This window comes from Acomys minous (genome assembly GCF_964271855.1).
Source record: "Acomys minous genome assembly, chromosome: 6".
Taxonomy (NCBI): Eukaryota; Metazoa; Chordata; class Mammalia; order Rodentia; family Muridae; genus Acomys; species Acomys minous.
Genome location: NC_140487.1, coordinates 110,409,921 through 110,514,519, shown reverse-complemented (window position 1 = coordinate 110,514,519; position 104,599 = coordinate 110,409,921). Strand labels below are relative to the sequence as shown.

General features: G+C 47.1%; 1 protein-coding gene and 1 long non-coding RNA gene across 2 annotated transcripts; one reads left to right on the top strand and one right to left on the bottom strand.

Moving 5' to 3' along the window:
* Positions 1-9,207: 9,207 nt before the first annotated feature.
* On the top strand, positions 9,208-71,125 carry MACO1 (macoilin 1). Its single transcript, XM_084788289.1, has 11 exons — positions 9,208-9,674; positions 27,326-27,467; positions 29,483-29,609; positions 32,791-32,914; positions 34,746-34,924; positions 37,790-38,291; positions 58,994-59,152; positions 60,343-60,525; positions 62,477-62,597; positions 66,827-67,001; positions 70,672-71,125. Exons 1-11 carry the CDS (start codon positions 9,595-9,597, stop codon positions 70,872-70,874), a joined length of 1,995 nt encoding a protein of 664 aa, XP_084644415.1. The 5' UTR covers positions 9,208-9,594; the 3' UTR covers positions 70,875-71,125.
* Positions 71,126-72,679: 1,554 nt separating this feature from the next.
* On the bottom strand, positions 72,680-90,032 carry LOC311601050. The gene is made up of 4 exons (XR_014780440.1): positions 89,691-90,032; positions 83,118-83,263; positions 77,361-77,514; positions 72,680-76,377 (listed from the first exon to the last, which is right to left on the bottom strand). It is a non-coding gene; the product is annotated as an uncharacterized lncRNA (long non-coding RNA).
* Between the last annotated feature and the right edge of the window lie 14,567 nt (positions 90,033-104,599).

Sequence of the window (104,599 nt, the reverse complement as noted above, 5' to 3'; positions counted from 1 at the left end):
CTTCCCAAGTCATGTTCAGTTTTATTTTATTTTGTTGGTCATTTCTGAGCTAGGGTATCAATCACTAAGTAGCCCTGGCTTGGAACTCATTATGCAGACTAGATCGATCTTGGATTTGCAGCAATCCTCCTGCTTTGGCCTTCTAAGTGCTAGGATTACAGGCAAGCACTCCTTTTCCTGGTTTTGTCTCAGTTTGAAGGAGAGCATTCTGTTTGCTTAACACCCATCCAGACTTTATGCTTGTTCTACTTGGAAGAAAGGCAGAGCCTGGGCTTAGAGCTGACAGCTGGAGTTCTGTGGTAGAGCATGAACCTGACCCAGAGTTCAGGGCCTGGGCAGCCATTTTAACAAAAGGGAAGGCGTCTTGGTTTCTTTTCTTTTTATCTTTGTTGTTATTGTCGTTGTTTTGTTTTGTTTTTTGTTTTTCAAGATAGGGTTTCTCTGTGTAGCCCTGGCTGACAGGGAACTCATTATGTAGACCAAGCTGGCCTTGAACTCACAGAGATCCGCCTTGCCTCTGCCTCTGCTAAGTGCTACCACCACCTGGCTTGACACCTCACTTTTTTAAGGCATTTAAGTTGGGGATGGTTGTTACACAGCTATAGATGACCGATAGATTCTGCTTCCCTTAGGTATTTCACAAAGGTCACCACCACCACCTGGCTGTGTCATGTCTTGGTTTCTTTTATTGTTGCTGTGGTAGAATTCTCTGCCAAGCAGGGCAGTGGTGGCTCACACCTTTAGTCCCAGCACTTAGGAGGCAGAGGCAGGCAGATCTCTGTGAGTTCGAGGCCAGCTTGGTCTACAGAGAGAGTTCCAGAATAGCCAGGACTGTTACACAGAGAAACTCTGTCTTGAAAAACCAAACCAAACCAACACAAAAAAAACCCAAAACCAAATAAACAAAACCTCTCTGCCAAAAACATCTTAGGGGAGAGAGGAAATTTTGGTGCACAGTTCAAGGTACAGTTCATCCTGATGGGAAAGGCAATGGCAGCTTGAAGCAGCTGGTCACATCGTGTCTGCAGTTAGAATAGAGCAATGCATGCTGGGTAGTCTTTCGAGCTCACTTTCCTCACTTACACTGCCCTGTCCACCACCATTAAGATGTGTCTTCTCACCCCACCCGGCTTGCCTAAAGGACTGCATTCCCAAGACTCAGGACCCCTCCTTATGGTTTTGTCCTTGTTTTCCCTGTGACCCCCCACCCCTAATTACAGTTTTCCCATATAAAGCCCATTGTCCTTGAAGCTCCAGTATCACTCTCCTATCCTGCTGCGTCAGGAAAGATTGTGATTTGAAGCTCTGAGCCTGTAATACAGGACCCTGTGTTTGTTGAAAAAAAAAAAGCGTTTTTTTCAAGTCAAGTTACATAATGGAGATAAGACCCCTACCCGCCAAGGCAAGAGTCAGCCTAAGTGATCCTGGATCTTATCAAGTTAACAATACTCTCACAGGGGCTGGAGCAATGGCTCAGCGGTTAAGAACACTGACTGCTCTTCCAGAGGTCCTGAGTTCAATTCCCAGCAACCACATGGTGGCTCACAGCCATCTATAATGAGATCGGGTGCCCTCTTCTGGCATGCAGGCACACATGCAGCTAGAACACAGTATATATAGTAAATAAATAAATCTTTAAAAAAGAAAAAAAAAAACCCAATACTCTCACTCTCACAGAAGGGATGGGGCAATGTCCTGATTTCTCAAAACACGGAAACTGAGGCTCAGAAGCAACTTTAGATTCGCACAACTTAAATCTACCCCATTGCGGGCTGGGGAGATGGCTCTGGGAGTAAGGGCACTTGCTGCACGCAGGCGTGAAGACTGGAGTTCAAATCCCCACCATCCACTCAAAAAGCCAGGCATGGCCTCTTGAGCTTATAATAGCGGTGCCGCGGGGCGGGAAGACAGGATCGTCCCTGGAGTTTGCTGGCAGTCAGCTTAGTTCTAAGTTTATTGAGAGACCCTGTCTCAAGGGAATAGTGCAAAAAAGTGGCAGAGCTGGACACACCCGACACCCTCCTCTGACTGCCATACACATACCTGCACATATGAACCACATACCACACACAAACGAATACGTAAGTAAGCCTTACCCCATAAATGAAGCTCCCACTTGCTTCAGCTGTTCAGTTATACAGTTAACCTGGCTGCATTTAAATGCTTGCTTTTAAAAACATCCCTTGCCATGCCCAGACAGGGTTTCTCTGTGTAGCCCCTGGCTGTGCTGGAACTCGCTCTGTAGACCAGGCTGGCCTCAAACTTAAGATCTGCTTGCCTCTGCCTCCCATTTGCCACCACTGCCTGACGTTACACGGTTTCTTTCACTTAATCTTTCCTCCAAGCCTCTGAGTGCAGGCATCGTCACCCCTGCTTTACTGATGAGGAAACGGGCTGCTAAAAGAGATGATGTCACCGCCAAAGTTGCACAGCTAATCAATAGCAGGGATGGCCCCAGCTCTAGGAACCTGACAGGAGACACGTGCTGTGAGGTCTGTATTTCTGCCTCCCAAGTTACCTAACTACTTATTTGGCTTTAGGAGCCAAATAAGGTGCCATGCTCTGTCCAGCTGACAGAATTCTTAAGGATCTGAAGACACTCAAGCGTGCCTGGTGGCTTAGAGAAGGGAGGGTGGGCATATGTACTGTGACTGTGGCATACTGTTCTAGGGGCCTGGCATTCCCCAGGAATGTGGAAGCAGGTGGGAGCTCAAAGTCTTTACATGGAGTCTTGGAGTTACTGTCAAAGCCGGAGTTCTGTGAGAACATACACCTTTTCCATGCCACAGCATTGGCTTGAACGTGAGATGTCCCCAAAAGTCTCATATACTGGGAACCTGGCTGATCGATGATGGACCTTTTGGGAAATGACTGAGTCCTGGGGGCTTGTTTGTTTGTTCGTTTGTTTAAGATTTATTTATTATTTATTCAGTGTTCTGCCTGCAGGCCAGAAGAGGGCACCAGATTTCATTATAGATGGTTGTGACCCGCCACGTGGTTGCTGGGAATTAAACTCAGGACCTTCGGAAGAGCAGCCAGTGCTTGTGGCTTCTGAGCCTTCTCTCCAGCCCTTGTTTTGTTTTTGAGAAAGGGTTTCCGTGTAGCCTCGGCTGTTCTGGAACTCACTTTGTAAACCAGGCTGGCCTGGAACTCAGAACTGAGAGATCCACCTGCCTCTGCCTAGGCTTTGGGTGTAGTCGTTCATTCAACACCAAAGGTGCTTTGGGGCCAGGCCATCTGCAATGTATTAGCTGTGTGACCTTGGGCAAGACAATAAGTCTCTGTGTTTTCCTCTCTGTGAAGTGCCAGTCTCGTAAAGCTCACGTTCCCCTTCTTGTTCTGACTGGAACCCCTAACCCATGCGATGGTAGTGGAATGCGTCTCATCTCAGGGAACTCGATCTATAAACTTCCTCTCACACAAAAGGTGTTTCTAAATCCCATCATGTTGACATTGAAGATTAGCCACCATAGTGGCAGACTCTTGTAGTCCAGGCTGTCCTTGAACCTCTGATCCTCCTTCCATTACCCACTGCTGTGATAAGTACACACCAGAATGCCTCGCTTAGGGAGGGCAGTAATGGAACCTAGGGCTTTGTATGTGCCAGGCGAGCAAGCGCTCTACCCTCTGAGCTACAACTCCGCCCCCAACCTTCTAAGTGAAAGCAAACCATCTGTGAGATGGCCATTGCTGGTCTCCTCTGCTTCCAGACGGATAGTAGAGCAAGGGTATAGGAGTGAGGCCAGTTCTGAAAAGAGGCTGTCATAGGTCAGCTTACTTCTGTGCCCTCTGGATCTCAAGAGGCTATGTCAGGGCTTGGGGGTGGGGGCGGGGGGGCCCGGGGGACACTTGGCTAGCGCCCAAGGGACTTAGTGACTGTGGATAAGGATAGATGTGTTGGTCTGAGAAGCATAAAGGAAAGATTTGGAGAAAACAGTCCCCTTCCAACCTGTCCCTAAGCATTTGGCAAGAAGACCCTTCTCTTGGGTTGACAAGATGGCTCTGTGGGTAAAGACACTTGCCACCAAGTGTGACAACCTGAGTCCACTGTAACATATATGATGGGAGGCGAGAACCATGCCTACACATGCGTGCATGCGCACTGTCCCCTCCCCAACAAATAATACCTAATAAAAAAATACCACTCTTGAGGCTAAAGAGATGGCTCAGAGGTTAAGAGCACTGGTTGCTCTTCCAGAAGTCCTGAGTTCAATTACCAGCACCCACATGGTGGCTCACAACTGTCTATAATGAGACCTGGTGCGCTCTTCCAGCATGCAGATGTACATGCAGGCAGAGCACTCATACATAATAAATAAAATATAAACAAAACAAGCCGGGCGTGGTGGCGCATGCCTGTAATCCTAGCACTCGGAGGCAGAGGCAGGTGGATCTCTGTGAGTTCGAGGCCAGCCTGGTCTACAAAGTGAGTCCAGGACAGCCAAGGCTACACAGAGAAACCCTGTCTCGAAAAACAAAAAAACAAAACAAAACAAACAAACAAAAAATATATATATATAAAACAAAACCACTCTTATCTTCTCATCCCAGACAACGGCACCCACTAACTCTGGCTGCCAGCAGCTGTGGCAGGCGCAGGAGTATGTGCCTGTCCCCTGTGGGCTGGTGCTGAGCTACCTACCTGTTCTACTCTATGAGCTAGGAGGCTCAGTCTTCTGTAAAATGGAGCTGACACAACTACTCTAGACACCAGGCTAGAAGTGGCTGCAGGGTGGGTTCTGGCACAGAGTAGACAGGTGACTCAAGGACACTGAGTTGTCATCCGAGTAAGGAGTGTCACTGGAGTTCATAGCCCAGGCCATGGTAAACTCAACAAGCTAGTTGGGCCACCTGTCCTTGATAAATCAATTAGGCAGAAACATTAATGGAGAAAAGCCGGGGGGGGGGGGGGAGTTTATTTATCTGGCTGCACTGAGGAAAGGGACAGAGCTATCCAATGATTCCCTCCACAGGCTCACATTCAGCAGAGAGCCAGAGGTGTGCAGGGCGTACACAGTCTGGGTCAAGGTGCAGTCCCGCCCATCACTGCGCCAGGACTGTGTCGGGCCTGGGCTCTTCTGCAAGGTGGTCTGTGAGGTTGTAAACCTTCCTTGAAGCCATTCTGGCTGCCCTGGCCTCAGGCTTTTCTTGTCGCCGCCTATTATTCCTGGGGGATTCCAGTTTCCTGGGGGTCTACTGTTGTCCGTAGTCCGGTGGCTAAAGACAGCCATGAGCGACCCTGTAGGACAGCCTCACGCCTGCCCGGCTGCCTTCAGGCTGGAAGCCCACTCCTCCAGGCCATCTGACCGATGCCTCTCAACCATCACCCTGTCTCTCCAACCTTTCCTCCTGCTTGGTTTAAGATCCCCACAGTAGCTCCTGGCCACTCCCTCGTACTTCTCTTAGCAACAGCGCACCTTTCCCTGCACAGTTCCGACACCTGTAGACTGTCCTCACTGGGAACCTGGTAGCCGACTGGACTGTGTCCCCAGGGCAGTGTTGTCGTTCCCTGACTTGCTCACCTGTCTATTCTACAGTGGGATCCATCCAAGCAGACAAGCTGAGCAGAAGGGGAGTGAACTTTCTGGGCCCCCAAGTCTAGAACCTTCTAGTCATAAGAAGGAAGGATGCTCAGGTTTGGAGTGGCCATAGCATCTACAGCCAGGACCTAAGCAAGCATCTGTTCTCACCAATGCGTTCATGTCTCCAAGTGCCTAGACTTCCTCTGTGGACCAGGCTGCAGGGGAAGTCCTAGCTACTCCAGACATTGTTTTTTGTTTTTTGTTTTCTTTCTGAGTGATGGACAAACCTGGGCAACACTTGCAGCTGAGAGTTTCTCGTCCCGGCCATCCAGTAATACTATGTTGGAGTAGAGGTAAGAGAGGCAAAACCAGTGTGAAGGGTGGTTACTAGAGCTAGGCATGGTGGTGCACACCCGCAATGCCGGCACTTGGGAGGTTGAGGCCGGAAATCAGCAGTCCAGAGGCCAGCCTGGGCTACATAGTGAGGCTTTGTCTCCAAAGGGGGAAGAAAATAAAACAAAGAGCAGACCCGACTGTAGTGGCTCATGCTTATAATACTGGCATGTTGGAGGCCGAGACAAAGCGGTATGTGGAAAGTTCAAGGCCAGCCCGGGGTACATAGTGAGGCCTTGTCTCAACCCCCAGGGCCCAAAACAAAACAAAAAACAAGTAAAGCAAAGAACAGAAAGGGCTGGGGAGAGAGAAAAGAAGAAAGAGGTGGGGGGAAGAGAGAGAAGGGGAGGGAGAGAGAGGGACGGAGAGAGGGAGAGAAAGAGAGAGAGAGAGACAGAGAGAAAAGAAGAAGAGGAGGAGGAGGAGGAGAGGGAGGGAGGGAAGGAGGCAGAGGAGCAGTAACTTGTTTCAGCCACAGCTGGATGCCCATTATCTTTCATCCTAACACAGGCCTGAGTGTAATCAGAGGCTGTGAGCGGGCTCAGGAACTTGCCCAAGCTAGCAAGTGGCCAAGCTGGAATTTCAACCTTGGGCTTTAACAGCAGGGATCCTTGCCATTTGCTCAAAACTGCATCTCCAGAGGGTACAAGTCTGATCCCCAAGGAGCTTCCCGCATGGTGGACAGACACACTTCAGCCGACAGGACACTTCATTCTTCTTCTTCTTTTTTTTTTTTTTTTTTTTTTTGGTTTTTCGAGACAGGGTTTCTCTGTGTAGCCTTGGCTGTCCTGGACTCACTTTGTAGACCAGGCTGGCCTTGAACTCACAGCGATCTGCCTGCTTCTGCCTCCCGAGTGCTGGGATTAAAGGCGTGCGCCACCATCGCCCGGCAACAGGACACTTCAAACTCCCTGCCAGAGCTCCTGCCAGTGGGAGAACAAGGGAAGGAGGAAGGTCAAGCTGTAGCTGGGTTAAATAAAACAGAACACACCTTTAATTCCAGCACAGAGGAGGCAGAGGCAGGCGGATCTCTGTGATCTTGGCCTACAGCTTGAGCCGAGTTCCAGGACAGCCAGGGCTACACAGTGCAACCCTGTCTCGAAAAACCAAATCCCCAAAGCCCCAAACCAGAGAAGAAAAGGCTTGCTTGCCTGGGCAGTCTGCAAGAAGAGAGTAATTTCCCACGGTAAAACTCTGGGTGCCATCAATATGGGGTTCTCCCTTCCAGGTTCTTGGGGGGGGGTGGGAATCTTTGAAGGCACCGGTAGGAAGTCAGAGCTTTGGAGCGGTGTTGACTAAGATGGGTGACCACTGGCCAGGAGGATGCACTGTAGCCCCATGGCAAACCAAGATGGCATTTAGTTACTGGAAATGTTATAAAAGAAAAAGTGTGCTTAGTTGTCTAAGGACGTCAGTTCCTGAGGGGGTAAGGACCACTTGCTAGGACATTCTGCAGCCTTTATAGGAACCGTTCACAAAGGTTTATAACATACATAAACTGAAGACCAACATATGGCATTGAATGTTTAGTATGAGCCCTATCCTGATTTATAGTAATAATATCAGTTATGCAAAAAACTGTGGAAGACTTACAATAAAATGCTAGTACCAGTAGTCCTGACACATCAGTGCTTTGCTCCTGACTACTCTTCTACACATCCCTAGTTTTAAATTTTTTTTTCTTCTTTTTTTTTAAGATTTCTTTTGGCTTCACGTGTGTCTTCACCACACGGGCTGGTGCTTGAGGAGGTGGTAAGCCTCCAATGTGGGTGCTGGGAATAAAAAAACTTTTTTTTTTAAATTAAAAAAAGTTTTTATTCTTGTCTTATGTCAGACGGTGTCCGATGGTGTCCAAACTTAGAGTTATAGACAGTTGTGGGTGTTGTGAATTGAACCCAGGTCCTTTGGAAGAGCAGTCAGTACTCTTAACCACTGAACCATCCATCTCTCCAGGCTCTTAAAATACTTCTTACAAGCTCTCTTAACCACTGAGCCAAACTCTGCAGCCACCTCCCCCCCCCCCAGTTTTTTTTTTTATCTGTTTTTATTTATGTTTATTCTGTCATTTTAGCTTTTCTTTTCCCCCTTCTTTTGTTCTTTCCGAGACATGGTCTCTCTGTGTTAGCCTTGGCTGTCCTGGACTCGCTTTGTATACCAGGCTGGCCTCGAACTCAAAGCAATCTGCCTGCCTCTGCCTCCCAAGTGCTGAGATTAAAGGCGCGCACCACCACGACCTGCTCGTTTTAGTTTTTCAAGACAGGATTTCTCTGTGTAACAGCCCTGGCAGGCCTTGAACTCAGAGACCCACGTGCCTCTGCCTCCGGAGCGCTAGGATCAAAGCCACGTTGCAAGGTTTTCTTTGCTGTTTCTGTTTGTTTTAGTAAGAGTGTTTGTGGGCGTGCGTGTCAGATGGCAACTTGTAGGAGTCAGTTCTGTCAGGCCACCACGTGGATTCCGGGGTTCGAACTCGGCCGTCAGACCTGGCAGCAAATGCCTTTACCCGCTGAGCATCTCGCCTGGTTCCTTGCCCTTTGGTCCTCGCCTACAAGCCAAAGACCTAGTGGACTGAAGGGGCAGGGTGGACGCGAAGCGTACCGGGGATCAGACAGCCTCCGAGGCCAGGAGGCGCCCGCGGAAGCCTCGGCACGGGCGAACCTGCAGACGTGGAGCCCGGCCACGCCGCTCGCGCTCGCACACGCCCCCGGCCCCCCCCCGCAGCCCCGCGCGACGTCGCGCGCACCGGAGACTCCGCCCCTCCCGACGCAGCCTAAGGGGGCGGGACGGCACAGGCCCCGCCCCCGCCTTGGATTGGTCGGCGCGCTGTCACCACGTCGCGGGAAGCTGGCTGGGTGTGTTTGTGTGTGTGTGTGTGTGTGTGTGTGTGTGTATGTGTGTGGGGTTTGCTTTGTCATTCGTACCCCGGCTAGCGCGGCCGGCATGGCTGCATGCTCGGGCGCCCGCAGGAGGGGCCGCGGCGCCGATCCCGGGACGCCCTCTTACATAAGGACGCGGCCGACTGAAGCACATGTCAGCGCAAGGTTTCCCCCCCCCCCCACGCAGCACACCACGCCGTTTCGGTTCTTACATGCCAGGCGGGAGCCTGCGGCGCCGCACCACACGGTGTACTCCGACGTGGGCCTTCCCACGGCGGGACGCGGCCCAATAACCGCGAAGCGCACCTTCGCGACAAGGCATAATATAAGATGTTATATTTATAGGGCCTATTTATAAGCCTCTATTTAGCTCTTTTCTGATAGGCCCAGCCACGCGTCTGGGCCCTGTCCTGATTGGTGTGCCCTTCTGTCCTTCAAAGAGGCGGGCCCAAGAGTCCGTGTTGCCTCAGCGGGACCCAGGATTGGCCGTGCGCGGCGCGGCGGCGCCTTCGATTGGCTCCGCGGGCAGTCCGTCCGAGTAGAGGAGGCGGGGCGGACGGCTGGCTGGTGCGGGGCGGGCGGGCCCCGGAATTGTCATTTCTTTGTTTCCGAAGGCGGAGGAGGCTCGGCGCCCCCCCCCTCCCGGCCCCCCTCCCCTCCTCCCCCCCCCCCGGTGCTGGCTCCATGTCTGTGTGACCGGCCGCAGGGGTAGAATCCAGGCCCGACGCGGGGCGGGCGGGTGGCGGCGGCTGAGGTGAGAGGCGGCTGCGGCGGCGCGGCGCGGGCACCGGCCCCCCAGCGGGAGGATGAAGCGGCGGAACGCCGACTGCAGTAAGCTCCGCCGCCCCCTGAAGCGGAACCGGATCACCGAGGGTATCTACGGCAGGTGAGCGGCGGCGCCCGGCGTGGGCCAGCGAGTCCCGGGGCGCCGCTCTGGAGGGGCCCGGCCCCGTTATGTAACCCCCGACTAGGCCGCATGCCCGCGCCGGGGGCTCTCCTGGGGCGCGCCGCCCGCCGAGCGCCCGGCCAGCCCGCCGAGGGTCCGGCCCGGGCCACGGGGTGTGGCGAGGGCCGGGTGGAGGGCGCGGGCGGGAGCCGCGGGGGGCCGCCGTTGGCCGTGGTGTGTCGGGGGGAGGGGCGGCACCCCCCAGCGGCCGGGAGCCCTGAAGCCCGGGGGGTCCTCAGCAAGCTGTGCGCCCGGTCCCCGACGGTGCCCGGGTCACGCTGAGCTCGGGAGTTGGCTGCCTGAGTCCAAGGCTCGTGGACCCGTGCGTGGGGCAGAGCGAGGCCGCCAAAGTTAGGAGGTGCCAGGGGACCCTGGACCCCCGTGCTCGGGGCGGGGCCACGCCGGCTACTCTTCCGCCCTTTGCTGCCCTCACGGGATCCCCACCTTGGCCCGGAACTGCAAGGCCGATAGCCCCAATTCCTGCCCGTGACCCCGCTCCAGACCTAGGGTGCTATCAGTTCCTCAGCAAACGTTTTGACAATTGCAAGCTCTGAACCTTTAAGCAGGGATTCTCTCTCTCCCAACGCAGGTTTGGGGATTGGGGATTTTTTTTTCCCCTCCTCCTGTCCCTTGTTCATGAAGGAAAGTGGTGTGTCTCTTTAAATAGAAATGGAATCCACTCCTCCTTGAGAGAAGGACAACAGGTTCATGGGGCAACTCGGTGGCTGTCACAGCTTCCCCAAGCCCAATTTGTGTATGGCGGTTATTTTCTGGAAATGCCTCCGAAAGAACCGATTTCAGTGGAGGAGTAATTAGTTTACAAAAGAGAGTGCTCAGCATGTGGCTATAGGCTTAATTGAGTCCTCATGGCGCCCTACGGTTTACTGCTTCTTGCTGTGAGTCTTGCAGAAATATTGGAGATGGCTGATGTCAACCACGTTGTAGCATACATAGCTCTACACCTTGCACATGCGGTTGTTTACACGTGTGAAGTGGCAGGTGACTGAAGGGGGGAGTCTTCAAGTTTAGAAGGGTTAAGAAGTCAAAAGTCCTTGGATGGATCCTTATGTAAGGAACCATCAATCATAGAACCATTCATTCATTCAACAAACATGAACACTGTTTGCTAAACAGTGTTGGAGTCAGTCAGCAGGACACAGCTGTTAGTAAAACTGATGAACACGGTTGCTGAATCAGATGTGACAATAAGTAAAACTGAAAGAGCAAAACCAAATTTTCTGGCGGATTGAATGGGTGGAGGCCAGGCTGCGTACTATAAATTCTTGAATGAAGGAAGGCTTTTTTTTTTCTTGGCCATTGAAAAGATTAGAAGAACTTCCCTTTAGTAGCAGCGAATAGAAAAAGTATGCTAAACAAAGTTGGCAGGTTAGGACCCTGTGTTAATAGAATTTCTGTTTACAGTCACATAAGATGAGGTCCTCCTAACAAGACTGGAAATTCGCTGTTGTTTGCCTGTTTTCTGGGGTCTTTTAGCTTCTTGTCCTATTTAAACAAACACCTGGTTTATGGCTTGGACCCCAGCACCCACACAGCTTGACTTGGAGTTCCTCTTTTAATGAATATCTGTTGTTATACTAACTTTGAATTTCCTTACCGTAAAGGTTAATAGCAAATATGCTGTCCTTCACTCAGCCTCACATATAACAATTTAAAAAACCAAATGGTGATTCAGCTCCCAAGTCTATCTGCTCTCCTCTATTGGGCATTCTTTGCTAAATGTCAATAAAGGAACCTAAATATATTTCTACTTCTCTTTCTCTTTTTCTTTTTCTGAGGCAAAGAGTATTTTAGTTCCCTTATCTGTTTTTTAATGTTATGGAGTACTGCAGTGGAAAAATCATACAGTGCGGCTTTCCCCCCTCATTTTGTCTTTAAGGACTGCTTTGGAAAACATCCAGTATTTCTTAAGAAAACAGAATGAGTGGGCTAGTTATAAATTAGGACATTTGAGGATTCATGAATATCAAATTTCTGTTGATCATCAAATTAAAGTCTGTATTCAATTTTGTTTCATGCCATCTATTGCCTGTTTTGTTTCTGAACATCTGGCCAATTTTGTCTCATTAAAAAGGAACCCTCTCCCCAGGGGCTTTGTTGACAGTTTTGATAACCACTGTCTACTGTTTCATAGCCTAACCTTTTGTGGAGCCCTGTGTTCATGTTCTCAGTCTGCTCAGGTCTCTTGAGCCCTGACAGATGTGAGGGAGTAGCTGAGGAGGAAGCACTGGCTGCAGCCTGCCAGAGGCCAGAGCTCAGCTCAAAGTCCCACCTGATGCCTTGGACCCGCAGAGCAGCCAGTGCTTTTGAAGCTGACTTCTCCCACCTGGTAAATGTGCTTTGAGGACACACACACACACACACACACACACACACACACACACACCTCCTCTGTGTGTGTCTGTGTGTGTGTGGGGTGTCTGGAACTCCTTATGAATATCAATGTATTATTGCCATTATAGTTAACAAGTATGGCTTGTTCTTTAAGGAGGCAGGAAAGACCATTAGATTTGATCCAGTCAAAACCAAAAGTTGAGTAGTCAAAACAAGGCGCCACAGCCTGTTGGTGGCACACGCCTTTAATCCCAGCACTCGGGAGGCAGAGGGGGGTGGATCACTATGAGTCCCATGCCAGCCTGGTTTATAGAGTGCGTCCAGGACAGCCAGGGCTACACAGAGAAACCCTGTCTCAAAAAACAAAACAAAACCAAACAACAACAAAAAACAAGGGACCACTTGCTGCTTGGCCTTGCTTTAAAACAGTGGTTCTTAGACTTCCTAAAGCTGTGCCCCTTTAATACTGTGTCATGCTGTGGTGACCCCCAAACATAAAATTACTTTTATTGCTAATTCATAATTTTGCTACTGCTATGAATCGTAGTGTAAATATCTGTGTTTCCTGATGTTAATGGTCTTAAGGCACCCCTGTGAAAGGGTCATTCAGCCCCCAAAGGGGTTGCAACCCACATGTTGAGAACCACCACTTTAAAAACCCTGGTGCTTTTAATCCTGGGCAGCTATTACTGAGGTGACTGTCAGAGGAGAGCACTCATTGTCAGTATCATAGCCCTGCTGGAATTTTGTTGGAAGGACCAGGATGCTAGGGAGTATTACAGGTATTGTATTAATACTATACATATGTATATATGCAGTATTATATAAGATGTGTGCATATATTGTATATATGCAGTGTTATATAATATGTACATATGTTATATACAGTACTATATATTTTTATATATTGTATGTATATATGTATACACACACGTCCATCATCTAAAGATCTAAACATTCTCTGTTATTCCAGTCAAATTAATAATCAGGAATAAGAGGAAGGAAACAGGAATGTGTTTTTATTATTATTACTAAGAGCTGTCATTAAGTGTAATTAAAAAAAGCTCAGCCACCACAGAACCTAACAGATAGGCAATCACTATTCAGATATTAAATAAATAGATAAATACATAAATATAAGCTAAGATATTCCATTCACTGAAAACCTACATTTTTTGTGGAGCTGTGGAAGTTACAGGATAACACATAGGTCCTATCATTAGGGATTTACAGTCTAGTAGGCCATAGTAATATTCTAATATTTGTACAGTGGCTCAGAGGTTCCAAAGAACCTGGGTTCTGTTCAAGTGCAAATATTTCTGTTGGACCAGACTTTAGCTTATATTTTAGTTGTTCACCTGACACATTTTCTTCCTGTGCTATTTCATGAAGTAGTCAATTGCCACTAAGAGAGGGAATGCTTTAGCTATTAATAAATGAAAACTCTCCTTAATTATTACACACGGCAGTGCTTGGACTTCCTGGCTGTGAGTCCCTCCCCAGAGCTGCCCTCACAGCAGTCAGGGCCCTGGGCTTGCTGCTAAGCCTCATTGCAAGTGGTGATTCTCCTGGTGAGGTGGGCCACCTGCTGCGTGGTTCTCGCCATCTCTCTCCCTGCACACTTCCCACTTCTTCTTCTGAGACTTTAAAAGAGGAAGATATGGAGGTAAAAATGTTAATTATAAGATGTAGATGGAAACATGTTTCAAGCCTCTATGTTTAAGCTTGTTGCCGGGCATGGTAGCACATGCCTTTAATCCCAGCCCTCAGGAGGCAGAGGCAGGTGGATTGCTGTGAGTCCTAGGCCAGCCTGGTCTACAAAGCGAGTCCAGGATAATCAAGGCTACACAGAGAAACCCTGTCTCAAAAAACAAAACAAAACAAAACAAAACAAAAAGATTGTTACTTAAGGAGCTGGGTAAGGTGGTGCATGCCTGTAACCCAGCACTGAGGGAGGCAGAGGCAGGCAGATCTCTGTGAGTTCAAGGCCCTTCTGGTCTACAAAGCAAATCCAGGACAGCCAAGGCTACACAGAGAAACTGTCTCTTAAAAAAAAAAAAAGTAAAGTAAAATAAAAATTTTAACATTTATGCATTTCCAGCTTCAGGAGATGGTTTTCTGCCTCTGTTACTGGTGGTTGAAGGTGATGCCTCTTCATTGTGAACTTAGGACACATCCTCTGCAGCTTACAGTGCACTACTGAGCCTGACAGCATGGGCTTTAGGGCTGCCCTACATGAGACTTTTCTAGCTGTTTTTTCTTTAAAGATTTATTTATATGTGAATTTGTATTTTTCAGTATTTGAATATTTCTGTGTGAGGGTGTCAGATCCTTAGAGCTGGTGTTCCAGACAATTGTGAGCTGCCATGTGGGTACTGGGAATTGAACCTGGGTCCTCTGGAAGAACAACCAGCGCTTAACCGCTAAGCCACCTCTCCAGCCCCCTCCTGTTTTTTCGAGAGAGCCCCTGGTCTTCCCTGCTCCTCCCCAGTCACTGTTAGAAGCCATCAATCCTTGGGCCTCCTCCCCTTTCAAGTTTCCTTTTCCAGACCCTTGTCTAAACAGCACTCTCCTGAGGTTTCTCTTGGTTGTTGTTCCTGCCTCCTTAATGATGTTTTCTAACCGTGGCTTTAGATTCCTTTGGGCTATGCTTATTAGAGTCACTGGAGGCTGGCTGCCTTGATGGTACTTGTGTTCTGCAGCTGCCACTCCAGATCCCAGTGTCGCAATCTCACAGCCTGAAAGCATTTCTGTAATCTTGCCTTCAACAGGCTGGACCTGTCATAAAATAGACCTAGATACAGGCTCTGTATGTTTTAGAGGCCTGTCGGGAAGGGGTGAATATAATGAATACATCAAAGTGTTCAACTAAACACTTAGGTTTGTTATCCCTATAAATGACAATTAAGCAATTTGTCACACTGGAGTGTTTGTGCTTAATTTTTTGCCTGTGGTATAGTCTGTTTCTTTTTTTGGTTTTTTGAGACAGGGTTTCTCTGTGTGGCCTTGGCTGTCCTGGACTCACTTTGTAGACCAGGCTGGCCTCAAACTCAGAGATCCGCCTGCCTCTGCCTCCCAAGTGCTGGGATTAAAGGTGTGTGCCACCACGCCCAGCCTTAGTCTGTTTATTTATTTATTTATTTTTGTATATTCTCTTTAAAAAAGCACTTTTCCTCCAACTTCTATTATGATCTTAAAGATTTATTTATTTATTATATAATGTTCTGCCTACATGTATGCCTGTATATCAGAGGGCACCAGATCCCGTTATAGATGGTTGTGAAGCACCATGTGGTTGCTGGGAATTGAAGTCAGGACCTCTGGAAGAGCAGCCAGTGCTCTTAACCACTGAGCCATCTCTCCAGCCCTTCTATTATGATCTTAATGTCTGAGTGGTTTTGATAGGTTAGGTTGTTTTTTTTTTTTAATTCTTATGATTATATATACTTTATTGAACATTTCTTATATACTAAAAGCTTGCATTTATTGCCTCATCTTAGCATGCCAGCCATGTAAGCATGATTAAGAAAAGGTTATAGAGCTAATGAGGTGTAGTGTTGTAATGCATTCTTGGAAGTTCTCTTCACACATATCCTTCGATCAGTAAGTGTACCACTAAGGCGCATCTCCAATAAAAGTTTCTCCTGCCCCTCAATCCTTTTTTTTGGGGGGGAGGGGATAGGCTAATTTTATTAGGTGTTTTGAAAAGCTCTCCAAGGGGCTGGAGAGATGGCTCAATGACCAAGAGCACTGGCTGCAGCTGGCAGAGGACCTGGGCTTGATTCTCAGCACCCACATGGCGACTCACAAGCACCTGTAACTTCAGTGCCCCGGGATCCAGTGCTCTCTTCTGGCTTCTGAGTAGCATGTGGGTGTACAGACAGACATAAGCACAGGCAAACTACCCACACAAAGTACAATAAAATTAATAACAAGAGAAACCCTTCAAATTGGGTCTGGCGGCGCACACCTTTAATCCCAGCACTTGTGAGGCAGAGGCAGGTGGATCTTGTGAGTTTGAGGACAGCCTGGTCTACAAAGTGAGTCCAGGACAGCCAAGGCTAACACAGAGAGACTTTGTCTCGAAAAAAACAAACAAACAAACAAAAGAAAGAAAAGCCCTTCAAATTGTTACTGTTGGGTTGAGGAGTGGAGGAGGAGACATGGTCCAATTCAGCTTGTTTTCAGAACCTCCCCCTTGTCTCCTTGTTGATTGCTTAGGGCCCTTCTTGAACCTCCAGTCTTGGAGATTAAATTAACTGTGGGCTTTGGAACTTGATACTTTTTCCAGGTTCTTACTCTTGCTGTGTACCCTGTCTGCTATGGACTCATTTGGTGCCCTTTGAACATTTCCAGAGGCTTTTTCTAGAACTATTTCCTATTTGTCCACTGGGTTTGTGTATCTGTGTGTGTTGTTATTTTCTATGTTTCTATCATCTTGTTGAGTCTAGAAGATCAGATAAAAATCTCAGAAACACAGGCCAGCAAGATGAGTTCAGAAGGTACGAGCAACAGTCACCAAGCCCCCAACAACCTGAGTTCAGTCTCTGGGGCTCACCTGGTGGAAGGAGAGATCTGATTCCACAGTTGTCCTCTGACCTCCACATACACGTTACTGTACATGTGTGCGTACACAAAATAAAATCAAGCTGGGCGGTGGCGCATGGCTCTACTCCCAGCACTCAGGAGGCAGAAGCGAGTCTACAGAGATAGTTCCGGGACGGCCAGAGCTACATGGAGAAACACTGTCTCAAAAACAAAATCCAAAACCCAAAACCTACAAACCTAGTTAGGTGAAATACTGTAATTGAGCTACTTCTCTTCATAGTAGTGGCATTCTCTTCAAACGTACTGACTGTGCTCTGGGCTTATTCGGTTTGGGTATAATTATTTCACTTGGACAGTTTTCAAGAGTTGGATTCTGAAGAAAATGTTGGCAGTGCAACAAGTGGCTCAGTGAGATGCTGTAGCAGGCAGCGCGCAGCGTCGCTGGACTTGTCATCATGGTCTCTTCAAACCTTGAGGTGACTGCTTGCTTAGCACCTCACCTTAGCACGTGCATCCTGGCAGTGGAAACAAGACAAACCTAACAACTTTTAAGGTTTTTTTTTTTTGGTTTTTTTTTTTTAGGCTTTATATCTTTTGTTGTTGTTTGTTTTTTGTTTTTTAAAAGACAGGATTTCTTTGTGTAACCTTGGCTATCCTGGAATTGCTTTGTAGTCCAGGCTGGCCTGGAACTCAAGAGTGCTGGGATTACAGGCATGCATTACCAACCCTGGCTGTGGCTTTATATCTTTAACTTGACAACAGCCTAACTGCTATCAGCTAGGGCTCAGTTCATCAGCCTTCCAAGACACCTTGCATAGCACATGGCCTTTATTCCTTTATAGTTTCTTAGCTGTTTCTTAGTGTGCTCATTTTGAGTAATAGGATCGTAGAGTCAGAAGCAGTTTACCTGTCACTGCCTTCTCCTCTGTGAAAATTCAGACACTTTGCAAATAGTGAACTGAAGTGGTGAAACTTGCCCATCTTACACAGATAGGTTTGTGTCACTGATGCATTTGAGTACTTGTGATCCCAGCACAGGGGAGGTGACTGGGAACGACTTTGCTCCGTCTATAAATTATATTACTGCTTTGCTCACCTTTAAAACGCCTTTAAAAACCAAGTAAACTGCCCTGTGCTGAAGTCAGTACTTGGCCTGTCCTACAGGGAGAACACTTGAACACCAGAGGAAACGAATATCGTGGTGACGGTAGAGCAAGAATTTCGGTCTCAGGCTGGAGAGATGGCTCCGTGGTTAAAAGCACTGTGTGGCCTCACACAGGAAGGACCTGCAGTGGGGCCTAGAACCTCCTGCAGTGGGGTGCCTAGAACCTCCTGCAGTGGGGTGCCTAGAACCTCCTGCAGTGGGGTGCCTAGAACCTCCTGCAGTGGGGTGCCTAGAACCTCCTGCAGTGGGGTGCCTAGAACCTCCTGCAGTGGGGTGCCTAGAACCTCCTGCAGTGGGGTGCCTAGAACCTCCTGCAGTGGGGTGCCTAGAACCTCCTGCAGTGGGGTGCCTAGAACCTCCTGCAGTGGGGTGCCTAGAACCTGCATGGTGGCTCACAGCCACCAGCTACTCTACTTCCAGGGGGTCTGATGCCCTTTTCTGGTCTCCATAGGTACCAGGGGCACACACGTCACATAGACATACACACAAACAAATGACTCACACAGCTGGGTAGTGGTGACGTTCGCCTTTCATCCTAGCTCTAGATCCAGGCAGGTGGCGCTCTGCAGCCAGGACAGCCAGGACTACACAGAGAAAGACATATACATAAAACATCAAATCTTAGAAAAAAGAATTTCTATCTCAAATGAGAGAAATTGAGACAAGTCGTTCTCGCATATGAGCTGTTTTCTGTTCTAAGCTTAGCAAAGTGCTGCTTGTGGTTTACTGGTCTTCACTTTACTAAAAGAAGAGGTACTGTCTTTAAACATATTTAAAAATTTTTTTTACGTTTATCTTATGTGTTTGACTGCTTTGCTTACACTTCTGCATATATGCCACAAGTGCCTAGTGTCTGAGGGGCTAGAAGAGGGCGGCTGTCAGATCCCTTGGAGCTGGAGTCATGGGAGTTGTGAACTACCTGCCATGTGGGTGCTGGGAACTGAACCTGGCTCTTATGGAAGAGCACCCAGTGTCCTTAACCACTGAGCTATCTTTCAAGTCTTCCCCTCCCCCCCCGCCAGAGACAGGGTCTCTCTGTGTAGTCCTGGCTGTCCTGTAGACCAGGCTGGCCTTGAACTCAGAGTTCTGTCTGCTTCTGCCTCCCCATTGCGGGGATTAAAGGTTTGTGCCATTACTTCCTGGCTTCCAATTTTTCCTTTCCTTTTTTTTTTTTTTTTCTAAGACAAGGTTTCTCCATGTAGCCTTGGCTGTCCCAGGCTCACTTTGTAGACCAGGCTGACCCCGAACTCAACAATCCACCTGCCTCTGCCTTCCAAGTGCTGGAATTAAAGGTGTACGCCACCACACCTGGCCAATTTTTCCTTTTAAGTAACATGTTTCTCCTGACACAATGACCTTATTAGCTGGGCCTTCAGTACATGCATTGAATCCTTGCAGTCAGAGATATAGGCAGGTGACTCTCTGAGTTTTAGGCCAGTCTGGTCTACACAGAGAGGTTCAGGCCAGCCAGGGTTACAAGGTGAGACCATAGCGCAAAGAAAGAAAAAAAAAAGAGATGGATATTATGGAAACTTACTCATCTTTTGTGACAGTTATTTTGTAAAGAAACTTTAATTTTAATTTTCTGTAATTTTATAGTGTGTTTACAATTAACTTTATCAACTGGAAATTTATAAAGATCTGTTTTTATTCTTTAATAAAGCATATTTGCTTATTAAAAAAACAAACAAACTTGGTTCTGGCTGAGCTATACAGAGAAAACCTGTCTTGAAAAACCAAAAACAATAAAAATGCCAGTCTAGGTGATGCACACCTTTAATCCCAGCACTCAGGAGGCATAGGCAGGCTGTTCTCTGAGTTCAGTCAAGGCCAGCCTGGTTTATAAAGTGAGTCCAGGACAGCTATGGCTCTGTTACACAGAGAAACCCTGTCTTAAAAACCCAAACAAAACTAAAAACAAGCCAACAAATCAACCCAACAACAAAAACATTGTGCTCTTAAAAAAACTATTAGATTTATTCATTTCACGTGATTTGCCTGCATATAAGTATGTGCACCAAGTGCAGGCTTGGTGCTTGCAGGGTTCAGAAAAGGGCTTTAGGACCCCTAAAACTGGAGTCACGGGTAGTTGGGAACCGCCATGTGGGTGCTGGGAACTGAACCCAAGTCTTCTGCAAGAGCACCAAGAACTCTTGGCCACTGAGCTTTCTCTAGCCCCATAGGCTCACTTCTCTGGTATTCATGTTGGCTACAGCCATCAGAATGAACACTTTTTCCGCTCTGGTCTCTTTCAGTGATGCCTTAGCCTGTTACCTTTCTATTCCTCGGGTTTCTTTCCTGTAAAAACAATGTTTGTCCTGCCTACTTCACAGTTGGGAGGAGAAAAATAAGATAATTAATATGCACACATTTAGAAAACTTACAAGTGTGATGTAAATGCAGGGTGTGATTAGGTAGATCATTATTGCGTCTGTGGGAATAGTGAATTTATTTATAAGTGGATTTCTCCTGCTTATACAGTGTCAACATTGTTTGTTTGTTTGTTTGTTTGTTTGTTTGTTTTTCAAGATAGGCTTTCTCTGTGTAGCCCTGGCACTCTGTAGACTAGATTGGCTTCGAACTCAAGAGATATACCTGCCTCTCCTGGGATTAAAGGAGTGCACAAACACTGCCTGTTTTAAAGTTATCTTTAAACTTTTCATTGTGTATGTTGCTAGCTCAGTGACTTTGTTTGTTTGTTTTGTTTTTCGAGACAGGATTTCTCTTTGTAGCCTTGGTTGGTGTGCACCAGGCTGGCTTCAAACTCAGAGATCCGCCTGCCTCTGCCTCTGCCTCCGTCTCCGCCTCCGCCTCCCCAGCTGGGATTAGAGGTGTGGGCCACCATGACGGGCTCCAATATTTTTTAAAAAGAGGCTATGTATTGTCTTCTCTCTCCTATTTCACTTCTTTTTATCCCCAGCTCCATACATTCCATATTGTTCAAAGTAATTTGGGAGTAAGGCTGTTTCTTAGTGGGTAGAGCACTGTGTAAGCGTGAGGACCTGCGTTTAAATATCCCACTGCATAAAAGCCTGGCATGGTCACTGTGGTTATAACCCTAGTGCTGTGAGGTGTTGAGACAGGAGGATTACTGGGGCTTACTGGCTGCTGTGGGTTCAGTGAGAGACCCTGTCTCAAGACAGTGAGGCAGCACGCCGAGCACCCTCTAGCTCCATGTGTGCACAGGAATCTACACACATATAACATGCATCACACCCGCCACCCATGAAGTGTTTTGGAATTAGAACTTTTAGAATTTCAAAGTCTCTAGTAGGGCTAGGTCGCAGTGTCTGCTCTCGACAGCTCTGTGGTTTGTCCAGCTGGTCATAAAAGTACCACATTCCAAGTTTATAAAAGCTTAATTTAGTAATGCTCATTCTGTACACTTGTGGAATTGTGTACAGAGAAGTCCCTCCCCCCCCCCCCGCATGTGTGTCTGTAACAATATTTGATACTATAATTTAATTAGAAATGTGTTTTACTTGGTAGAGTGCTAGTCTGGCATTCAGGAAGCCCTGGGCTTGATCCTTAACACTGCATAAACTAGGCTCAGTATAACCCTAACACTTAGAAGGTAGAAACAGGAGGGTATGAAGTCAATGTCACCTTCAAATACATAGGAAGATCTAGACCAGCCTTGGCTAGAGATACCATCTCAATGCGTAAGTTAATATTATATAAATGAGTGTAGAACTTCCCTTTTGTCTCTCTCTTTCTTCCTTCCTTCCTTCCTTTCTTTCTTTCTTTCTTTCTTTGAGACAGGATTTCTCTGTGGAGCCCTGACTATCCTGGAACTTGTTCTATAGACGAGAGACGAGGCTGGCCTCAAACTCACAGAGATCCTCCTGCTTCTGCCTCCCAAATGCTGGGGTTAAAGGCATATGCTACCACACCCAGACTATAGACAAATATGTAATTTCTTAAGTTTTGGAGATGTCTTCCTCTTTCTTTGAGATGAGGTCTCATTCTGTTTCTGCATGGCTTTGTACATGGAAGATCCTGCCTTGGCTTTCTGAGGATGTAGGATTACAGGCATGTGCTGGGGTGCCTGCTGCTGCTCCTGTCCCTCCTCCTTTTTTGTTAAGGATTTATTTTATTATTACAGCATGTGTGTCTGAGGTCATCAGATCCCTTGGAGCTAGAGTTACAGGTGGCTATGAAGCACCTGATGTGAGTGCTGGGCGTGAACTCCTGTCCTCTTTAGAGCAGCAAGTCCTCTGAATGCTGAGCTTTCTCTCCAGCCCCTCTTGTTTAGGAAGCCATGAACCTCCATGAAGGCCTCTCCCTGATGGCTTTCTCTAATCCCCTTTACCTGTCTAAGGCCCCACCTCCAACTGCCATTGATAACCGCATCTAAGGTTGAAGTTTCAATCATGCTGCCAGTGCGTCTCAAATGTTAATATATGCACAGGCCTACGGAGCTGCTTAAAATAAAGGCTTAGGTTAAGTAGGTCTGGACTGGGAACTGAATTTTGCTTTTCCAAAAAATGTCCAGATGATGTTGATACTGTGGTGCAATTACAGCTGGCTGGTGTGAGACTTCAGCAAATCAGATAAAGGGCTAGCCGAATATTCTAGCAGTGCAGCATAACAGGGAAGATAAAGGGGTAGGGTAGGAAGTATGCCACACACTGAAAGTGAAAGGCGATTCATAGTTGCCATTATGAGAAGACAAGGAAGCCTGGATTGGGACAGATGGCTACTAGCAGAGCATTGGTCTGCCTCAGGAAAAGGTCAGGGACGGAGGATGGACGGCCAGCCCGTGGTAATTATGTGTACTCCAGACAAGCAGCTGGTGACAGTGGACAGGTGCACTGCCCCTGGAAGGAAGACTGTTCACTAATTGTGGACGGAGAATCCATAGATGGAGAGTATTGCTAGATGGATTCAAGTTAAAAATGGCTGTAAACGACACTGAGAGGACTAGAGTAAGAAAAAGAAAGCTGTAGTTAGGCTCTATTTTCAAAGATTCACCGTGGTTAAGCTAAGTCATAGCACACATTTGTTCTTAATTTCAGTGGCAACTTGAATAGAAGCACACAATGCTATAAAAATATCCTAATTTTAGAAAATATTTTGCAGTTATGCTTTAAATTTTATTAATGATATTTTATAATTACTAGTGTTAATCAGAAAATCAGGATATCATCAAATCAGCCATAAATTATATAAAGAGCTGTGAAAGAAAAAAAGAGCTGTGTATATAAAAGTATATTCAATCATATTTTCCTCATGAATGAAAAGAAATGTTTTGAAACGCCCTTTGGGTAGCATCTCCTGTAATTTGACAGAAATTTCAATACCTTCCCCATCCAGAAGGACAGGGACTAAGAAGGTGCGCCTTTTCTGCTGTCTTGTCAGGGGAAGGGTTGACACAGTGAGGCTGAGGGCATTGAGCCAGGCAGCTCTTATAAACTCTCCAGAACTCGGAAGATTAAGCAACTCAGAACTCAAGACTGAGTCTAGGGAAATTCAGATTTGCTAATTAGCCCATCTCTAGATTTTACAAGAAACCCTCCTGAAAAGGGAGCCTAATTGTGGCATGTGTTTACTATTCAAATTTACTTTGTTGTTGCATGTGTTTACCATTCAAATTTACTAAGCTGTCTTTACTTCTAAACTGAGACTCCTCAAAAAGTGATTATCAAAGAATATCAAAGATCTGAAAGTACCCCTACCCCTTACTGGAAGTTCCAGAATTGAAAAAAAAAGTCACTAATAAAGACCATTTTTGTACTGCTTTACATTTAAGTGATTAGGATATCACACATCATTCATCAGGCTGCTGTTCTGAGGACAGTGTTGTCCTGTTACTGAAGTGTGGAGCACTGCCAGCTGACCTGGGATCCTGCCATGCCTTGGGTGTCTTTTGGACAGAGAGCAGTTGGTAATACTGTTCATTTCCATCTGGGGATAATGACCATGCTTATTCAGCCACATTGCAGGGACAGCGCCAAAGATTACTCTATCAGGCTGGAGGTGTAGCTCAGTCGTTAAGAGTGCTAGCTTTCCAGCCGGGCGGTGGTGGCGCACGCCTTGGGAGGCCCAGCACTTTGGAGGCAGAGGCAGGAGGATTGCTGTGAGTGCGAAGCCAGCCTGGTCTACAAAGTGAGTCCAGGACAGCCAATATAACACAAAGAAACCCTGTCTCGAAAAAACAAAACAAAACAAAAAAACAAACAAAAAAGTACTAGCTTTCCAAGCTGGGCATGGTGGCCCATGCCTTTAATCCCAGCACTCAGGAGGCAGAGGCAGGTGGATCTCTGTGAGTTCGAGGCCAGCCTGGTCTACAAAGCAAGTCCAGGACAGCCAAGGCTACACAGAGAAACCCTGTCTCAGGAGATTAAAAAAAAAAAGTGCTAATTTCCCATAAGCTGAGCACTGATTTAGGTCTCCAGCACCTCAACCTGGAGTGTGGTGGTGCACACCTATAGTTATAGCCTTGGGACTTTAGGCAGCAAATGACAAAAAGTTCAGTGTCATCCTTGGCTACATAGTGAATTTGAGGCCAGCCTCAGACAGAATACATGAGACTCTGTCTTAAAAAACAAACAAAACTAAAAGAAGGCTAGAGAGAAGGCTCCATGTTTAAAGTGTGCACTGCTCTTCTAGAGTTTGGTTCCCAGAACCTACTTTGGGCAGGTCACAACTGCCTGTACCTCCAGCTCCAGGGGACCCAACTCCCTCTTTTGGTACCCTCAGACGTTGATGTCACGTGCACATGCCTGTATTCAAGCATAGGCACATGCATATAATTTAAAAAGGAAACAAGGAAGAAAAACATAACTACACTAGAAGACAAGGAGAGGTGGGATCCAGAACTCAGGTGTAGATAGGCCAGCCAGCCAGTGGTGGCCCACGCCTTAACCCAGCCAGTGGTGGCCCACGCCTTAACCCAGCCAGTGGTGGCCCACGCCTTAACCCAGCCAGTGGTGGCCCACGCCTTTAAACCCCAGCACTTGGGAGGCAGAAGCAGGGCGGATGTCTTGATTTGAAGCCAGCCAGCCTGGTCTACAGAGTGAGTTCCAGGACATCCAGGGCTATAGAAAGACCCTGTCTCAAAAAAAAAAAAAAACCAAACAAAAGAATTCAGGTGTAGATTTGAATTAACATTTGCAAGATGGCTAAACAGGAAAGAAGTATGTAGGTGAGAGTAGGCCAGCCCCACAGTCCCTTGTGAGTCTGTGGAGACAAGGATGCATTTCTCCTGGGGGACACCTAGGAGTGAGTGTCTGGGTCACAGGACTGGTACATGTTTAAGGAACTGAGTGTACGCTTACCAGTTTACTAATACAGAAATACATGTTCGTGCCTGTGTGTGTGTGTGATGCTAGAAATGGACCCCAAAGCCGTCCACATGTTAGTCAAGTGCTTTGCCGCTGAGCTATACCTCCATGCCTCCTGCTGACCTGCATTGCCTTTGGTCTGTAATGTGGGGAGGCTCCGGCAGCTGGGCAGGTGCCTGCCAGTCCAGGGCCTGGGCTCACTGGTTAATCTCAGCAAGCGCTTTCAATTTGTAGGGGACAGACAGACAGACTTCCTTTCCTGCAGCCAGATGTGATGAGGGACCTTTGTGAGACTCCTGCCCAGTGCTGCAGTTCTTAGGCTTTCTGTCTAGCTGGGCTCACTGCCTCGTGGCCTCCTGTTGCTGCTGCTGCTGCTGCTGCTGCTGCTGCTGCTGCTGCTGCTGCTGCTGCTGCTGTTCCTTTTTCAGTTTTGAGACAGGGTCTCTATGTAGACCAGGCTGGCCTTGACCTCATAGAGATTGGCCTGCGCTGAAATTAAAGGTGGATGCCACCGTGCCTGGGTCTTCTCTTTTCATTGTCTCTCTGCCCCAGAGCTTTCTTGCTGAAGTTTTATATGTGTTTCTGCCCAGCTTTTCCAGGATAGCTTTAAGCTTTCTCCTGAACGGGGTCTTTTCTGTGAATGCTGAGTAGTATTACTCCATATAGAGCCCTGAAATTGGGTTTCTTTCTTGTGTTGTTCTACTGTTGCGCTGAGTTGGCTCCTAGTATCAATCAAAACAGTTGGTGGTAATACCCACCATGAGTCTGGAACAATTGTGCATTTCTTGTGGAAATCATCCCCTCTACAGTGTGGAAGTTCATTCAACTGCGTACATTTGCACCAGTGCTCAGGTGTGGCCAGGTTTTGTTTTGGGTTTGGTTTTGGTTTTTTCAGACAAGATTTCTCTGGCAGTTCTGGCTGTAGACCAGGCTGGCAGGGAACTTACAGAGATCTGCCTGCCTCTGCCTGCTGAGGGCTGGAATTAAAGGCATGTGCCACCATACCCTGCTAAAGTTTAAATTTTTTAAGGGTTTTTATTTAGGTATACAGTGTTTTGCCTGCATTACATGTACACTTGCATGTCAGAAGAGGGCACCAGATATCTTTATAGATGGTTGTGAGCTACCATGTGGTTGCTGGGAATAGAACTCAGGACCTTTGGAAGAACAGTCAGTGCTCTGAGCCATCTCTCCAGCTCTAAAGTTTAATTTTTTAGGATAGAGTCTCTCTATCCCATGATTGGTAGAGTTTGCTGTGTAGCCCAGGGTGGCCTCAAATTATTTTTCTGGCCTAGCTTTGTTCTGGGATTGTGAATGTGTGCCACTATGCCTGGTTTAGACAACGTTTTAAATAGCTAAATTTGTTCTGCTCTGGAATGAACAGATTAGGAATATAGAAATAGAGGGTTATTAGCAGGTATGCTCTTCAGGCTTTTATTACTCATCATGCAGCTGATGAGTGGAACATGGAGTCTTAGATTATATGAAAAATGATTAAGAAACAACGACTGTGTTCCCACCTCATTTTGAGCTCAGTACAGTGGTGACAGATGCATGTTAACTGGCTTCTCAAAGCATGTATCTCTTTACCATGAACAGGAAGGAACTCGGATGACACATTTTCATCTCAAGTCCTGAATGTTTGAAGACTTCTCCTTTAAAAGACTTGTGTGCCCTCAGTCTTTAGGAGTGACTGTGTCTGCCCCATGAGTTAGCTTTAGCATATTTCTGGGAAGTCTGTTACGTTTTGTTTGGTCAGTGCAGATGAGTGCTGTACAGAGAAGCTAGAGAAGAGAGAGCAGCAGAGATCCTTGAAGCGTGCAGAGGTGTGCAGCAGGGATGCCCAACCCCACAGGTGTGCAGGGCCAGGAAGCAGCACGTCGGAAGCCTTTCAGCTGTGACAGTTTCTTCTAATGAACAGCTTAAAAGCTATTCTGAGAGTGTTACAGTACTTTAAAGTCATACACTTAGCACATTAAAAAAAAATAGTGGTGAGATTCGAGTGTTTTTCCTCCATCTTAAAAGGAACTGAGCACATTTGGTTATCTTGACAGTTTTGAGACTCAGAGTCAAGGAGCCTTTTACAATCCAGATACGGCACAGAAACTGCTTTCTGAGCTTTAATCTCCACTGTGTTTATGGTAAATGACATTTTTCTATCCATCTTGAACAGAAACAGTGCATTCCTATTTCTGATTCTTCATGTGTGACCTTGAATCCCTTGTTTTTGTATTTTGCAGTACATTTTTATACCTGAAATTCCTGGTAGTGTGGGCACTTGTCCTCCTGGCTGACTTTGTCCTGGAGTTCCGATTTGAATACCTGTGGCCGTTCTGGCTTTTCATCAGAAGTGTCTATGACTCCTTCAGATACCAGGGACTGGTATGTTCCTATTGCATGTTCTCCAACTGGGAGAGATTTAGGAGAATATGTTTATTGGTTGATACTGACTTGTTTTAAATGGATTTTATTAGCAATAAATTAGCTATTAGCAACTGAAGTGCCTGAGTTGGAAGGAGCTAACTGGGCCTGTGGATTACAATTTAGCTGTTCTAAGCCCACTGATCAGTGGTTCTGTTTTCTCCTCCTTTCCCACTTGAGTGGAGAGAAGGAACTGGGTGAAGGTTATATTGCCTACTCTTGCTCTGGAGTGCTCTGTAGCAGGGGTTCTCATTGGTCTCAGGACTTTTTTTTTTTTTTAAGGTTTTTTGAGACAGGGTTTCTCTGTGTAGCCCTGGCCATCCTGGAGCTCGCTTTGTAGACCAGGCTGGCCTCGAACTCATAGAGATCTGTCTTTGCCTCCCAAGTGCTGGGGTTATAGGCATGTGCCACCATATGAGGCAATATTTTTGTTTGTTTGGTTTTGGTTTGTATTCTTAAAAATTATTGCCAGGTGTGGTGGTGCACGCCTTTAATCCTAGCACTTGGGAGGCAGAGGCAGGCAGATAACTGAGTTTGAGGCCAGCCTGGTCTACAAAGCAAGTCCAGGATAGCCAAGGATAACAGAGAAAGACCCTGTCTCCAAAACAAAACAAAACAAAACAAAAATTATTAAGAACTTCAAACAGCTTCTGTTAATGTGGTGGTGCACACCTTTAATCCCAGCACTCAGGAGGCAGAGGTAGAAGGGTCTTTGAGTTCCAGGACAGCCTGGTCTACAAGCTGAGTTGTAGGTCATGCTGGTCTACAGAGACCCTGTTCTCGATATAAATGAAACAGGTAACGACTAAAATCAAACAAAAATCAAATACATATTTATTAATTCACTGAAAATAACCATTTGCCCAAAAAATATCATAGAAAGGTGGTTCTTTGCTTTGTTTTGTTTTTTGAGACAAGGTTTCTCTATGTAACAGCTCTGGCTGTCCTGGAACTCCCTCTGTAGTCCAAGCTGGCCTCAAACTCACAGAGGCACCTGCCTCTGCCTCCCAAGTGCTAGGATTAAAGGTGTGTACCACTACCGCCTGGCCTTTTTTTAAAAAGAGCTCTTTGTTTGGTAAGATCTCAGAGCTCCAGCTGGATAGATGGCTCAGAGGTTAAGAGCACTGGCTGCTCTTCCAAAGGTCATGAGTTCAATTCCCAGCAACCACATGGTGGCTCACAACCATCTATAATGAGATCTAGTACCCTCTTCTGGCATGTAGGCATGCATGTGGACAGGAGTACAATATAATTAATTAATTAATTAATTAATTAATTAAAAAATATCTCAGAGCTCTCCAGACCACAGGTTTTAAAGTATCCAGTTAGAGCCTGGTGCGTGGCCTGAGCTCATTCTTTTGACTTATGTGTTATTTCTGTTGTGTTCCATAGCTACACCTTACAACTAACTCTCCAATCCAGGCCTGGCACTTGGTCAGAGTAAATCCATGCTTCCAAAAGATGGCTTCAAGCTTATGTGTTATTGGTAATGAATAGTGGTGTCCAGGGGAATGCAGCGTTATTAATAATACCACCAGCATAATTTTTGCCAATATTTTGGTTCATCTGCATTCCAGTAAGCGTTAAGAATGAAGCTCTTTGGAATGGTTTGTGAGGAAACCGGAGGCTTATCAGTGTTACAGTTCTTGTTCCTTCAGGTAACCTGCCTATGGGATCCCAATGAGTTCACTGTGGTCCAGCCTCAGGTCATCTCCTTGGTTTAGGAACTGTGAATAAGAGCACTCTTTAATGTTGAGTTAGCCACTGCTTTTTAGTATATGTGCTGCGCAAGCAAGCTTATAACCACTGCTTCCACATGGTCTAGTCTAAGTATTTAAATTTTGAAATTTCCTCTTGTTAACTTGCTCTGTGTTTAGTAATTTTGTTCAACAAAAGCTTTTATTAACATTCTTGAAAATAACAAGTTCTGAAATAAGGTTTTAAATTTGCTTTTCTCTCTCTCTCTCTCTATTTAGGCCTTCTCAGTATTTTTTGTTTGTGTGGCATTCACGTCAAATATCATATGTCTCCTCTTCATTCCCATACAATGGCTTTTTTTTGCTGCTAGCACATATGTATGGGTCCAGTACGTATGGCACACAGGTGAGTTTTAACGACTTCTTGGTTAGAAATTTTAGATGAAAATTAATGAATTATTTAAGATTTACATTTTAGGCCGGGTGGTGGTGCACGCCTTTAATCTCAGCACTTGGGAGGCAAAGGCAGGTGGATCCCTGTGAGTTTGAGGCCAGCCTGGTCTACAAAGTGAGTCCAGGACAGCCAAGGGCTACACAGAGAGACCCTGTCTCGGGGGGAGGGGGTGAAAACCCAAAAGATTGACATTTTAAAGTCGCCTTTCCCCAGTACATTGTAATGTGTTGTTTGGCTTGTGTCTGTGGTTTGTTGGTTGGGTGTTTGTTTGCTCGGTGGTTGTAGTGTTGCTTATTTGAGTCAGGGTCTTACCAAGCAGTCGTGCTTGTCCTGTGACTCATTATGTAGAGCAGGCCAGTCTGCACCTGACAGTAATAGTCCTGCATTATTGGTGTGCCCTACCTTGCCTTGCTCTCTATGCTTTCATACGTGAATTTACCCTCCCCCCTTTTCTTCTGTTTTGAATCAAGCACTTGAGGTTTAGGCATTTGAGTTGGCAACCTCTATTACAAAGATGCCAATTTAAAACGAGTTGAAGTGATTTGTGTTGTTTAGTAGTTGAGGACATCCATGTGCCACACAAAACTGCTCACAGCATTTCAGTATTGAAAGAAATGCTAGAGGTCATGCAAGTGAACCCAGTAATATGACCAGACAACAACAACACAAAACCCTCCCCAGCATCGCAGGCACACAGTGGCCCTCTACAGTTGGAAATGCGCAGCCACGTAGGCTCCTGCCGCTCCTGCCGCTCTCACTCACTTAGCTGTATAGGAGAAAGTATAGGAGCTGTGTAGGAGGAGCTTTCTACACTGGGTCACAAGGTCACAAGGATCCTCCTTGCACTTTTAACACAGGATGATGTTACACTTGGGGCTTAGTGATTCTTAAAGGAGCCGAAAGGATTTATCCAGAAACATACGTGGGAATGGACAAAATATAAAAGTTTCAGGGCACCTGTCCTCCCTGAATGAGTGGTCTCCCTACCAGCTGACATATATCTAATGATCTGAAGACCCCGCCTTAGCTTCTTCGTCTTTTTTTTTTTCCTCCCGAGACAGGGTTTTCTGGTTGTAGCCTTGGCTGTCCTGGACTCACTTGTAGACCAGGTTGGTCTCGAACTCACAAAGATCCTCCTGCCTCTGCCTCCCAAGTGCTGGGATTAAAGGCGTGTGCCACCATGCCTGGCTCCTGCTTAGCCTCTTTAAGTTTCTGTTTTCTGTAGGTAAAAACACTCCTGATGCCACCAGCTCTTTGTTGTGTGGCGTTTTTAAGTGTCTCCTATTTTGCACTCCTAATCCTATGCATTGTATTTCAGAGAGATTCTTACTGATAGGATACACTGTTAGCTTCCTTCTTTTTTCAAGTTGTTTCAAGATCAGAAGAGATTCTGACAGCTCCAGCTCACTGTGAAAGCATATGTGGCGTGTGCTGTTGGGATTTGAGGACTGGCCCTCAGAGTCACACTGTCTGCAGAGCTCTGTGAAACAGGATTCTCAGCCTCGGCTGTAACCTGTAGAATTTTGACTCTGGAGAGATGGCCAGACAGTAAAAGTTTTCTGGCGCAGCGTCATCCTTCAGACAGTGGCGCTGGCCACTGGCCACGGTAGAAGACTGCTCCTTGCTGTTGGAGGGCTCCAGTGAAAGCATAGCTTCTACTGTAGCATCAGACTTGATTTAAGTTGTCCAGAATGTTCTCCAGTTGGCTGTTGTCCAGTCTAATTCAAGAGATCCCCCCCCCCCCCTTGAACCAGCTTTTACTTGTATTTCCTTCTCCTGGGCCATTTATATGCATCCCTGTTTCTTGGTCCCAGTTTCTTGTCTGTCACCTGGAGGTGAGGTAGTCTAAGTGTCTCAGTGGCTCCAGCTCAGATGTGCTAGGGCTCTGGGAGGCAAAGGCAGCCTTTCTGATTGCCTCGGTGTTTCATGGGGAGGAGACTAACCATGTGCCAGGGACTGGCAGGACAGTGTCATAAAGTGACATATATATTGGAATAGCCGGGTTGTGAAATGTGTTTCAATTTGAAACAGTTAATGCTGAGACAAACTACAGTAAATGGCATCACTGTTTTACTGGCCCTGGGAAATAGGAGGATAGTGTATACAACTTGGAGGGCTAATTTTTCTTCTGTATGTTAAAAATTTAAATCCCTTGAGATAAAGAATGGTGACAAGGGCTGGCAAGACAGCTCAGCAGGTGAAGGTACTTTCGTCAGGCCTGAGGGGGAACCCAAGATCCTGATGGTTGAAGCGGAGAACTGACTCTGAAAAATTTATACTGACAGGCTCGCTGTGGCATGCACATAGGCATGTATCACACAAAGTAACGGCATAAGTAGAAATAATTTAAAAAAGAATGCTCAAATAAAATGGTATATAACCACAAAAGAATGGCAATATTGTGTCATAAGCATTTTGGTGTCGGTGATGGTTTTATTTTGTTTGTTTGGGTTTTGTTTGGTTGTTTTTCAAAATAGGGTTTCTCTGTGTAACAGCCTGGGCTGTCCTGGAACTTTCTTTGCAGACCAGGCTGGCCTTGAACGCACATAGGTTTGCCTGCCTCTGCCTTCCCAGTGCTGGGATTAAAGGTAATGTGCCACCATGCCTGGCCCTCTTTCTTTTAATTTTTGTTGTTTTTGTTGTTGTGGTGGTGGTGGTGGTGGAGGAGGAGGAGGAGGAGGAAGAGGAGGAGACAAGGTTTCTCTCTGTCGCCTTGGCTGTCCTGGTCTCGCTTTGTAGACCAGGCTGGCCTGGAACTCACAGAGATCTGGTGCCTCTGCCTCTCTGAGTGCTGGGATCACAGGTGTGCACTACCACGCCTGGCTTCAAATTGCTTTTTATTTTTATTTTTTTATTTTTGGTTTTTCAAAACAGGGTCTCTCTGTGTAGCCTTGGCTGTCCTGAACTCACTTTGTAGACCAGACTGGCCTCGAACTCACAATGATCCACCTGCCTCTGCCTCCCGAGTGCTGGGATTATAGGCGTGTGCCACCATGCCCAGCGGTCAAATTGCTTTTTAGTTTACTTGAAAGTCTCTGAACGTTGCTATCATTGACTGACGCTGCCAAACAACCAACTCATCTGTTGTGTCAGCTACTGTATCATTGACGGCTGTCTCTCTGCTTTCCCACAGAAAGGGGCGTGTGTTTGCCTACAGTGTCCCTCTGGATACTCTTTGTTTATATTGAAGCAGCAATTAGATTTAAAGATCTGAAAAATTTTCATGTAGACCTCTGTCGACCATTTGCTGCTCACTGGTGAGTATTACCTATAATCCTAGTCTACACTTCAGTGTAGAATGCTATGTTCAGCTGAACCAGCCTTTTCAGACAGACAGCACCTGTATTGCTGAGCCTGTCACTGTCTCTTAGCTTGAGCTTTCCAGCCTCTCTCCTGAGGTCAAGGGAAGGAGGTGCAGTGTGTCACGTGTTTAGCTGTTTCTTAGTCCATTGTCTTTTACAGAAGTAACAAGACTATTATTAACATTTTTAAAAGAAAATTTACTTATGAAATATAAGTGAATATTGAAGTATATTTCATTTAACCTTAACTAAAAATAATTAGAAAATAAGTTTGATTTCTGTTTACATCAGTTGTAAAAAGTACAAACTCCTAGCCGGGCGTGGTGGCGCACGCCTTTAATCCCAGTACTCGGGAGGCAGAGGCAGGCGGATCGCTGTGAGTTTGAGGCCAGCCTGGACTACAAAGTGAGTCCAGGACAGTCAAGGCTACACAGAGAAACCTTGTCTCGAAAAAACAACAACAACAAAAAAAAAAAAACAAAAAAAGTACAAACTCCTAAATAAACAAGAATTATTATTTCCAGTACTTTTAGTTTTTATGAACAATTGAGTTAAATAAACCATATCGTTTTAAATTTGTAGTGAAACCATATTTAGACTAGTTAAAAATTATAAATTTTAACATTTATGAGACTTAATATGGGCTTGTGAGTACTTTGGAAAGGCATTGGACAGTCTGCTTAGTTGGAGGAGATATTCTTACTTCTGTATTAGAGTTGTAAGTACATTTGCTTTAACTTGGTAGCACAACCCAGATGATCTCTGATACTTAAGTGATAGCTGTCATATATGTGATTTTGGAGTTGCTGTGAAAGTGATTATGAATTAATTTTACAGAAGCAGCTGTCTATCGCTCTTACTCCCCAGACACAAGAAGATTAATGTAATTGCCTGAATTTGACTCTATTTTATTTTATTTATTCATTTATTTATTTTATTGAGACAGGGTTTCTCCGTATCCTTGGCTCTCCTAGACTAACTTTGTAGACCAGGCTGGCTTCGAACTCAGAGATTCCACTTGCCTCTGCCTTCTGGTGCTGGGATTACAGGCGTGTGCCACCACTGCATGGTGCCCTTCTGATTTTTTTTCTAAACACTTAGCATGGTTATTTGTGACTACTCATAAAAGTATCTACCCTTTAGCTATGTTTAAACTTTTTATTATTTGAGAATTTCATATGTGAATATAATATATTTTGGTCAAACTGAACTCCCATTTCTTCCCCTTAAACTCTTCCTATTATACCCTGCACATGACAAACTTATTCTTTCCAACTTCATATATTCTTTTTTTTTAAGTCCTACTGAGTCCACCTAGTGCTGTCAGCTTATACATGGGTTATGGCATGGCGTCTTTAACAGTCCTTCAACTAGTGGTGAGGCTTCATAGCCCTTCCTGATCTGTCTGGAACTTGAGCTTGATGCTGTGCAGCCATAACCTCTGCGAGTCCTTGAGCAATGGTCCCATTTTGTCCATATAGATACCTTTTCATTCTTAAAACAGAGAAGCCTTAATTTTCTAACTCAAAAAGCTTCTTGTTTCCTCAAAGCATTAGCTGCTGCATCTGTCAGGCCCTGTGGACTCCTAGAGTTAAGGAGCCCGCAAGTGTGATGCAGAGTGTGTCCCATAGCCTGGCAGACACACAGGGCTTGTTCTGTTGGCATGGGTTTATCTTCATCAACTAGGCTTGAGTTTCTAATTTTCAATCTCAGTAGTCTTATGTGCTTGCCACACATGTTGTTTGTTTTAAGCTTGCAATTATTGGCTGGACTGTCTTCCTTCTAGTATTGGGTACCCTGTGGTGACTTTGGGCTTTGGCTTCAAAAGTTATGTGAGCTACAAAATGCGGTTAAGGAAGCAAAAGGAAGTTCAAAAGGAGAACGAGTTTTACATGCAGCTTCTGCAGCAGGCCCTCCCTCCAGAGCAGCAGATGTTGCAGAAGCAAGAAAAGGAGGCCGAGGAAGGTAGGTCTTTACTCTGAACCTGTGGCCTCACAGGCCAGTCACATTTTGGCTCAGTAAGAAGATGGCTGAATTTTGATTTTTCCAGTTTCCTGATATTTCTCCTTGGGCCTTGTTTGTTTGGTCATGAAATACAGAATGTGAGCACACTCTGAGGTCTGTCTGCTTTTACATAAGGTGCTTGTTTTACTTACATTTTTATTTTGTATGCATGGATCTTTTTCTGCCTGTTTGTATGTGTACCACATGGTTGTCTGGAGCCCAGAAACTGGGATTGCCAGTGCTTCTGAGCCACTTTGTGGTGCTGGGAACAGAACCCAGGTCCTTTGTAAAAGCAACAAATAAAATATTTTTATTTTATTTTATTTTTTTGAAAAAAAAATTTGAGACAGGGTTTCTCTGTGTAGCTCTGGTTGTCCTAGACTGTCTTTGTAGACCAGGCTGGCTTTAAACTCACAGAGATCCACCTGCCTCTGCCTCCTGTGTACAGTATTTTTAATTTTTAAAAATATAAATGTGGGGCTGGAGAGATGGCTCAGCAGTTAAGAGCACCGACTGCTCTTCCAGAGGTCCTGAGTTCATTTCCCAGCAACCACATGGTGGCCTACAACCAGTATAATATGATCTGTTGTGCACTGTATACATAATAAATAAATCTTTTAAAAATGTAAATGTTTTGTTACAAATTTTAATAAATTACATCTTGACTATGAGATTGTGATTGAAGCAAGTCAAGAACCAAGCTATAAGTAAGATGGTGATGTGAGCATGTGATGTCGCCTGCTGTCAGAACAAGGGAATGTGGGTCCTGTTTGAATGTTTTATATACTGTACAGTGGTTCTTAAATGGAACCATTTCTTTTTCTTTTCTGGTTTGTCTTTCTGTTTTGTTTATTTATTTGTTTGTTTATTTTTGTTTTTTCGAGACAGGATTTCTCTGTATAATAGCTCTAGTTGTCCTTGAACTCGCTCTGAAGACCAGGCTGGCCTTGAACTCACAGAGATCCCCTTGCCTCTACTTCCCAAGTGCTTGATTAAAGGTGTGTACCACCTGCACCCAGCTAAATGGAACCACTACCACTACCACTACTACCACTGCCACTACCACTACTACCACTGCTACCACCACTACTACTACTACTACTACTACTACTACTACTACTACTACTACTACTTCTTCTTCTTCTTCTTCTTCTTCTTCTTCTTCTTCTTCTTCTTCTTCTTCTTCTTCTTCTTCTTCTCCTTCTCCTTCTCCTTCTCTTCCTCCTCCTCTTTCTCTTTCTCCTCCTCCTCCTTTTTTTTTTTTTTTTTTTTAACCTAAGTCAGGGTTTCTCTGTGTAGCCTTGGCTGTCCTGGACTCACTTTGTAGACCAGGCTGGCCTCGAACTCACAGTGATCCACCTGCCTCTGCCTCCCAAGTGCTGGGATTAAAGGCGTGCGCACCCACCGCCTGGCTTAAACGGAACCATTTCTAATGGGGCTTTTCTTATATTTATGGTTGTGAGCCTAGCCTTTAACGGCTGAGCCATCTCTCCAGCCCTTGGGGCTTCTCTTGTGGACCCTCAACCAGTAATGGTAGATGAGCTGGTAGTAATACTGATTTTTCTCTTTTTAAGAAAGATTTACTTATTCATGTAAATTCTCTATTTGCATGTATCCTACATGACAGAGGAGGGTATCAGATCAAATTATAGATAGTTGTGAGCCACTGTCTGGGTGCTGGGAATTGAACTCAGGACCTTTGGAAGAGCAGCCAGTGCTCTTCTTTTTCCGCCCCCCCTCCGAAACAGGGTTTCTCTGTGTTTCCTTGGCTGTCCTGGACTAGCTTTGTAGACCAGGCTGGCATCGAACTCATAGAGATCCGCCTGCCTCTGCCTCCTGAGTGCTGGGATTAAAGACGTGCGCCACCACACTGGCACAGCCAGTGCTCTTAACTGCTCCACCATCTCTCCAGCCCCCAATAATCATTTTTTTCCCTTGGGAGTTAGAAGTTTGAGGTCATGATTTTTAGTTAATTTATATTAAAATTCTTTTTTCTGAAGCAGTGCAAAATAGCTCTTAAGGAGACCACAGCATGTTGAAGTGTACTGTGCTGATAGACAGAGTGCTTCATAAGTGTCCTGGGAAATGACCTATTACTTTAGCCGTGGAGTCAAAAAATTAGATGCTTGTAACCAGAAGTCACATCTTTTCTTTCTTTTGATTTTTTTTCAGTAATATTATCAGGTAATGGTTTAATCCAGGCATCTTTTTGAAAAAGTGTGTGTGTGTGTGTTGGTGTGCATGCCACAGCACATGTGGGAGCAAGAGGACAACTTGTGGAGTTATTCGTCTCACACTTACTTAGGTCTTGGAGATTGAACTCAGGTCACTAGGCTTGTGTGTCAAACACTTTTATACACTGAGCCATCTCCCAGATCCAATTTAGGCCTCTTTTAAAATAGAACTTCTTGGGAAGGTAGCCATTGTTGGACTACTCTGACTGTAGCATAAGCCAATACAATAAATCTCTTTTCAAAAAAAATAAAGGTCATTTTATAAAAATGACATGCTTTTTTGACAAACTTAGTTGACTATATTATATTATATTATATTATATATGACTTAATTATAAAATTTTAATCTTACTTTAAAGCCAAATCTTTAATGGTTTATATTATGGTGATTTTTCTCAAATGTGTATGGATTGCTCCTTGGAGTTAGTCAGTACATCATACTCACTGCCTCTAAGTTTCTACTGTGATTAATATGGTGAATTTCTAGGCCTAGCTAATATATTTTACTAAGTCAATTTAGTCTCTGTTTTTAAAAGCTAAATATTCCAGTATGGGTTTTTGTTTGTTTGTTGGTTTGTTTTTGGTACTGTAGCAGCCAAAGGATTGCCCGACATGGATTCCTCGATCCTTATACACCACAATGGAGGCATCCCAGCCAACAAAAAACTTTCCACAACTTTGCCAGAGATAGAATATCGAGAAAAAGGGAAAGAAAAGGACAAGGATGCAAAGAAACATAACCTTGGAATAAATAACAACAATATTCTACAACCTGTAGACTCTAAAATACAAGAAATTGAGTATATGGAAAACCATATCAATAGTAAAAGATTAAACAACGATCTTGTGGGAAGTACAGAAAACCTCTTGAAAGAGGACTCATGCACTGCTTCCTCAAAAAATTACAAAAATGCCAGTGGAGTTGTGAACTCCTCGCCTCGAAGTCACAGCGCTACAAACGGAAGCATTCCTTCCTCAGCTAGTAAGAATGAGAAGAAGCAGAAGTGCACTAGCAAGAGCCCCAGTGCACACAAGGACTTAATGGAGAACTGTATTCCTAACAACCAGCTGAGCAAACCAGACGCGCTGCTAAGGTAAGTGCGCGGTCCTCCCGCCGCCCACTTCACTCCAGAGGTAGCCCTCCGTGGGCCTGCTGGAGTGCCTGCGGCCAGGAACTGAGACTGGCAGCTCTCGCGTGTCTGTTTTATACAGGTTTGTAGCCACCTGTGTCAGCATATGAAAACATTGAGGTGATGGTGATAGATGTACGTGCAGCCCAACTGATGGCCTTGAAGGATGCTGTGTTCGTCCTGTCCTTGTATGTTTGCATTTCTCAAGTTCTTATTGGCAAAAGCACAACTAGAAGAGTTTGGTCTTGGTGCAAATCTCTCTGTGATCAACTGACATGGATGAGGAGAGGAGTAGGAAAGTTTTCCTTACTATCCTGGACTTGTTTCATTGCCTAGTTTCTCTTTCTGCAGTTAGATTTAAATTATCTATAGGTCAGTCTGGGGTGTTCAGGTTTGAAAAGTAATCTCTTGGGCTGACAAGGTGGCTCATTGGGCAAAGGTGTTGGCTGCCAAGCCTGCTGATTCCTGGGACTCACACTGGGGAAGGAGAGCACTAATACACACACATGACACTTCAGAAAATAAATATTAAAAAGAAAAGAAAAAGGAGATCTCTTGCTAAAAGTTCTGTAGGGGAACACAGTACTTGTTGTAAAGTTTAATCAGAAGCATTCCTTTTCCCAGTCTTCCTTAAAAGAGTAGCAAACACTGTGTGTGACACTGCCTGACTCAAGCTTCTCTTATTAAATTGGCAAACAGGTGTGGCCTTCAACTCAGCCTGGAAGCTGAGAACTGAACTGAAGGGGTTTTGGTTTTGGTTTTTGCTGTAGGTAATTCACACAGTTAAGTAAGTTTCCAATTTTCTACTTTCTTTGGCTTATTTAAAGGCCAAGGACTATTTATGCTTCCAGGAAGAGTTTTGTGAACTAGAACACTAAAGAGTTTCAATTCTGTGAGTGATGCTAGCTAGCTAAGAGGAGTGGACATGCGTTCTTCACTGTGTCTCGCACTCCTGAGGCAGGCAGGCCTCTGGCCACTTTGGAAGCATGCCACTGCTGATTGGACAGACGTCCAAGTTCTTCCCCACTACCTTGCCGCGTGAAGAGTCCACAGAGCGCCCTCTTCAGTTGTCCAGAGGAGAAAGACCAGTTATTGTACTACTTATTTCAGAAGGGTTCCCCAAATCCATTAAATGAAGCCAGTGATACATTTGCTGCAAGTTATTTAACATCTTTACATGATTTTAGTACCAAAACAGGTTTCCTGTATTTGATTGATGTTGTAAGTAAGGTGAAAATGCCTTCACAGGCACCCCGGCTAATTGTGATGCTAATTGGCTCCGATACATGATCTGCCTTTGGTGTAGAAGATTGAGGACACAAATGGTCCATGAAGTAGGGCTGTGGTATTTGTGCCCCTTGCCTGCCCCTGAGGACGGCTGCCTCCTGTTGTCACTAGTGTAGATGGTCTCTTCACCTATAGGCAGCCCCAGAGTAAGTCTCTATGTTAGAGAAGAACGTGCTGTGAGTTCATAGAAGATATATTTTATAAGCTTTTATAAAAGTTTTATAAACTTCTGGCTGTGCGTGGTGGCACACGTCTTTAATCCCAGCACTTGGGAGGCAGAGGCAGGCGGATTGCTGTAAGTTCAAGGCCAGCAAGTTTAGGATAGCGAAGGCTACACAGAGAAACTCTGTCTCAAACCCCTCCCCCCCCCAAAAAAAAGTTTTATAAACTTCTGTGGGATTATTTTCAACTTTTAATGTAATACGAAATTAAAGGGAGCCAGATGTGGTGGTACACATCCTTAATTCTAGCACCCAGGAGGCAGAGGCCTCAGATCGCTATGAGTTGAATGCCAACCTGGTCTGTGTCGTGAGTTCCAAGGCAGTCAGGGCTACACAGTGACACAAACAAGAAAGGGACCTAACTATCCCACAGTTGGAGACATTTATGCAAATAGTGGCCCATTCCTTTGATCTCTCTGCCTCTGCTGGGATTAAAAGCCTGCACCACAATCAACTGGTGACTTTATATTTACTTTGGAGACAAGGTCTCTCTCTGTCCCTCTAGCTGTCCTGGAACTCACTACATAGACCAGGCTGGACTTGAACTCACAGAGATCTGCCTGCCTCTGCCCCACTGAGCGCTGGATTACAGTGTGCCGCTACATCTGGCTTCTAAAGTAGATATTGTAAAAAATCATACTTTTGTGCCATATTAAAGAATTTGAGAGACACAATATGATGTTCCATGAAGGAGAACACAATGTATTTTAAAACATTCTCACCAAAGTATACAAAAGAGAGATTTGAAGAGACAGCTAAAATGTTGACAAAAGCTGGTGACAGAATCAGACATTTCATCTCTTTCTTTTTACTTACATTTTCAGAATTCTCTACAATGAGCAGTGACAAAAGCATTTGAAAGGAAAAGCATTTTCGATTTTTTTATGTGCATGGTGTTTTGCCTGTATATGTGTCTGTGTGAGGATGTTGGATCCTCTGCAACTGGAGCTACAGGCAGTTATGAGCTGCCTTGTGGTTGCTGGGAATTGAACTCAGGTCCTCTTGAAGAGCAGGCAGTCCTCTGAACTGCTGAGCCATCTCTCCAGCCCCGAAAAGCATTTTTCTAATCAAATTATCCACCTTACTTAGAGGAGGCCTTATCACTTCCTTTTCTCTTGCTTGTCTCCTGTCTGGTTTTGATTTTATATGTTTTTGATGAATTCTGTTAAGGCTGCTTATTTAAACCTGATGTGTTTGAGTTGTTAGCTTGAGAGCGGAGTGAGTGTCATCTTCAGATGAGCAAGCAGAACGCAGTTGTCCTGTCTTAGGGTCACTATTTCTGTGATGAAACACCACGACCAAAGCCACTTTAGGAAGAAAGAGTTTATTTGGCTTATGCCTTCGCATCACTGGTCATCACTGAAGGAAGTCAGGATAGGAACTGAAGCAGGGCAGGAGCCTGGAGGCAGGAGCTGATGATGCAGATGTCATGGAGGAGTGCCTCTTACTAGCTTGTTGTTCATGGCTTGCTCAGCCTGCTTTCTCACAGAACCCAGGACTGCCAGGCCAGGGTGGTACCACCCCAAATGGGCTGGGCCCTCCGACATCAGTCACTAATTAAGTAAATGCCCTGAAGGCCTGCCTACAACTCAGTCTTATGGAGACATTCTCTTAATTGAGGTTCCATCCTCTCAAATGACTTCAGCTTGTGTCAAGTTGACATAAAGCTAGCCAGCAGTTTCTAAGGCTCCTAAGTCCAGCATGCAGGACCAACTGTGGACATGCGCCAGGCATGCCATGGTTGTGCATAGTTCTGAGCTGTGTTCTACACTACTTTCATACATTTGGGCAAAAAAAAATGAAATCAAGAATTACACTAAGCACATAAAACAACCTGTAGCTCTTTTATAATAAGTTAATTACAACACAATCTTCAGTTATATCTTGGCAGGATAATAGTTGAAAACTATTTTTGAAAAAATGAATTCTATTGGGTGTCTATGTTAGTGATTAACAACTTTCAAAGAGACTTCCTGGGGGTGGCTGTTCAGGTAAGATTTACCAGCACTCTTCTAGCTCCCTGGATGTGCCCTAGGATGCTATACTCCTTAGCAGACAGGCAGCACACAGCACAGAGCTCGCCCATTGCAGTTTTGTTGTTATTGTTTGTCCTGGAACTCACTCTGTAGACCAGGCTGGCCTAGAACGCCTAGAGATCTGCCTGCCTCTGCCTCCCAAGTGCTTTAAGGGTGTGCACCACCACTGCCCAGCTCATTTTTATTTCTTATATGCGTGTGATGAAACCATTGTATTCCTTGGAACTGGAGTTACAGTCAGTTGTGAGTCACCCAAGATGAGTGTTAGGAACCAAAATCTGTACAAGAAGAGTATCCTCTTTCCCACTGACTCCCTCCAGAATCACACTGCTGTTCTTAGACTAACTCACTTATTTACACAATGCCAGTGGCTGCTCTTGGGGCAGAGTTGAGTAGCTGTGACAGACTCTGTAGCTACAAAGCCACAAATACGTTTTGGCCCTATTCGGAAAGATGTATTGACCTGCTTTGTACAGCACTTGCTTCCAGAATGTCTTCATTTTTGTGTCTTTATAAAAAGAAGGTCTGGCCGGGTGTGGTGGTGCACGCCTTTAATCCCAGCACTTGGGAGGCAGAGGCAGGTAGATCTCTGTGAGTTCGAGGTCAGTCTGATCTACAAAGTAAGTCCAGGACAGCCAAGACTACACAGAGAAACCCTGTCTCAAAAAACAAAAAACAAACAAAAAATAAATAAATAAAAAGAAGGTTCTTAGAGAATGGATATGTGTTGGCTGAGAGAGTAGCCTGGGAGCGAAGAGCTGAGTGAATAAGAAGGCCTCTCAGGCAATCCTGGAAGAAGTCAGGGTGTGTGCTGGGTGAATTGCTAAGAAAAGGAGTCTAGGGGAGGGAGGCTAGGAGTCTGAGAATAATAACCCTGCCTGTGGGTTCTTTCCAGAAAGCTTAGGGAGCTTGCTAAGTCCAGTCCAGTGTCCTCTTCTGGTTTGAGAATACATACCCTGTTCCAACTTGATTTGTGATTTTTGTTTGTTTGTTTCTTTTTGTGTATGTGTGTTTTAGACAGGGTCTCTCTCTATACAGTACTGGCTGTCATAGAATTCAGTCTGTAGATCAGGCTAGCTGCGGAGATCCATCAGCCTCTGCCTCCTGAGTGTTGGGATTAATTAACCTGTACCACTCCCAGCAATTTTGTGAATTCTTTTTTTTTTAATTAAAAAAATATTTATTTATTATTATGTATACAATGTTCTGTCTGCATGTGTACCTGTAGGCCAGAAGAGGGCATCAGATCACATTATAGGTGGTTGTGAGCCACCATGTGGTTGCTGGGAATTGAACTCAGGTCCTTTGGAAGAGCAGATGTTGCTCTTAACCACTGAGCCATCTCTCCAGCCCAGTTTTGTAAATTCTTAACTCAGGATATTTTTAAAAAGACTTAAAATGTTAGTAGCCAAAATTTCTTCTTTCTAATATAGCTAAATCAGAAAGCAGCAAGATCATTTATGTCAGCCAGTTGCTGGGAAGATGGTAAATCAGATCAGGGCTTGTTAGTTAGTGCTCAGTGGCCAATTTGAAGGCATGTTCATAGTGCTTTTTGTAGTGCTATAGAAGAATTCCTGTGAAAACTTGCTAATAAAAGCAGCTAGGTTTCTCTGTGTAGCCTTGGCTGTCCTGGACTCATTTTGTAGACCAGGCTGGCCTCGAACTCACAGTGATCCACCTGCCTCCACTTCCCGAGTGCTGGGATTAAAGGCATGCACTACCACACCTGGCTGTATGTTTTTTTGGTTTTTTTGTTTTTTGTTTTTTTTTATATATATATTTGTTTTTTAAACAGGGTCTTACTGGGTAACGCTAGTTGGCCTGGAAGTCCTCCTGTAGACCAGGCTGGCCTCAAACTCACAGAGATGAGTTCCAAACACTGGTATTAAAGGCATGTGCCATCATACCTGGCTTGTTGTTTTATACTTTTTTAAAAAAAGATTTATTTATTTTTATTATTTATATAGTATTCTGCCCGAATGTGTGCGTGCACACCAGAAGAGAGCATAAGATCTCATTATAGATGGTTGTGAGCCACCATGTGGTTGCTGGGAATTGAACTCAGGACCTTTGGCAGAGCTCTTAACCTCTGAGCCATCTCTCCAGCCCCTGTTTTATACATTTGACAGTCTTTTTATTTTTATTTTTTCCTTTTGCGGTCTTTTTGTTTATTTTAATTTGTGTGTGCCTGTGTCACGTGTGGGTATTAGAACCTCTGCGGCTAGAGTTACAGGTGGTTGTGAGCTGCCTGACGTGGGAACTGAGCTGGGGTCCTCTGAAAGAGCTGCTGTGAGCATTCCTAACCATCTAAACCAGCCCTCCTTGACAGCTGTTTCTTGTTTTATAAAGCGTATCATCTACCTGGCCCCCATACTAGGATTGGAGAGAACCCTTGCTTACGCTAAGCAAGGCCTCTTCTGGTGGGCTATATTCCTTACCCCAGAAATTTTAAGTTTTATCTTATTTTAAATTTATTTTTTAGGTATGTAGAGACAGGGTTTCTCTGTGTAACATCTCTGGCTATCCTAGGCACACTTTGTAGACCAGGCTGGCCCTGAATTCACAGAGATCCACCTGCCTCTGCTTCCCGAGTGCTGGGATTAAAGGCGTGCGCCTCCACACCTGGCTACTGCAATAGTTCTCAGCCTTCCTAATGCTACAGCCCTCAACCATAAGATTTTTGTTGCTACTTGATAACTAATTTTGCTACTGTTATGAATCTTAATGTAAAAATCTGAGTTTTCCTGTGGTCTTGGGGGCTCTTGAAAGAAAGGGTTGCTTACCTCCCAGCAGGGTTGTGAGCCACAGGTTGAGACCCACTGCTCTACAGCATCCTAATGCCTATAGTAAAATGTAAGGTCAGTGAGGACAGAGGCTTCCTTTGTTCTTAGCCATCACAATGTGAGGTCCTTGGCACAGAGCTTGAACTGGAGTCTCCTAACTGATCATAATGCAACTCAAGGCTTTGCTTTAAAATTTTAGTCAGTTTTTCATGTAGCTCAGGCTACACCTGGGGATGATGTTGACCTCCCCATAGGCCTCTGCCTGCAGCTGTGATGACAGGCATGTGCTACCACACCTAGCTCAGTGTACTTCGAGGAACCAAGGTTTCCTGCATGCTGGACAACTAACTGAACCACGTCTGTAGCTCCTCAAAGCTTCTGGTGTTAGGAAACCTCAGTAGTACCTAGGACGAAACCTTGTTGCTTTGGGGGAAGTTGATTACACTTTATGTAATAAAAGCTGCCACTGCCATCCCTTCTTCACTCCAGATTCTAGGAAGTTTTTCGGCTTGGCATCCGCCCCTACTTTTTCTAGAGGCATTGTAGGAGGTAAAAGGAACCTGGAGGTTGCAGAGAGAAAGGACCAGGGCTAATCCTCTGGGAGACTGCTATCCAACTAGCCTTTACACCAGCTGTCAGTTGGTTATGTCCAGCGCCAAGGGATTTTGGCACAGGCCACCTCTCAGCAAGAACAGGGAGAAATCTGCCTTGTCTTTCTTCTCTGTCCTGCTGGACTTGGCCTTTTGTCAGCCCAGGACTAGCCTCTGCCTTTGTGGCTGCAGGCAAGAGCTCAGGCTCCACTCTTCTATCTGTTTTTCTCTCCCAGGACTAAGTGGGGGACATTATCTCCAGTGCGGAGAGGAAAGTCTACATTTGCTTATGCTCTTTGTGTTTGAATACACTTTGCCTGAGTGTGTGTGTGTGCACGCGCGCGCCCTTGCGCGTACACCAAGCACTCTGCAGACTGACCTGTTGACCCCACTGGACAGGCTTCTCTTTTTCAATAGGATGCATTAGTGAATATTTTGAATGGCATCTTTCCTTGCTAAGAGATAAAAGTGTGTGAGCTTTGAGAATGAACTATAAAAGCCAGCCACTTAGAGGTGCTGGCCAGATTAGAGTAAATGTATTGGAGAAACTGGCTACTAAATTATTTGGAAAGTACTAAGGGGGTAGGGGGAAAGCAGTATGTTCATGAGTCTATTTTTTAAAGTTTAGGGTTTTTGGTTTGGTTTGGTTTGTTGTTGTTGGTTTTTTGTTGTTGTTGTTGTTGGTTTTTTGTTTTTTTGTTTTTTGGTTTTTTTTTGGTCTCTTTGGAAACAAACTTAATTTATATTTGTCTGGCACTATGTCTGAGCAAGTCTACTGTGACAGACCTTATTTATTTCCATTTTCTGCTGTGTGAATAATATTTTTGGCTCCTGTAGTTTTACTTGGTTGGTCTTGTTTATATGAATTCACAAGACAGGTTGTGCTTATTTTAACCACTGAAGGAATTTTTAAACTACATAAAAATATAATCGTGAAAAAAAAATAATCGTGGTAGTAGGAACATGATTTTCTTTTTCCAAGACAAGGTTTCTCTTTGTAGCCTTGGCTGTCCTGGACTTGCTTTGTAGACCAGGCTGGCCTTGAACTCACAGCGATCCACCTGCCTCTGCCTCCCGAGTGCTGGGATTAAAGGTGTGGGTCACCATATCCAGCTAGGAACATGATTTATACTCATATAGGGCTACTACATGCCTAAGCACTATGCAGCATATTAGAGACTAGACACAAGTGAATCTAAGCATGCAGTTCATATATTGTCTCCACATCTACTCAGTCCAGCAGGAATGTGGTTATTTTGAATAGAAGTTACCTGTACCTGGTGGGTATTCACATAAGAAGCCTTGGAGTGATAGGTTCTGAGAGTTTACCCCGTCAAAGTAGCAATCTCTAGTAGGTGGAGTGTCTGCATTGCGGCTGAGAAGGGATGCTTCTGTCCCACTGAGTCAGCCTCTGCAACTGAGGTTCCGACCAAGGGAATGCAGTGGGCTCTCTGAAGGGAGGTAACCTTGAAGAATCAAACCTCATTCTTGAAATATTACTCATACTGTCAGTTAGAAATTGGCTTTGGAGCCAGGAGTGGTGGCGCACTCTTTTAATCCCAGCACTAGGGAGGCAGAGGCAGGTAGATCACTGTTAGTTTGAGGCCAGCTTGGTCTACAAAGTGAGTCCAGGACAGTCAAAGCTACACAGAGAGACCCTGTCTTGGAAAAAATACAAAACAAAAACAGAAACTGACTTTGGGATACTTTGCTGGCCACTGTTGGTCTATGTTGTTGTTGTTGTTTTTATAACAAATCTCCTGGGGAGCTACTTGGACCTTTCTTTTTCTTTGCCACCTATGACTCTCAGGATTAAAACCAGTTTATTGTGGGGGTGGGGTGGGTGTTTTGCCTGCACGTGGGTCTGGGCACCACATTTGTGCCGCCTACCTTCAAACGAGAACTGCAGATTCTCTGGAGCTGGAGTTGCATATGGTTCTAAGGTGCCACATAGGTGCTGGGAATAAAAAATCAAACCTAGGTCCTCTGTAAGAGGAACAAATTCTCTTAACTCTAAGCCACTTCTCCAGCCCCTGATTTCTTTTTATAAAGGAAGAATAGTAGTTTTCCTCCCATCACAACAACCATCTCACTTTGCTAGTTAGTGTTCCAAGTCAGAACCAAGTTAGAAACATGAAATGATGAGCTATAAAGAACCCTTATGTCTGCACACAGCAAGTTCTAGAGCAAGCAGTGCAAACAGACCCTGAGATGAGTACAGCTGGAGGGGTGGGCCCTGGGCTCTGTGCTGTCAAACATCGTATTAGGGAGGGCTCACCAGTCATAGCCTTTGCTCTTGCCATTTCTTACTGTGCTTGTTTTATCCTCCCCTGGTCCTACACATCAAATGTGACTCATAGTGTGGCTTTTCTGTCAGGGTATAGCTAATAAATCCTATGAACAAAAGGGACCCTGTTGCTTTCTCCTCTTCCGTTTTCTGTGCTCCTGGAAAACAGGCATAGCATGTGGTGATGGTGCCCTTCCAGAGTCTCAGTAGATCACCCTTTCCTGCTGAGTCCCCATACTCATGTGAGCTTCCAGCCTTGTGGGAGAGAGGAGTGTGGTTTGGGCTTTCTGGCATTCTCAAGCCCTATAGTCCCAAGAATTGCTTGGGCCACCATGCCTAGAATTGGCAGCTTCTTCCATCTCAGAGCATAAGTCAGTATAACTCAGGATACTGCTCTGGTTATTCAGAGACTCACACTGCTTGGATATGTGGAGCCTCCATAGTGTCTTTGTGACATGTGTGGTGGTCTGTGGCCCATGACAGAGGAGGAGCTACTTGGTTTAGAGAGGGACTGATGTATTCTCTACTTCAGAAAGGGAAGTTCCTATTCTTTGGAGTGACTTAAAAAGGCTATAAAGTGAGAGTTGGTTTTTCTTAATGCCTTTAGTTTACCCTAAAACTGTCTGGGACCCTGGGCAAAACTCAGAGTAACAGGGAATATCTGTGTTTAACATTTTATCCAATCTGGTGAAGAAGAGATAATCACTTTTATTTTATTTTATTTTTATTTTTTGGTTTTTCAAGACAGGATTTCTCTGTGTAGCCTTGGCTGCCCTGGACTCACTTTGTAGACCAGGCTAGCCTCGAACTCCGCCTACCTCTGCCTCCCAAGTGCTGGGATTAAAGGCTTGAGCCCCCACACCTGGTGATATAATCACTATTTAATAAAAATAGCTCAGTATTTTTCTCTTGTATGTATACTATTTATAAAATGTAGCTCATTCTACATATATCCCATATGTTCATATGCTTATGGATATACATATGTATTTGTATATATATAACTTCCATTTTCACTGACTGTATCATAAGTATTAGTTTATTTATGCTTATTAGTTCACTGTCATTGAATAGCCTCCAGTCATTTTTTAAGTAATTTTATTTTTAAAAGCAATCCGATAAATGAATTCATAGTTTATTTAGCCAGTGTTTTGCTGACTATTCAAATGCTGATTTTTTTCTCTTCACAACAAGCATGCTTTCATATAAATCTCTATGCATCAATTGATATGGCACTCTAAAGACTTTAAAATTGCTTACTATATATACACATACACTATGCCATGCACATGTTAAGGTCAGGATATTTGCAGCACTTGGTTCTCTGCTTGGTACTGTGTAGGTTTTAGGAGTCAAACTCAAGTCATCAGGCTAGGCAGCAAGTACCTTTGTCTTTTGAGTCATCTTGCTGACCCATTTTAAAGATTTTTCATATAAACTATCAAATTTAATTACACTCTTTTATGACACTAGTGTGTATGTGGGGAGGGCTGTGGTTTGTGTTTTTCTGAAATAGACTTCCACTGTATATCCTTGGCTGTCCTGCAGCTGGTTCTATAGACCATGCTGACCTCAAACTGAAGTAGATCCACCTGACTCTCCTTCCTGAGTGCTGGGATTAAAAGTGTGCGTGGGACAACTAGCTGTTGAGGAGAGGTTGAGGAATGGAGGGCAAAAAATACTATCCCAGACATAAGTAGCGGTACAAACTGAAAGGTTTTATAGCCCAAGAGACCTTTATTTTTCTGTCTCTCTGTCTTGCTTTCTTTTACTCTTACTCCTTGGACCAACCCCAGTACTTTATTTAAAGTGAAGTTCAAATTTTTTTCATTACAGATTACATCATGATTTTTATCATCTTTTACAATCAATAGGGCATTTAAAAATCAACAAAGCAGGAGAACAGTCTAACAAGGAAATACAGACAGTTCTGTATAACCTACAATAAAGCATATAGCAAAACCAATCAATATCCAAGCAATGCTCTTTTTCTTAACCAATACTGGAGAAAGTTTAATCATAAATTTCCCTGGGCTAAAGACAATGTGTTTACATGATTGTTACAGCAACATAGCTTGAACTAAATGTTCTTGAATAAAGAAAAAACTTGACTTACTTCCATCCCAAGCCAACAGGAGTGCTCTATCTAAGCCTAGGCTAACTACCACGGGTTCTTTATTGTAAAATATCTGTAAAGCATAAAGTTCCAAGCCCACCTTCTATAGCTCTCAAAGCAGATTCTAAAGAAACTTTTCTATAGGTAACAGTATCTAGCTAGGGACTCCTAACTTTCTTTCAAGCAGTTTCTGCTTGGGTGCTCACACTTAGAGCCAAGAACTCTATCTCAACCTTTTGGCCAGACGCTGTCTTTCAACATTCCCTGTGAGAAAAAGTTTTCCCTTTGTGAATTTCATTAGGGTTGATAAGTAGACAGTTTTAGAAGAAAAAACAGATTTCAAAGTAGTTTTAAGGCAAAATAACATCTGGACCATTCACAATATTTAAGGGCAGTGATAATCAACTTGACATCTTTGGAACTTTGTCAAGCAAAGCCTCAACAGCTGTTCTGGATGTCTAGAGATCATGCTGAACAGTCAGGGCTCTCTGGACTTTGTCAAGCAAAGCCTCTACGACTTGTTCTCATGTCTGTGACAGAAGATGGAGCTGATAACTTTGTAATACAGTTTCACCTAGTAATCAGGTCATTTTGGATTTTGGATTTTGGATTTTGGACATTGTGTCTGGTAAGCAGTTGTCCTATAGTGAGGCACAAGGCAGCATTATTTGGTATTTGCTAAGCTGTGATTGATAGACTATATTAGAACAGCTTCCAGTCAGTGTAGGTCTCACATAAGGAAGAGTATACCCACCATGTGCACGGCATACACTTTGCTCTGACTGACCCCTGCTGCCTGTGCTGTCAGTGTGAGTGACCCAGAAAAGGAGTGGAAGTTGGTATAAAGGATTATCAGAATTTCTCCAGGCGTTGGATCTTTGATTTACCTTAAACAAGCTCTGTCTTCTTCAACTTAAGTACACAGGGGACTACTGATGGAATTAAATACTTACCTTCATGAGGCTTTTCATTGGCTCTTGCCATGTGCATCTGCCTCTTCACAAGCACACACATCTATTCTATCTCCTAAAGCTGAATTTAAAACCTGACCTCCAGTTGTGGATATATTTGCTGCTTCCAGACTTATAACACTGGCCTGTCCTGTTCTGTTCTGCGTACTGAGGAGGGACACAGGGTGAGGATTAGTGCATGATGTGTAAGAATCAAATGAAGCTTTAGGAATATAGTCTCTGTTTCTTTATCACCAGTTCCTGGTGTCAGAGGCACGTGCACAGAGTCAACACCAGAATGGCTGAAGCCCAGTGCAAAGCAGTGAGCACTGCATTAGCCATGAAGGTGTTAGGGCTCCTCCAGAGGGCACTACGGCATGCAGTGCTAGAGTTTGTTTGACTTTGTTCTTTGCATGACTGGGGCTTGAACAGTGGTGATGTTCTCTGTTCCCACAGCATAGTCACAGGCAGGTGTCGGGAAACAGGAAACCTGCCTCAGTTGTGTGTCTGTGTAACTTAGACATAGCTGACAGGTTCCCCTTTCCTTTGCCACTAGAAGTGCAGGATACAGTCTAGAAGCACTGGCAACGTTGCAGAGCCAAGGGTCTGGTCCTGACCCCAGCAGCCCACAGAGACACATGGCGATGCATGGTTCTTAGAGTGGTTGGAGAGCCTGGGACCCTCCCCGGCAGTGGGGCCGGGTGGGGTGTTATTCCTATTTAGGACAGATCAGCCTGACTCTCACAGATCTTCCTCTTGTCAAAACCCACTGCACCATGCCTTAAGCATGCCGTGGGCTCACAGGCAGGCTTTATGAAAGTGTGAGGCTATTGACAGCACCATGAGAAACAAGTCTTTGGTCTGTGATTCAAGGCAATCACCAGAGAAATACAAACATTTAGATCCTAGCTCTTCCTGCTGCCCTTTCAGATGTTTAAAATACTCTTTCTGAGCACAAGCTGGCACTTGAGAACTGTGGGGTGTTTTACCTTGCCTGCCTAAGGCAGTCGTCTGTGTGTCATTCCTTAAAATCTTTTGCTCTTGAAGTTAAACAATTATCAACTACAAAAGAGCTTGCCTTCCTGGATAGGATTAGAAATAACAGAAATTAGGGAAGAAATAAGGTAATGAGTATATAAGAGGGGCTCTCAGCTTAGCAAAATTTACTAGCGCCCTGCAGCCTGGCTGGGGACCTGTGGCAGCACTTCTATAGGTGGGTCCCAGCTCCACTGAGTTAAGTGAGTGCTGCAGAGCTTTGGGGTGGCTGTCAGGTTGTCATGACAATAACAGGTTAGAATTTAGACAGAAATGCACAGAGCCTCCACCTTGCTGCCAGCCCTGTGTTATTTAAAAAATGAAAATAAATTCCAAATAGTTCAATTTTACTGATAAAGACTCAGGTGCCAGATGCTGGGGTAAACCCTGCTAGCTCAGAGAGGCAGAGGAAGCACCCAGTTTACCTTCCTACTCAGCTTACTTCTCAGAGGAAAAAGCAAAAACCTCACTAGCTCTCCTGACAGCCCAGGAAAAAAAGTGAAAAAACTGAAATCAAAGACCTTGCTAGCTCAAAGCTCAGAAGCCTCTTCTTATCCATGCTGTCTTAAATACCCTTCAACTCAAAGCCCCTCCTACTCTTTAATCCCTCTTGACCTGGGATTAACTTCATTAAATCCTGTGTACAGAAAGCTCTTGGATTAAAGGTGTGTGCTAGGGCTGGCTGAGCAATACTATAATCACCTTTTTTTTACAATAAACAAAGGTCTTGGAGTAAAGGGTTAGAGCTCAACCACACCAAACAAGAAACAGGTTTTTGCCGGGCGTGGTGGCCCACGCCTTTAATCCCAGCACTCGGGAGGCAGAGGCAGGCGGATCCCTGTGAGTTTGAGGTCAGCTTGGTCTACAAAGTGAGTCCAGGACAGCCAAGGCTACAAAGAGACCCTGTCTTGAGGAAAAAAAAAAAAAGAAAAGAAAAGAAACAGGTTTTTACAGTTCACAATCAAATATCCTGTGCCAGCCCTATCTGTCCAGAGTGTCCATTCCACAGATCTGGGCAAGCAGGAGTACATTGGCTTCCTAGCTAAAATTGATGGGATTGTAGCACTTCCAGGAAGAGTTCCTTCATCCCTCATATCTCTGGATGGATAGAGCAGGCCAGTCCACCCTGGTATGGGAATTGCTGCCTTCCATCCTCTTTCATCCTTGCTTATTGAAATTATTTCTGAGGATCACAGACTGTCACTTGTACCTTGTTTTCTTTCTCTCTAATCACTTGCTTCTTACTTAGATAACTATTGGCAGTTGAACAGTGACCTATGAACACCTTTGAAGATGTAGGTAGCATCAGCCTCTTATCACTGTTTAACCAGGACTTCTTACTTCACACTAATAAATCTAATAAATTGCACACACATTTTACCTAGGGAAGTGCTGACCTTCAGCACAGAGGGTTAGGTGTATGTTAGGTAAGACAAGTCGTCATATCTGCTTAATAAGGATCTCCAGCACCTGACTGTCTTGATTCAGTTCAGTTTGGGAATTCCAATAGTTCTCTTAAAATTTCCAGCATCTAGTCAGGCATTGTGGAGCACGCCTTCAGTCACTCGGGAGGCATAGGTAGGCAGCTTGCTGTGAGCTTGAGGCCAGCCTGGTCTACAAAATGAGTCTAGGACAGCCAAGGCTACACAGAGAAACCCTATCTTGAAAAAACAACAACACACGCCTTTAATCCCAGCACTTGGGAGCAGAGGCAAGTGGGTCTTTTTTAGTTCAAGGCCAGCGTGGTCTACAAAGTGAGTCCAGGACAGCCAAAGGTACACAGAGAAACCCTGTCTTGAAACAAAACAAAACAAACAACAACAAAATAATTCCCAGCATCTGTCACTCTATTAAGCAGATACAGTTGAGCTATAGCTTAGAAAATAGAGAAGCTGGCCATGATGGTGTGTGTGTCATTAATCCCAGCACTCAGGAGACAGAGGCAGGTAGCGCTCTGGAACATCAAAGGCAGCCTGGTCTACAGAGCAAGTTTAAGGCCAGCCAGGACTACATGGTGAGACCCCATCTAAAAAGAGGGGGGGGGTGCCATGTGAGTACATTATATAGTGGGATTTCCCCCATTTACTGGTATGTGTATGTGAGTATGTGAGGTAATGTTCTTACGATGTGTGCTGTGTGGAGGTAGAGGACAACTTCTGGAACTTGATTGTCTCCTTCCGTGGTGTGGGTTCTGGAACATGCCTTTACCCACTAAGCCATCTTGCTAGCCCCATACAGTAGAGTACTGTGCAGTAGCTTAAGGAAAATGTGAGTAGGTAGAGGTGCATCTACTATGCCATCTGTATATGTCTTGCTCCCTCTTCATGCTAAATGTAGTTACGTGTATGAAAAGTAGAAAGAAGTGTACTAAGTGCCAGCTATGTGTGATTGGACTCGGCCTAAAGGAGAGGAGTGTGAGCTGTTCACATTGTGAATTTTGTTAGACTTCAATGTTAGGTGGATTTTATTCTCATAGTAAAAAGGTAAACCTAGAGAGGTTATAAATCACTTCACCGCCTATTCAGTAAAGATTTAAACCATGTAGTAGACCTTCAAAGGTAAAGCCTTCTGTAGAAGGCCCACGACAGTTACTCATTGTTAGTTTTGACTTGTGTTTTCTCTGTGTAGCCTTGGCTGTCCCGGACTCCCTTTGTAGACCAGGCTGGACTTGAACTCACAAGTGATCCACCTGCCTCTGCCTCCCAAGTGCTGGGCTCGACTTGACTTGTGTTTTAAGCCAGCCTGGCCTTTCACTAATTAATAGAAGATTCTCTCGTTAGCATCTAAACTACTTGGCTTGTGAGTGTTGGACGTTGCTAAGAACTGCGTTAGCACACTAACTGATGTCACTAGGCAGTGATCCTGAGCCTGGTGTGTCTTGGCTAGAGACGCTGATCTTAACGCACAGTTTGCTGCTGCAGTTTGGAAAGCAGTAATTCAGGGTTGATGGAGCTAATAACAGTAGTTTAGGAAAAGCCTGAAGCATTTTAGTCCTGTTTTTATTATAGAGTACATGGTTTTGTATTTTCTTTTTTAATTTTTTGAGGCAGGGTCTCTCTGTGTAGCCTTGACTGTCTTGGACGCCCTTTGTAGACCAGGCTGGCCTTGAATTCACAAAGATCAACCTGTCTCTGCCTCCCGAGTGCTGGGATTAAAAGTGTATGTCACCACCACCGGCCTTGTTTTATATTTTCAAAATAAACCATTTGGTTGGTTTTTGTTTTGTTTTTTATTTCTTTCTTTCGTTTTTCAAGACAGGATTTCTGTTTCCTTGGCTGTTCTGGAACTTGCTTTGTAGACTAGACTGGTTTCGAACTCACAGAAATTTGCCTACCTCTACTTCCTAAGTACTGGGATTAAAGCCGAGTGCCACCACCTCCTGGTTAAAAATAAACAATTTCTTTCTTTCTTTCTTTCTTTCTTTCTTTCTTTCTTTCTTTCTTTCTTTCTTTCTTTTTAAGATTTATTTACTTTATGTGTGAGTGCTCTATCTGCATGTACACCTGTAGGCCAGAAGAGGGCATCAGATCCCATTACAGATGGTTGTGAGCCACCATGTGATTGCTGGGAAATGAACTCAGGACCTCTGGGAGAGCAGCCAGTGCTCTTAACTGCTGAGCCATCTCTCCAGCCCCAAAATAAACAATTTCTAATCACAGCACTCTGGAGGCAGAAGTGGGTGGATCTCTGAGGCCAACCTGGTCTACATGTAAAGTTTCAGGCTACCCAGGGCTGTGTAGTAAGTAAGATCCTGCCTCAAAAAAGAATAGCTAACTGGATGGATGGATGGATAGAAGTAAACCCATTTCCAGGGCTAGAAATGCACCTCAGTGGGAAAGTCTAGGGTAAGGAAGCTCTGAAGTTCAACCCAACAGCCAGAGCAAGCAGTTTTTCTTACTGCAGTATGACATATACCCAAAAGAGTATACAAATCGTGAACGGATACTTTTAAAGACTGCTTTCTTTTAAACAAAGGGGACATTTTTGTCTTTTTCTTTTTGTTGTATAGTGCTGCTGGTTTGGCTTTCACAAAATTCTCAAATAATTCCACGTCTAAAAAAGCACTATGGGAGACTGCAGAGATGGCTCAGAGGAGAAAGCACTTGCTGCCTGTCCTGATGGCCTGAAGTAGTGGAATGTCTCGTGACTTGTCCTCTGACCTCTACATGTGTGTGCACACATGTAAACGTACACACTAAATAAATAACTGGAAACAAACACTTTTTAAAGTATTGTGTTCTGTTTTACAAAAATTGTTTGTACCTTTTGTTCTCAAAACTCTTTAGATTATTGCAATTTTTAGGAAATTCCAAAATTTACTCAGTTTTTTGTTTTGGTTTTCAGAGACAGAGTTTCGTTGTCTAGCCCTGGCAGTCCTGGACTCGCTTTGTAGACCAGGCTAGCCTCAAACTCAAGAGATCCGCCTGCCTCCCAACCCCAGGTGCAAAGGCTTGCAAGGCTTGTTCATGCTAAGCACTAAAAGCCCACGCTGATAGGCTCACTGTGTCCTAGAAACATGTCATTTCAAAAGGAAGACTGGAAGCCAGGCCGTGGTGGCTCACACCTTTAATCCCAGCACTGAGGAAGCAGAGGCAGGCAGATCTCTTGAGTTCGAGGCCAGCCTGGTCCACAGAGGTAGTTCCAGGACAGCCAGGGCTACACAGAGAAACCCTGTTTCAAAAAACCAAATCCAACAACAACCAGAACTCCCAAAACAAAACAAGATGTTTTTTTTTTTTAAGTGGTAATTACAAAATTACTGAAATGTAGCATCTGAAGGGAGTTTTTCTTTGTCCCCAGTGATCAGCTGTGGTGTCCCTGCATCCAGATCTGGTGCAGCTTAGGCTGTTGGTGTGAAGCTGATCAGCAGCCATTTGTTAAGTGTGTCAGGCCACGAAGTCCTAGAGCAAGTGGGAGGAACCTTAGAGATAGATGGTCAGCTGTAGATGAGGGAACAGCAAGGCTGTGTGCAAAGAGTTGGCACCAGCGCTGCTTAGAAGCCTGGTGACAGAGCCCATTACCACACCATATTGTCTCTGTCTTCACTAAGGAACCTGCCTTTTCACTAAATGTGCAGTTCTTCCTCAGTGAGGTTGGCATCACAAGAGAATTACCTAATGTGCCTTCAGTGAGACTTCTTAATGGGACAAACGCGATGCACCAGCCTGTTTGGAGCGTAGCCCTTGGGTTACTTGAGGTGATTGAGGGACAGCATGGCTATGATCTAAATGCTGACCTGAGAGTACACTGAACTGAAATAACCCTGGTGATAGGGACAGTATGGTGTGGTGTGGACCTGTGACCCTTCCCTAGGGAGTGAGCCTTGGAAGGAGACCAAGCAGTGTTACTGGAACTCATGGTTTTTAGGCCATGCTCTCATGCCTGGGATGGGAACACTGGTGCAGCACCTACAATGTGACTTGTGGGGCTTGAGGTTTGTTTTTGAAGTCGTCTAATGCAGCGAGGCAGTGGTGGTGCACGCCTTTAATTATAGCACTCAGGAGGCAGAGGCAGCCGGACCTCTGAGCTCAAGTCCAGCCTGTTCTACAGAGTGACTTCCAGGACAGCCAAGGCTACACAGAGAAACCCTGTCTCGGGGGTGAGGTGGGGGGTTGTCTAATGGTAGGTAGGGGGAGAAAGCTGCTCTTTGGTGTTCTCTGAGAGGCCAGGGAACATGACTAAGTGAGTATTGCTTTCTGTAGTAGGCCCTGAGGACTTTGTACTTAATAAACCATGTATGCGTTGTAGTCTGTGGAGCTGACAGTTGCCTTTCAGAAGTCTCATTTCTGTTAGCATGCTGGACTAGAGGCACGAAACATTTCACGGGGCTTGGGGTGATAGTTGAGTGGTTAAGTGTGGCTTAGCATGAGCAAGCCCTGCAAGCCTGTGCACCTGGGGTTGGGATTTCTGCACACAGCAACTCAAGCAAACTGCTGTTTTCTCACCTGGCATTTGTGTCTTGTAGAAAAACATGTATCTTCTCAGAGTTTCTCATGTATTGTACATCCTAGGCCTGGCCTTTAGCTCTGTTGTCAGATCCCACCTAAGCCCTTCCTACTGTTCCTGGTAGAGTCTTTCTCAGGCACCAAACGGAGACCGTGTCAGTACCCAAGGCTGTTCCTGCAGCTGAGATTTTGAGTGTCCCCACTTCGTTTACTGTTCTTCCTTCCCTGCTTCTTCAAACCCTCTGAGCCGTCAGGCCCATGTTCCAGTCCCATCCTCTCTAGCCTTTCCCACACTCTTCGGAGTCACCGCTGTGCTGCGGGTAGACTGATGGGAAGAGAATGGGTCCTGCGGTTACTGTCTGGGGATCGTGGGCTGCAAGATTTCCTTACCCATAGTTTTCATCTAATCACTGCAGTTGGCCCTTAGTTCTGCTGATTGGATTAGTTCGCACGGCTGTAACCTGTAAAGCAGTGTGTCCACTCGCGCTGAGGAGGGGCTGCTGCTGTTGTTTATTCCTCCTAGTGTGTGTGGGTGTGGGATTGTAGTCTTCCTTCTGTTACTGTCTAATTATTTTAATCATTTGTTTTGTTTTGTTTTTTGGGTTTGGGGGTGTTTTTGGTTTTTTTTTTGTTTTGTTTTGGTTTTTTTGCTCATATTAAAATTACAAAGCAAGCCAGGCGGTGGTGGCACACGCCTTTAATCCCAGGACTCAGGAGGCAGAGGCAGGCGGATCGCTGTGAGTTGGAGGCCAGCCTGGTCTACAAAGTGAGTCCAGGACAGCCAAGGCTACACAGAGAAACCCTGTCTTGGAGAAAGAAAAAAAAAGCCTTCCTGAGAAGAAGGGACTTGATTTTGCCCTTTAATTCCTTTCATTGCTTGTTTATCTATAGTCTCCTGTTACACATCACTCAAAATGGCCTTATTATGGGAGCACGTAGTAAGGAATGACAGAGTAAGGTAGGTTTTATTTAGTTCACAGTTTTCACATGAGTCCCTTTCGTTGTTAATGACTTCTATGTTACCAAAAGTATTATTGTTACTTGCAAGGGGGATAGCAGTTTCTGGAAATGGATGGACATCCTAGTTTCTGGTAGCCCATGATAGGGGGACAGCGCAATATGGTCTAGGAGAATGTCGGAAACCCGAGTCAGAGGCTGGGTCTTAAGTTCGTTATCTTGGCAGGCTTTACTTGCTGAGGAAGTTGGCAGTGGGCAGGGGACTTCAGTGTTTAGCCCTTCTGTTTTTTTCTCTCCTTTATGCACAGCTCAGGTACTTGCAGTATCACAGACATTAGGGACAGTCAGTAAAGGGAGCCAGGTCATAGAACTAAGCACATCACAGGTAGTCCAGTGGAGACCCTCGAGAGCCCTCAGGCCCTCTCCCAGACGAAAATGCCATCTTTCTCCCTTTCCTAGGCTGGAACAAGACATTAAAAAGCTAAAGGCTGACCTACAAGCCAGCCGGCAAGTGGAGCAAGAACTGCGCAGTCAGATCAGCTCCCTCTCAAGCACAGAGCGAGGGATCCGTTCAGAGATGGGCCAGCTCCGGCAGGAGAACGAGCTGCTGCAGAACAAGTATGTGCACCCTAGGGGCCGTGGGGGTGGCCTCCTGTTACGAGGTGAGGACAATCTCTCCTAGTCCCTGACAGTTAGACGCTCAGCATTCTCATCAATCCACACTTTTTTCCTTTAATAACATAGTTTAACTATTTAATATTAGTCGCTAAGCTTTTGTGGTAAGTAACATTGATAAGGATATCTGCTACTGTTTGAAAATCTCGACCCTTTCCTGAGGATTAGGCGGTATTTACTTTGAATCTTAGAACTAAAATGACATTGAGCTTTGGTTTTATTTGAAGGAACAGGCAGAAGCCAGCTCTTCTGTGTGAATTCCTCTAAGCTTCCCTTTAATTCATTCTGGAGTTGGTCTTTTTAGTCTCTAAACAGTGTCTGTCTATAGCACTGATGTCTCACAGAGGCTTCCGCGCCAAGAAGACTCCTTCACAAGTCTAGGAATTAACTGTACTGCTAGAGTCCAAGAGGCAAGACCCCTCGCCACCGTCCTGAGCGACTTCTGCAGTTCTTAGTGTCGGCCTCTGGGCGCAGCCTGGCGACTAGCTCCCTTCACCTTGCTGTGTGAAGCTGTAGGGGACCTAATGACGTGTGAGAAGGCCCTGCACCTGGGATGGAAAGGATGTGGCATGGCTGTAACTCAAAAAGGCCCCTGTGACAGTGCACACCTATAATCCTACAATTTGAGAGACTGATCCAGGAGGATTGCCACAAGTTCAAGGCCAGCCTAGGCTACAGAGTAAGACCTTGCCTAAGAAAACAACTGTAAAAAAAGAGGAAGACTGACCTTCCCCTCCGACCCATTTTAGTCTCAGTAGGATTGGTCCAATCAGTGGTTCTTTGGTCTGTTTTTTTCCCACAGTGTTCTAGGGCACTAGAGTTAACTCTATAGTTCCCTTCTCCTCTAGTGGACACTTTGTGACCCATATTTCTGCCTGCCTGCTGTGGATCACTGAGCAGAACAGAGGGCAGGGCAGAGTCTGGGTTACATAAAGCAGGTGGCTTGTTAGTGTTTAGGAACCATTAAGTAGTAATGAGCATGTGTTTTCTCTGGCACTGGAAGTTGATGCTTGGCTCTTAGAACTTCTGTTACACCTGCTCCACAGAACAGAACGGCTGCATGGAGGCCGTGTTTCTCAGGGTTGTGGTGAATCTGTCTAATAAGATTCTGTGTAACAATCATTTCCACACAGGTTACACAATGCTGTGCAGATGAAGCAAAAAGACAAGCAGAACATCAGCCAGCTGGAGAAAAAGCTAAAGGCTGAGCAGGAAGCCCGAAGCTTTGTAGAAAAGCAGTTAATGGAGGAGAAAAAAAGGAAGAAGTTAGAAGAAGCAACTGCGGCCCGGGCTGTTGCCTTTGCTGCTGCATCCAGGTATGTCCATGTCACTGGAGTGTTTAGTCAAGCTTTGCTTTCCTTGCCCCAAGATGGATATGAGGATTTGGTGTTTAAGTGGGATGGAACAGTGGTTTGTGTGCATAGTTTGCATTCTGAATTGTTCATGAGCTTGTTTCAGCTCCTCCTGGGCCAGCTTCCACTGTCATCCAACATTGGCTGTCTCGGGGACTTCACTCACAGAGCAGGTGCCGAGGCGTCCTCCACACCCCTGAGCTTCCTGTGCTCACTGAGTGCTGTGAGACCGTCTGCAGTCTGGCCTCTCAAGGCGTCCAGCACAGATGTGGGTGGTTTTGAGGGTCCTAAAATATCTCTTAGATTACTTTATTGAATTGCATGATTATGAGTGTTGTGCCTGCATTTATGTCTGCACTATGTTGTAGTACCCATGACCGTCAGAAGGCTTTAGGTTTCCTGCATGGTTGTGCTGTTATGTGGGCGCTGGGAAACAAGCTTGGGTCCTCTGCAAGAATAGCAAGTGCTCTTAACTGCCTGGCCATCTCCTCAACCCCTGATTATTTTAGAGGGCTGAAGAGAAAACTCAGTTGGCACAGTGCTTGAAATGTGAGCATAAGGACCTGAGTTGAGTCCCTGTGTAAAAAACTAGATCTGGTGGTGCCCAGCACCTATGTAAAATGCAGATGTGGTAGGAATCCCAGCACTGGGGAGTCAGGGACTAGCAGATACCTGGGGCTCACTGGCCAGTTTCCCAGAGCCCTTGTCTCAAAAAACAAGGTATGTGGCTCTTGAGGAGAGCACCTCACCATAGTAGGCAGACACGATACAAACTTTAAAATAGCAGGGCATGGTGACCATGCACTCAAGTGGCAGAGGCAGGCAGATCTCTGTAAATTTGAGGTCAGCCTAGTCTGCATAGTGGGTACCAGGTCAGCCAGGGTTACATAGAGAGACCGTCTCTACCTAAAAATTAACCATTATTCTAGACGATTGTTGAAAATTTCAAAGAATAGTGAGAAGAAGCATATTGAGCCAAAAGTTAACATCAGACAGAGCCTAAATCCCCCCAGCAGGGTTTCTCTGTGTAGCCCTGGCTGTCTTGAACTCACTTTGTAGACCAGGCTGGCCTGGAACTCACTTGGATCTGTTTGTCTCTGCCTCCTGAGTGCTGGGATTGAAGATGTGTGCCACCAGACCATAGGTTATTAGAAGAATATGTAAGCCCCGCAGCAAGTACACTTGGCCTGTCAGCTCTGCAGATGGAATCAACTACAGAAAGTATTTGAAAGCTAGATGTGGTAAAGACTGACTATTATAAAAGGCTGAGACGTGAGGATTGCAAGATCAAGGCCAGCCTGTGCTACATATTAAAATTCTGTCTCAGAAAGACCTAAATGAAGCTGAGCAGTGGTGGCACATACCTTTAATCCCAGCCTTGGGGAGGCAGAGGCAGGTGGTTAGAGGCCACGGAGTAAATTCCAGGACACCCACGACTACACAGAGAAACTTGAAAACCAAAAAGAAGAAAAGAAGGGAAGCCAGTCATGGTGGCGCACGCCTTTAATCCCAGCATTTCAGGCAAAGGCAGGAAGATTGATGTGAGTTCCAGGCCAGCCTGGTCTACAGAGTGAGTCTAGGGCAGCCAAGGCTACACAGAGAAACCCTGTCTCGAAAATCAAAAGAAAAAGAAAAAGAAAGAAAGGAAAACATTTGAAAGCCTAAATTATAACTGCTGAGCAAGCACAGATGGCTCCTCGTCAGCAGTCTGGAAAGTATAGCATGACAACACTTCATGTAAAGCTTACATTGTACTGCCTACTAGTAATTCAGAGGGGGCATTATGTAAAGTCTATGTAAAAACTGCTATTTTATCTGAGGAATCTGAGCATATCCTGTATCCACAGAGGTCGTCAATCTACTCTCCCATGATAGAAAGGGAACTATAAACCTTATTTCCTATCTTTTTCTGAAGGGGAGAGTGCACCGAAACCTTACGGAGTCGGATCAGAGAGCTAGAGGCTGAGGGCAAGAAGCTCACAATGGACATGAAGGTGAAGGAGGAGCAGATCAGGGAGCTGGAGCTGAAGGTTCAGGTGAGGAGGGGGCGGGGCAGACCTCCTGGCACGAGTGAGCACTTCCAGTGTCAGGCAGCACCTTTACACCGAGCCCCTTGGTCTCACTCATTATCTACGTGGGAAGGGGACTTAATCCTGTCCTGTTTGATCCAGCCAGATTCTAACTGGAGCTGCAAGTGTTGACATCAGCGGGAAAGGGGAAGATGAGTCAGGAAAGGGATTTGGAATAGCTGGACACATGGGGGAAATAAAATTTATTTACACAGGAATGGAAATTTACATAAAGAATTAAATGTAGAAAAAGATAGGGGGAAATAAAGTATCATTTATTTGATATTGAGATACAAGAAGACTTTCTAAACATAAAAACAGTAAACAAACTCACAGAAAACAACAAAAACACGAATAAAATAGAGATAATTGAGGGATGTGTGCTGGATGGAGAGGTGGCTCAGCACCTGAGAGCATTGACTGCTCTGACAGATGGCCCAGATTAGGTTCCCAGCACCCACAGAGTGGCTCACTGCTACCTCCTATTCCAGAGGATTTGATGCCCTCTTCTGACTTCCACAGGAACCAGGCTCACACATGGCAAACACTTATTCTTGCAATCAAAACATTGATACAATAAAACAAAGATACAAAATTTTAAAAAGAGAGCTACTCACTGTGTGTAGTGGCACACCCCTTTAATCCAAGCATTTAGGAGGCAGAGGCAGGCCAATCTCTTACATTGTGATACCCTGTCTCAAACAAACAAAACACAAAACAAAGCCAGGTGAGGTGACATAACACCTGTAATCCCAACACTCAGGGAAGTAGAGGCAGACAGATCACTGTGAGTCCAGGACAGCCAAAGCTACACAGAGAAGCCTTGTGTCAAAACAAAAACAAAAACAACAAACCAAAAAAACCACCCCAAAACAAAAACCCACAAAAAAGCCCCCCCAAAAATACAGATATCAATGAATACTTAAAATAATTAGCACTTTTAGGATATAAATACCTGGTGGAAGTTACTAACATACACAGAAAAATAAAGGATATAAGCATAATTTACAGAAGAGACACAAGAGCTAAAAGTGGATCTTCAGGATCAGCACTGTGGCTCATCAGAGAGAGATGCTCACTGCCAAGCCTGACGACTTCAGCTACCCATGTGGTGAAAAAGATAATCAAGTTTGCGTCCTCTGACCCCACATTTCCAACAACACACACAATCAAATAGAGGCTAGAGGGAGGCTCGGTTCTCACTGTCCTTTTGGAAGACCCAGCTTCCGTTTTTAGCACCCACATAGTATCACATGATTGTCTGTATCCCTAGTTCTAGCCAGTCTTATAGTAGGATTATTTCTGAGGAGGCTGCTATGTCCCCCTTTACTTCTACATATCAAGGGTTTCTATCCCACTTGAGACCATTTAGTTCCCAAGTGAGAGACAGAGAGGCTTTTTGTATTCCTAGTAAACTTTATTTATTTTTGTTTTTGCTTTTGTTTTTTGAGACGGGGTTTCTCTGTGTAGCCTTGGCTGTCCTGGACTCCCTTTGTAGACCAGGCTGGCCTCGAACTCACAGTGATCCACCTGCCTCGGCCTCCCGAGTGCTGGGATTAAAGGCGTGTGCCACCACGCCCGGCCTTCCTAGTAAACTTTAAAGTGCTGGAGCTGGGCAGATATCAACCCTCTAGGCTATTTTACTATTTCCCAGCTACATGTACCCCATATTTCCTGGAGTATGTTTTGTCTGGCCTGCTTCTGCTCCATCAGGCCAGTCCTCGTGGCCACATGCTCAGGGTCCGTACTACCAACCCAAGGCGACTTCCTTCTTCCTCCTTTCCTTTTTCTCTCGGCCTCATGGTACCTTCTTGGGACCCCTACCTGGGAACCGAAGCTCTATCTACTTCTCTTCTGCCCAGTTACAGGCTTCTAGCTATTACTATTAGCCAACTTTAAATTGGGGAGCAAAGTTTACACAAATCACTTGGTGTACGTGAGAATGTGCTTGTCTGGAAAGCAACCAGTGCTTAGGGTCCATTGTTTAGCATTTGAATACAGAGCACGGACTGACCACCAACACTATATTTTTTTTAAAAATTAAGGGGCTGGAGAGAAAGAGCTCAGAGGTTAAGAGCACTGTCTGCTCTTCCAAAGGCCCTGAGTTCAAATCCCAGCCACCACATGGTAGCTCATAACCATCTATAATGAGATCTGATGCCCTCTTCTGGCATGCAGGAAAAATTTATTTACTAGTATACTTAATAATTTTTTTAGCTTAAGATTAATGTAAACATTTTTGTTTTGTTTTGTTTTGAGAAAGGGTTTCTCTGTGTAGCCTTGGCTATTCTAGACTCACTTTGTAGCAAGACTGGCCTCGAACTCACATCAGTCCACCTGCCTCTGCCTCCCTGAGCACTGGGATTAGAGGCGTGCGCTACCACACCCAGCTCAAAAATTGTTAGTGTACTCTTATTACCCAGCAGTGACATGAATATAAAAATTAGCAGTCATTTCTTTCCTATGAAATTGGCAAAGAATTTTTGTTTTTCTTTGACACATGGTCTTGTTATATGTCCCAGGTTGGCCTCCAACTCATGGTCTCTCTGTTTCTGCCTCCCACGTGCTGAGATTACAGGTGTGGGCCACCATGCCCAGCCATAGGATTTTAAAAGATAACCTCAATCTTCACTGTAAAATACTTCATATTACAGGGAGTACAGCTTCAAGGAAAAGATCACATACTTCTGGAATGTTCCTCTTTAGGAAGCCACTCAAGAGATAAGACCTCACCAGTGACTGACACCATGTCCAATATGTAGTGGTCTAGAGATGCAAAAATAAAAAAAGAAAGAATCTGGGTTTTGTTTTTGTTTTTTGAGACAGGGTTTCTCTATAGCCTTGGCTGTCCTGGAATTCACTCTATAGACCAGACTGGCCTCGAACTCACAGAAATCGGCCTACTTTTGCCTCCTGAATGCTGGGATTAAAAGTGTGCACCCCCACACCTGGCTGGAAACAGTCTTAATAATGGGGCAGATAATTGCTTAAGGTGCAATATGGGTATATACAAAAATATCATTGAGCCATCAAAAGGTTTGGTTTCAGCCAGGTGTGGTGGCACATGCATGTAACCCAACACTTGAGGACCTGAATAGTTAAAATGATCTAAGTTTTTATTTTTTTAAAAGACTTTATCTAGCTCTGTACATACAGTATGATTTCTGTTATATTAAAGGATTATGGGTAACTTTCAATTTTTCTGTGTTTCTGAATTCTCTGAAATAAGCTAGGATTTCTGTCTTTAAAAGAAATTCAGGCCAGGCACGGTGTCACATGCTTCTCACCCCAGCACTCTGAAGGCAGATGCAGACAGATCGATGTGAATTCAAGGCCAGCCAGGACTACATAGAGGGTTGCGAGCCGGCTGTTTTACATTGTGAAACCATGTTTTATTTTGTTTGGTTTTGGTTTTTTGAGACAGGGTTTCTCTGTGTAGCATTGGCTGTTCTAGACTCACTTTGTAGACCAGGCTGCCCTTGAACTCACAGCAATCCATCTGCCTCTACCTCCCAAGTGTTGGAATTAAAGGCCTGAGCCACCGTGCCCAGACGGAACCATGTTTTAAAAAGGGGTGGGAGGGAAGAAGGAAAAAAAAAAAGCTGGGTGAGGTGCCACATACCTATAATCCCAACACTCTGGGAGGCAGAGACAGGTGGATCTCTGTGAGTCCGAGGCCAGCCTGGTCTACAAAGGAGTCCAGAACAGCCAAGGCTACACAGAGAGACTCTGTCTCGAAAAAACAAAACAAAAAGACTAAATCTAGTTCCGTACTTACTGGTTGTATTAGCAGCTGTTGTATGGGCTCTCCTACAGACTGCCTTATCAAAACAGCAAACATTTTTGCAATTTTTAGGGCACATTTTTACAAATGTGACTACAGCATAAGGTACTGTTTACAAGTAGCTAAGAAGAGCCGTGTGTCTGCTCTAAATAAGTTTTTCAAGAGAGAACTTGACTTGGAAGCGGAGGCCACTGCTCCACATGCTCGCTGGATGCCTTTGAGGATCTGAATCTTGTATGTGCATTGCATGGTACATGCCCTAAGAATGAAGTATAAACACACAAGGTGTCAGGAGCCTCTCTTCTAATAGCCATGTCAATAGGACTGAATTTTAGTTTGTGAGCCCAAGCTAACATACATACATCAATGCCAAAACTGCCTCGTAACATCACTGTTTCTATGCTGTTGATAGGAGCTTCGGAAGTACAAAGAAAATGAGAAGGATACCGAGGTGTTGATGTCAGCCCTCTCCGCCATGCAAGACAAAACCCAGCACCTGGAGAACAGCCTCAGCGCAGAGACAAGAATCAAGCTGGACCTGTTTTCTGCACTGGGGGATGCTAAGCGGCAGCTGGAGATTGCCCAGGGTAGGAAAGCAGCGGGCCCCGGTGAGGTGGCAGGACATAGAGGTCGTAGCGGACCTCTGAACCAGAGGGCACCTCAGCGTTTCCTTGAGCTGTTCAGTGCATGCCCAGCGTTGAGGTTAGGAGCCATATCAGTTCATGCTGCAGTATTTTAAGATGTGTACCGAGTGCTGGACTTTCAGAGAGGAGTCTGAGTGGCTCCTCAAAGATGTAAGTGTTGAAGAAGTCCAGAGCTGCAGCCTGCCCATGTGCGTGCTGCCTATGGGGACAGAGAGGCAGGGCCTGGCTAGGAAGCTGGGGTTTCAGCTGGGCCTGAGTGAGGAGGGTTAGGGTTAGGAGCATCATGAAGCCTCCTTGCAGAAGATGCAGTCTCCAAGGACCGTCCAAGTGCAGCAGGCTAGGGTGGCTTGGGTAGTAGTACAGCACAGAATTGCTGAGACCTACTGGTGTCTCTGATAACCAACAGATACCCTGGCAAGAAGAACAGTGAGCAAGCCTTTGCGGTAGTTGTAAGATGCAGGGATCGCTGGTCGTGGTGGCTCATGCCTTCCCTTTAATCCCAGCACTCGGGAGGCAGAGGCAGGCGGATCGCTGTGAGTTCGAGGCCAGCCTGGTCTACAAGTGAGTCCAGGACAGCCAGGGCTACACAGAGAGACCCTGTCTCAAAAAACGTTTAAAAAAAAAAAGGGATGTTGGGGGAGGGGGCACTAGTGAGATGGCTGAGAGGTTAAGAGCACTGGCTGCTCTTCCAAAGGTCCTGAGTTCAATTCCCAGCAACCACGTGGTGGCTCACAACCATCTATAATGAGATCTGGTGCCCTCTTCTAGCCTTCAGGTGTACATGCAGGCAGAACACTGCACTGTATACATATATAAATAAATTTAAAAAAAAAAAAAAAAAAGACAAGGGCAGTGGGCATAGGGGGAAGGGGAGGAAGAGAAAAGAGAGACTTTTCATCACATGGCAGTCACAGAGGAGCCCTTAACATGTAGTGTTTGAGCAGAGACTGAAGCCAGGAGCACTGAAGGCAAAGCCTGTGGGCATGAATGAGGCTCAGCATTCTGCTGGCGCAGGTGAGGCAGGGATAGCAGCATCCAGGGTCTGTAGGAGCAGTGTCCAGTGAAGAGCCTAGGGCCTCACTCCAGATGGCATGGAGGGCATGAGGTCCTCACAGGGGGTGGCATGGCCTGATGAAAAGAAAATTGGGTTTTTCATAAAACTGATTAGTCACCTAAAAGACTTGAATACTGAGAAAACCTTTCCACTGGTTGACCTGGTGAGTTCTAGGCAGGGACTCACTAAATAACCAACCTGTGGAAACCGCCACCTTGGAAAGCCCAGTGTTTACTGGGGCAGTGTGGCCCAGATGCTTAAGATTATTGATCACCCTGGATGAATTTATTTCTTGTAGATTATCTAGCTGTGTCTACTGTAAATTAAGACTTAAAACACCTAGTGATCCATTTAAAGTGAGGTAAACATACTACATACTAACATTACTGTCATTTTATGAAAATAACTATTTTCAAAACAGGAAAGTGCCCTCGTCTTACATTAATCATATATATTTACTGTCTGACTTAATAGAAAATATTAGCATTCTCTTCTGTGTTGCTGTTTGTTTTGTTGAGATTTTACACTGCATGGCTCACCAAAGGCTCCACCTGCACTTACTGCAGAAGGCAGAGACTTTCTGGCGCTGTTCTGTGCTGTGGACACAGTTTTGAGAAGTACTGCACAGGGCAGGCCAGAGAGACAGGATGGAGAAGGAGGGAGACAGGAGTGAGCAGGCTTGTGGAATGGATCCTGAGAGCAGAGAACGGCACAGCCTGGGAAGAGACAGCTCTGGGACTGTCCAGCCTGAAGACAGGGAAGAAAAAGGGGGGGGGGAGCTTAGAGGGGCTCTCCCAGTGGCAGCATGAAGGATGAAGGCAGTGGAGCAGAGGCAGAGGGGCCAGTTCAGAGTAGTGCTACCTCCTCTCTGAGAGGAAACACAGGCCGAGGGGTGACAGTGTATGAGAAGAGCTGGGGTGCCTGAGAGATGAAGAGGACCTCCCACTGCCCTGTTTCTGTCTGGGCTAGCCCTGAGGAATGGACACCTCTGCTTAGCTAGCACTCTGCTGGGGTCTGTACCCCTGGCGTGGAAGCAGCACCTGTCCTCCGGGGCCAGGGTATCAGGCTTCCTGACATGGCTGTACAGCACTTTAGCCTACAAATGTTTGGGAAGAGAGAAGGGTCCATGTGAAACTCTTATGGTGTTTTCCCATTGCTAATTAAATCAGTCAAACTGAAGTCTGCGTGGGGAAAACACAGCAGCTCATGTGTCAGGTACCACTAAGTCCTTGATTCATCCGAAGTGCATTGTGTTCAAAGAGAAAGTGGCTGTTTGGTGTTTACCTAAAACTTAGGGGCCCTGAAGGAAGTGAGGGTGCAATTCTTTTCTCCTGCTCTTGGCTCCTGATTTTTTCACTGCCTCCCTCCAAATTCAGCCCAACTTAGTAATTCAAACCCAAACCTATTCCTTCCTGTGCTGTTACTCACACTGGTTGCAAAATGGCTTTTTCTCCATGACACTCTTTTTCTCCATGACACTCTTCTGAAGCACGCCACCCAGCCTTCTCACACTCGAGCACTGTTGTCCTTTCACAGTCAGGGCTGCTCGCACACAGCCTCTTCTTTCCCTTGGAGGTCAGTGAGGCGCATAGTGTGATGGCGACTGCATGGATTGGAACAGGGTGGTCCTGGCTTCAGTCCTGCTGTGTCTTAATAACAGATGGACTGAACAAGATGCATCATCTGTGAAGCCTTGGCTCTTCCCTGAGCTGGATGCAGGCACTTAGCAATAGGAAGTTAGGAGATGCAGTCTCTGCCCTCACAGAGCCTATGATCCAGCAAAGAGATGACGGACCGTCGGCCAGGGAAGTAGAAGATTGCCGTGGGGGAATGTAGGTGCTATAGCCAACCATATAGGGTCAGTGTCACTCAAAGGACACCTTGACAGTGTGGTGCGGCTTCCTGTTCCCTATTCTTTCATCACAAAGTGGGTGGTGATGAGAAGAGATTAGTGTGTGAGCATGTAGAACCTCTGTTCCACGCTGGACGTTAGTTGCTGTCATAACTTGTAGAGATACGGAACAAAAGGGAGAGCTTGGCGTATATTGAGAATCTAGGACTTGGACATTGAGTTTGATCAGGAATCCTCAACGTGTAGCGCAGACACATGACACACAAATGGCTAAGCTGGCTGATGTGCTGAAGCAGCCAGCTGAGAGCTGGGCAGAGGTCAGAGGGCATTGTGCCAGCAGGCTGGGCACTAGTCCCAGAACATCATCTGTTTTCTGACAGAGAAGCTGAAGTGACCAATCAAAGGTCCTGGTTTAATGTTCTTGCTTTAAAACTCAGAGCCCAGCTGTAAAACCATCACCCCTTGGGCTGCTGGGTGATGGCTATTTTCTTGTGCCCCTACAAGCTAAGAACAGGTCAACATTTTCCAAAGCTAGAAAAGAAAAATGACAGAGACTAGCATATGGACCACAATGCTTAAGAGTGCCCCCCCCATGGGTTCCTCACAGGAGGCTTGCCTGCACTCACCGAAACGTGAGCCTAGGGCTGGCCTGGGGATGTGCATGTGAGCTCTCCCTCCTCACTAATACTAGGTCTTTGATCTTGCAGGGCAAATCCTTCAGAAAGACCAGGAAATCAAGGACCTAAAACAGAAGATAGCTGAGGTCATGGCCGTCATGCCCAGCATAACATACAGTGCCGCCACCAGTCCCCTGAGCCCTGTGTCCCCCCACTACTCTTCCAAGTTTGTGGAGACCAGCCCCTCTGGACTCGATCCTAATGCCTCTGTCTACCAGCCCCTGAAGAAATGAAAGCCAACTGTGTGTTTACCCAACATTCGGAACCAGAAGGCTTTGAAAAGCAGCGTCTCTGGCAGTCAAGATAAAAAAGTTGATATTGTGTTTTGTGGGACTGTATATGTTGTCATTTTTAAAGGGGGGAATAACATCCAAGTCTAATTAGAACCGCCCATCAGTTGTTCTTGGAAGTTTTTAGAAGACCTCACAGGACTTTGCAGTTTATTTTTCTTGGCCAACACATTAAAACCATTCTTGGATTTCAAGTAGCCAATTTTGCCTTTTTATATATTTTTACATAGTTTCCTCTTGAAGAAAAAAATCAGAGTTTTTGCTTCTCAATTCTGTTTTGTTCTTAAATAAGCAAGAAAATTGCACGTTGTATTCATATGGATGACAACAAAAGCTTAGTTTCTCTTGAGAGAGGGCTAAATAAGCCAGACATGGCTCTGACTCCATAGCTGCATTAAAGATGATTGTTGTTACAGAAAGAAACATTGACTGCCCTCGAAGGACCAGACAGATTGAGGGAGCATCACTTGAGCCGAGAGAGACTTAAGGGGTGGGACTAAGCTGGCAAGCGTGTGACCGTGTGTTTGGAGTATTGACGTTCCCACCAATATTTAGTTCTAGAACATGTCCAGAGCAGACTCTGCATTGCCTTCAGAAGACATTTCAAGAGGAAACTTGATCATTTTCGGCCCCTCCCCCCCCTCTTTCTGTCATCTGTCTTCTATCTGTTGAGTTCACTGCAGATCCTGTTGTACAGCTGGTAGGTGGCGGCTGGGCTGCTGGTCACCAGGCCACCACTTGGGGTTTTTTTTTTTCCATGGGAAGCACACAGGATTCTGTGCTTGCTGCCAGTCTAGCACCGTAGAGAGGCAGCCTGGTCGGTCTGAAAGAGGCCAAAGGATAGCTAATACAGCTGGGCTCTAGGAGCAGTTCCCACATGCCACCTGCTGCTTTCTTCACTCTCGTCTTCTCGGCTTCGATGGTTCACAGATGCTTGACTGTTCTGAGCTCTTGTGCCAAGGAGGGTTTGCTGTTGTTTTTTGTTGTGAAGACTCAAACTCTGCACAAAGATTCTGGTTCAAATGTGTATTATACGTCAGTAGAGAGTGTCTGCACAGACATTTGAAAGTGTGTTAGGATTCAGGGAGTGGGAGGGCAGGGGAGAGGAGGGGCAAAGCAGAGTTGCATTTGGAAGTTTGGGGAAACTAAGAAACCAAATCCATTGGCTTTGCTACTATGCTGTGTGTTCTGGAAGGACATAGTTCTAAAATTTCCTGTTGATTGGCATGTATATCTCATTTAAAGCAAATTAGATAGGACAAACCAGTCAGTAAAATTAGAAGTATTACAGAGAATCATCCTTTTAGTCACAGATCTTATTTTGGCATAAAACAAAGTTATAGCTTTAGCCAGGTGTGCATGTTGCTGCCATTTGCATTTTTGAATCATCTTATGTAAATGTCACCATGAAAGTGTTACTCAGAATTGTCATAGTTTTGTTTTTCCCATCTTTGTGCAAAAACATGGAAAATTGTCACTGTGTTGAGGTTTCCCCCATTTTGCTGCCTTTGGGACACTGTTTTCGTTAAATACTTGGTCTTGGCTGCATTCTTTTTTTTTTCCCCTGTGGGGTTCAAAAGAATAAACATTTTCTTACTGATAAAACTAGTTTTCTGCCTTCGTAACGTTCCAGGACATGGCAAGGTAGATACTTCTGTCGGGGCTGAGGCGCTGGCCAGCTTGTTCTCAGCTCATCCCAGCCCTAGGTTGGACGGTGGTGCCTCTCCTGGCACCAGGCAGGGAGCAGGCCCAGGGTCTGAGAGGTGTATGTCAGGTGGCCCAGCTGCTTCGATTTCTGAACGCAGGACACATCTGCCCACATCCGCCTTCTTCCTGCCTCTGCTTCCATGCAGCCTCCTTTCCCCAGACCCCAGCTGGAGCAGGCCTGGAGGTGACTGCTCAAGGAGAATCCTGAGGGCAGCTCCCTTTTACGTTGCCTTCCCCTCTTCCTCCTTCTTGGCTACTTAGTGACCAATGCCCTGTTAGGCTTTCCCCTGTTGTGGCTCCTTAACCAACTCCAAGGTGAGCACTCCCACCCCACCCCACCCCGCCTGTTAGAGCCTGTTTTCATCTGAGAACCAGCGGCCTCTCTTGGCCCATGCTCTCCCATCTTGGCCATTATTACAATTGATCTTGGCTCAAGATTCTAGAGAATTCTGCTCTTCCCTTCTCACAGTCTGTCTTTGTTGCCAGATAGGCATCTATCTGAATCTTGGCGGTTAAGGCTTGCAGACACACCATACTTAGTACCATGAGCAGTTTCCCAGTAAAGCCCCTGGCCGGAAGGTGCGGTTCTGCCCATGGTACTCTTGCTGACATGGTCTTCAACTACTAGAAATCACCAGCTGTCTTGTCTCATCTGCCCATCATAAAGCAGCCCCACAATCTAGGATTTGTGACTTACTACGTGTCAAGAAGCAATGTTTGCCATTCTAGACGGTTCGATGTTTACAGGAAGGATGGGCTGAGTGTGTTGTGACTGGCCAAGAGCCCTCTTGGTTGTACATTTCCCCAACTGTACATAAGGAAGTATCTGTTCCATGTCCCTTCTCCCCCTGGTAGTCACTCCAAGAGATCCTGAAAGTGACAGACAGTTACTGTGGCTCGAACCTGAAGGAAGGGCTAGTCCTTTACCCCGTCATCCCTTTACCCTGTGCCACCCAGAACAGCTGCCCTGTGATTGCTCCCTGTGAAAATCACATGCCTGTGACCGGGCGCAGAGGAAGATCACAGGCTCAAGTCTGGTGAGTCTGAGGCCAGCTCTACTGTAAAACCCTGGAGACATAATCCAGACTGCCGCAGAGGTAAACTAATAAGCTCTTAATCAGGATCAGCTGAGGAGAGGATGGGACACGCCCCCCCACCCCTGGCTCACTCAGGGTAAAGGATCTTAAACCTGAAGTGCCTGGCTGTATGGGGCTGTGGTAATTGCTCCTTGGGTTCACTTCCCTGCTGTTTGCTTTTTTTTTTTTTAATATTTATTTATTATGTATACAGCACTCTACCTGCATGTGCACCTACAGAAGAGGGCACCAGATCTCATTATAGATGGTTGTGAGCCACCATGTGGTTGCTGGGAATTGAACTCAGGACCTTTGGAAGAGCAGCCAGTGCTCTTAACCTCTGAGCCATCTCTCCAGCCCCACTTGCTTGCTTTTTAATCCCACCAGTGTACGTGTGTGTGTGTGCGCGCGCGCAGTTACATGTACATAAAGAAGCCTGAGGTTGAGGCCCAGAATCATCTTCAGTCCTCCTACCTTACTGAGGAAGAGGCAACTACTTTGATAGCTGGTCTTGCTAGCCAGCTTGCCCTGGGGACCCTGTCCCTGCCTTCAGAGGCTGAACCAGAGGGTGGACATCGTGTCCACATGGCACTTACATGATTCTAAGGACTCCAACTTTTGTTCTTACATTTGTATTGCAATTACTTTAACCACTGAGCCACCCATCCCAACCCTCAAGCACTCGCCAAGGAAAGCCATCCAGTTGCCCTGCTCCGCTGTGGTCCACACAGAGCCCTGTGGCCTGGTCATGCCCGCAGTAGGATCAGCATCAGCGCTCAGCTCTGCTGCTGGCCCTGCCCTGAGCCTCTCAGTGCTGCTGCTTGAAGCTTGTCCCTGTCTCCCTGCCTACCTATAGGAGATGCTATGAGACTGTGACAAAATACAGGGCACTCACAGCTATCCAGGGCCTCCCTGTGAGGTCTGGCTTGACGTCAGCAAGGAATCACTATAAGGCAGACCTGGTAGCTAAACCAGTGTGGCTTGGACTCAGATGTGCTCAGCTGTGCCCCCCCGCCAGCATCCCCCTACAACCTTGCTAGTTGAGCCCCTCACCCTCACCTGCATTTTAATAAGGGGTGCTACTTAGGCAGAGGCCCCTTCCTGAGTGACACTCCCAATCTGAAGACTCAAAATGCCATCCACTCACTTCTAATTTGGAAAAGCCAATCTCAGGCTTAGATCTTAAGGAAGATCTCCAAACCCTACTTCTTGTTTTGTCTTAAGAAAAGAGTCTCACCATGAGCCAGGTGTGGTGGCACACATCTTTAATCCCAGCACTGGGGAGGCTGAGGCAGGCAGATTGATGTGTGTTCAAGGCCAGCCTGCTCTACAAAGTAAGTCTAGGTCAGCCAAGGCTACACAGAGAAACCCTGTCTCTGGGGGCGGGGCCGAGGTGGGGGGGGGAACGAGTCTCACCATGTAGCTCTGACTGATCTGGTCCTAGCTACGTAGACCAAGATGGAACTCAAGAGTTCCTGACTTAATTCAGCTTGTGTGACTACTACCTGCCTCTCTCTCTTTTTCTTTCCCTCCTTCCCTCCCTCCCTCTCAACCTTCCTCCTTCTAGGAGCCCAGGCTACAGAGGGTGGCGAGTCCCCTTTGCTCCACAGCAGGTGTGCTGTCAGCAACACTGACTGACCCTGGTCAGCTAACCACCAGAGCGTGTGATCTGAAGCGCTTACTGTCCGAGCAGAGTGCCTTGTAGCAGTGCCTTACTGCAGTTTTAGACAAGTCTAAACAGACTCCCTCCAGGACCGGCGGAGGGGAAGGAGCCTATTTACCATGCCTCTGTGCCTTCTGCTGAAACCTTGTATTTCGTCTCAGATTTTCTCCACAAGTGCCTGCTTGTTCCAGCCAGGTACAAGGATTTCTTCACTAGCTGGGTGCTCCAGAAACAAGCAGTTCTCTGGGGACACCCTGGCAGCAGGAGGCATGGGGCAGGGGACCTAGCCATTCTTTTCCTGGGTGCTTTTGCTGTTTCTTCCTCCAGGAAGGAATCTGGCTGACACGGTCCAGGGTGCATCATTCCTCTAAGGGCGCCACACTTTTCTTCTCCCTCCCTCCTTGGCTGGCTCTGCAGAGTCCTGCTTTCTCCCACTCGAAGTCTTTGTCTTTGTTTTTGTTTTGTTTTGTGTTTTCAAGTCAGGGTTTATCTGTCTGTAATAGCTCTGGCTGTCCTGGAACTTGCTCTGTAGTCCAGGCTGGCCTCGAACTCACAGAGATCCACCTGCCTCTGCCTCCCAAGTGCTGGGATCAAAGATGTGCACCACCACCGCCGCCCGGGGGTCTTTGCCTTTGATTCCTCTGCCCTTGAGATTCAACCTCCGGCCTCCTCAGGTTGGGCTCTCTGGATCCTGAAGTTGTCCTCTGGCGCTTTGATTGCTCCCCCAGGAATCTAGACTTAAGGCTTAGCCATCCCCTGTCCAAGAAGCCAAGGTGAGTGTCCCCTGCAAGTTGCTCTGTCCTGTTTCCCAGCAGTGCAGACTCTGGACACACTGGGGTTGACAGGGACGTGCAGATGAGGGTGGCAGGACCTTTTGTGAGCTGCATGTTTTTTAAGTTTCTTTATGTGTGTGTCTTCTGTGGTGGGGCAGAGGGAGGTGTGCCACAGTAAATGCGTAGAAGCCCGAGCACAACCTGCAGAAGTCTGTTCCTTCCTGCACCTGTGGGGTATAAGAATCAGCTCCCATTACCAGGCTTGGCTGCAGGCTCTTGTACCTGCTGAACCATTGCTGGTCCCTAAACCTGCACTTCCATCCATCCCCTGTCCTCCCCACCATTGCTTTGTGTTGGGTCTTAATCAAACATGAGGCTTTTACTCCCAGAATCCTGTGTTGGGCCCATGCTGACTTAGGTAGGTGGCCCTCGAGTTCCATCTCCTGTCACATAAGCAAGCTCCGTCTGAGGCCTGAGTCCTAGGTCCTCTGCCCCACTTTTGAGAGCCACTGACAGCCGGGCATGGTGGCGCACGCCTTTAATCCCAGCACTCGGGAGGCAGAGGCAGGCGGATTACTGTGAATTCAAGGCCAGCATGGTCTACAAAGCGAGTCCAGGACAGCCAGTACTGTTACGCAGAGAAACTCTGTCTTGGTGGGGGATGGGGGCGGGGCAGGGACACACACACACACACACACACACACACACACACACACACACACACACACGCAGGAAGAGCCACTGGCCTGCAATTCAAGTTAAGATGGTAGGTAATTGTTGTTTTCCTCTCTGCACCTTGTATATAGCCCCAGATTTACAACAGTCAACCTGTTTACTTTGATGAGAAATGAATTTTAAAACATAAATGTAGTTAAAAAAAACAAATCAAGGGGGGAAAAGAAAGAAGAAATAGAGGTGGTAGGGATGATCCGGGATGTGAAAGTACTTGCTCTGCAAGCCTTGAGGGCCTGAGTGTGACCCCGAATTCCATGGTAGAAGCCGAGAATAATGGGCCTGAGAACGTTGTCCTCTGGCCTACACGCCTGCACGGCACCTGGACCCTTGCACTCACACGTGCAGTAATAGAAGGAAGAGAAGGAGAGGAAGGAGGGAGGAGGAAGAAGAGGGAGCGTGGGAGAAGGAAGGGGAGAAAAATGGAGAAGTTTGAGCAGCTTGAAGAAACACACACACACACACACCCGGTACTTACCCCTTAGTTATTGGTTCTCCTGGGATGTCTGCCTAGGAGTGAAGGGTTAGTGGGGTCACAGTTGGCTGGGTGCTCAGCATAGTTGAGGATTTGCGCCATCACCTCCGCAGTGCACTGTCCTCGAGTTGGAGTCCACAGAGTGTTTGGGTTCAGACTGCCAACCCAAACATAGCGCTCAGGTCACACTCAGACATAGCTGTTCTCAAATGCTGGGAAGGTCCACAGCCAAGTGGCTGGGAGCAGGCCAAAGTACTTAACCCCAGAGGCATCCTGGCATGGGCTCCTGGGCCTGTGAACATGCTGTTTGAGAGCTGCACAGAATCTCAAGACATTTAGAAATGGGGAGAGTTTGGCTGGGCGTGGTGGCGCACACCTGTAATCCCGGCACTCGGAAGGCAGAGGCAGGAGGATCACTGTGAGTTCAAGGCCAGCCTGGTCTACAAAGTGAGTCCAGGACAGCCAAGGCTACACAGAGAAACCCTATCTTGAAGAAAAAAAGAAAAAGAAATTGGAAGAGTTCATAGTATAAAGCTTCGGGGTTCTATTTATTAATCACCTACCATTTATCATCTATTGATTATCATCTATATCTATCATCTATCTATAAGCTATCTATCTATCTATCTATCCCTATCTGTAAATCATTTAAAGAGAGGGCCTTGCCAAGTAGTCTAAGCTGGACATGAACTCTGTAATCCACTGCCTTGGCATCTCAACAGCTGGGATGACAAGTCTTGAGCCACGATGCCTGGTTTGTTTTTAAAAGCTAGGCCTCTGTGTAGAGCAGGCTAGCTAGGCTTAATCCTCATTCATCCTGCTTCCGAGAGCTGGGACTGTAGGCACATGTTACCACACCTGGCCAAGAATTTGGAGGTTTCCATTCAAACCTCTAAAGATCCCACACCCTTCTATACTCCCTGCAGGCCCTGGAGAGGTGGGGCCAAGGTTCCCACCCTGCCTGCATGTTGGAATACTGAGGTTCCTGGCAGCATGCCCACTGCTAGCCACCCAGACATCCTGGCTGAAATGAGCTGTTTGGTTTTTGGCAGCAGGGTTGGAAAACTGGGAATGGGGAGGCCGGGACTTTTGAGAGGAACCGTCTGTGCTGAAGGCCTGAGGCCTCAGAGGAGATAAATTCTGGGGGCTAGAGCTGGCAGTGGAGAAGTTAGAGCCTCCTGGTTCCCTCTGGCCTTTGGGCTTTCTCTCCAGGACCCAGCCTCAGTTTCTCCTGGCCACATCTCCTACACTGATATTTACCAATGTCAATTAATCTCTTCAGAGACGCTCTGAGAGCTTCACTGAATTGGTGCTCTGTGTGTTCCATCACCCGAGGCTCTGTCTCATTTGGTTTTGTTGACAAGAGTCTCTCTATCTTGTCCAGGCTGGCCCCTAACTCCTGGGTTCAAGTGATCCTCTGGCCTCCGCCTCTCAAGTAGCTGGCTCCACAGGTGCGCACACAATAATTAGCTTTATCTCAACTTTCCCCATAGGAATGCATAGAAACTGTAGCCAGGATACGTTCAGAGGGGACAGACAGCACCAGGGCGGGCACTGTGCTGTCGGGAAGGATGAGGGAGCCAGCCAGCAGAACAGTCCTCTGGGCAGGAGCAGCCCCTGCCAGGAGTCTGTGTTCTGTGCTGTTGCGAGTCAGAGCTCCCTCCAAGGCCTAGGCGGAAGGGTGTGGCTGCCCATCCCCACAGGCAGGGACAATAGCTCCACCCCTCCTGCTGTGGCCTGTACTAGTTGTGGGGTGTAACAGGATCCATGGCTCAGAGCAGTAGTGTCACATACACTGGGGACTTGGCCTCTTGCTTTCACTCGTCCCAAATAAGAAGAGCTACAGCTGGGAGAAGTAAGTCAAAGCCAGCCCTCAGGTCTGGCCACAAAAACTTTTTCCGGACAAGGTTTCTCTTATGTTACCTTGGCTGTCCTGGACTCGCTTTGTAGACCAGGCTGGCCTTGAACTCACAGAGATCCACCTGCCTCTGGCTCCCCAGTGCTGGGATTAAAGGCCTGTGCCACCATGCCCGGCTCTTTGTGTGTGTGTTTATACAGTGCTCTGCCTGCATGTACACCTGCACACCAGAAGAGGGCACCTGATCACATTACAGATGGCTGGGAGCTACCATGTGGTTGCTGGGAATTGAACTCAGGCCCTCTAGAAGAGCAGCCAGTGCTCTTAACCACTGAGCCATCTCTCCAGCCCCCAAAACTGTTTCTTACTACAGTGAAAATGATTATACATGGAAAGCACCAGGTTGAGGTGCCTGGCTCTTTCTACGGCTGAACTCTGGGCTAGAGAGCAGAAGCTGAGGAGGGCGACTTGGGCCCTGCCAAGGTCCAAATATCTCTCTCCTTAGTTCCCGTGTTGATATCCCAACCCCCAAGGGAAAGCTTTGGAAAGGGGGGGCTCCGCAGGCGATTAAATGTGGAGCCACTCACGCTGCCCTCTTCTCAGGGCAGCACAGGGAGGGAGTGCACCAACCAGACACCAAACCCAAGAAGCCTTCATCTTGGGCTGTCCACCTCAGCTTCCTGGTGGGGGCAGTCTAAAGCATACAGAGACCAGGAACTTTTTACAAAAAAGAAGGCCACTCACATCCAGGCTGGAGGGGCTTCACCATCCCAGCTACTCCGAGGCTGCGGCTGGGGCCACATGCCATCCCAAGGCCTGCCTGGGCTACAGAGTGAGTCCTCAGCCAGCCCAGGTGGTTTGACTTGTAAGGGGATAAACATCACCTGTTCTCTCACAAGTCTTTTTCTCATCTCCCACTTGTGATCTAAACAAAAAACATGTTTATCTCTCCTTCAAAACCCTGTCTCGGAAAAAAAAATTTAAAAAAAGTCATAGGTCAGGAAGAATGAAGCACTCATATCACAGGTGATTTCCCTTAAAAATATCCCAATTTTTAAAAATCAAATTTTTCTTTTTCTTTTTCTTTCTTAAAGATTTATTTATTATGTATACAGTGTACTGCCTGCATGTGTGCCTGCACATCAGAAGAGGGCACCTGATCTCATTATAGATGGTTGTGAGCCACCATTTGGTTGCTGGGAATTGAACTCAGGACCTCTAGAAGAATAGCCAGCGCTCTTAACTCTGAGCCATCTCTCCAGCCCCCCAAAAATCAAATGTTTAAAAAGTCAAATTAAAGCTGGGTGTGGTGGCGCACGCCTTTAATCCCAGCACTCGGGAGGCAGAGGCAGGCGGATCGCTGTGAGTTCAAGAACAGCATAGTCTACAAAGCAAGTCCAGAACAGCCAAGGCTAACACAGAAAGACAAAAACAAACATATGATTTTTGTTTGTTTTTAAGTTTAAAGTTTTTCAAGGCAGGGTTTCTCTATGTAATAGCCTTGGCTGTCCTGAACTTGCTTGGTAGACCAGGCTGGCCTCGAACTCACAGTGATCCATCCGCCTGCCTCTGCCTCCCAAGTGCTGGGATTACAGGTGTGCGCCACCACACATGGCCTAGTTCTTTTTTAAAAAACAGTTTTTGTGTAGAGCTGGAGAGGTTGCTCAGTGGGTAAGAACACTGGCTGTTTCCACAGAGGACCTGAGTTGAGTTCTCAGCATCTAATTTGGGCAACTTAACAACCACCTGTCAGTCCAGTTTGAAAGGATCTGATACCCTCCTCTGACCTCAGCACTTACCTGCACACACAGGCATAAATTAATCTGTTTAAATGGAGCATGTTGATATATGTGAGCGTGGGTGTGCTCATGCCACAGTGTGCCTGTGGAGGTCAGAGGACAATTTCCTGCCTACACCAGGCTAGCTGGCCTCTAAGCTTCTGGAGTCTTCTGTTTCCCATCTCGCTGTGGAAGCCCTGGGGATTTTAGATGCAAGCTACCCTGGCTGGGTTCTGGGGATCTGACTTACGAACAGCAAGCGCTTTACCCATTAGGTCATCTCCCCAGCCCAAAAGTCTTTAAAGACTTGTATCTTGAAAACTAAGTGAAACATTTCTTCTTAATCAAATTCAATCTGATATGAGTGGCCACCCTATACCGCCACCTAGTGGCAGCATACTAAAGTCACAGGTTTGGTTTGCATCCAGATGCACAAACATCGCAAGCCCCACTTTTTGGACATGACTGGAGGTTTCAGAGCCAGTCCTTTTCCCGGTTGCTAAAGCCTGCTTCCCCTAAATGAGCTCCCAAGTTCACAGCTGCTTTTCCGTCCTTCCGTCCTTCCTTTTTTCTTTTCCTAAGCCACAGTCTCCAGTTTCCAGCCAGGAGGCCCAGAGCTAAGCCCCTCCCCCAGCCCGCGGCCAGGCTGGGCTGAAGAGAGCTCCGGATAATGGCTCAAGGGTGCAGATGCTACCCTTGGGCTGCTGTGGGTTTGAACTATGCTGACCATGTATTGGATGTGAGCCTCTAGAGCACTCAGAGCCTCAGTTTCCCCCAGATAAAAAGGAGAACCAGGTCTGGACTTAAAGTGAGCTTCTTTGTTCATTCTGTTGTATATCTGTCTTCTTGTTCTGTGGCTGTGAAAAGAAACCATGACCAAGGCAACTCTTTTTTTTTTTTTTTTTTTTTTTTTTTAACAGAAGAGGGCACCAGATCTCATTATAGATGGTTGTGAGCCACCATGTGGTTGCTGGGAATTGAACTCAGGACCTTTGGAAGATCAGCCAGTGCTCTTAACCTCTGAGCCTTCACTCCAATGCCATCTAAGGCAACTCTTTTTTTTTTTTTTCCCCTTTCTGAGACAGGGTTTCTCTGTATTATCTTGGCTATCCTAGACTCACTTTGTAGAGCAGGCTGGCCTCGAACTCACAGTGATCCGCCTGCCTCTGCCTCCCGAGTGCTGGGATTAAAGGCGTGTGCCACCAACGCTCGGCCCAAGGCGACTCTTAAAAAGAGCATCTAATTGAGGGCTTGCTTACGGTTTCAGAGGGTTAGTCCCTGATCGTCATGGTGGCTGAGTAGGCTGTCCTGAAAGCAGGCGTGATGCCGGAGAAGCAGCTGAGAGCATTACATCCTGATCCACAAGCAGGAGGGAGGAGGGAAAAAGCATTCCTGATGATGGCTTTTGGCTTGTTTTGTTTTGTTTTTCGAGACAGCGTTTCTCTATGTTATCTTGGCCATCCTGGACTCGCTTTGCAGAGCAGGCTGGCCTCAAACTCACAGCTTCCCGAGGGCTGGGATTAAAGGCGTGCACCACCAAGACGATAATAGCTTTTGAAACCCGGAAGTCCACCCCTAGTGACACACCTCCTCCAACAAGGCCACACCTCCTAACCCTGCCCTAGTAGCTCATCAACTCGGGGCCAGTCTCATTCAAACACCACAGCTTCCTTTCCTTTTTTTTTTTTTTTTTTTTTTTTTTTTTTTTTTTGAGACAGGGTCTCTCTGTGTAGCCTTGGCTGCCCTGGACTCGCTTTGTAGACCAGGCTGGCCTCGAACTCACAGCGATCCGCCTGCCTCTGCCTCCCGAGTGCTGGGATTAAAGGCGTGTGCCACCACTGCCCGGCCTCTTATAAGACTGGGCAGGAGGGTTCAAGAAATGCTGGCAGGGAGCACCACAGGCCAAGCACCCTGTAGGAGTCTGCTCTAATAGCCCCTTGTCTGAAATGCAGAGTCTATGCCCCCTCACATCTGCCTCCGGGCCCCCCTCCCTGTTGCCGACCCTCCAGACCATCTCCTAACGCCTTAGCTCAAAGTAGTAAGGACCAAACAAAGGCTACCCACCGCCTGCCATTTACAGAGCAGCCCACCCCGCCCCCCCCCGCCCCCCCCCACATGACTCACCAAGGGAAGGGAAGGCCTGCAGCTGGTATCCCCAACCTTGGATGCCCTGAAACGGGGAACACCAGCCTTTCCGCCATTGCTGGTGCCAGGATCCTGGGCAGCCCTGGGGAAGTCACACACTCATTTGAGCCTTGAGTTGCTTGCCTCTGAAAAGGGACAGAGAGTGGCTCTTCAGTGGCTGAGCGGGCCAGTCCAAATCCCTCCCTTGCATCCTTGGGGACATTTGGAGGAGGGGCTGCTTTCCTAGTGATGAGAGTCCATGACGCACCCCCAACACTGGCTGTGGGCCGCCAGCATTCAGTGCTGTGTTATCACTACCTCCCCCAGTGAAGCAAATTCAAAGTGAGGTCACCATGGTAACCCAGACGTTTAAAAATGTGACTGAAATTTGAAAGCTCTCCAGTATGTCCCAGACAATCACCTCACGGAGGAAAAGAAGGAAGGGGACCCCAATCCCACTGCTTGGTCATTTCCATTGGGGCCTGGAACCATCTACAAAGAAGGGGTCATGTGGGTCCAGAGCAGAGCTGGAAATGGCCTTGGGGGACTCCAAAACAAGGCCTGGACAGAAATTCACTGGCTTCTAGTACCAGCTCTGTAGCCCATGACTGTTTTCTTGCCCTCTCTGGGCCTCCAAGAAAGCCTCACCCAAGAGTCTTTCTTCAAGGACCAGAGAGATGCCAGACTACAGTTAGTAAGGAGAGGGACTGGGCAGGATGGGGTTCTTGAGATGCCCTGGAGCTGTAGGCCCTGCTATTTGGAAGGCTTGAAACAGGAGGATTCCTAGTTGGAGGCTCGTCTGGGCCATAGAGCCTTTAAGTCCAGCCTGGACCACTTAGTGAGCCCCTGGCACAAAATAAAATATGAAAAGTGAGATAGGAGTTTCCACTTGATGGAGGGCTGGCATAGTGTGCGCACACAGGCCTGGGTCCCATCCCCAGCATCACTCAGACCAGGCATGGTATAGCACCTGTGTGTAATCCCACCTGGGAGGTGTTAGGTCTCAAACCTGGGACTAATGGCTAATAGAGGTGCCTATTTAACAGATCGAAGCTGACCTGGCTGCCAGATTCTCCCAGCATCCCTCAGTCCCTGTCTGTTGCAAGGTATGGCTAGCATACTCTACCCTCTAAGCTTTTCCAACCCAGGGGCTGGGCTGCCCTTCCCGCAACTGCCATTCCCTATTGTAATCCAGCCATTTTGGTTACCCAGCCTTTGGTCTAACCCTTTACCCTCTCGGCCTCTTGGTCAGGGACTCTTTTCTTGCTCTCCCTCTCCTCCTCCTCTCATGGTCCCTGTCAGTCCACCAGACCATGTTCAGCCTGGGCTCCTCCCTCTGCCTGCTTTCTCCCTTGTATCTTATAAAAATATTCTCCACACTCTAGTAGACATGACTCCTTTTATTTCATTTTTTTACTCAGGAGATGCAGGCAGGTGGGTCAGAAGTTCGGAGTCACCCTTGACTATATAATGAGTTCAAGGCTAGCCTAGGCTACATGAGACCTAGCTCAAAAAACTAAATAATTGAGGCCAGGCGTGGTGCCGCACGCCTTTAATCCCAGCACTCGGGAGGCAGAGGCAGGCGAATCGCTGTGAGTTCGAGGCCAGCCTGGTCTACAAAGTAAGTCCAGGATGGCCAAGGCTACACAGAGAAAAAAAAAAAAATTAAGTAATTGCAACTTAAAAATGAGTTTAAAAAAAAGGGGGGTGAGGGAGGACGGTGTAGCTCAGTGGTAGAGCACATAGTGCTGGCTCCACCCCAGCACCATGGCAACAACCATGACAAACGAGCACTAGCTTAACAGTAGCGTATTGGCGACACCTGTTCAGTATCTTATCCTCTTCCACTGTCCCTGACCCCATGGGGCATGGGAGCCTGGCTTGGGTGGGGGGGGTCTGGTGTCTATAGTGCAGGTAGTTTTGAGGAGTTAGGATGGAAACAGGCTGCTGCCCCAGCCTTGCCTCTTCCTCTCACTGCCCCTTGGCCCTGGTTGCCCTCTCACAGTAGGGGCATGGAACCGCAGAGCTGCCGCTGGTCCCTGCAGCTCCCACCCACCCCACGCTGTCCACTGCCAGCCCCGGGCAGGCCTTTCTGAGACAGAATGAGGCCAAGCCCGCCAAGTGATAGATAGAGTTAATAACCATTGCCACTGGCGGCCCTTTGCTGTCCTAGGTCCGCCGGGAGCTGAGTTGGCCTGGCTAGCCGGAAGGGTGACACAGGCACGGAGGTGACCCTCTAGGAGCCCAGGGCGGCCCTGCGCTGAGCTCTGAGCGTGTGGGAACCCTGGTCTTGATCTCTGCCTGTGCTTCTTGGAGCTTTGGTCATTCCATCCATAAGGTGGGTAGATGACACTGATACCTGTTATATACCAGCCACCGGGCCAGGAGCAGGCATGGCCTCATCGTGTGGCTCTCTGTGCGCTCCAGGAGCCAACTCGTAACAAAGAGCCAGTAGTTAGGTCCCTCGGGCAGTGGGGGAGTGAGATAGAGATGGAGGAGACCGCTAGGGGGTGCACTAAGGACCAAGCTACAAGGCTCGCTAAAAGCTACAAAGCTACTCTGGGGCTCCACTCTGCTAGATACAATTGGGGGGGGGGGGGGGCAGAGGAGAGAAAGGAAAAAAGACTGCATGACGAAATGGAAGAGCCCATGAGTGACAGCTACCCAAAGGTCCATGACCCAACAAACAGAGCGACAAAAGGTGGTCTGTCGCCGCAGTGGAAAAGTATTAGTCCATAAAAATGACTGGAAGATACTACAACACGGAGAAGTCATGAAACGTACCAAGACAAAGAGCCAGCCACAATAGGCCACGTAGTATGTCATTCTTTTTTACCTGAGCTGCCTGGAACAGGTACATCCACAGATGTAGACTGTACATGGATGGTTGCCAGCAGACGGAGGGAGGACAGAACTAGAAAAGAACTGCCAAAGAGCTTGAGGCGTCTGTCTGGGGTGCGGGAGGAAATCGGGTGTGGTGGTTGCGAAAAGGCATGGCCCCCACCCATAGACTCACGCCTTTGAATGCTAGCCCTTAGGCAATCGCGCCATTAGGAGGTGTGGCCTTATTGGAGTGGGTGTGGCCTTAATGGAGTGGGTGTGGCCTTGTTGGAGGAAGTTAGTCCCTGTGAATCGGCCTTTGAGGTCTACTGTGCTCAAACTAAGCCCAGTGTGACCGGCAGTCCCCTTCTGTCAAAATGTAGAGTTCTCCAGCTTCTCCAGGGCCATGTCTGCTTCTTTACCACCATGCTTCCCGCCATGACGATAGTGGACTAAAGCCTCTGAAAGTGTGAGGCAGCCCCAGTGAAATAGTTTCCTTCATAAGAGTTGTTGTGGTCATGGCATCTCTTCACGGCATCGGAAACTCGTAAGACACGGGGATGATAATCAATCCAATGTTGTGAATATACTAAAAGCCAATGAATTGCATACTTAAAATGAGAAGGTGCAGGGGCTGCAGAGGTGGCTCAGTGGTTAAGAGCTCTTCCAAAGGTCTTGAGCTCAATTCCCAGCAACCACATGATGGCTCACAACCATCTACAATGAAATCTGTTGCCCTATTCAGGCCTGCAGGTGTTACATGCAGGCAGAAAACTGTATACTAAATAAATAAGTCTTTTTTAAAAAGGGGGAGTGGGGCTCACAGGTTAAGAACACTCACTGAACAAACAAGAAGACTTGAGTTCAGATACCAGGACCCATGGAAAAAACTGAGTGCAGGTGGTAGTGGCACACCTTTTTTGCTTTTAGGTTTTTTTGTTTGTTTGGTTTTTTTTTTTTTTTTTGAGATATGGTTTCTTTTGTGTAATCCTGGCTGTCCAGGAGTGCTGACCTTTGGGAGTGCTGGGAATAAAGACATGTGCCACCTTGCCCAGCTGGAGGCAGAGGCAGGTGGATCTCTGAGTTTGAGACCAACCTGGTCTACAGAGTGAGTTCCAGGACAGCCAGAGCTACACAGAGAAACTCTGTCTTGAAAAACAAAACAAAGCAGGGTCTAGCTACACGCACCTGTAACCTCAGTGCAGGGCAGGGGCAGGTAGGGGGCGTCACTGAGGTTCACTGGCCAGCCAGCCTAGCTGAAAAGTGGCCACTTCTGGGTTCATAATAAGGTGGAGGATGATAGAGAGGGACACCCCTTGTCATATTCTGGCCTCTCAACTCTGTCCATGGGCCTCTACCACATATATATGTATGTATATGTATATATATATGTATATGTATATATACACACATATATATGCACACATACAAAATAAATTAAGGAAAAAAATCTGCCAGGCATGGTGGTGCACTCCTTTAATCCCAGCACTCGGGAGGCAGAGGCAGGCAGATCACTGTGAGTTCGAGGTCAGCCTGGTCTACAAAGAGAGTCCAGGACAGCCAAGGCTACATAGAGAAACCCTGTCTCAAATAGCCAAAACCAAAACAAACAAACAAAACCCAATAGCAGCTAACAGTCCCCTCCACACCCCCCTAAGAGTCACTTGTCCCTCACACGCAATGCGAACAATCTTATCTCCGTGCCATCATTTCTTTGGAACCAGCCTATCACTTGGTCCAGGAGCCCTTGAAGGGTGAAGTGATGTGTGGCTGCTCCAGAGAGGCCAGCCACGGCAGCTAGCTACCCTAAAGCCTTCGGTGCCATTGCTTAGGCTGGGCAGAAGCAGGCGATCCCTGTGAGTTCGAAGCCAGCCTGGTCTACAAAGTGAGTCCAGGATAGTCAAGGCTACACAGAGGAATCCTGTCTCAAAAAACCAACCCCCCCCCCTCCAAAAAAAAACTACTGCTGTAAGGACGGAGCCAGGCAGGGAGGGTCCCACCCAAGGTCCCAGAACACTTCCTGTTTTTATCATTACTTCAGTTATGGCAGACAGTTGTTACCACAAAACCACAACACCAAATCCACTGGCTTCTCTTGGCCGACTCAGTGCTGTCTAGATTCTGTCCCTGGTCTTTCTCTCCAGGCCCACAGAACAGACCCCCATGTCAGGGAAGTGAATGAGCCTAAAGCCTTGCTGGGTCTGTGTAGCTGTGCCTGTGTTGGGTCTCTCTGCAGCTGTGACTGTGCTGGGTCTCTCTGTAGTTGTGCCTGTGTTAGGTCTCTGCAGCTGTGCCTGTGCTGGGTCTCTCTGCAGCTGTGCCTGTGCTGGGTCTCTCTGCAGCTGTGCCTGTGCTGGGTCTCTCTGCAGCTGTGCCTGTGTTGAGTCTCTGCAGCTGTGCCTGTGCTGGGTCTCTGCAGCTGTGCCTGTGTTAAACTCCTGTATGCCAGCTCCTAAAGGGGGTACACAGGCCCTGCCCTCAGGGAGCAGGGTACAGTCTAGCAAGGAGACAGATGTCTGGTGAGCCAGTTAAGAACCCAACACAGCAGCCAGGTGTGGTGGCACACGCCTGTAACCCCAGCATTCGGGCGGCAGAGGCAGGTGGATCTCTGAGTTTGAAGCCAACCTGGTCTACAAAGTGAGTTCCAGGACAGTACCCAGAGAAACCCTGTATCGAAAAACCAAAACAAACAAACAAAAAACAAAAACAAACCCAGCACAGCCGGGTGGTGGTGGTGCATGCCAGTAATCTGGGAGGCAGAGGCAGGCGGGTCTCTGAATTCAGAGCCAGCCTTGTTTACATAGGAAGTTTGAAGGGGCTGGCGAAATGGCTCAGAGCACTGGAAGAGCACTGACTGCTCTTCTAGAGGTCCTGAGTTCAATTCCCAGCAACTACATGGTGGCTAACAACCATCTATAATGTGATCTAATGCCCTCCTCTGTCATAATAAAAAATAAATAAATCTTTAAAAAAACAAAAAACAAACAAACAAAAATCAGCCTTTAATCCCAGCACTTGGGAGGCAGAGACAGGTGGATCTCTGTGAGTTCAAGGCCAGCTTGGTCTACAAAGTGAGTCCAGGACAGCCAAGGCTACACAGAGAAACCCTATCTCAAGCAAAACAAAACAAAACAAAAAAGCAAACAAAAAATTAGTCAATTAATTTTTTAAAAAAGTTTAAAGCTTGGCGCTGTGGCGCACAGCTGTAATCCCAGCACTCGGGAGGCAGAGGCAGGCAGATCGCTGTGAGTTCGAGGCCAGCCTGGTCTACAAAGCGAGTCCAGGACAGCCAAGGCTAACACAGAATAACCCTGTCTCAAAAACAAAACAAAACAAAACAAAACAAAACAAAACAAAAACCAAAAACCAAAAACCAAAACAACAGCAACAAAAAAAGAAGTTTGAGGCCAGCCAGGCTTACTTTCTCAAAAAATAAAACTGTCACACCATGACTAGGTCCTTATGCACACACTAGCCTGCACTGAGAGAGGCCTGTTTCCTCTCTCTCTCTCTCTCTCTCTCTCTCTCTCTCTCTCTCTCTCTCTCTCTCTCTGGAATAACTCTCAGTAACTGCAAACAGGCTCAGGAGAGAGTACTGGCTGCTGTGAACTATGCTTGTGTTTCTTGCATGTGTGTGTGTGTGTGTGTGTGTGTGTGTGTGCACCTGTGCACAAACAGGGGAAGTGACCTGGCCCTAGTGCTGAAGGAGGACACTGACACTCCCCCCACCCACCCACCCACCAGCCCTCTCACCTGAGCAGTTGGTTGGAGGTACTGGGGAAGGTGTTCCTTCTCATCTTCAGGGATAGCGCTGCCCACCCTTCCACTGCAGAGCACCATGGGATATCCCATGGGCAGGAAGAAGTACCACAGCATCTACATGAGAACAGCATGGCCAGGTGGACAGAAGAGCAGCTGGGAGAGGGTGGGGTGGTCTCAGTCCTTTTCCAAGCAGACATTCTGGGGTTCCTTTTTCAGGGGCTTCCAGTGGCCCCGAGATAAGGTAGGACTGCTGGAGATTGGTCAGGGGCTATGTATTTAATTAATTACCAGCACCCCGCCCCCAAGATCTGGTTATACCCCAGACAAGCATATTCTCAGGCACACCATGTGATGATTGTGTAACTTCGCCCCCAGTTATCCCTGATTGGTTAATAAAGTTGCTGGCAGCCTGAGCTGGGCGGGACAGAGGTAGGCGGGGTTTAGGAGAGCAAGTCGGAGAGAAGGAAGTCCCACGGGGCAGGATGAGCTGTGAGCGCAAGCTCACGAGGGCAGACTGCTGGACCAGAAGCTGCCGGAGACAGGACGACTTATTGGCAACTAATTTGGGATGTGTAGCTGGGAGATAATGAAATATTTTAGAGGGTTGAGATCTGCCTAGCTCCAATGCTGTAAGCGTATAAAATCAGTTGGAGTAGCTCTGTGTCAATTATTTGGGAAGCAGCCGGGGTAGAGAAGCCCTCTAGAGACTAATGTCCCCTGTCTACACACAACACAACACAGGACAGAGATAGAAAAAGCTCACGGGGACACAGAAAAGAAGGCGCCCACGAGGGAGTGAGGTACACACACACACACACACACACACACACACACACACACACACAGAGCCTGAATTTTCTGCCTAGAACTGAGATGGGACTCCACAGCCCTGACTAGAGACACTAGACGTGTAGGAATGGCTCCACTCGACAGAAACCATGCTGCCTACAAAAACCAGTAACAAGATGAAAGGGTTAGTGAATGTGCTTAGGATAAAACATGCCTTTTGGGACTGGAGAAATAGCTCAGCCGTTAAGAGCACTGGCTGCTCTTCCAGAGGTCCTGAGTTCAATACCCAGCAGCCACACGGTGATGTAGGGGCAAAATCAATGCCATATCCTAGATGTAATTTATATTCTGCATTTAATACCATGTTCTGTATGAGAACTTGTCTCCTTCTCCGCCTCCCCTCACTGGGTGGACAAGGTTGCACCACACCCGGGCTGTCCCATGTGAGCTCTGAGGACTGCACTTCACAGGCTAAGCTATCTCCCTGGCCCTGTTTCTGGTTTTATAAGGCGGAGTCCCAGGTAACACAGGCTGGTTTCGAACACTCTCTCTCTCTCTGTGGCCTGGTATAACTTACTGTTGTCTTCCAGCCTCAGTTTCCCCAATGCTGGGATTAAAGGTCTGTGCCACCATGCCAGCTTCACACCGATTTTCTATTATGCTGGAGATGGAACCGAGTATTCTGTGGACTCTGGGTAAGCACTGCACTACATGAACCCCGCCCTGGAACATAACCTCTTGGTATGGCAAACAGTTTGATCTTTTTTCACTTTGATCCATCCCTTTGCTGTGGCCACGCCTCTTCCTTCCATCAGCCTCCCCCAAGCTGTGCAATCCACCCTATAGCTTCATTTATTTAAAACCCTTTTGGGGGGGGGGGCTGCAGAGATACTCAGCAGTTAACAGCACTGGCTGCCCGACCCCGACCTGAGCTGACCCGCAGGGCATGAGAGCAGGCGAGCTGACCCTGCCTCCTGCCAATGGCGGCACTGGGCGGCCTCGCTGGAGCTGGAGCAGCGCTGGAGAGCTGGCTGTACAGATGAGGGAGAGCCAGCATTCTGACCGGCTCAGCTATCACCTGGACCCATGTCCAGGACTCTGAGTGGGTCCATCCTCAAACTCTCTGTCATCTGGGAATGCTTGGGATAAAGGAAAGGGCCAGTCCTCCTGTCCTGAGGCTGCAGTATCTCCCTGACACAGGCCAAGAACTAGAGAGCCACGAGGAGTCCCTATGAGGGTCCAATATTGATGCTGTCACAGAAGCCAGGCATCTAGAACCTGACCCATGACTCACTGCAGTGAACATTTGCAAGTGAAGATGTGTGGACAGAGGGACATTCGGTGGGACACACTGTGACACACTATAGCTTCTGTGATAAGATGTTGTCCTGCTTTTTTTTGTTTGTGTGTGGGTGTTTATTTTAGGGGGGACGTTGCAAGGGCAAAGGGCAGATCTGATGGGATGGGGAAACGAGCAGGACTGGGTGGGGTGCATGATGTGAAACTCACAAAGAATCAATGAAAAATGAAGAGAGAGAGAGAGAGAGAGAGAGAGAGAGAGAGAGAGAGAGAGAGAGAGAGAACACTGGTGCCTCTTCCAGAGGACCTGGGTTCAGCTGCCAGCAGCCACATGGCAGTTCACAACCTCTGTAACTCCAGGTCCAATGGCTCCATCGCCCTCTTCTGGCCTCCTTGGGTACTACATGGTACACACACACACATACACACACACACACACACACACACACACAGAGGCAAATACTTCTACACATAAAAATAAATAAACAAATAAATAAATAAAACTTTAAAAACAAAACCACCTTTTCTTTTGACAAGGACATGAGGGAGCCAGTTGCAACAGAGTACTGCCCTCTGAGCCGAACAGCCGTCATCTTAGTCAGACTCCAAGTGACTACATGCAAGACGCCTTCAAGGCCTGGCTTGTTGACTCTTGGTGTTCTCTCAGAGAAGGAGGTAGCTAGGGTCTATAGAGGCCACGGCCCTCCTGCCTCTCTCAGCCAGCTACAGGAGAAAGTTTGACGATTACAAAGGGGGATCGGCAGATGCTATAGCACACAAAGGATGGAGGGTTAACAGGAGGAAAAAAGCCATCTCAGCCGGGGTGAGGTCCCCATACTCCTGTAAGTATCATTTGTTGTTGTTGTTGGTTTGGTTTTTGTTTTTTTGAGATAGAGTTTCTCTGTGTAGCTCTGACTGTCCTGGAACTCACAAAGACCTTGGAGCTCTGCCACCCAAGTGCTTGCATTAAAGAAAGGCCTGCACCACCACCGCCCTGCCAAACCCAATACTTTTATTGGTTCTCCAAACTGGACTTTGGTAAAATGTTACTTTGGTTTGGTAGTGGTGGTCAATAGAAAGGGACAGACAAAGCCGGGCGTGGTGGCGCACGCCTTTAGTCCCAGCACTCGGGGAGGCAGAGGCAGGTGGATCTCTATGAGTTTGAGGCCAGCCTGGTCTACAGAGTGAGTTGTGGGACAGTCAGGGCTACAAAAAAGAAACCCTGTCTTGAAAAACAAACAAACAAAAAGAAAAGAAAGGGGTGGACATTTGCGTCTGTGTCCTAGTGAGTTCCTGCTAGCAACAGTTTCCTTTTCTGCCCCGCCCTAGTCACAGATCGCCTACCTTAAACCACTTTGGTTTTCTGTTCGGTGTATGAAGCAGTCTCTCAGTTCTCTCTGGCTCACTATGTAGCCAAGGCTGGCCTCAAACTTATGGCAGTCCTCTCAGCCCTTCGAGTGGTGAGATTACAGGCCTGCGTCACCAGGCTGGCCCCAGGTCCCCGCTACAGTGGCAGCAGAGGCCTTCCCTAAACCTCCCACCCCACCCTTGACTTCTCCTCAAGCTCCTCAGGCCTCTGGCCTATCAGCAAGGCTGCTGCCTGCTTCAGCGACCCCTTCTGAAGCTCCTCCATGTGCCTTAAGTCACAAGGCCCAGCTAGGTGGGCCCTGGAGCTCTGAGGGCCACTCCTCAGGCTGCCCCACCAGCAAAGCAACAGTGTTGCTGGTGGCCAACGAAGTAAGTCCCTGCTTTCATCCACCCTGTCCCTGCTGCCCCGCCCAGCCAGGCCCCGCCCACTCCCATATTCTGCATTCTAGCTCCCTCCATCCCAAGGGCGGATGCGAAGGGACAGGAAGATGAGTGAGGTTGGGGTGGTGCATGATGTGAAATTCACCGAGAATCAATCAAAAGTTTAAAAAATATATTGTATATGTATAAATGTGCACCACAGATGTGCCCCGTGCTCACTGAGGTCAGAAGAGGGTAACAGATCCCTTGGGACTGGAGTTACAGACAGGTATGAGCTGCCCCATGGGTTCTGGGAATTGAATCCAGGTCCTCTGGAAAAGCAACCAATGTTTTGGTGTGTGTGTGTGTGTGTGTGTGTGTGTGTGTGTGTGTGTGTGTTTTCTTTCTTTTTTTTTTCTTTTTTCTTTTTTGGTTTTTCGAGACAGGGTTTCTCTGTGTTAGCCTTGGCTGTCCTAGACTTACTTTGTAGACCAGGCTGGCCTCGAACTCACGGCGATCTGCCTGCCTCTGCCTCCCGAGTGCTGGAATTACAGGCACGTGCCACCGCCCCCTGCTCTATATTGCTTTTAAAGTCTTTGTCCTTCCCTTTCCTTCTCAGGTTGTTCACTTTAGGCTCTTTCCACCTGTTTTCTTGGTTCTGTGACACCAAACTGAAAAGAGTCTGTCCTTGGCATAGACTCAGGCTGGAGAGATGGCGGAGCGGGTGAAAGTACTTGCTGCCTAAGAAATTTACCCGCGAGTGGGAAGAAGTGGGAGGGGCCTCCCTTGCAGGTCTGAGCCAACACCACGTCCTTGCCTCCCTCGGTGAATGGGGCAAGTGAGGCCACGCCAGAGGCAGCCCCGACTCCTCAAAGACCCTCTTTTCCTCCCTCCTGGCTCCTCTCAGACTTGGAGGTCACAGCAAGGAAGAAGTCTGGGTTTCTGTGTGGTGCCCAAGTACCTTCCAGGCCTGGAATGTTTGCCCGGGGCTGTCTGTGAGAGAGAAACACTCAGCCAGCCAGCCAGAGTGGATCCCGGCTATAATCCTAGCACTTGGAAGGTGGGGAGGCGGGAGGAGCAGAAGTTGAAAGGCATCTTGGAAGGCATTCTCAGCTATATAGCAAGTGAAAGGCCAGCGTGGCCAACAAAACAGGGTCTTGTACTAAACAAACGACCCACGCAGAGTGAGGAAAAGAGACGGTCTGGGCCTGGAGAGATGGCTCAGAGGTTAAGAACACTGACTGCTCTTCCAGAGGACCTGAGTTCAATTCCCAGCAACCACATGGTGGCTCACAACCATCTATGATGTGATCTGATGCCCTCTTCTGGCCTGCAGGTGCACATGCAGGCAGAGCATTGTACACATAAAAAAATAAATAAATAAATCTTAAAAAAAAAAAAAGAGGGTCTGATCTGTACACACTCTGAGGTGCTACCAAGGTCGCTGCCGGGTGTGTTAATATCAGTGTCATGTGATGGAGAAAGAAGGAAGGACACAGACCCAGGGCTCTCTAGGCCTTTTGTCCCATCACACATCTGTGTAATAAGTGAATGAATGAAAGAAAGAAAGAAAGAAAGAAAGAAAGAAAATGAATGGCTGCTGGACGGCCGCCGCCACAAAAGCTGTTTCTCCTGCAACCTAAAAGAAAGGGACAGGATGCGCTGGAGGACATGGCTCAGCAGTTTAGAGCACTGGCTGCTCTTCCAGAGGTCCTGAGTTCAGTTTCCAGGAACCACACGGTCGCTCACAACCATCTATAATGTGATCTGGTGCCCTCTTCTGGTCCTCACGCGTACATGCAGGCAGAGAGCATTGTATACATAATAATAAAGAAGGAAATCTTTTTTTTTTTTTAAAGAGAGAGAGAAAGGGGCAGCAGTGACATCAGAGATGCAGCAACTCTGAGCCACACAGACGTTCAGCCAGCGTTCTCCTGAAGGGCTCAGCAAAGGTCTCCGCTGAGGTCCCCCCCGTGCCCCGCCCCCCTCCTCCATGCGGCCTCCCCCCCCCCAACCTGCGTTGGAAGGCTTGTCTGGAGGACCGCTCTGGCTTGCCCAAGGTCTCCCTGGCTGGCGGTTAAAGAGGAAGGAGCTGAGGAAACCCTAGAGGATTTGGAGCCAGAAAGAATTTGACGGGGAAACAGATGGGAGGCCGGGTAAGGGGAACCTTCAGCCGTAGCGGAAAGACAGACTACAGACAATGGATGGAAATGACCTAAGGAATCCCAGAGGCGGGCCGCTAGGACGAGGGCTGCTCACACCCACAGGCCTGGGGTGACAGGAAATGGACATAGAACTGCTGGGACCACCAAGTTCTGGCCTGAAGTGCCTGCGCCAATACCACGAACCAGCCAGAAGAGATCGATCCGGGAGGGGCCGTGCCCAAGTCCCACCCGTCCATTCCCTCCCACGGCCTCTTTTCTTTGTTTTGTTTTTCGAGTCAGGGTTTCTCTGTGTAGCCCTGGCTGTCCTGGACTCTCTTTGTAGACCAGGCTGGCCTCGAACTCACAGCGATCTGCCTGCCTCTGCCTCCTGAGTGCTGGGATTAAAGGTGTGGGCCACCACCTCCCAGTTGTTTCTGAGGATCTTTGTTTTTGTTTTTCAAGACAGTTTCTCTGTGTAGCCTTGACTGTCCTGGACTCACTTTGTAGACCAGGCTGGCCTCGAACTCACAGCGATCCGCCTGCCTCTGCCTCCCGAGTGCTGGGATTAAAGGCCTGCGCCACCACCTCCCCGTTGTTTCTGAGGATCTTAAAGCAGCTACAGGATAGGTGACCAGGATCTGGGAGACAAGGCACCCTGACATTTTCAGAGCCCTAGGCCAAGGGTTGGGACAGAAGAAGACTCCCCTGCAGGCTGGCAGCAGTTTCCCCTCCCCTCTGCTGTATCTGCCCCCATCTCTTGCCACTGCATTTTAAACTTGCTGTTAATGTCCTGTGACATTATTTATTTATTTTTATTTCATGTGCATTTGTGTTTTGCCTGCATGTATGCCTGTGTGAATGTGTCAGATCTTGGAATTACAGACAGTTTGTGAATTGCCATTGTAGTTGCTGGGAACTGAACCCGGGTTCTGTGGAAGAGCAGTCAGCGTTCTTAACTGCTCAGCCATCTCTCCAGCCCCGTGAATTGCCCGCTTTAAATGCGAACGTCGGGGCACACCCCTTGTGTGGAGTCATGAAAACTGCACATTGTGCTTTGTGATTCATCCCAGGGAGTTGCGGTGGGGGGAGGCGGTTCAGGCGGGCCCAGAACGACAGACAGACACAGTGGACTGAGGAGGGCGGGAGGGTAAAGAAGAGAGAGTGTGATGCCGGGCAGCTTATTGTCAGCATATTAAACATGGTACAGATTGGAAAAATGTTTCCAGGCAACAGTCACTCCAGTTCCAGGTGCACAATGAAGCTTAAGGCGTGACTGCAGGAAAACTTCTTTGCAAAGTACCTGTGGCCATGAAGATGGATCTTTCAGCTCAAGGGCCTAGGATCTGTCCTGGTCTCTGACTAAGATAGCACAGAGGTCAGCAGGCTATAAAGTACATGTGACTTCTTCCCCGTTATGGATGTTCTACTGACAGAGAGCGGAAGATAAAGGTCTGGGGGCAGGGGGGAGTCTGGGATAGACATTCCAGGACTTTTGGGTGAGGTCGGCCTCTACAGACAGCGCAGATCACCAGGTCATTAGCATCTACTCGCAGCCTTCTGGGCAGAAAACAGGTATTTATGGGGACTGGAGAGATGGCTCAGCTGTTAAAGAGCACTGGCTGCTCATCCCAAGGTCCTGAGTTCAATTCCCAGAAACGACATGGTGGTTCACAACCGTCTGTAACAGAATCTGATGCCTTCGTCTGGCCTGCAGGCTTACACGTAATAGAGTGCACATAAATAATACATAAATAAATCTTAAAGACAAAAAACAAAAAAGAAAAGAGAAAACAGTATCCATTGCCTCCATTGGGGAGGCACCCCTTCATGCCTGCGGTGCAAAGACCTCTGTGTCCCCAACACTCCAGGAGTACAAACAGGCTGGGGCTTGGCAGACAAGCAGGTGATGACCTCTGTGTGCCCCTCAGTGTGCTGGTTGGGAGGGTATGAGAGGCAGCCTGCCCTTGCCGGGAGCCCACTCCTGTCTGCCAAGCTCTTTCGTTTCAGAACAGTCACATCCACAGGGGTCCTGGAGTGTGTGCAGGAGCTGTACTGGGTACAGGGACTGGGTACTAGAGCTTGGTACTGGGTACTGGAGCTTGGTACTACGTACTGGAGCTTTGGAGTATAGCAGCTCAGTAGGTTCTAAGAGCAGAGTAGAGAATAGTTGGGAAATTTGCAAGCTAAGGGTTTAGACTTTTAGCAACTTGAAAGCAGTCACCGCAGGTGTGTATTCTCGCCATGGGAATCAGCAGGCACTGTGTAAACTGAGGTCCCCATGGAGGGAGGGGGCACACCTGTGTTAAGGAATTCTCCAAGAAGCCGGGCACGGTGGCGCACGCCTTTAATCCCACCACTTGGGAGGCCAGAGGCAGGTGGATCTCTGTGAGTTCGAGGCCAGCCTGGTCTACAACACAAGTCCAGGACAGCCAAGGCTACATAGAGAAACCCTGCCTTGAAAAACCAAAACCAAGCCAGGCCAGGTGGCGCATGCCTTTAATCCCAGCTCTTGGGAAGCAGAGGCAGGTGGATTTCTGAGTTCGAGGCCAGCCTGGTCTACAAAGCAAGTCCAGGACAGCCAGGGCTGTTACACAGAGAAACCCTGCCTTGAAAAAACAAAACCAAACAAAAACAAAACAAAGCAAAACACAATACAACACAAAAGCCATTCACGGGGCAGGAGAGATGATTCAGTGGCTAAGAGCCCCGTCTGTCCTTGCAGGGAACCCGAGTTTGTCTCCCAGCGCTCATGCTGGGCATCTCACAACTGCATGCAACTCCAAGGAGATCCAGAGACCCTCTTCTGACCACTGGAGACACCTCCACATATATGGCACACACATGGCATACTCTCATTTACATCTATAAAATAAAGCTTTAAAATAAAATAAAAACAAAAGCATTCAGCGCCCACACACACCTGTGTGTATTTTAATATCCTTTGACTGTCAGGTAAAACCTTTGAAATGCATTCTTCAAGACTACTAGCAGCTGGGCGGCAGCGGGGCACACCTTTAATTCCAGCAGAGGCAGGTAGATTTCTGAGCTCCAGGCTAGCCTGGTCTACAGAGCAAGTTCCAGGACATCCAGGGCTACATAGAGAAACTCTGTCTTGAAAAACAAACCAAAACAAAAAAACCAAGAGAGAGAGAGAGACAGAGAGGGAGAGGGAAAGGGAGACAGAGAGAGAGAGACAGACAGAGAGACAGAGACAGAGAGAGACAGAGACAGAAGGACAGATAGAGAAAGACACAGACAGAGAGACAGAGAGAGAGAGAGAGACAGACAGACAGACAGAGAGACAGAGACAGAGAGACAGAGAGAAAACTAGCTCCTACCAATGCTGAAGCTCCATACACATCAGACAGCATCCTCGGCCTGAGGAGTGTTTCCTGCTTGGCTACAACCTGCCTACCTGTGTTCCTGCTCCCGTACCTGGTGAATGAATGTCTTGATTAATGACTTCCTTTGTTTTGTAACTAATAAAATCTCCTAACGGCTCCCGCGGTGGATATTATCCTGGGCCATAGCCACTCACATTTGGCTCTAAATAAACTGTCTCACTCCCTCTGAGGGGAGATCTGTGCTCTGTGCCAACACGCCACACCAGTGTGCCGTGCGCTCGTCTCCCAGAGAAGGCTTCTCCATGCCGTTCACAAGCCGCTAGCATCACCAGACAGGAAAGCCGAAGACCGCAGACAGCACACCCTGCGAAAACCATGTGCTTCCTGGGGTTCCTCCGGGTAAGTCAGACCCTTCAAGGAGTACCTGCTTTCTCTCTAGCAGAGACCCAGAAAGAAGAGACAGACCCAGGCCCAAGGCGTGATATTGACAGCTGAGGCCACTGGTCACATCTCTCCTGCAGGCCTTCACACCATCTCTTGACACATTGTTACAGGTGGGGCCAGTGCGTCTTAGCAGGACAGCCACCTGCCAGCCACAGGTGGGATACACAGTGCTTGCTTCAGAGATCCCGGGCTTCTCAGGGGAGCTGACATTTGATCAGACCTTGAAGAAAGAATGGTTTTGTGTTAGCCTTGGCTGTCCTGGACTTGCTTTGGAGACCAAACTGGCGTTGAACTCACAGTGATCCACCTGCCTCTGCCTCCCAAGTGCTGGGATTAGAAGCCTGTGCCACCACTCCCAACTGAATGCATGCTTCTTTTTTTTTTCTTTCTTTTTTTTATTAATTTATTCTTGTTACATCTCAATGGTTATCCCATCCCTTGTATCCTCCCATTCTTCCCTCCCTCCCATTTTCCCCTTACTCCCCTCCCCTATGACTGTGCCTGAGGGGGACTTCCTCTCCCTTTATGTGCTCATAGGGTATCAAGTCTCTTCTTGGTAGCCTGCTATCCTTCCTCTGGGTGCCACCAGGTCTCCCCCTCCAGGGGGCGTGATCAAATATGAGGCACCAGAGTACGTGTGAAAGTCAGACCTCACACTCCACTCAACTGTGGAGAATGTCCTGTCCATTGGTTAGATCTGGGTAGGGGTTTGAAGTTTACAGCCTGTAAATACAACACAGTGGTGCAGTTTGGAAAAGGTGGGTGTGGCTTGGGGACTTTGCAAATATAGAGAGTTCCTGGAAATCAAGCTTTAGATCTAGGCGGAGTGCACACAAGGCTGCTCCTGGGCCTGCAGTAGTGCCAGCCTCCTCAGCCTGTGTGCTGCCTGCCAGCCATCTGCGGAGAGGGAAGTAGTTTTTGAGATGTTTCTAGCCGGGCTTGGTGTCACATACTGTTAATACCAGTATTCGGGAGGCAGAGGTCGGGGCCAGCCTGGTCAACATAGCGAGTGCAGGACAGCTAAGGCTACATAGAGAAACCCTTTCTCAAAAACAAAAAAACCCCAACAAAACAGAGAGAAAGAGAGAGAGAGAGAGAGAGAGAGAGAGAGAGAGAGAGAGAGAGAGAGAGAGAGAGCCAGGCATGGTGGTGCACGCTTTTAATCCCAGCACCCGGGAAGCAGAGACAGGCAGATAGATTTGAGTTTGAGGCCAGCCTGGTCTACAAAGCAAGTCCAGGATAGCCAAGGCTACACAGAGAAACCTTATCTCAAAAAAACCAACCAACCAACCAAACAAACCTAAAAAGAAAGAAAGAAAGAAAGAAAGAAAGAAAGCTACTTCTACTCCATCACAGATGGATATCTTTATAAAATACAAGAAGAATTCTTTCGGGGGGTGAAACCTCCCCAAAGCCTAACGTCCTTATTATAAGGCTTGGTGGACACCAAATCCTCCCCCAACCTGCTCACGAGCTTCCCACTCTCAGGCTTGTCCTCAGCCCCTGGGGTGGACAGGGCTCCCTAATGAGAGCCAGATGCTTGCCACACCTTCCACAGCCTAGGCAGAGCGCCTGCTCTGAGGAGGCAGGTGGCCTGCCCAAGGTTGTACAGATGGTGAGGGGCTGAGCCCCAAAGTTTTGCTGAGCCTCTGGAGACCCTGACCTTGTTTTTCCTCCTCTTCTTCCCACTGGGTGATGTGTGTGTCTGGTGGTGGTGGTGGGGGGGGTGGTGTGTGTGTGAGTGTGTGTTTGTGGTTTGTGTGTGTATGTGTGTGTGTATGCATCTGGTGTATGTTTGTGGTTTGTGTGTGTATGTGTGTGTGTATGCATCTGGTGTATGTTTGTGGTTTGTGTGTGGATGTGTGTGTGTATGCGTCTGGTGTGTGTTTGTGTTTTGTGTGTGGATGTGTGTGTGTATACATCTGGTGTATGTTTGTGGTTTGTGTGTGCATGTGTGTGTGTGTGTATCTGGCGTATGTTTGTGGTTTGTGTATGTGTGTATGTGTGTGTGTATGCATCTGGTGTGTGTTTATGGTTTGTGTGTGTGCATATGTGTGTGTGTGTATGCATCTGGTGTGTGTTTGTGGTTTGTGTGTGTATACATCTGGTGTATGTTTGTGGTTTGTGTGTGCATGTGTGTGTGTGTGTGTGTGTGTATCTGGTATATGTTTGTGGTTTGTGTGTGTGTGTGTGTGTGTGTGTGTGTGTGTGTGTGTTTTGGAGCCAATTTAAGACAATCAGGGAGCTGCTTGCTACATGTCCTCCTGCAAGGGGGTGGCAGAGATGGTAGCCTCTGGTCTCCTGACACCAGCCAGTGCTCAGTGGCCTCCAGGGAGGGCCAGAGAAGGAGGGCAGGAAGAGGCTGGGGACTCATCAGTCCCTGGCAATTACACAGTGCTTTGTCATTCTTAATTAGCTCAGTGGCTCTGCAGCCTGAGATCTCCCAGGGCTGCCCACGCAGGGAGGAGGCAGCTGCAGGGTTCACTGGGGACAGCAGGGGGGGACAGGGGGGGGCTCCTCAGGAGTACCTCTCCTGATTTCACAGACCCTGCCACTCCTCCAGCTGCAGAGAACCCTGGCCTGTAAGATACATTGGAGAACAGAAAAAACAAAAAAGATGTCCTTGACTGGGTCATGGGCTCGCCCAGGCGCTCCTCAGTGGCTCCACAGGACCCTGGGAGTGAGGACATCCAGTCCCCTGTTGGAGACCTGCTCAAGTGTTGGGAGCTGCCCACATGGCATGCTCATGGGCTCGGGAGACTTAAGATGACCAGTATGGCTGTTGACTGGGCACCTGTGTTATGCCGGGCACTGGCTGGACACTCATAGTGCCCGGACCCCAGAAGCCGCAGGAAGGTGGCCCTCAAAGGTGGCCATTAGCCCATTGTACCAACAGGAAAGCTGGGGCCCCAATTTGATTAGGTGGCACATACTTAAATGGAGGATTTGGTTGACTAGCCCAGGCATGTGAAACTCTGAGGTCCAAGAGATGCTGTGCATGTGTGTGGTTGTGTGTGTGTGTGTGTGTGTGTGTGTGTGTGTGTGTGTGTGTGTACAAGCGTGGGTAAGTGTGCATGTGTGCATACATGTGCGTGTGTTAGGGCAAGAACAGTGGTGTAAAGAGCTAAGGTTAGAGTGTTAAAGAGGCCACTTAGATACTGTAGCATAGGTGAGAAAGCCAGGAATGGCTGGAAGTTTCCAGAAAAGGGAGCACTGTGAGCAGGGAGAGGGGGCAAGATGAGCAAGTGAGCAGGCAGGATAAACGTCAGAGCTGCGAAGGGACAGGCTGGACTACGCACTGTCTGTCTCTCCAGTCACTCAGAGCCCCTCAGGGTGGCTGGTCTCCACCCAAACAGGAGAACTCTGGGAGCGGAGGAGGCGAGGCCAGCCTGCTCACTCAGGTCAGGTCAGCAAGGAGAGTGGGTTTAGTGTGAACGCAGACACTGCACCGACTGCTAACACAGACGGGCCACAGTCTGAATCTACCGAGAGCCGTGACTCTTGGGTCCCTATGCCAGCACCGTGAGACGCGAGCTCTGCATCTCTGCTTCCTCTGTCCCTGCCCCCCCCCCTCCCGTGCTGCCCTTCATGAGTTTTCAAAGGCAGAGTGGCCTCTCATACCAAACACTGGAGCTCTTTCAATGACAGTCCCTTCTGGAGAGCCCACCTTCTAATCCTGTCACGTCGTTGTTGGAATTGGGGAAACATAAATGTCCCGCTTATCCCACCAATTTGACACTTTTGAGGAAACCGAGGCCCCACGGTATTTAAACTTTTTTTTTTTTTTTTTTTTTTTTTTTTTGCCAAAGGTCAAGCCTGTGCCGGCTTCTCCCAGGTCAACCTGCTCTAGGCCCAGGTGACAGAGGGACAGCAGGCGGAGAACTGACTCAGGGAAGCAAGAAGATTAAAGTGTTTATTACATTTTACTTGTTCACGTTCCTGAGGGGCGGGCAGCCTGTGCAGGGCACAGTGTGGGTATGGAGGTCAGAGGACAACTTGGAAAAGTCGGTTCTTGTTTTCTCCCACAGGCTCTAGGGATTGGGCCGGACGCTGGCTTCTCGGCCAGGCCCTTGCTTCTGTCTCAGTCACTGCACAGAAAGGCTACTGGCCCCGTCTAGCTTGACACCTGCTCTCTCACCGGGGTCCTGGTGAGAACTCCTGAGGAGAAAAGAAACCATTTGACTAAAACCAGAGCTGCTCATGTCCCCTTCCCATGACATTGATTCTGTTATTATTTTGATATTGCCCATAGCCATTGTAGAAGTGTTTGATCAGATAAGAGAAAAACTAAAACAAAACAAAACAAAACAAAAACAAAAACAAATAGGAGGGTGGAGACTGGGACATGGTGATGCACACTTTTAAAACCCAGCACTCAGGAGGCAGAGGCAGGTGGATCTCTATGAGTTCAAGGGCAGTCTGGTCTACAAAGTAAAGTCCAGGACAGCCACAATACATAGTGAGACCATGTCTCAAAAAATATAGACTAAGCCAGGTGCAGTGGCACACACCTGTAGTCCCAGCACTCAGGAGGCAGAGGCAGGGAGATCTCTGTAAGTTCAAGGCCAGCCTGGTCTACAAAGCAAGCCCAGGACTGACTACACAGAGAAACCCTGTCTCTAAAAACAAAACCAAAACCAAAAATATATCTATATCTGTATCTACACATACCCCACGTAGCTGATAAGATACTTGCTCCAGAGTGCACAAGGCTCCAGGTTCAACACACAGCACCAAATATACCTGCTGTGAGGAGAATGTCCCTGTAAATTCTAGCACTTGGGAGGTGGAGGCAGGAGGATTAAGGCCGTCTTTATTTGGCTAGGTAGTGAAGTCAGCGGGGAGCTCCGTGAGACCCTATCTAAAAACAACAGCAATGAAACCCCACACACAGAGAAGAGGACCTTAAAGTCTTGTCTTGAACATTGAGTGTGATTTCCCTACCTGTCCGTCCCCCCCCCCCCGCCCCCTGTAGTTTTAAGCACCCCAGTCAGTCAGGTGGGAGGCCCAGAGCCTTGACTGCTGGTCCCAGTGTGCTGTGTGACCTTGGTCAAGCTCCTGCTCCACTCTGGGCCTCAGCCTCCTCACCTGTGAAATGAGACTTTGGGCACAGCGACTGCAGAGGGGGCCTCTTGCAGCTCTGACCTTCTGT

Coding starts and splice junctions, on each gene's coding strand:
- MACO1 (XM_084788289.1), top strand. CDS start 9,595: ATGAAGCGGCGGAACGCCGACTGCAGTAAGCTCCGCCGCCCCCTGAAG. Junction 32,915..34,745: donor CGACCATTTGCTGCTCACTG/GTGAGTATTACC, acceptor TCTTCCTTCTAG/TATTGGGTACCCTGTGGTGA. Junction 67,002..70,671: donor GCAGCTGGAGATTGCCCAGG/GTAGGAAAGCAG, acceptor TTGATCTTGCAG/GGCAAATCCTTCAGAAAGAC.